General features: G+C 42.1%; 2 protein-coding genes across 7 annotated transcripts; both read right to left on the bottom strand.

Moving 5' to 3' along the window:
• Positions 1 to 962: 962 nt before the first annotated feature.
• On the bottom strand, positions 963 to 26,490 carry prkg2l (protein kinase cGMP-dependent 2, like; the record flags this gene model as incomplete). The annotated part of the gene is made up of 19 exons (XM_080739725.1): positions 963 to 1,058; positions 3,460 to 3,526; positions 6,311 to 6,373; positions 7,099 to 7,221; positions 8,144 to 8,307; positions 8,598 to 8,739; positions 9,066 to 9,155; positions 11,723 to 11,859; positions 12,104 to 12,251; positions 12,673 to 12,771; positions 14,521 to 14,589; positions 14,974 to 15,068; positions 15,873 to 15,950; positions 16,054 to 16,117; positions 17,633 to 17,738; positions 18,636 to 18,749; positions 19,449 to 19,615; positions 23,822 to 24,205; positions 26,357 to 26,490. 19 exons carry the CDS (start codon positions 26,488 to 26,490, stop codon positions 963 to 965), a joined length of 2,340 nt encoding a protein of 779 aa, XP_080595851.1.
• Positions 26,491 to 37,858: 11,368 nt separating this feature from the next.
• On the bottom strand, positions 37,859 to 92,532 carry col13a1 (collagen, type XIII, alpha 1). 6 transcript variants are annotated; one of them, XM_080740494.1, is made up of 38 exons: positions 92,512 to 92,532; positions 87,991 to 88,026; positions 86,852 to 86,878; positions 83,353 to 83,403; positions 80,383 to 80,418; positions 79,888 to 79,914; positions 79,570 to 79,596; positions 77,714 to 77,740; positions 77,597 to 77,623; positions 77,264 to 77,290; positions 74,114 to 74,155; positions 70,559 to 70,642; positions 69,191 to 69,232; positions 69,062 to 69,079; positions 68,330 to 68,356; positions 67,704 to 67,748; positions 65,152 to 65,178; positions 63,842 to 63,886; positions 57,865 to 57,951; positions 56,865 to 56,891; positions 56,684 to 56,719; positions 56,481 to 56,537; positions 56,348 to 56,371; positions 56,149 to 56,193; positions 55,270 to 55,314; positions 54,535 to 54,669; positions 53,722 to 53,793; positions 53,404 to 53,445; positions 53,158 to 53,208; positions 52,323 to 52,349; positions 52,124 to 52,210; positions 49,651 to 49,686; positions 47,694 to 47,747; positions 46,919 to 46,972; positions 46,083 to 46,118; positions 42,115 to 42,201; positions 40,008 to 40,046; positions 37,859 to 39,703 (listed from the first exon to the last, which is right to left on the bottom strand). In XM_080740494.1, the coding sequence occupies exons 2-38, from the start codon at positions 88,009 to 88,011 to the stop codon at positions 39,701 to 39,703; spliced, it is 1,644 nt and encodes a 547-aa protein (XP_080596620.1). In that variant the 5' UTR covers positions 88,012 to 88,026; positions 92,512 to 92,532; the 3' UTR covers positions 37,859 to 39,700. The 6 variants fall into 6 exon arrangements, with proteins under 6 accessions (XP_080596620.1, XP_080596622.1, XP_080596624.1 ...); XM_080740496.1 differs by lacking the exon at positions 49,651 to 49,686; XM_080740498.1 differs by lacking the exon at positions 53,722 to 53,793.
• Between the last annotated feature and the right edge of the window lie 51,647 nt (positions 92,533 to 144,179).

Here is a 144,179-nt window from a genome sequence, read left to right as displayed (position 1 = left end):
TATGTCTTTAACACTGCACCAACTGTAGTTTGTACTTATATTCTTCTCTTGTGAGATTAGATAAAATGTAAAAGATCCAGGTAAAAGTTGGAGAATAGTCATCACTGGTTTTGAACTCAAAACCTTCTATAGTCTACTAAAAGCCTGCATCATTCTGAACCACTACACCATTGAAGTTAACACTACACCGGCTACAGTGTTTAACAGTAGTCGTGGACAGCCATAAGAGGGCGACATTGCATTATGTTCACAGTTTGGGCCGACTGTTATGATACCATCAGCCTCCACAGATAGCACAAATTAATATTTAAATCAGTAATTAGGTTAAACTTTCTATGTTCAGAGATAAATAGTTTTTCAAACAAATGTAAGTGAAATTGTATTTAAATGGCCATGCGTTTAATAAGCTAGGTCCCATTGTATTACAAATGTAGACTTTCTGTGTGACCTCATCTTAAACACAAATTAAATCTTACTAGAATTATGGCTTCACATTCACCACACCCTGCTTTACCATTTAAATTATACTCCTAGCATAATAGTTTAGTAATATTGTGCCCTAAGAGTTAATAAGGCCAATGCAATAGGTGTGGATATGGGACTTGAAAGTCTATAAATCTGGTGCTGATTAGTCATTTATGTTGCCTGGCAGCAGTAAGAAGTACCTCTTCAAATACAGACTCATTTGAATAAGAGTTTTTCACTTCATGTTGGAAGGCAGTAGATGAAAGAAGAAGAAGAAGAAGAAGAATGTTGGGGTTAGCACAAGACGCACAAATTGCATTCACCAGAAAGAATACAAATAAAATATCAATACATTTTTATTTAAAAATGTGACCGATTTGCAAACGCTTAAGAGAGAAAATATAAATCAATCAAACAAAAAACAAAGCGCTTCTCAGTGTTAAAAATGTGACTTGTTTGTATTTACATCCAGTGTATAGTTTTGAAAGTATTGGGCTTTAGAAGTCCTTGTCCCAGCCAGACAGCTCACTGGGAGGTTCATCCAGGTCAAGTGGGAACAGGTCAAAGTGACTGTGGTCCGTGGGCCCCTTTACCTGAAGGAATGACATGTTATTGATTATTTCATTGTTTCACTAGTGTTAACCACTTACTGTAAACCCCATATACTTAGTTGACTTGAGTCTCCGCCAAAGGGTCTACTAGGCCTGCTTATTCTTTCGCTGCCGAAAACAATGTGCCAATCCACAAGCACACAAAGTGTTGCAACATCACTTGTTGTGTGCTTGTAGGCTGGCTTTGTGTGCTTGCAGATCTGATAATTTCGCTGCAGTACGCAGTCTCAAAGCTGCTAGCAACAGACTGCAAAAAAAGCTTCTTTCCACGCACAATCAGGCACATGAACGAACTGTCGAGAACGATCCTTAAAATCTTTCTACGTTATTCATTTTTTTTCTGCTGCTGTTGTTATTATACAATTCAATTCAAAGGAGCTTTATTGGCATGAGAAAACATACGTTTACATTGCCAAAGCAAGTGTCACAAATAAAATAAAAACTGTTGAAAATGGGGAACATAATAAATTGGGAGGGGGTACACTACAGCATTGTGTAAACAGAGCTATGTCGCATTGTGACATTTTATATATATACAAGCTTTTGGAACAAATAACAGCATTATTTTTTCTCAAAATGCATTTAAAGGTAGCAGCTCTGTTTCATACTGTATGTGTGCAGTAGGTCTAGATGTCAATCCATGGTTTATAGTCCTTAGGGTGGTTGTGTTTCTAGCCTTCTTTTGTCGCAACAGTTCACAAATCTTGCTGCTGTGTTTGAACATTGTTGTATTTCTCCCAGTAGGTATGGGAGTTTTTATCATTGGTCATGTTTTCAAACTCACTTCGGGTGTGTGTAATCTGTGGGAAGTATGTGCACAGTAGCGCTTTGGAGGCCGCACGCGACCGGACGCCGCGTGGTCAATAAATTCCCGCACGAACGGCACCGAACGGTGCACGAGCGTGTAAACGCGTGCATACCCCCCGCGAGAGCCGCGACAACCCTTACCCCCCACCCCGCGAATCCGCGATAACTACAAGCTATACTTTAATCAGTGGCTACTACTTTAACTTTGCAAAACAGGTTTCTAGTGGTTTAACACCTAGGTTTCCAGCTGTGACTGCATGTGCATGTGTCGATGTGTGTGTGTCCTCATACATGGCTCCATTACTGTGGTAGTGTTTGAGATTCGTTCAAGGCAAACTTTGTTTCTCTAGCCTACTGCAGCGCTGTATTTTCAAAATGAATTAAAAGAAAGTAGAACATAACATCTTAAGTAACAATGCAAATGTAATTAAGACTAGAAAACTATTGTTTTTCCACCATTAGATCTGCTGACATCCTTTCTATCTAAATAGCCTCTAGAGGCGCGTGCACGCCCGTGCACGTGACGTCAATAAATGACCGTCCGCCCTGAAAAGAAAATCCCAAAGCACCACTGATTATGTGTCTCTGATGTCTTGGTATAGTGGGCAGGTGGTTAGAAAGTGTAGCTCTGTTTCTACCACATTTTGTGTGCAGTGGGTGCATAGTCTATCTTCCCTTGGGAGCGGGGAAGATAGACTATATATATACAGTACATACTGCTGCATTGTCTGAAGGAAGCCAAAAATAAGATAACATGAATTAAGTTTTACTGTTATGTAGCTGTACACATGATGTAACAATAAAGTCTACCTTGAACCTTCAACGTTTGCTTCATTCACATTATGTCCCCTTGTTCAAACATGATCAACTCTGTGTCCAGGAAACACATGGGAGAGTGTGTTGTATTGTATGTCTTGATGATGAATTGAATACATAGGCCATAGGACCACAAATGGAAGAAACAAGCCCTGCAGGGCTTTTTTTGCGTTGCTTGCGTACTTTGTGTACTGTTTGCAACGTGTTTATAAAGCATTAGATCTTATTCTGCATGGGTTTTCAGATCAAAAGGGCCCTGTGAGGGGGGCCCATAGATTAGGAGATTAGAGACCCCTTAAATGACAAAATACATATAGTCGTTGTCGGGTGTAAGTAAACCTTGTATCTCCAAGTTTCAAATTTGTATGTTCTTTCGCAAAGCAAAGCCCTGCTTCATCAGACAAGGCCGTTGCAGAAAAGTAGTGAAAACAGCAGATCTACAAGCACACAACGCCTCGCGGTGCGAGGCGTTGTGTGCTTGCAGATCGGCTGTTTTCACTAGTCATTTTTAAAATGACAAATGCAAAATGAACGGTTTTGGACATGCAAGGTTTTCACCCGACAACGGTGATATAATAGCCTATGAATTTATAATACTGTCACCAGTAGGGGGGCCCTTGGGTTTATTAAACCCATCAACCCTATACAAATTACGCTTGTGTTATAAAGTATTCAATGAATCAAAAATCAATCAAAGTGCTCATTGTGGGGTATAGTAACGTCATGTAACAGTATAATCATGTATTCGTAAACACTTCACCTCTCTTCTCAGTGGAGACGGGAGCTGTCGATGCCTCAGGCCAACCCAGTTGAAGCCCTGGAACCATCTGTAAAATATCACACAGCTGACTACATTGACCAAAAACGACCTAACTCAAAAGACTTTGTTAAATAGAATTATTGAATGCTTTAACCAGTGAAAAATAGCAGATATACAAGCTCACAGCGTGGCACCGAGTGCCGCGCTGCGAGCTTGTAGATCTGCTATTTTTGAAAAGTCGTGAAAATGTGAGCAAATCTTTGAATATATGTATTTTCAAAGGGAACGTTTGTAACTCAAATTTTGCTTCTGAGGGGTCCCTGGAACTAAATATTTAGAGATGGGGGTCCGTGGCCAAATACATATCATTTTGGGGGTCCTTCACATGAAAAAGTTTGAGAACCACTGACATAGTAGTCTCTCAAGAACAGACTAACTGAGCTCCAGTTAAGTGAAAAGGACCTTTTCTTTGACGATGGCTGGCCAGATTGCTGACAAGCATAGGTTTTTCAAAAAAAGAAAGGATTCAAAAGACATTCAAAGAAATTCAAATTTTCAAGATTTTTCAAAAATAGCAGATCTACAAGCTCGAAGCGCGGCACTCGGTGTCGCGCTGTGAGCTTGTATATCTGCTATTTCTCAATAGTTAAAGCATAAAATTATAATACACAATACTGTGTACCCGTTCTGAATGGGTTAACAAAACGTCAAGACACACCACCTTTTTTCAACATCTTCTACAGAGTATCATTTCAGTAATGACTATGATACTGACATGATACCGATATGATACTGACATGATAACGACATATTACTGACCATGGTACCGACATGATATGATGCCCTGCGATGCGAGTGTGGTTTAGCCATAAAGGTGTCTACTATCACCTGTGAACTTTTTCAAACCCAACTCCCTTGGGAAAATTTGTGGGAGCCAATCAAAGTTGGGGTCTCATTGACTATACAGGAAAATAAAACAAAAAGCATGCGAGGGGTCAAACTAGGGTTTTTTCATGATTCTGAATCCAATGCAAGCATTTATTTTGCACGAAAAAAAAACGGCCCCATCATCACTAAACCATAGTTACTGACATGCCACTGACCATATTTATATGATTGACGTTTCTAGGATTTTGTTAAAACATCTTATTTAGACTACATCAAACATCAAACAAATGACATACTGTACTTATTCCTAGTTTTATTGTGTTTGATTGATTGATTGATTGAAGAATTTATTAGAAGTTTGCAATAGAAAAAAGTACAGTTTCATGACAGTACAAATCACTGGTACAAGGTCAACTAAAAGGAGATCCTAGAAAGACGAGGCTTATTTCCACAGGAACCACACTTTAAGTATCTCATATAACATTGAAAGACAGACGGATAGAACATAGTACTTTATCTAGGATAATATCAGTTTCAAAAGCATAACATCAAATACAAAAGGCAGAATACAAAGAAAAGGGGGGGGGGGAGCATGGGGGCTTAGTCTATTTACAAGTCACGGGTAGCTGCTGTCTGAAGGTGATTTTTCATACCAATTTTGAAGGAGGCTAGGGTTTTGCTCTCCTTTAGGGCTTGTGGAAGGGCGTTCCACATGTTGATGGTATAGCAGGAGAACGAGTTAGCGCCTTAATGTTGCCTTAATGTTGCTTTAATTTGCACTGCTGCACACTGTGCCCCGTGACTCCCTTGGGGATTTCTTTTTTCTTTTCTTTTTTTACTCCTGGTTAAATAAAGCAAGAAAAACTAAATCTGTTGCCCGAAAATACACAATACATTGTCCAAATATATATTGTACTAATGCTCAAAACACAGCTATATCATAAGAAATATTGTAGTTTTTGTCAAGGAAAAGAAAAACAGCATGCCTAGCTTGTTATTCTAAATCGCGCCAGCAACACTGTTCTCCTCAAGTACATCCTACCATGTTTAAATCAAGAATCTGACAACTCTCCTTCCCCAGTCTCTTGTCTCAGACACATCTCTGCAAGTTTCACCCTCAATTTGCACTTTAATTGTTCCCCTGTGGGAACGGCTGCTTGTTACGCAACGTTGGCTAAACAGACAATGTGTGGCAAGTACTGTCTGTCCCCTGCCAGCTACCACGTGACACTGGGGGAAATGTTGGGGGCGTAATAGAATAATGGCCTGAGTAGCTGACAGTACGAATGTTATGTTCTTTGTGGTCGTGCATACAGTATATGCAGTACGTGATCTTCGGTTATTTAAATAATATTAACTTTTTCATTATTTTCTGAAAGCATTATGTAAACCTTTGTAAACTAAAAAGTGACAAAAGTGCTGTATAAAATGTTATTAGTTATTATGTATGGGATAACGTCTCGCTGCGTGGTCGTTATGGAGAAATAATGGTCCCGACAGGCTGATAACCCCCGAGGCGAATCACACTTATTACACGGCTACTCAATAAAATTCAAGTATTTCCTTATGTTTACAGACTGCTGAAAGTGTTCCCCAAGAGTTGTGCTGGGCTTCCCCCCCAGGTCGCCTTGGAAAACAAGGAAGTGCTGATCAAATAGAATCCATTTTCTAATACGGCGTCATCAATTTATCCCTTCAAATATTTTTAAAAACATTCTTGAGAGTAACATGTAGTTGTAAATGACGCTATGTGTTTTTTTTACATGGCTCTCACGCTGGATACGGCACTAAATTCACGCAGTGCAGCATGAGTGCAGCAGGTGCTCTGAGCCTTTGATTAGGCAGCGGTCTGTTATAGAGCTGAGCGGTCTGTTATACAGAAATAACAGACTGCTGATTTCAGCGATTGACCAATCAGAATCAAGCATTCAACCAGGCCGTATAATAATGAGAGTAAACGTACTTGTGTTTTTTGATGTCGATGATGCCGTTCTTTTTATTGCCAAGCCGGTCCACAGGGTTAAGCCTAAGGGGAGAGAGTAATGTGTATGGTGGTTATGTCTGTCTTTAATAACCATCTGGATCTAACGTTACAGCAATAACCCTGGTCATTTCACCAGGACACACACAATTAAATTACTTTAAAACATTAGTGGAGCTAAAGCTCGAACACAACCCCCATCCAGGGACTGCTTGTTGATATGACACTACTGGATATGACGCTATATTTGTATGACTGACGTGTGCAACATCACTACAAGGCTACCATCCGCCAATTATTCTAAATGATGCTGCTTCACAGTATACTACAGTATACTACTCCTGGTTGAGTAATTTGATTGAACAACAGGCATTTTCCGTGCTTATATACAGTACAACAGCACTGAATTCATTTTACTGATTACACTAGCTTGCTAGCTAATGTTAAGCCTCAATCAAGAACGAGCTATTTTCGTCAAGAAGCATGGTCATGCCACTAAATACAAATGAGCAGTTCTCCTGTTATTTAAGTACCCACGTAGCTACTACTAACAGTAGAGACCTGTATTTGTTGGTGGAACTGTTTTCTCCCATTATTATTTGATAATTAAGTTTGTTTGCATTAAAGCAATATCACAATCATGGTCCTGCTCTTGTACTGAATCACATTCACGGATGCGAGTACACGTCTGTATCTCAGGCCAATCACAGCTGTACTGAACAGTGCCGAACAGAACATAATTTATGAATAACTGAAATAACTGAACGTACTTGCAGAGTCTCCTGATAAGGTCATCTGGACGCTTCCCTACACACCTGGGAAAGTCAATCTTCTCAATGCCATGGAGGACCATGGTGTAGATCTTCATGGGGTCTGAGCCAACAAAGGGGGGACTGGTGGAATAGACCACAAAATTAAAGAGGAACAAAGAGAGCATACTAGACCAGTCGTTCTCAACCTGTAGGTCGGGAAATTATTTTGGGGGGTCCAAAGCCGGGAACACATTTTGCTGTTTGGGAGGGGCTTACAGTACATGTACAGTATGTAGCAACATATTTGTTTTTGTAGGCTATTTCTGATTTAGCCCCAACTAATAGGTTAGGCCTAAATGGGTTAACTTTATGTGCAACATTGTTTTCTCACTCAGGGATGAAGGAAGTAAATGAGTATCTTGCCAAGCAGAAACAAAGGGTTAGGAGTAGTAGCAAAAAGTGTGTTTTGAAGAAAACATGCACAAGAAAAATGTAATCTGGCAGAAATCCAAGGAAACCAGGAAAAAAATATGTTAATTGTAAGGTTCAATAGTTAGAGGCCAAAACTTGAAGCGAGCTGTTGTTGTTTTTTTTTTCAGACCACTCTTAGCCAATCAGGGTGGAATAGAAAAACATCACATGACTAGAGTTAATGTGTACCAATTTGCTTGATGTTTGGATAAAATCTGAAAATTCTGCCTCCTGGCGGCGCTATAACACTCCAGGGACCAATCGGTCCAATGGTGCTTGAGATTAGCTGTAGTGTAGACAGACAGATGGACACACACGGACGGATGGGGACGAGGGCCCTATATTGCACGCTGCATTACCCCTCATCCCTAAATTTTTAAAAACATTTAAAAATAGTTCAAATAGCTGATCTACAAGCTCAGAACTTGTCAATGTAGATTGGCTATTAGTATAGCTAATAAGTTTAGGGCCCATAGTCTCAGGCAAGCCTTTGGCCTGGCGGGGACAATTCACTACTGTATATACTAGTCTAGGGCACTATTAAATGTGAATCTATCACACTTAATAAATACATTCTGCCAAAATGACTTACTTGCCAGTCAGCAGCTCAAAGATGAGTATGCCTAAGGACCAGCAATCGGCTCCAAAGTCATGGCCTTTATTCATGATGACTTCTGGTGCCACATACTCTGGAGTCCCACAGAATGTCCATGTCTTCTTCCCCAGGCCAAGCTTCTTAGCAAAGCCAAAGTCAGCCTGTAGAATGGATCATATGTAATAATAATTACAAATAAATAATAATAATAACACCAACAACAAGGAAACCCTGAATTATTTATTATGCATAGCTGAGCCATGTGGAGTTATGAGCACCCTCAGATTTGGGGACTGAGTGACAGTCATTACACATTACTGTGCATGCAGTACGGACAAACGCACAGGCTCTTTACAATAGTTTCCCATTAGCGACTCAACTAATAATAATAATTATAATATGCATGCACTGTCTTATTGAGTGCATAATAAGTAATGTATTGCTTTATTACCATTTTGATGTAACCCTTAGAATCCAGCATTAGATTTTCAGGTTTCAGGTCCCTATAGACAATTGCTCTGGAGTGGAGGTAATCAAAGGCCTCCAAGACACAGCCAATGCAGAATCGAGCTGTGGGTTCATCGAAGAAACTCCTTGGTGAAAAGATAATAAAAATACAGTATTGTAGTTGTAGAGACTGGATTAGTAAAATACCCATTTAGATACACACGCACGCACGCACGCACGCACGCACGCACGCACACACACACGCACACACACACACACACACACACACACACACACACACACACACACACACACACAGTACATTACATTTTGTCTACTCCATACTGCTACGTGTTTCACCCAGGTCCCCTTTAAAAGTGACACACCTGGTTTGATTGATTAGCTCTGCTGAAACGCAGCAGCATCCTGCCATTTCCATGAGTGCTGGTGATGTTTCTGTGTATACACTCACATGTCTCGTAGTATGCTCCATAACTCCCCACCAAGGCAAGCTTCCATCAGCAAGTAGACAAACTTCTCATCCCGAAATGTTCTGAATAACCTGAAATAATGTCAAACATCCAAGAGAATATATTAATAATATTTCACTGTAGTGCATACAAATTCTGATTTAAGCTCGTTGACAAAGTAGTCAAAGCCAACTATATAAACAACCAAATTTATAAAACTGTGCTCCTTTCTAATGCAAATACAGTATCTTATGGTTTCTCTGGATGAATCAACGTTGTTTCATTTTGCCTTAAAAACTAAATACATTTTAAGCAGTCTCAGGAAAATGGTTCGCTGAGAATGGGATGCGTGTGTTTATCAATTAGATGAATTGAACATCACTTTGCGGCTGAACTTTTCCCTTGAGTGACAGCTGATTGCAGTGTTTGCTTGTGGCTTTTGTCTTTGAATGCCACAGCCCAGATAAGTCAAACCCTGCCATGGTGGGACCCATCACAAAAAGACATTCTCTAAAGAGGCTCCATAGCAACCTTACTGGGAAACCTAACATGAGTAGCAAGGCCTCCCTTTTCAGGTCACTGAAGAAACACCTCAATAGTAACCTCATCTTTCAAGGACAGCACTGAATCATTGACTTTAGATGTGACTACCTGTTAAGTCTTGAGGTGATGTATAAGAATTGAGCTTAGGTGCAATGTCATTTCTGTAAAATGTACTACGTCAAAGTTATAATTTTCTTTTCAATGTTTAGACTTATTTGGTTTTATACAAGCTCTGATCTAAAGTAATGTGGAGTGAAGTCTGAGTAGAATTAATTTATATTAATTTCAATAACTTATGGCTACAAAGAAGGTACAGAATTGTTCTTGTTTTTCCATTTGTGACTTTGCTTTGGTTATTGCCATCAAAATATAAATTATTCATTTGCTACTGCAGGACAATATGATTTAGATTCTCTTTTATGTCTAACAGATCTAGACAATAATGGAACTGTCCTTTCTGAGCTGTTCTTTTATTCATTCTGAGGAAATAACTCAAGGGCTCTCTCAGCATAAATTTGCAGATAATGAGCCATGCACAATATGATCATTGTGTCATGTTGCATAATTCTGAACTGACCAAGACAAATGCCAGTGGATCAATGATAATTAATACATTTTCTTCAACATCTTGAGTAGATTCATGCCTAATACACCATAATATGCCATATGTTTTCTATACATATCCAAGGTAGAGTACTTCAGTGGCTACACTGGACAAGAACTGTGGATTGTCTAAACCTCCTATCTTTAGGCTGTCAGGCCAGCAACTGGACTGGAAAGCCTTGAGACAAACTGTCAACATGGGACAGACGGTATGGATATTTGCAGTGGTGGAAGAAGTACTCATCTATACTATAATTTTGCGAATGTCTGAGTGAGTGAGTGAGTGAGTGAGTGAGTGTCTGTCTGTCTGTCTGTCTGTCTGTCTGTCTGTCTGTCTGTCTGTCTGTCTGTCTGTCTGTCTGTCTGTCTGTCTGTCTGTCTGTCTGTCTGTCTGTCTGTCTGTCTGTCTGTCTGTCTGTCTGAAACAGCGTTTCTCCTCGGTGGCTGGAGCAATTGATCTGAAATCGCATCACCATTAGCATATGAACACACCTGACATGACTGTGAAGCCCGTTTGTCACTTTCACAAATCATATGCTGTATATTAGCATTTTTATGGTGTATCTACTATCTATTCTGCATCTAGCTTGAGGCACATCTATTCTGCATCTAGCATGAGGCAAAATGTTTAACCAGGTATGTGTGTGTGTGTGTGTGTGTGCAGGCAGGCTGGTGTGTGTGCAGGCGGGCGGGCTGGGGGGGGGGACAGTATCTCTGTAGCCATTAAACGAAACGGGTTTCTTACATTGATGCTCCTACATCATGCAAGCACCAGTTAAAGTTACTTTCCATCCCTCATATACTGTGTGCACCCCATAACCCACACACTGCACATCATTTTGGAGCTCATATCTTTGAACGGGTAAGGGCTAGTATATACAAAAGTACAAAAGTATTGGCATCAAAATATATAAGTACTAAAACGTTTGAAAATAGGTTGGCTATTTTCAAATCCTATTCATAAAATAGGGCAAAAGTGGGTAATGTATATCTGCAAAGTAACTTTTAACTAACGTTTTCAAATAATTGTTGTTGAGTAAAATTACAATATTTTCCTCTGATATGTAGTGGAGTAGAAGTAAAAGTATTGAAAATTAAAAAATATCTCAAAATTGTATTTAGTTACTTTACACCACTGGAAATTTGTCACGCAATAGTTGAGGCACTGACTAGAAACTAAAAAGTGAAACAATTTTAAGACATACATCTATATACATATATAGTTTTTAAATATATGTTTTGGGGCTTTTATGCATTTATTGACAGGACAGTAGGCTGACAGGAAATGGGGAGTGACACGCAGCAAATCTGGTCGGGCTCAGGAATCGAACCAGCGACCCGCTGCAGGCTACACAAAGCCTAAGTGGCATGCACCTGGACCAGTAGGCCAACGGGCAACTCATATACATATTCTTTTATATTTGTGTTTGAATAAATATTTGACGTTTTTCAGAAAACTTAGGTCAGGAATGTTATTAGAATGGGCCTTAGGTCCTAATGGGTTAAGACACACCTGACTATAAATTGTGATTTGGTCTGCTGAAGAATGTTCTTCTCAGAGTAGATGTGCTCCTGCTGTCTTGTGTCTACAATGTGCTTCTTCTTTATGCACTTCAGAGCAAAGGTGGTGTCCTCATCCTTCAGTTTGACCTGAGAAACAATAGGAATGAATGCACAGTCAGGAGATATCCTACATAATAAACGACGATTGAATGTCTGTGTGTCTGTCTGTCTGATATGCATGCTGAAACAGTGCCTGACATCACTGATACGTCTTTAAATCCTACTATCCTGCGATGGGCAAGGACTAATGTGTGTGTGTATGTTCCCTATATTATAGTTTTGTGACTCCTTTGCTCTTGCTCCAGTAAGTAATCAGCATATGATGTCTCACCAGCTCCACTCTCCCAAAGCCACCCACACCTAGCGTGGCGATGACTTCCAGGTCTTGGAAGGGCTGGTGATGAAGCAGGAGAGCTGTTCTCTCACACAGCCTCTTCATCTCCTGGGCATATGTTGGGTCCATCTGCGGGGACTGGGGCCTGTGAGAGGACAGTTGGTGCGATACATTGTGAGTTTGAAGTTATTTAAGCTATATTTGAAATTGTAGTTTATGCCTATAACGACATGCCCAAAATAGGGCCACCAGATTGAAAGTTCAAGAATCAGCATTGAACAGCTGACAAGTGTTCATATACACACTTGTCGGCTAAAGTTTCCTTACTGTACATTTTTTCTTTGGGCAGTGGGAATGCCACTAATGCTAGGAGAACACTTCATGGTGCTACTTGCATAATTTATCATAACTTTATAACACTTAAAGGCATGTAAAGCAGCCTGGAAGCAATGTAGCATGATAGCAAACCATTCTCTTCACTCTTTCCAGGTGCTACTGTAATGCTGTAGATTTCCAATGTGTCTTCTACAAAGTGTGTACATTAGACTTAGATATGTTTTACTCACAAAGCATTTCTCCTCTCATCACTCCTAGACAGTTCTTCAACGTATTCTTTCAGGTAAGTCTGAAGTTCTTCATAGGTGCCCACCATCTGGTTGAAGTTACTGGGGAAAGGAAGCAATATCCAATTCAAGAGAGAGAGAGAGACAGAGTGAAAGTGTGAGTGTGTGTGTGTGTGTGTGTGTGTGTGTGTGTGTGTGTGTGTGCGTGCGTGCGTGCGTGCGTGCGTGCGTGCGTGCGTGCGTGCGTGCGTGTGTGTGTGTGAGTCTGTGTGAAATTATTGAAAGGAAGGTGATTGTTAGATATTTTAATTTAATCATATTAAATCATTGCACATCCTCTACATTTGTATCAAACCGAACTCTGAATCTTGCGACCCGCCACACCCCCGTGATGGACCCATTGTGAGCACAGGTGCACCACAAGGTTGCGCGCTTTCCCGCTCCTCTTCTCCCTGCACACTAATGGTGTGCCTCTTGCCGTCTGTGAAATAGTAAAAGCTTTACCACACCATCTGTAGTGGACATGTGGTTGGCACAAGGACTCAAGAGTGTGCCACCAACAACACCACTCTTAAGACTGATTAAAAGAGATTTGACAAGACTTTCGCTATAAACATGCTCGATCACCATCCACTGGTGATCAATGCATTTTTATTATTAGATTCTTTACCTTTATTTAAAGAGGTGGTGCCATAGTTGTGTACTTTAGACGTCTTTCCACTTGTAGGCCAGAACTAGAACTTTCCAGAACCAAGAACTTTCAAGAACCTGTGAAGTTCCAGGACCAAGTTCCGCTTTTGTTTCCATATAACCAGCCTGCTTTGGAAAACAGGTCGTTTGAACAGCAGCACATTCGGGAATCTAACATCTAAAATGGCAGCTGTATGTAACAAATACGTCTATTTTTTGTTACTACATAACCTATTTCTAGATTTAAAAAAAATAACAATAGAACGTTCAAACAAGCTGCTACATAACTGTACTGAGCGTTTAGTCGGTACGCTGCCTGAGAAAAAAAATTACGCTGATGTGTTGTGAGAGATTTCTCCCCGTTCTCCTTGGTCACCTCTGTTTGACCAATCGAGAGCAGGAGCGCTGCTAGCCCCGCCCTTAGGTTCCCAGAACGCAAGTTTAGTTCTACCTCAGGAGCAGGACCTAAAAAAGTTCCAGGAACCTTGTCTGAAACCGGGCCGTTTGCTAAGCCTATGGAAACAAAACCAGAACCAAAAAATAGGTTCAGGTTCCTGAGAGTTCTGGTTCCACCTTGCAGTGGAAAGATGCCTGTTTTATACGTGTCTATGGAGTTAACTAACTCTAATAGACCACCGGGTGTGGTTATAAAGTGCAAATATGCCTTCCCTGTGTATTTTTGGTTTCTTCCTGAAAGCTAAAAGCCTCTGAGTCAAAAGGCCCAGTCGAAAAACACAGATTTAATGACATCATAAACTCATCCCCTCCATTTTTACCATACACCCAACACTGTGGGTGTGGCTAACTTCAGCTGGGTCACCAGTCTCACCACCCACGTGACAACCAGGCATACTTAATGAACTGGTGGGTGTGGTCGCATAAAAACAACATTTTAACACTTTCTTTTTTGGAGAAAAAAAATCTTCCCTCTAGTATAATCATAATTCCTGATCATCATCTTTTAGGGGAGGAAAAAATCCCACCTTTATCTTTAACCAGACAGGCACCCCATCTTTAACCACACAGGCAAGATTAAGAACAAATTCGTATTTACAACTGCGGCCTGGCAAGCCTATGTTTACGGGTATTTGCAAATAAAATGTTGTCTGAGATCTGTTGTGAGTGCATTATCTACTACTGTATACTGTGTGCACTACTCACTCTCTATCCACCACCAAGCACTGTGTGTCATTCTCAGTGCAGAGTATGTTGGCTGAACGCACATCCTCACTATGGAGACACAGGACAACATTGAGTCAAATGCAACACTGAAACCAACACTCATTTAAATGCAATGCAATGTTATTATGCTTTTACCACTGCTCCCCTGCATACTAATTACTAATGTCTTTGTTCAGTCTAAAAACAATTCACCAACACACAAGAATAATGTGGATCAGATAAACCGATCGTCTCGGCCATGGGACTATGACATGAAGCATAATTCATTTTCTGTTTATATGCTGATAAATTCCATACAAGCAAGGAGAAGAAGTTAAGTAGATGGTAAAGTAATTATCTTTTTTGCAGTCTTTTCAGGATCTTGATATTGTCAATATATTCTTTTACTATTTTATTTCAAACACAATCTGTCTAAGAAGTGTGTGTTTTTACCTTATGAGGGCTTTCTCTCCAAAGTAGTCCCCTACCCCCAATGTTTTAATTTCCTGGGGCTCATCACAGCCTTCTGTGGACTGAGTGACTGACACCTGTAGAATGAACGCACCAAATATCATAGCAAATTAACAATCTCTCTCTCTCTCTCTGATAGCTTTTTTTTGTGGTTGTTCATCATTCACAGTCATTGAAAGTCACTCTTATGTATTTCACAAAACTAGAAAGATGCAAATATCTAAATATCTATCTATTTGAGCGGTGCTAACCATTCCGTCCTTGTGTCAGTCTCATGTGGTCTATGATGTAAAGTCAAAGGAGAAAATGTATTAAAGAATAAATGACTATGTATGTAAATTAAACTATATATATATAACATATCTCTTAGCAAAATGCAAGGAATCGATTCCCGATGAAACAGGTCAATTTGACGTATGGCCCAAGTGTGTGCCGCAAAAACTGCGAGAGGAGTAGTGCCGCAAAAAATGTTTATCTAGGAGGCCCTGGAAGATGGATGGATAAAGTCGGAAAAGTACTATAGTCCCCTGCAGGGCAACCATACTAACTATTATTTCAGTCAGAAAACTGGATTGAATTAAATATTTTTATTCCGCAAAAGATTTGAGCATTGAAGCTCCGTCTCTATTCATTCCGTGTAAGCATGACATTTTTTCAATTAAGAGATATGCCAAATAGAATCACAGAGAATTAATAAAGACCAGGGTTTGGCACACTGCCTTATTTGATTGGCTGTCTGAACATGTCTTGCTTATAATCCCCAAACCATGTGTTTATTAGAGAATGTGATACCCAATGCATGGTTTTGAGATATATATTTTAGGGAAAAACAATGAGACCATGAGGGTTAAGATTATATTAGAATTATGCAGATATCTTACCTCTCCTTTTGCTATAATAAAGAAAGTGCTGCCCTCTTCACCTTCTCGAATAATATACTCCCCTTTATCAAAATAGTCCTAGAAAAACATGAGGGTGACTTCAGTGTTGTCAATTCAAATTAACATGTCAGATACCATATTGGAAAGTAAATATAAAATGAACACATTCGGAAACACTCACAATTTCCAGACAATCAACGATCTTTGCCAGTTTCTCCTCAGGTAGTTCTCTGAGTATGGACACACTTTGGGACAAGCAAAAATATGCCTTAGGTTAAAGACGCAATTTCAGTCATTCAGTTACATCTTTGAACAGTATTTACTGTCCTGTGCTAAACTATATTTGTATAATTATAAACACCACAGGTTCTCAACTTGTGGTCCAGAGACACACAGAGGTCCTGAGGGTCACCATGGTAAGTGATTAATAGTTTAGGAACCAAATGGATCCTTACAGCTCTGTAGCTCAGAGTGTATACTGAGGATTTTACTTCAGTGTCAGTGATACTAATGCAGTGTTTTTTCAAATCCGGTACATGTACCCCTAGCCTAGGGGTATGCCGAGCTACTATAGGGGGGATGTGAGAGAAAGAGGAAAAGGGAACAATAATTGTATGGTTATGTTTAATGATAACACATTGACAAATCTTGTATGAACCTGCTGATCTGTGAAATGCTAAACAAAACCGAATAAAAGCCTGAGCAGCACAAATGTTAATGAATACTGAATAGAAAGCAAATAGCAATACTTATGTCCACATTATTTGGAAATGGACTGCATTTAGAACAAGACATGTCTTGCTCAAGCACACTTCAACACGACACACAGCCAGAAGGAGCCAGGGATCGATTGGGAACCATCCGATTCCAAGACGGCCGCTCTACCTCCTGGCCACTGCTGCCCATTAACAGACTGACTCAAAATTGAACTGGCCAAAGTGCAAAATAAATCTGCTCAGGAGGCAGTAATTGCAATTCCAACATTATATTCTTCTAAAGGGTGAGTATCATTCTTTCTAGGGGTGTGCCAAAAAATCGATTCACCAATTAATCGTGATGTTGATGCCACGATTCAATTAATCGAATCGAAAGGTAAGTGAATCGTTTATATATATTTTAGGAGAAATACAGCTGATGGAATACGGCTCTTAGATGACGCTTGTTAAGCTTCTATTGAACTTCTCTGAGAGGTCAATTGGTGACCTGACCTCTTGATACACGTTGCTCAGAAGTAGTTTACAGCGCAACACAGATACACACAGGCACACACAGACACACACAGACACACACAGACACACACACACACACACACACACACACACACACACACACACACACACACTAAGGCCTGCACAAAAAAGGTTGTGTGAAAGAATAAAGTGCTGTGGTCCTACGTATGACCACCACCTAAACATTTTAAATTCAAATTATATAAAAAAGCAATGTAAATTGTAAATCGCAGAAAAATCTAGAATCGTGATATAAATCGAATCGTTACTCTATGAATCGAAATCGAATCGAATCGGGAGGTAAGTGAATCGTCCCAGGCCTAATTCTTTCATCGCATCATATGCTAACTGTGGCTTTGTCTTGCTGTTTTCTAAATAAAATGCTGTAGTCAGGTAAAGGGGGTACTTCAGAAATCAGAGAAGGGGATCCTGAAACCCCAAATGTTTTAGAATCACTTGCATATTGGGGTCCTTGAAATGAAAAGGGTTGAAGATCACTGGTATACATGACGACTATCAGTGTCTGTCTACCTTCGCAAGAAGCTGAAGTACTCTTCATGCCTGGCCTGGGTCGTTCTCATCATAATAGTCTGGAACGTCCGACGCTCCAATGCCCAGATATGAGATTGAGACACAGCTGCAAAAAGAGCAGATCCATTATCATAAGCACTATGGCCATCAGCACATCACATTGGTGCACAGTCAATTCCTAGGTGTTCATTTAACTCTGAGTGTGTACAAACAGAACAAAATGGTAATGGTCTCCATTTGGTTCCATGTTACACTTTCAGAGTTACACACATGTTAAGAGACCATTTGGTTTGACACTCTCAGATAGACCTCTAAGGATCCCTTACGGATAAATGTTTACACCCCCTTAGTTAAATTAACACCTAGGATTTTGATTATTAAATAATACAGTATGTGGGGTGGGATAATATTGATCGATAAATGTACGTCAGAATGTAACATCATGATTCAATGCTAATTGAGTAACCGCTTATGTCACCACTACTGCTGTAGTGGTGACATAGTATTGTTCACTTCTCTCACTCTGTGCTTCTGTTCAAAGCTGTAGTGTAATTACACTGCTGTTACCCTCCATCACAAACATGGAACAAACAATCAATTTGAAATTTCTGGTTAAGTTGGGTTAGAGCTAAGGTTACTCTAACACTTCCAGAGCACTGAACCCTGGTCCATCCAGGAATCACACGGTTGGTCGTGCTCTCCCTTGCTATCCCCTCTGAAAGACTTTAAAGGGTTGCAAAGTAATGACAATGAGTGGTTCTCCCCTGTTCTCCTGGGGCAGTACATCAACTCTGCTTAACCTTAAATCACATCCGTTTTAAATGGTGTACTTGTGTGGATGAACCTTTGTTTATTTAGTCATTTAATTTCCTTGAGTCTTTCAAGTTGTTTTGTGTTTTACTTAATTTGTCATCCCTCAGTCACTGAGTGTGTCTTCCAGGAAATAAATAAAGCTTGATCGATTGACTTTGTTCAACAGACAGACATGGGTTCTGCAGATCACCTTTGACAGTTGCGGTTCTTTTACAGTTGTACAGTATGGCCAATTCTCCAAACGCTGTTCCTGGACGCATCTGACCTAACAACTTGCCATTCTGTATGACCTCCAGCAAACCCTCTGCAATGATGAAGACATTTGAAGATATTTAAAAAACACATTAAGGCATTTGCTGCACCATATACCGTTGTTCCCTATTGAGCTTGGCACATTTACCTGGGGCAAGCTGCCCAGATCACAGAAGCAAAAAATCATCTCAAAAAGCGCCTGCAATGTAGTGCATTTGAAACTACATTGCAGTGCACATCATGGGGTGATCACTGCTTGCCTCCGGTGAATTGTTTTATTTTTATTTTTGTTTATTTTCGGTTTATTTTTCGTTGCTGAGTGAGGTTAGCAGACAAAGTGACGTGAGTGAGATGAAAAAAACCTGGGTGAAATCTCAACAGGAAACAACGGTAATACTCATATTCCCAGTTAACATATTAACTTGTTTTGTCAGTATTCAGTACGGATTGATAAATTAAATTAAATACAATTTTAAATAAAACGTTATCTCATGCTACCAGAGCATGCATGAGAAGCTCATACAAGAGAAATGGGTTAAATCACAAATGAAGTGGAATTGGTTAACAATATGTGATGAATGCAATCAATATTTTAGAGAATACAGCCAAAACTACACTTTCTTACAAAATAACCAGCTTTTTGGATATAGTACTGAAAACAAGCTTCATTCTACGCTTTTCCATCAACATTGGACCAAAGAAATTCAAATGACAATAGAAACAGGTATTATGTCAAATTGGTCAATCTAACCTGCAAGCACGTACAGGTAGTTTCCAGACTCGCCCTCATGGATCACAAGTTGGCCTTCGGTGTAGATGTTTTCATACATACTGTCAACCATCTCCCTCATGTGCTGTGGCTCCAGTTTCTTCAGAAAGTCATTATTCATGAGTGCGTCATTGATGAATTTCTTGGTGCTGGAGAAGATGAACAGAGATGCAGAGGGATTCAGACACACAGTGGCCAAAAAGTCACTAATTCTGAAGATCTGGTGCAACAGGAAATCTACATTCCTGCAACACCGGAGCAAAGTGACCAGGGTTTGAATCCCGGGTACAGGGGTGTCACACCAAATTCTGGGCCCTGGGTACAAGGATTCACTGCGTTATTTTGTGCTTTAACTATTGAAAAATAGCAGATATACAAGCTCACAGCGCAGCACCGAGTGCCGCGCTGCGTGCTTGTAGATCTGCTATTATTGAAAAATTGGGAAAATTTGAGTTACAAATGTTCGCTTAAAAAATACATATATTCATGACTTTTCAAAAATAGCAGATCTACAAGCTCGCAGCGCGGCACTCGGTGCCACGCTGTGAGCTTGTAGATCTGCCATTTTTCAATAGCTAAAGTATAAAATAATTAAGGCCCCTCCACCTTGGGCCCTAGTAACTCAGTCCCTGACATAAAATGTACAGATTATAGCTAATGATGTACAAACATTAACAAAGCATCTTCATTAGTTAGTAATTAGCTACTAAACATAAACTAATGTATTAGTTACCATGATTATTTATATGAACACCTAGTATTAATCACTTAATCCCAATACTTGGTTGACCAGAGTCCCTCAGGGCTCTATAATAGGGACTTTTCTATTTTGTCTCTACATTAAATATTGTCGCTGAAAATAGCTGATCTACAAGCTCACAATGTGTCACAATGCAACGTATTGTGACGCATTGTGTACAAATACATGAACAAATCATGCTTAAACATTCAGAAAAAAGCACAGCAGAAGATCCTACAAGCTCACAATGTGTCAGTGTCATGGCGCGTTGTAGACCTACTGTGCTATTGGATGTACAGCAAAGTATATAGGGTTTAGAAATGCATTAAAACAAAACGATATGTAACTTTGACAAAAAAGAACTGCGTACTTACTTACTGCCTTGCATTATCTATCTCAAGTAAGTTTCAAATCTCTGCATGAAATTCCAATGGTTTCCTCAAAAATCAAACAAACCAGTATATACAGTGAGTTGTAGGCCATGGACAAAACATGCCAGAATGGTCCCATGAAATCAGAGTTTTAAGTTAATGTATTTCTGGCCCAGAACATCACCTACTGTAAATGCCGTTACCTGTCGCACAAAAAATGTGATTTGTAGGTATACTAGTGGCAATGGTATTTCTAGAGTTTCTAGAGACATTTCCTGGAAAACCTGCTTTTCATGAAACCCTGCCTGCCCCCCATCCTTTTCCTCCTGCTGTCTGTCAATCTGGAGAGGGGGGGGGGGGGGGTTACACACATTTAGTCCTACTGTAAGTGTTTATCAACATTGATAAAAAGTCCCTTGCTAGCTAGCTGTTTTTACAAGAAACACTTAGGCTGTAAATACAATCCATACATTTTATATATTATGTACTACCTGGTATTCAAACCCTTTGTCCTACCCAACACCAGGGTCTACAAGGAAAAACCAACCACCTAAAACCACTTAAAGAGAAATGAGAGAAATCATGCAGGCATACAAAGGTACATTTCTCCTATAAAGGTGATCAGACAGTTGCTTGGGCACTGATCGGCTCCTACTGTATGTGTGCACGTGCCTGTCACAGGACTGGCCAAACCTTTCATATTAAGTTGCTACCAATTCAATCTGCAGATTTTCCTGGGTGTTTGGCCGTCTTACACCAGACTACCATATCACACAGATGATATGCCAGTCTGTTAACCAAAAAAGAAGCTCTCTGAATGGGTCAGAGCAGTGGTTCCCAAACTTAGCTTGTGACCCAAAAGAGAGATTAGACGCTTGCCCGGGACCCAGACTAGTGAAAACAGCAGATCTACAAGCTCACAACGTGTCACTTCACGCTGCGTTGTGAGCTTGTATCAGCTATTTTCACTACTTCTTAAACATGTGTGCTCTAATTTAAGGGATTTATTTGATTTTTCTTTGATTTCTTCATGAAATTACTGAAAAAAATCACTGCTTTTTTTAAAACATTAAAAATCTTGCTTTTTTTGGGAATGTTTCTATATTTTTTATAATAATAATTAAAAAACAAAATGTAGGAAACCAAAAACAAAGGGACTAGAGATGGACCGATTGCAAAATTCTTGGCCGATACGATCCACCGGTTTTATGAAGGTCTGACCTGCCAAAACCGATCTTTCCGATACCGATTTCTTTAGCTAAGAACTAGAAAATGGGGTTGCTCCAATACCCTTTTTTTCAGGCCAAGTAGGCCTACAAGACATACTTCAATTTGAGTACCAATAAGCTAGAAGAACACTAATGCCAAATCAATCACAATAGTACAATATCCAAAATCACAGACAATATCCAGTCTAATATGACCGTCTGGACTAGGCAGGAGGAAAGCAGGTGACGCATGCTTTTTTTCCCCCCTTCTTTTTGGAGACGACATTGACACAGGATTATGGAATACTGTATATCCTTACATTGCAATGGTAATCAGCACCATCGTCGACTGGCTGCAGCCATCGTAGACTGGCTGCTACTTGCTAATGTTTACTTTAGTCACAGGACCAGAGCATTATGCTGTGCAGTGCCATAGACACAATTGGCATAAAAGCGGTATTTATGTCAGTGACCTGCCGGTCACCGATTCGGCCGGTTTGATATCATACCGATTTTTTATATTGGCCGATTCCAATGTCCATCCCTAAAAGGGACCCATAAAAATGTGTCTGCGACCCACAAATGGATCCCGGCTCACTGTTTGGGAACCAGCTGGGTGGGAGAGTAGTGGGCAGGGGAAGCAGTATGTATGGGTTGTGTAACTGAAGCCCATAATGGCCCAGCACATGCATGTGTTTAGATCCTGTCGCCTTTTGTTTCCTTGTATGTCTTGCTATTATCCTCTGATGCAAATACAGGCTTTCAGATGTGCTGACACTACAAAGGCCTGACACAGCTCTCTCGTGTTCCTGCCATGACGGTTTCCCATGGGAGAGGCAAACCTGTCTAATTATAATACTACTATCAAAATAAACCAGGATTTGTGGATTTACTGAACTTCTCGACTGCCATTAACCTATACAGCAAGGGGTCTTCAACGTTTTCAGGCCAAGCACCCCTTGAGAGACAGATGAAGCAGGGACCTCCTCTACATGTCTACTGTGTTGCAGATTTTCATCGATTTCATAGACTTGTTTGACAGCCCTGTCATCAGTCGATGTTGGATTTGTGTTAATGTGTTTTTTCAGACATTTAACCACTTAAATTGTCAATACTTTGTAAACTTGACCTATCACTCTGTACTTGGTCAGCTCTTTTTTTCACCTCCACGTCCGACCTTTGCCGAAAATAGCCGATCTACAAGCTCTCAACGCCCTGCAACGCAAGGCATTGAGAGCTTGCAGATCTGCTATTTTAGGCCAAAGTTCTCCTCAGAATATAGGGATGCGAGGGTTCAAGTTGTTAATCTAAAAGAATTATCCTATCACACAAAGATTTGGCGGCCCCCCTGTAGTAACTCTGAGGACCCCCTAGGGGTCCCGACCCCCTGTTGAAGACCCTTGCTATCCAGTACATATCGTATTGTACCATGACATAGTATGACTTACTGTACATGTCCTCTTTTAACTACTCGAACCCTAGCCGCTATCGTCCTTATACTGGGGCAAACATTTGGCAAAAATGGCTGATCTACAAGGTCACACCAAAGAGGTTTGGTGTAGAGGGAAATACTGGCTGACATACAGGTAGCCGTAGTTCTCAACCTTTTCAGGCCGCGACCCCCCAAAATAATCTAAATTTGAACTGGGGACCCCCCACCCTGACAAGCACTTGGTATTGTAGGAGTTGAAGCATTACATTTAGTTTGACCTGTTTCCGCAGATAAATATTGTGAAAATGTTTGCCTCTTTCTCATGTAATATTTCAAGATTTGGTCAATGATTGACCATTTTTTACAGTAGCCTATAGCTTGTTGATTACTTTTGACACAGTAATAGTCTTCTTTTTTATATTTTGCAGTAGGCCTATTAAAAGGTCTTAAAAGACCTTAATATTGTCACTTTAGAAAATGTGCAGATACAGATTGGTTTGTTGCAAATCATCTGGTTAGGGACCCCCTCAAAAGCAGGTTGAGAACCAACGGTAGGCTATAGATAAAGAGGCCCCGGGGGACCCCCGGGGGCGGCGCTCACTTACTGTGAGTCTTTGCGGACGCAAGCCCTCTGGACGGATCTGTGCGCCGTCCTCAAGCCCACGCAAAAGTTCTCCGACGTGGGCTCGGCGGACACGGCGTCCTTGGCTCTCAGCCTGTGGTGCACCTCCACGGCCACCCTGTGGAAGCGGCTGGGGCCCTGGTTGATGAAACTGAGCAGGCGGGGGCTGTGCAGGCGGCCAGGGGCCGGCGGCGGAGAGCGGCCCAGGAGGTTGTTGTGGTGGTTGTAGCCGATGGCGTCCTGGAGCTTGTCGATCTGGCACACCTTGGCCTCCAGCTCCTTCTGCAGATGCTGCAGCTGGTGCTCCTGAGCGCAGAATTCTCTGTTCCGCCGGGCCAGCTCCTTCTCCAGGTGGGCAATCCGCTGCCTGGATTAATAAGATTAAGATTAAGATTAAGACCGGGAAAGCATCTGTGTCATTTTAGATTTGAGCTATATGTATATATCGTTCGTTGTCTGGTGGAAACCTTGTATGTCCAAAACCTTCCTTTTTTGTTATTATTTTAAAAAAATATTTAAAATAGGGAAAATAGCTGATCTACAAGAAATTACAATCTACAATTTACAATTTAGGCATTTAGCAGACGCTCTTAATCCAGAGCGATTTACAATAAGCAGGTAATACATAAATACAACTAGAAGCAGTGCTCTTCCGAGCACAGGTCTCCACCAGGCCATGCGTCCTGGTGGTGCTACTGTATAATAGGCCAATGTAAAAAGGGTGGCATATGTTTTTCACCTTAGACCTTTCATGGCAATCGGACGCTGCATGCATGATTTGAAGCATTGTGTTCCAAAAATGTGTTTTGCTAAAGTCTACCTGCTGGTGGCGCTATAACAGGCCAATGTGAAAAGGGTAGTATTTGTTCCTTGACATAGTGGGAATATGTGTGGCAAATTTCACGGTAATCGCAAGCTGCGTTGAGGATTTGAGGCATTTTGTTCAAAAACGGTGCAATCCTGCAAACTTTGGAAGCTAATATTAGCCAATCAGGATGGAATATGAAATATCAGACGGATCAGACTTGATCACATGACTATAGAGATACTGTGTACCGATTTGTGTTATTTTTTGAGAAAATCTGAAGGAGTAATATCCAAAAATGTGTTTTACATAAGTCGGCCCAAAGGTGGCGCTATAAAAGGCTGATGTGTAAAATGCAGGGCAAAGGTTTATCCTTAGCCTCTAGGGTGTGCGCTTACAAAGTTTGAAACTGATCGATGGAGTTATAGGTAAAACCACAAATCGGCCTGTTATAGCGCCACCATGAGGCTGATTTAAAAAGAATTAAGTGGCATTTCTTCCTCGGCCTAGTGGGAACGTGTGTGCGCGATTTGATGATAATTGCGATTTGATGATAATTGCACTTTGCGTTTGTGATTTGAGGCATTTTGTTCAAAACGGCTCAATCCTACGAACTTTGGAAGCCAATCTTAGCCAATCAGGATGGAATATGCAAAATCGGACAGATCCGTGTCGATCACATGACTGTTGAGATACTGCCTACCGATTTGTAGGATTTTTGGACAAAATCTGTAAGAGTAGTGCACAGAAATGTGTTTTGCGAACATCGGCCACTAGGTGGCGCTAGAAAAGGCCCATTTGAAAAATGTAGGGCAGAGGTTCTAGATTGGCATCCAGGGAATGTGTGTGCTCTCCCCCATGCCTTCGGCTGGTGGAGACAATAAGCAAGGTAATACATCAAATGCATAGAAATATCAATCTAGAAAAAAATTAGTAGATAGACCAAGCACCTAATCAGTAAACTTTCTTTAAAACCTAAAAATGCTATCTAGCTTTCATGTATGGTCGTTGAGGGTAGGCGAGTAGCACACAGTTGCAAGGCGTTGTGTTATTTTCACTACTTTTTGCAACACTTTTGTATGAGAGCTTTAATTTACAAAAAAAAATAACATATGAATTTGAAATTTAGAAATAAGAGGTTTCTGCCCGACAGTGACTATAGGCTTATATATCACATTAGTTGGCTATTCAAAAAAATATTGTCTACATACAGTATATACATATATATATACGTGTGTATATATATATATATATATATATATATATATATATATATATATATATATATATATATTATTTATTTATTTTCCTTTTTTTTTATGATAGGCCTATATTATTTTGAAGTGAACATTTTCAACTCGAATCTTTTCTTCTGGGGTCCCTGGAACAAAATATCTTGGGGGTCAGCGGACAAATACACATGGGTAATTTTGTTTTGAGAAACACTTATATAGCAACATAGATTTTCTGAAAACTGTTAGGATTTAGAAGATTTTCTTTATAATCAGCCTCAGCTCAATGCACAATAGGACGTACATTATGAGGACGAGTTTGTACCAGCATAGTAGTAGGACAATAAGGACATGATTTGAGATTGAGATGTTACTAACATCTCAATCTCAAATCATGTCCTTATTGTCCTACTACTATGCTGGTACAAACTATGTTACATCACCATATGCATTGTAGTAGATAGGCTAGTTAAGGGCTCACCTGAGGGGCTCTGCGTCCCATCCTGGGGGGTCCCTATTGGTGGAGGTGGAGGAGACCATGTTCTCTTCGTCTTCCCTCGCCCTCGGGGCTTTTATTGAACCGTTGCCCATGGCCAGGTGGTGGCTGGCCACCATAGGAACGGCCCTTTAAGTCAAGTAGTCAAGTCTGAGAAATCTCTGTGAGTGTGAATATTTAGACAACTTGCACTCTCTTCCTTGACTCCCCCCTGACCCCTGGTTGTCTCACATGCTAAAAACTGCTGTAGAAAAATGAAAGACAAACAGGTTGACAGAAAGAATCACAGTGTGACACGACTTAAGACATTAATTAGGCTACACATCTTTACATAAACTAATGGCGGAACATATCGTGTTCCGAAAAAGGCGTTATTTTGCCATGATACATTTGCCCAAGTTAACACTTATCAGCTGCCTGCAAGAGAAGACTGAGATAATCGTTGGTGATCAACAGTTACTTACTGTATTGCCGAGGATGACGTTCAAGCAACAGTTGGATTCAATTTCTGTGCACCACTGACTGACTGTTCTCGTTCTTTTAGCTCTGCCTCATGAATCGCTGAAGTGCTGCTAAAAAACGCAATAACAAAAGGCTCGGGGATTAGGACCAGCAGTGTGTGACATCTCTGAAAGCTTGTCTCCTCCGTTTGAAATTAAGTGACGAAGAAGTGTACTGTGTACAGTAGGGCATGGAGGCTACAGTAGGCTCTATGTTCAGTGAGAGCACAGCGACCTCTTGTGGTTGCAGAGTGTTTTGCATCAAACACACCTGAAACCCATTGACTATCAGACTTCACCAGTGGTCATTATCTCCTGTCATCTAGTTTGTCCGGAGACCTAAACCTACACATGGACAAAGGTGTCCAATGTCCATGGCAAAGACTTGTAGGCAGGTCTAACCCTACAATCTTTCGATAAAAGCGTGTACCAAACTTTTCTCAGTTGATTCCGATGTATTTTTACCTGTAGAATCCATTTCTGCCATGTACATTTTTGTATTGTGCATAATTAACGAGATAATTAGCATATTGACTCAAATATGCTAATTCGCTCATTAACTATGCATGATACAAAAATGTACATGGCAGAAATGGATTCTACAGGAAAAAATACATTAGAATCAACTGAGAAGAGTTTGGTAAACCCTTTTATCAATTTATTATGATCTTTTTCCTGTTCTTTCTGCCCATGTGTCAAATTATTTGTAACATGGGTGGAAATGACAGGACTTAACCCTATTTAAAAAATGGTAAAAGGGTTTACCAAACTTCTCTCAGTTGATTCTTATGTATTTTTTCCTGTAGAATCCATTTCTGACATGTGCATTTTTGTATTGTGCATAATTAATGAGATAATTAGCATATTTGACACATGAGCGGAAATAACAGAGCAAACCCTATAACAATTTGATAAAAGGGTTTAACAAACCTTTCTCAGTTGATCCTTATGAATTTTTCCCTCTAGAATCCATTTCTGCCATGTACAGTTTTGTATTGTGCATATTTAATGAGATAATTAGCATAGCAGGGCAAACCCTATAACAATTCTTTCAATGGACTACAGTACTGTTAGGTACAGTAGAGTACAGTAAGTTACAGTACAGTAAGGTACAGTCAAGTACAGTAGAGTACAGTAAAGTACAGTAAGGTAAAGTAGAGTACAGTAAGGTATAGTAAGGTACAGTAGAGTACATTAAAGTACAGTACAGTAAGGTACAGTAGAGTACATTAAAGTACAGTACAGTAAGGTACAGTACAGTACAGTAGAGTACAGTAAAGTACAATACAGTACGGTACGGTACAGTAGAGTACCGTACAGTAGGTACAGCAGAGTACAGTAAATTACAGTACAGTTAAGTACAGTACAGTACAGTAAGGTAAAGTACAGTAAGGTACAGTAGTGTACAGTCAAGTACAGTACAGTACAGTAAAGTACAGTAAGGTACAGTACAGTAAGGTACAGTACAGTACAGTACAGTACAGTACAGTACAGTACAGTACACACACAGGGTATAGCTGCTCAGATTCACCGCTCCACTGTACTGTACCCTACCTTACTGTACTTTACCTTACTGTACCTTACTGCGCTGTACTGTACTGTACCTTACTGTACTGTACTGTACTTCGCAGTACTCTAATGTACCTTACTGTACTGTACTTGAATGTACCTTACTGTACTTTACCTTACTGTACTGTACTCAACTGTACTCTACTGTACTTTACTGTAGTTTACTGTACTGTACTTTACTGTACTCTGCTGTACCTTACTTTACCGTACTCTACTGTACCTTACAGTACTGTACCTTACTGTACTGTATTGCACTGTACCGTACCTTACTGTACTGTAACTTACTGTACTCTACTGTACCTAACAGTACTGTAGTCCATTGAAAGAATTGTTATAGGGTTTGCCCTGTTATTTCCACCGCAAATATGCTAATTATGTTATTAAATATGCACAATACAAAAATGTACATGGCAGAACAGTATTCTACTGTACCTAACAGTACTGTAGTCCATTGAAAGAATTGTTATAGGGTTTGCCCTGTTATTTCCACCGATGTGTCAAATGTGCTAATTATGTCATTAAATATGCACAATACAAAAATGTACATGGCAGAAATGGATTCTAGAGGGAAAAATACATAAGGATCAACTGAGAAAGGTTTGTTAAACCCTTTTATCAAATTGTTATAGGGTTTGCCCTGTTATTTCCGCCCATGTGTCAAATATGCTAATTATCTCATTAATTATGCACAATACAAAAATGTACATGGCAGAAATGGATTCTACAGGAAAAAATACTTAAGAATCAACTGAGAAAAGTTTGGTAAACCCTTTTACCATTTTTTAAATAGGGTTTGTCCTGTCATTTCCACCCATGTTACAAATAATTTGACACATGGGCAGAAAGAACAGGAAAAAAATCATAATAAATTGATAAAAGGGTTTACCAAACTCTTCTCAGTTGATTCTAATGTATTTATTCCTGTAGAATCCATTTCTGCCATGTACATTTTTGTATCATGCATAGTTAATGAGCTAATTAGCATATTTGAGTCAATATGCTAATTATCTCGTTAATTATGCACAATACAAACATGTACATGGCAGAAATGGATTCTACACATTAGAATCAACTGAGAAAAGTTTGGTACACCCTTTTATCGAAAGATTGTAGGGTTAGACCTGCCTATTGGTCTTGTCCGTGGGAAATTTTAGATTTTCTATTTTACACACCATTATAATTATTGTTATTATTATTACCCTAATCATTAAGTCTCCATGTTTTCTTCAGAATATGTATGATCTATGAAAATCTGCAGATCATGTCCGTCCGTCACACGTCACACTGAGGCATGATCTGATGTCTTGATGACAAACATCTGATCCCTGATGTCATCAATATATGCCCATATGGAGATCCCTGATGTCATCAATATCAAGCCCATATCTGGGAATGGAATGTCCGGACATGTTGTGTCAATCTCATGTGGTCTATGACGTCAGACATCTATGATGTCAGACGTCAGTCAACTCCATATTAGGTCAAATATGGCCACATTTTGTCCATTGCTTGGGGTCAAAGTTGATTCCAATGCCAAAGCGCCATCCCTCGCCCAGCAGTCAGTACTACAACACTATGTATGGTGCATTATGACTTTATGAGTCCAAGGACTAGTGCTTCTCAAATGTTTTATTTGCAAGGACCCCGAGAGTGTACAAAAACACACTTACGGGTCCATTTCTTTCCATTTGAACGCTCAGAGTTACAGACTTGTTATGGTTATTCAGGGCTTTCTTTTTATGTTTTTCTGCTAATATTTTTGTCCACTAATTTTGTATGTCCATGCAGCATAGCGATGACCCCTGCATTTGACTTTAGTCAAAAAGTACGAGTTCCAGGCTGATGAAAATGTAATTCTTTATTTTGAATCATTGACAATGTTTTGAAGATTCACTTGTCTTGAACAGTGAATCTGTCTTTGGCTAGTGACAAAAGCTGCCGTTTTTATGGATTATAAAAAGTAAAAACAAAATTTGGAAAATAAAAACATCATTTAGTCTATAAACATTCATTTCTGACACCACTCTCAAAGTTGCTAAATATATACTAAATTGTGGATTGCATTTGTTGTCAATTGCTGATAGGCCTATACAAACTCACATTGAATCTGGGGAAATAAACTTACATCTCAATTCAATGTTCCAATAGCACTATACCAGAAATCTGACAGTAGAGGAAAATGTAATGGTCACTCAACTGACAGATTTCCTCATTATGTGCATAAATAGCATATAAAACACATAAAACACAGTTTGTCTTGTTGAAATGCACAAAAATCAGACTACATTGATGTCGCTAATAAAGTTAACAAAGTGCTTCTAAAATGTCAGCATGCACATCGTTTTTTTTAACATCAAATGCACTGAGATAAAATGCCCTTTAATCCATTTTCAACTATTTTACAGTAGTATTTGGTTAAATATACAGATCCTCACACAAAAATGTTTTTATGATATTATACATCTTGATTTTCTAGTATGAGCCTAATAAAAGTACAAGGTAAATAGGTCACAGTAGGCTACTTGAAATGTTTCTGCAGCTTTCATTTCCTGATGTACATGCAAATAATGAGGGTCTAAAGAAGATATTGTGCATTCATCTAATGCAGGGGTCATCAACGTGTCCGTACACGGACAAATGTGTCCGTGGCAAGACTTGTTCTTGTCCGTGGCAAATTCTAGATTTTATTTTTACACCAATATAATGTTCTTATTTTGATCATAAGACCCAATTACTGAATGTTAAGTCTCCAGGTTTGCTCCAGAATATGCATGACACTTATTTACTACGACACTGTGGTATATTAGGAGTCCAACTAGTACTAGTGGTTGTCAAATATTGTATTTGCAAGGACCCCCGTAACTCTGAGAGTGTACAAATGGAACCCAAATGGTTCCATTTGAACACTCTCAAAGTTACAGACCTGTTATGGTCATTCAGGGCTAACTCTTTCTGTTTTTTGGTAACATTATTGTCCACTCATTTTGTATGTCTGTGGCATAAATGGAACTTTGACCAAAATGTCCAGCACAAGCCAACACGGCGATGACCCCTGATCTAATGCAAAATTTAAACAACACTTTACTAAGTACAGTGTGAGGTACAGTACTATCAGCACATTATAAGCATCATTTTATATACATACGTATACAGTGTATATATATTATATACCCACACACACAACATACTGTATATATGCATCTGTAAAGCATATAATGTATATTTATATTGCATGTTTCTTGGATTTGTTCGTATTAAAGATCTGCATTGTGGTACGTATCTAAATATGACATATTCCATTCTTGTGTCATAATAATGTAGGCTATATGCTATTGTTTTGAATTATAATGTCGTTATAATGTATTTTCTGTACCTTATGACCAATGCTTCAGGCATAGTTAAGAATAATATATACAGCACAGACCATCATAAACGTTTCTGCAATGCTAACCAAATGTTGGGCGATTCCTTAAAGGACAACTTTGTTTTTTACAACAAGGGTTCATATTGTAGAGAAAAGAAAAGATAAAAGTGGCTAAATATGTCTTTTTAGGCTAAATAAGCCCATTCCCATGCACCGCAATCTTTCATGGGCAGATGTGACTTATGTGGGCTGGTGTAAATAGTAACAAAGAAATTACCAGCATATTGTGTCTAAAAAGAGATAGCCACTTGTACGCATGCCCCCACCCACTGAAATCAAAATACTAAAATCGCTAAAACGATAGAAAGCAGTAAATGAAAACATTTTAACTCATCTTTTCTTTTCTCTAATTACAATCTGAAATATGAACCCTTGTTGTAAAAACAAAGTTGTCCTTTAATTACTCCAAAAACCTGTGTGCTCTACAGTACATATAAAATGTGAATTATATCTATAATTGCTTTGAGGGCTTGATATCAAATTTAAAATACATATATTATGACTACTTCTTGAATGTTTGTTAATTTCCCTTGGGCACCAGTCTGCTCTTCCATCACAACAACATTTATATTCTAGCATTTAGCTCACAATTCTCCAGAGGGCAGAGGTCAGGTTAGTCACTTGCACAAAGCTTTATGGGGATCCAACCTGTGGCCTCTGGTTTAAGAGCCTGTCTCTCAGACTGTTATACCATGCTTGCACCCTCATTTCATTCGTAACCACCTAAGCTATTGTAAAACGTCCTCAATATCTTTCAAAAATATTCACACAAATTTCTAATAATTTACAGGCAGAAAAAAGTCAGGGTTAAGTGTATAAAGCAGCTGTGGCGGCTAAATTGTAGTTACTAGTGAGAATCTATCTACGTTGGTTGATTAAACTGTTGCTTGAATGTCCTTAGATTAGAATTAAGGAATTTGATGGAGGATGATGATACAAAGAAATCTACATATATTTACAGTACAGGGCCCAAAAGCCATTATGTGCATAGATAGAACAATAAAATGTCATATCCTGTAAGCTGATTTCATGCATCAAACTATCCTGATGCATATCTTAGTTACAGTTTATTACATGAAGAGTACAGTATACTGGCATACTGAATTAAAAATAAGTAGGCTAACCTATTTTGTTCAAGACACAGAAATAGATTTTTCAAGAGGGAAATGTACAGTATGAAGCAAAAACGGAAAGAAAAAAACAAAAAGAAAAGAAAAACTCCTAACATTGTCCATAACCATTAAAATTAAAGTTTAGGTTACCTCCACCATTGTGCAAAAATAAATGTAAAATGCCAAAAAAGGTTCAGGGATTACTCCATCAGGCAAAACCAACAACAAATTATTGTATATTGAAAATAAGAGTCAGATTCAGTGTGCATATGAAATCAAAGAGTGTTTCCGTTTGAAACATTTAAATGTTTTTGTTTTGATATTGCTTGCTACTTTAAAGTTGTAGGCATATAACTGCATGGTGTTCAACACGATCTCATTCTCATGAACAGCCATCTTCCAAAACTCTTTAACAAGGGCAGAGTTAAATCTCAAAACTATCTAAAAGCTTTTGACTGAATCATGGAGCCAGGAAGCAAGGTGTTGATCATAGCATTTCATCAAGCCGTCTGGAGAATCCACATTGCCACACATTTAAAATGTTACACAAAATACTGTATGGTGTGTTTTGAAAGGGTATAGTTCACTCTACCTCTCATCAATCCACCCCCATACAAAAATGACTGGAAAAGATTAAACAAAATAAAATAAAGAAATGCTATATTGACTCACATCTGTGGATAAAACAGATGTCAAAATGGCATAAGGAATGCTTCTGTTCATTGGATTTCAATGAAACAGGAAAGTTACTTTGAAAACATATGGCTGATGTACATACTGTATGTAATAGGCCATTCAAAATATTCAGTTTTCACACAAAACAAAATTGATAAAGAAATAGTAAATCATTTTAAAGGCAAATCTGTTGCCCAGTTATTTTGAATCAAAATGTCTAATTATGTATATTAATATGTATTATTCATCACATCTAAAGGTACAATATGAGCCAAATGAAAAACAGTGAAAATGCCAAATGAAGGAGCGTGAAAGGGCTACCATCATATTATAAATCAAATGCTTTGGCTACAATATCCAAATTAAAGCAGTTATGTTCTGCAGTCATCTCAGTTATGTCACTGTGCATGCATGCTGTGCTTATTTCGGATGCAATAGTCTTCTAAAGTCTAACCATTATGAATACTGCCCAATTTGGATGCTAAGTAATTAAGTATGTGATACATATTGTTATAAAAGTTAACATAGTTTATGCTCATAGTAAAGTTATTTCTTTGATATTGTACAATACTTACAATTACAGCATTGATTTCTGGTGTCCTCCAACACCTGAATAAAGAATGTAAATACAAATGCTATTTGTGGCCAGGGACGTATACAAACACCTTCATATAATAGTATATGGCGGGTGTCTAAGTCTTTACTTTAGCAGCAGGTTACATACTCAAGCAGAATAGCTGCAGGCTATAAAGGAAGGGTATTTGAAAAGGCAGTGAGTTTGATCATGTCATTAAGGAATCATCAAAATAGTGTTTCCCTTGGTTTTTGGCCTGTGTTGGAAACACAAGAACATGGAGAGATGGCATCTATCTGTCCTGTGAGCTGCACTGAATTCTCAATCACAGTTACGTACGTTAATATGGTGTCAGATAAAACAGGAAAAAGTCTTCATGCCAAGTTTTCACCTAGTCAATGATCCAGAGATCAATGTATGAAGTGAAGAAACAAACAAAGGCATCTCCTTGTGACAGTGATGGCTTTCCCATCCGAGGAGCCTTCACCAAAGAACTGAAACACTTGGCAAACATCCTCTATTTCTAGTCTTACTGAAGTTGTTCTGCTCGCTGCTGACACCGGAGCCTCCCAACGTTACTGGCCCTGAGGTCCAGCCTCCTGGAAGATCCAGGTTTGGGTCAAACTCAAAGATATATCCAAAATGTCTTCAAGTCCCCACTCACTCTGCAGGTGCTGTATGTTAAAATCAAGAAGACCTCTGGTACCTCTACTTCTTGGCCAGTTGGAAAGGATGTTGACCCTGTGAAACATAACATTGTTATTCTTCAGGGAGTGATAAACTCTGTCAGTTAAAGGAGTAGTTCACCCCAAAATGTCATTTCTTCTATTGATTACTCACGCCATGCATGGTATCTTGAGTTCAATAATATATTTTAGTGTTTTGTCGCATTCCTAAGACAAACATTTGATTACAATAAATCTACCCCCATTGATTCCAAATACATTTGGGTCCCCATCCGGAATCAATGGGGGTAAATTTACTATAATATTTTTTGTCTTAGGAATTCGACAAATACAAAAGAAATATCAACAAATTCAAGTCTCCGTACCATGACGTGAGTAATCAATAGGAAAAAAAAGTAGTGAACTACTCCTTTAAGATACAGTAATAAAATGCGACTTCATGACATAATGAGATTGCACTAAAAGGCATCATACATACCAAACCACACAAAATTGGCTATGTGTGAGCTGAGCAGTGTACAGGTAGGAACTGTACAAATGCCCTGTAATTGCACAGACAGCTCAGGTGTTGTCTCGGAAAAATACAAATGGGAGAGTTCCGGGAGGTCGACAGGCTAATCGGCAGCATCCAATGATGCCCTCTGTGGCTCAGCAAGGTCGGCCACCAATTGGTATGAGAAAATAATCAGTTTTTCCTTGCCCCGTGACAAACATTTCCTCAAAGTTTAGTTGAGTTTTCTTTTTTTCTTAATGGATCTTTTGGCATTTCTGTTTTAGAAATAAAAAACCCAGTGTGACACCAGACAGGAAACCAAGGGCAGAAAGAGAGGAGAGACAAGCAAGCCAACCAGAAACTAGATCATATCTGATCTGGTTTGTGGTGTTACATGAATCCATTTGGAATGTATGTGCCTTTTTGATAAAGATTGTAGATAGTCGGCTAACAAACACAACCCCCAACTCCTGCTAAATAAGAGAAGTTGAAAACACTCACCTCAACAAGCTCATTCAATTCATGCAATGAAGCACACAACTTGAAATCATAACAGGAGATTAGTTCATAAAAAAAAACACCAAGTTAATTAGCTCCAGATATTGCTCTACTGTATTTCCTTTGCATTACTACCAGAAATATATAAATGGGAATACAAACGTATTAATCAGTCATAACAGATTACAAGCAAAATGCCTATAATAAAAAACGGTTTGTTATATTATGCTGGATCTAAATTAAAAGGCATTTTTACAATGACACATTTACTGAATAAGAGGGAATGAAACTGATCCCTTCCTTCTCATTGACAATGCTTTAGAGAACAAAACAATCCTTTAGAAATGAATATTTAATTGTGGGCTCGCCTGGAAGGCGAGCACACGTATGTTATCTTCATTATTTATCTATCAGTCAGTCAGTATCCTCAAAACTTTGGCGCGATTCATCTCTTAAACGCTTACACCTTTCAACACCATTCAAATTTTTATGTGTTCAGCTTACTGAGGACACGTGTGCTTGTATTTTTGGTTTTGAAATGTTTTGTAGTATAAATATAAAAAAATAAAAATGTTTAACTTTAAGCACCCAATGCATTTCCAATGGGTTTACTGAGTGGAGAGAAGGATAATAGACCCATGTTTATGTTAAGGCGCTGTGGCTGCAGTGTTCACACTTCAGATATGCTATCTATATCATTGCGTTCACACAGGTCTGCTCTCTGATTTGATCCAAATGTCTAAGCTGTGTGATGTATAAAACTATAGTTATAGTTAAAACTATAAATAAATGTCCCTCTCCACTCTACTGATTGCACAGCTGTGATCAAGAATCAAGTCCGGGCGATGGGATGTAAATCCCATAGCCATATATCCTAGAGCCCGCAGGGACAGTCAGCCATATTAGTGGTTGTTGTTGGTTGTCAGGGAGATATCAAAACCAATGCATTTCCAAGTCAGATCCACAACACAATAAAAGCCATGCTCCACTCCTCAGTCTGGAGTGGCCACATAGAAGAACGCCTTGGTTATAGACTTATAGACATAGTGGAGGACAGATGTGATCTGGGATTGTTAGCCTACAGTATATGCACTCAATATACTCCTAGTGGAGTCCATTTGACAGTTGCTGGTTCCCAAACACAGAATCAAAAATGTAGATCTAGAACACATAGAATATGTACAGTACAGTAAGGTTCAGTAGAGTACAGTAAAAGTACAGTAAGGTTCAGTAGAGTACAGTAAAGTACAGTAAGGTACAGAAAGGTACAGTACAGAAAGGTACAGTAGAGTACAGTACAGTAAGGTACAGTAAAGTACAATACAGTACAGTAAGGTACAGTAGAGTACAGTAAAGTACAATAAAGTACAGTAAAGTAGAATAAAGTACAGTAAGGTACAGTGGAGTACAGTAAAGTACAGTAGAGTACAGTAAAGTACAGTATAGTAAGGTACAGTAGAGTACAGTACAGTAAGGTACAGTACGGTACAGTAGAGTACAGTATAGTATAGTACAGTAAGGTACAGTACAGTACAGTAAGGTACAGTAGAGTACAGTACAGTAAGGTACAGTAGAGTACAGTAAAGTACAGTAAGTTACAGTAGAATACAGTAAAGTACAGTACAGTAGAGTACAGTAAAGTACAGTAAGTTACAGTACAGTACAGTACAGTACAGTACAGTACAGTACAGTAAGGTGCAGTACAGTATAGTAAGGTACAGTACAATACTGTAAGGTACTGTACCTTACAGTACCTTAAAGTATCCTATTTGTTGGGTTGGAATCGAGCCCACACTGTTTCGAAGGAACAGTATTTCTAGTTCTGATTGTCATTTTGAACACAATCAACATATTAACATTTCAGACATGTTTGGACAAATCCATGTGTGTTCGTGATCAATCTTACAACACAATAAATGCCAACTAGTAGTGACTGAGACATACGTTAGCATGAGGTACTGTACTGTAAAGGGACCCGATGAATAGTTTATTGAAGGCAAGGATCTGACAATCTCTTGTGGCAATAACAATTCCAGGCAGAGCAATATACAAACATAGCTTTTTACAAAGAGCAGCAAACAATGGGTTAAGTTCCACTCTGGCCCCCCCCATCCATTTCTTCAACACTGATTGAGTCTTAACATAGTTAATGAGATTAGCTTAAAGAACATAGCTATATTCCATATATAAAAAAGGCCGTGGATCAGATTTGTCGGTAGTTCTTAATAAACAGATCTTCATTGTCCAAATAAGCTTAGAGCTTTCTTCATATCGATATAAATGGATGAGGCATTCGTGGGCAATGAGGCATTATGTCTGTTGCAGCAGCATGCCTTAAGGGAGAGCAGCAATAATGCAGTCATCCAACAAAAAGCTTTATGAGTTGTATACTGTGCCACAGATTAGAAAAAACTAAAAACAAACAAACAATAAAAACAAAGTCCAAACACTATAGTTAAAGACAGCCTGATAGTCAAAAAGCAAGAGGTTGGCTTTAAAGGGCTTTTGCCCTTTACATGAGGCAAAAATACATTATTTACAAATAACTTGAACAAATTGAAACCAGAAGGCTCATCAATCATCAAGAAGCTATATATTTCTTAAAGATGTTGCTTTTTGGCTGTACTAAACACTTATTTGTCTGTTTCTTTCACGCCGTGGCTTCAAAGCTCCAAATGGTAAGGCAATCTCGGTTGAAACCCTCTTCCAATGATACAAATGTTTAGATTGGAGATGCTAATGCAAATCTAATTGTTTGGAATGCTGTACTTTTAGATAATTGTGTTAAATATCAAATACGAATCAAATAAACTGAATATAAGGCTGTCCCCCAATAGTCTACTTTCACAATTCTTTCATGATTGTATACATTTTTCTTGCTGTTGAATGAGTATTTTCCGGAAAGCTATAAGCACACTTTTTGACTTTAGCATCACAAATATCACTGCATATCTTACGGTCACCGATAAGTCGCTTACTTGTAAGGACAGCACCTATTATAATAAAAGCTTTGGATCTTTAACCCATTTAGAACGGGTACACATTTTGTGTATCATTATTTTATGCTTTAACTATTGAAAAATAGCAGATATACAAGCTCACAGCGCGGCACCGAGTGCCGCGCTGCGAGCTCGTAGATCTGCTATTTTTGAAAAGTCGTGAACATTAGAATTTTGACCCGATTCTGTAAGTGTCTTTTGAATCCTTCTAATTCTAGGCCTAAATGGGTTAATGGCTCCAATGTTTCAGTATGCGCACACAACCACAAAACAAAGTGCAGACTTAAAACAGTGCTGTCTGCCACTGTTAATTGTGTACAAAGAAGTAACCCCAGTACTTGGTAAAATACTGTACTTGCAGTGCTTGCCAACATTTATGTTTAACATCTTATCACAAAGAGGAGAGTTCAACTAAGAATTTAAAAGGCTAACACTTCATCTTTCCAGCCCCACACATCAGTGCAGCATGGTCTATTACAACAGAACAAAACAACATGATACAATAAGTTAATAGGCAATATCCACTTCACATTATGCACAAATATCATGCATATGCAGCCACATTATAATTCTTCGTTGTCCAAACATATCAAAATAATGCATAGATATAAAATCCAGTACATAAACATGATCATACGTATTAAAAATAAACAATCTGTACAAAAATCCTGCCAAATCTTTATGATTTCCCATCTCTTTTTTTTTTCTTCTTTTTTTTTCCAACAGTATAACAGAGCAGATAAGAAGTACAAAAATAAATATTCTATGTACAATCACTCAAGCCATTCCGAAGTTATGGTCACTGCAAGGAGAAGAGCAAAAGGCAAAACATAAAATTGCCAAAATTAGTCCAAACCATGACATTAAGACAGGTGATTTAGCATGTTAAGTTATATGTGGTGAGATGTAACGCCTCTATTTATACTTCAGTGCGCACGGGTGTTGCGCAATGAAATTAGCCGATATACTGTACACGCTCACAGTACATGGTGCTGTGATGCCTTGTTAGGTTGTACAGTAGATCAGCTTAATGGCTTAATGTAACAAAACAAAAAAACATGCAAACACAAATGCACACTTCAACCACTTCAATCCTGCAAACTTACTTTATTCCAGCACCCTGGTACTGGTAAGCCATCATCACCCTGGAGAAAGACAGACAACGATGTGAGAATAGAGATACTAAGCCAAAGAGAATAACAATGAAATCATGCAAGCATAAGCCCACATACGCATACAAAAGCAACTTGCTACACCAGACAAAATACATTTCAGTCTAAATTAGTATGCCGTTGCGGGTGGATCTTTGACTATATTTTCAGGTTATAGCAGATGCATGTGAGAGAAAAGTTTATAATGGAATTCAACAATGAAACACAGCAACTTGTTTCACCTACAGTACTGCTCATGAAACTGTGTGGACCCCATGGACCCTTTCAGTACCTGTGAAACATTTCCAATAACCTTCTAGACAATCTTCAAGTCTCAAAATGAATTCTCCTCTACTGATGTTATCCAGGCCTGTGAGTGGACCTCACCCTACTTTAATTAATCTTCCTCATACCTACTCTTCACAAATCAGGGTAGTCTGTTGCCCCAATAAGTAAGAAAAAGGTTGGAAAATTGGTGCCCCATGCAAGAGATGGTAGAGGAACATAGGTTCAGTATTAAAGTATGTTTCTTTGTCTACGTGAAGTTATTGGTTTTAAGTTTTTAGATCAGGCTGTTGGTAGTTACTGGTAGACTAAGTCACACAAGCAAATCATCATGCAAATTGTATGTAGACTGGTTAGCAATGATCCTTGTATATTAAGTTGTGAGTTGTAAGTTATCGTCAAATAGTGATGGGTTCTTTGGTTGTAACAATATCCATATTTCTACTTAGGTGGTTAAATAGACATGTTTAGTAGTCAAAGTAATAAAGACAGCAGGTGCCTCAAACTGTAGTGATACTGGGGCCAGTTAAATAAATTATTAACAACGGTGAGTATATTTTAATTGCCATACCGACATGCAAGTTTCTAGCAGAACCCTATAGAGTAGCATTTAAGAGGTAGGCTAGTAATTATGGGTGTGATTAGAGAGAGCTCAATGCATGCAGGGAAAGGGAGGGGAGAGAGAGCACCATACCACAGCACAAGGGGCATCCAGCCCGTCCAGGCCTGGCAGGCCCGGTTCACCCTTCTCTCCTTTAAAGCCTCGGAAACCCTGTTTGTGAAATCAGCCATTTAAACATCTGTTGCTTTGCACCTCTCTTACAGCAGGGGAGTGTCCCCCGCCCCCCCTCCCGCTGCTTGTTTGGCGGGCAGATGTGCAGCTTCTCTGGTGGTAACTCTGGAAACAGGTGTGCCTAAGACATGCAGGACACCTCGGACTGACAGGAACCGGGCTCGCATGGATGAGATAGCATAGGGCCAGGTCTATAAATTGTTTGGGTGTAGACAATGACGAAAGATTATTGCGTTTCTTTGGCAAATGTCTGCCGTAATGGAACTGGTGATGGAAGTCTCGGTTCTTTGTCCGAGACGACATGCTGATTCTGTAGAAAGCTGGACCTCGCATCATCAGCAAACTGATTCAGCTTTTGATTGTATACACATTCGAGATGGGAGGGTGTGGTAGTCAAGATTTGCAGAAATGTGAGGGTGAGGTCACGGATTGTCATCACTGGACATTTGCCATTTGTGCTCAGCCTGTCATGTCTGCTTCCAGAGGGAGCACAAGACTGCAGGGCGGCCAGAGGGATGCTGAATCTCAATGACAGTGCAGCTAATAACTTTGACATCTGTTGCTACTCATCAACAGCGGTTGCCTGGTTCCTGTCCGTCTCATCCCTGGAAAGAAAAGATCCCTCAAGTAGAGTTAGAGTTATGGCCTGTGGTCCACTGAGTGTAGCTCACCAAACCATCTTTCATTTGATGAATCATTTCTTATCGGTAGACTATTTCTCTTTTGCAGAGAACAAGCATTTTCGTTTCCCAAAACCATCCAATTAGAATTAGCCCTCCCACACCTTAACTGAAGTGGACACTTAGACAAAACCCTAGCCCTTGCTTGAGGGTTTATTAGAACGATTGCACACCAGAGGCAAAAGGAAGTCAGCCTCAGAATACATAGACTTCTGGGAATTGAAGTTCTTGGCAGCTATGTTGTATTCTGAGGTTATTGCTGCTTCCCTCTGCCTCATGGTTCCACATTGTACTACAGACATACCAACGGACAGGGGGCATCTAATCCAGGTGCTCCTTGGTCTCCCTTATCCCCTTTGATCCCCCTGTTGCCTTTCTTGCCCCTCTCTCCCTGCGAACAACAGCGCATTAAAAACAAAGACAAACTTTAGTCCTCCTGGTCAATCTGCCACACAGTAAGCAAATATGTTGGTGTTGGTAAAAGCACAATCGTCTGCCTGTCATTTCCTATCTACTGTATGTGTAATTTCTTTCATTTCTGTTAATTATGATATTATAAGATCACGACAGTAATGTTTGATGTGCTTTTTGGTGTTTTAAAAGACAATGTGCATTACTGTTTAAACTTGTTGGAAGGGGAAGGTAAGTAGAGGGAGTTAGGGAGAAGGGATTTGCAGTGCACTTGGTGAGCAGGTTTCATTGACGCAACTTGCCCCGATTCCATTTATTTTAATGAACTTCATTGCTACTTCTGAGGATCAATATATAAAATACAAACAAACTCTAGAGCAAGTTATCAACATTTTGGCTATATCCAGACCAGTTAGTCACCCTGATGAAGGCTTTTTCCACAATACATTGGTGCTTTTAACCTTTACCATCCAGTAACCAATTTACAGTAAAGGCTTTTTAACATTTTCCATAAGAGTGCGATAGCTGATTGATTTTAGCTGAGTTGATTTCTGTACATTTTAAGTCTGTAAATTTCCCCACTATCAAGTTTGAATTATTTACATAACTCTTGAATGAAGGTGTCAGATTTCTGTAACATGACCGCACATCCTTGGTGCGGTTTTGGGGACACCCAGGGGTCCTTGATGGGGTTCCAGGGGGTCCCCTAGCTCTGGTCCATATCGTTAGTGGAGTTCTCCCTAATGCTATGTTGCTCAACCTCCGCTCCGGCTTGGCAAAACTGGAAAGCCGGATACTCTGGTCGGAAAAAAAAATAAACTGTTTCGCCCCTTACCAAACCAAAGGTATCAGTGGGGAGTTGAAAGTTTACTCTACTTAGTGGACACAGTCTGGGCCCCCCACCACATGCTTAAAATACATTTCTAGGGCAAAATGAAAGATATTCCACCGGATGGAGACTCCATTTCTTCTAGTTTTTCACTATTTGTCGTCACCATAGTATTGCATAGTACTGTGTTCTATCCGCCTGTCTTTCAATGTTATATGAGATACTTCAATGGTTTCCTATGGAAACAAGCTTAGTCTTTTCTAGGATCTCCTTTTAGTAGACCTTGTACCAGTGAACTGTACCATCATGAAACTGTACCTTTTCCTATGCAAACTTCTAATAAAGTCTTCAATCAATCAATCAAAAGCCATCACGGTGCCAACTCACTACTGCCGCGCAGGTCAGAGGACCGAAATGCACCGCATTAACTGAGCATTAGTCTCTTTGGGTGTTATTCAGCTCTGTGACGTTGGAAGTGCTGTTTTGTCAAAACGGTCTTTAACCAGGAAGAGTGTCTCCATCCGGTGGAATATTGTTCACAAATAGTATCAGTTTCAACATGTCATTGCCATTGTAGCATTCTTCTCTATTCCAGGTTAGCCTCTTCAATGTGATATTGTCTAATCATTTTGCTCTTCATTTAACAGTGTTATGTTAAAGTATTGCAAGAGTAATATAATGCATTACTTGGCACAAACACCTATATTGTAATGTAACCTAATACATGCTTTTGAAGTAATATGTAATAGATTACACTTTGAAAGTAACTTCCCCAACAACACTGATTAAGATTAATAAAGTTATGGGTGAGTAATCCAACGGCTAAACTTTACTTCTTCAGGATAAAAATATTATTTGTCAAAACAGACAAATAATATAATATACAGTAGTAACTGTGCAAGATCATAGGTTCAATTCTCAGTAGCTGTACTCCAGTCTCTCTGAAACAAATGATTAATCTGTATTGTAACTGCAAGCTATAATTTGTAAAACTATTGTCATGTTGAGAACAATTATGAGCGTTGCCTCACCTTGCAGTGCATAAACTAATCAGAATTTAAACAAATGGAAGGTCAAGATTACCAACAGCCAAAGCCACCTAGAGTTTCCCATATCACTTATTTAAGAAAGCTAGACCTACAGTACATTCACTGCATTGAATTAAAGACCTTTTTATTTACAGTATACAGCACTGTGTGTGTATTGGCTTGAATACGCAGCAATATGAACCCTGCTCATCATCAGTGTCTGCTCACCAAGGTTAAAGGCTTTAAGGGATCGGAGTAAGATTATAGGAGAGTTTGTTGATAAGGAATTATGATAGGAAACTGCCTGACTGACAGGCAATGTTCTCCCAACATTGTCATGATGTTACCTGCGCAACCAAACCACTCTCCAACATTAATGTTGGCAAATGTTGGGGAAAACATTGCTTGTCAGCCAAGAGCAGCGGAGATTACAGGAAGGAAGAGGCTTGCAGGGAGGAGGTAAGTAGTAGGAGTAAAGGATTCATTCATGCTTCGTCACGTGAGAGCGTCGCTCAACAAATGACGTCATTTCAACTGAAAAGGGTATCGACCCCAGCTGAGGCGAAACGCTTTCTCGTTGAAAGTGCGTCATTTTGCGTCAAGCAATGCGTTCAGCGTGGCTAGGCATGAATTCGACCTTAAAGGAAGGTGGGTGGGTGTAGGAGGAGGAGATTAACCCAGGACTACATTAGAATGCAGGAGGAAGAGGAGCAGCAGGAGGCCAAGGTTTGTGAGAGGGAGAGAGGGCAACCCCGGCAATAAAAAGAGCCACGGGACACAGTGCAAGGTGGAGGGAAGGAAAAGGGAATAGGAAGACCTGCGGAAACAAAGGAAGACAGGACAAAGAGTAAAAACAGCACAATCTCATAGCTATGTCTGCAGCACCTTCAACTGGACCTCCAAGGTTCAAGGTTTAATTACTTTATTGTTTGCTTGTTTGTTGTTTGAATTACGGTAGTTGGTTTAGCCAACTGAATAGATTTGGAAGTAACCGATAGTGGGCAGCAGTGCAAACAAACGTTTGCTACTACTTTTGACTTGAGACCAGTTGAATGTGCTGAGAGAGCTAATGAAATGTTTCTGAAAGACTTTTTTTTTTTTTTAAATGGGAGTAAGAATATTAAAACAGTCATAGGTTAATAGGAAGGAAACAGACATTCTCAGACAGGAAGGGGGAAACAGGAATGGAAAACAGATTCTCTGATACACTGGCAACCTGTGGATAGAGTCCATCATTTTACCATAGTTTACCATGCAAAGATGATTAATGAGATACAAAGAAAACAGAAGAGAGAAGAATAGGAAAACTATGCACGATGGCATCAACAAATTACATCCCCCACCCCCAACAACATTAAAATCAGTCTTCAAACATCGATAATGTGATCTTTATTGTCTGATTTTTTTCCAAGCACAAATCTGTAATCTCGTTTAATCTGTTACACTTTATTTTCAAGTTAAATGTGGGTGGAAAAGCCACTGCAAAACAAATGCATTAGGCAAAAGATGTCTTTACACGAATCATCCAATAACCACAGAAAAACAAAGCTAACAGAATGACTAATCTAATCTGGTTTTCTTTCTGGCAACCTATCAAAGAGGACACTTGATTGGACATGTTTATTTAATGAAGTCTTTGAACCCTCCATAGTTCTGCTTGAATGGACTTTTACAGCCCTACAAAGGCAGTCACAATAATAATGGCGGAGGTTAGCTAATGCATTTGATTTGAAAATAAATACTAGCTCGATCTGCTCTTTGAATATGACACAATAAGGAATGCTACCAAGTTTAGTAAAGCTGTCATGGAATACACAGCAAAATCCTGAGTTTTAATGTAACCCTTATAGTCCATTTTTAAATATAGTTAAATTAACAGGATTTTACTGTGAAGTGGAGGTCAGTTTGTATTCCACATTGTGCCTATTTGACAGAACCTTATCCACTGATCAAAACAGCATTATGAACAATAGAGCGTGCAACAAGTTAATTGAGTTATCTTACCCGGTTCCCTTTGAATCCTTGTGGTCCTACTAAACCCTAAAAGAGAAATGACAAATATAAAAATTCAGAAACAATCAGAGATTGTGGCTGTATTTCCACCATTCATCTCTCAAAACAATTTACAATTTATCAGACGCTCTTAATCTAGAGAGATTTACAGTAAGCAAGGACAACACAAGGTACGTAATACATCAAATGCATAGAAATAGTAATCTAGGATGAATCTGTACACTGAAACTATACACACTTTACGATGCCAGGTCAACAATGACCTGGCATCTGTCTATATAACATGCTATCTAATGGCTCACTTTACACGGCAACGATCAGAACAGAAAACGGCAAAGTGTATTCTGCATTTACACAGAGACACATCAGCAGTGTGCATGCCATGTGGCTAGGTGGCGGCGACGCACTGCCAGATACCAGTGACGCACTTCCGTTCTACTTCCTATCACAGCTGTTTGTTTACATTCAACAATGCAGCGTGGCTCTACAGCTCTGCACCGTGAGCCGACGTGAGCCATGACATCACATGTTTTGCCCGTTTACATGGAGACGCGAGGCGGGGCGTCTTTAAAGATTTCCACTCTGAAAGGTGGTTTCACTTTGTTGCGGATTCAACCCCACGAAAATGCTGCTGTTGTCTAAATGGACGGTATATCTGACATTTTATTTTATTTTAGCCTTTGCATAAGCTTGGAAGGTCACAGAGGCTAGGGTAAGTGCTACGGGCCTCCAAAGGCCTCCAACCTCTGTGGAGAGGTTCCAAGTGCCATCTAGAAATTACCTGGAGGGGGGGAATTATTTAGAATGAACGCAACATAATGACTTACAGGGATGCCTTGAGGCCCAATTGGTCCTGGAACGCCTGCGTCTCCTTTAGTAGCCTGTGATGATGGAGAAGAGAGGATTCACATTGTATGTGGTGCACCTCTCAAATCAAATCAAATGTTTCAATTTGTGCTTGTGGACACACACACACACACACACACACGCACACGTGCGCACGCGCACGTACACACACACACACACACACACACACACACACACACACACACACACACACACACAGACACACACACAGTCACACACACACACACACACACACACACACACACACACACACACACACACACACACACACACACACACAGACAGATTAGGGCATTCACCAAATATTCAAATATTCGAATATCAAAGTCACTATTCGACGTTGTTCACTGAAGTCGAATTTGTTTTTTATCGTTTTGTCTTTAAAAAAAAAATATATATATATCTTCATGGTTTATAAAGCTTGGCTAGATAGGAAGTCATAAGAACCCTGACACGCACTTGGAATTGTAGGCATTACATTTGATGTGACTCGGTTCCGCAGATAAATCTACATAAATCTACATGCGTTGCGAGGCGTTGTGAGCGAGGCGTTGTGAGCATGTAGATCGGCTATTTTCACAATGTTCACCTCTTGCTTACATAATATTTGACAGCTTGGCCAGTTTGAGCAGTCCTGTTGAATATTCGACTATTAGAATACTTTGAGGTTGAATAATTCGAATACTAAAAATCACTATTTGTGAATGCCCTAACACAGATATACAGTATACTCACTCTCTCTCCCTTTGGTCCTGCCGGTCCTGAAACCCCTGCTGGTCCAATAAGACCCTGGAGAAGGACAAATGGAACACACTTGGTATGCATCTCACCAGACAAACAATGCTAAGAGCAAGCAGAGCGTTATCAACCCGTCTACTGTCGATAGATCAACAAGCTTCTTGGTGGATGTGAGCAGTTGTCAACACTGTCGGAGACATGTCGACCACTCATTTTAGATCACATCATTAATCTTAGTAGAGCAACATAAAACAAGGCTCAGATTGTGGTTGAATATGAACTCCCACTGTGGGATTCTGTTCCCAAACGCACCAAGCTTGTTGAACTACAGAACAATCAGTTATCGTTATTTTAAAAAAAGGAAGGAAGAATGAGTAAAATCAATATTTTTAAAGAGGTCTGCTGCGGCTTGCTTTCTGAGTGCACTGTAAAATCTGGTGTGCTCATTTAAAATGGCCCTTAAAGGGATATTACACTTTCAAAAAACTTTTGGTCATTGTATGGTCTAATCAGGCTTGTATGAACACCCTGAACAGTTTTTAATTTGCTTCATTCAGTATTTAGATATTTGATGTAAATGTTACCAGCTCCAACACGCCCAGGCCCTCTCCACATACACACCCATTGTAACTTCAAACTCCATTTTAACCATGATAGATTCATTAAAAACACACATTATTTTTTCTGGTGACTCATTTTACCTTCCTAATACGTGAGCAGACCGTGTTTTTTCAATAACTTTTTTCTTTTATTTTTAATAATTCTTTGGGAAAATGGAAAACATTAAATACAATATTTTATTGAAAATAAATGAAAAAAGTTATTGAAAAAACACGGTCTGCTCACGTATTAGGAGGGTATTATGAGTCACCAGAAAAAATAATGTGTGTTTTTAATGAATCTGTCATGGTTAAAATGGAGTTTGAAGTTACAATGGGTGTGTATGTGGAGAGGGCCTGGGCGTGTTGGAGCTGGTAACATTTACATCAAATATCTAAATACTGAATGAAGCAAATTAAAAACTGTTCAGGGTGTTCATACAAGCCTGATTAGACCATACAATGACCAAAAGTATTTTGAAAGTGTAATATCCCTTTAAGGGACTCTGAGTTAAAGGAGTAGTTCACCCCAAAAATAACTTATTTTATCAATTACACACTCTATGAAGCATTGAATTCATGGAGATTTGCTGTTTTTTGTGACATTCCACAAATCTTATGAATTTGCTGAGGAATTATTGTCATTGGCTCAGGAATGCAACAAAAAACAAAAATGACCATGAATTCAAGGCTTCATGGAGTGCTTAATTGATAGAAACTAAGATTTTGGTTGAACTACTCCTTTAAATGAACACTCCATATTTCACAGTGCAGTAGTCAGGAACGGAGGAGAGGACCTTGCGTCTCAGGCATATCCAGTGTGTGCAGTGCTGCGCAGAATAAAACAGGAGGACGGCCATATTGTCCTGCTGTACTGTAATAGATGTCCGCATGCAGCCTCTCCACATGCTCCTCTGCCTAAGCAATGGCGGCTCAAGAGCTTTACAGTCCACTGCGGGTTCAACAGGATCACGAGGCGGGAAACTGTTTAGGTATGGTTGAGGATTGGGTGGATTTGCATCGCCTCCAACATGAGAGACGATGTTGCCTGTCCAAAATGCATCCAATGGTGTGAATGCATTTTCTTCACACCAGTGCATCCTCAAAACACAGCACTAAACAGGACCGCGCTCTCTCTTTCTCTCTCTTTCTTCATATAACTAGGAGGGAACGAGACAGGACGAGCATGGAAGGTATAAGAAAGCAAGCAGACAAGACAGCAATGCAGACAGACAGGCAGGCAAGCTGTGGCAGGGGGAGAGAGAGAGAGAGAGAGGGAGGGCAGGGGGTGGAAGTGGAAGTGGAGGAGAAGGAGAAGAGAGAGGGGGAGCCGGAACAGGACTTGCACCACTCACCACTGGACCTGGTCTGCCGTCTAACCCATGAGCCCCCTGTATAGCGTGTACACAGTTCGAGAGCAGAGATGATGGAGAGATGGTGAGGAGGAAGAGGAGGAGGAGGAGGAGGAGGAGGAGGAGGAGGAGGAGGAATTGTGGAGAAGGGTGGGGGTGGGGTGGTTGGGGTTGTGAGTGAAGCAGTGACTCCAAAAACACATTCAGGTGTTGATGAATAAAAGGGTGATAGTGGTGGAAGTGGTTTTGGTGGTGGTGATGATGATGATGATGATGATGATTGATGACGGTGATGTGAGTGACCGCAACATCAGTAACTCCTTTTCTATGTACTCGATTCTGACTTCCGTCATATTGTGGTCAAAACGTACAATCAAGACTATGGACTGTATTTTGATTGTCTTAAGTACCATCTCTTATGCCTTAACTTCTGGATCGTCCATACTGTCTCCGACCACCGAACCTTTCGTCGGGGAGTTCCGACTTTTTCCGACGTGCAGCTTTCCGAACTCTAATTCAGGGTAATGCTCTTCAGAAGATGCGAGTGACGTCATTTTCTAGTTGAACCGGACCTTTCCGACAAAAAGTTCGGTGGTCGGAGACAGTATGGACAGGCCTTTAAGTTAAGAGCTGGTACTCAAGACAATCAAAATAGAACCCTATATATTTTCGAACCGACTTTCATTCTCTCCCAAGTCATTGGCGCTCACTGCCAACCCACCACTGTTGGCCTGGGGGCAATGGGTGCACATGATGGTACACAACTGAGTAAAATGCACCACCCAGACACCCTCATGACAATACAGTACTATTGTGGCTACAGTATCCTTCACTAACGGTACGACAATACTGTATATATACTCTAACATTAAATATTTTGTAACTCAAAGATTTTAGTTACAAAATATTGGGACATGCCATTATTTTATCAAATAAGTTGAATGGTTAATCCAAGTTTTCATATTTACAATATAGGTACAGTATATATCATCCAGTGCTACTTGCTCAATAATACCCATAATAAAATATTGCATTGGGTCACACAATATGACTCAGAATGTCTCTGTACAAAAGAAAGAAAGAGTTACTGAGCTGTGAGAATGAGTCTATGACAGTACCATAGATCTAAAAGTATAGATAGGTCGACTACTGTGTTCACAGTCACCTACTGTGCTCGGGGACCCGGTGTCGCTTATTGCTATGGATACGGAATAACTAATGCATATTCATATCCACCAAAAGTGTCATGGAAACCTCCTTCACAAGTGATTATTTCGTGTTTGAAACGGAAGCATGGTGTTGCTACAGTATGAACATGAATGTCAGTTAATCATTTTTTCTTTGTTTTTCAACGTCATGATGAGAATCATGAATGGAAATCTGTTGTGTTCGGTGAGCGACACTGCCATGTTACAAATAATAGACACCACGGCTGATAGACATAAACCACTATAACAATACAACAGATATATTGTCACGGTCGGGGCAGAAACCTCGTATCTCCAAGTTTCAAATTTGTAATTTTTTTTGCAAAGCAAAGCCCTGCTCCATCATACAAGGCCATCGCACAAAAGTAGTGAAAACAGCAGATCTACAAGCACACAACGCCTCGCAGACAGTGCAAGGTGTTGTGTGCTTGTAGATCGGCTGTTTTCACTTGTTTAAATAAAAAACAAACGGTTTTGGACATACAAGGTTTCCACCTGACAACGGTGATATAGAACTTGGCATTTGTGAAATCATTTGTACATAGAGAACCCTAATGGGCCGCTGGTTATCTACAATATAGGACATTCCCCTGGCAGTTACAATGAAGCCTTGATGGGATATGTTAAGACCTGTCATGTTAGTTAATTACGCTGACATGATACAGTCCACCCATCCATGCAACATTTTGACAGGATTATGACAACATAAAAGCAACTACTGAGGCATGAAACCTATCCTTGGAGGGTTAGGCCTGAACTCAAAGCCACACATCATGACATAATGTGACAGCATTATGGCAGTCAGTCTCAAAACACATAAAACTCCAGTCTAAAGCAAAAATAGGAGTGCAACCGTTAATCGAACTAATCGTTTTAATCGATTATAAAAAAATAAACAGATTTTCAAAGAGAATTCAAAAATAGCAAAAACAGCTGATCTATGCAAGCTCACCGCCCATTGCAATGCCACGCATTGTGAGCATGTAGATTGACTATTGTCATTATTTTTTCACCGTTGTACGACCACAATAGTCAACGACTACAATTTAGTAAAGGATTATCAAAAGATTATCAAACTTTTTGTTATTGTTGTTGATTCGTTCGATAGCATAAAAATAAATGATAGTTGCAGCCCTGCAGTAATATAGTCACATGTCACAAGTCAGTACACTTAACGATGGAAGAGAAAATACTTCTTCTTGTTTAATCTCACTGAATTAAAAACATAAAAGTCTTTACAAGATGGAATGAAAAAAACTGTCACTTACAGGAAGTCCAAGATGGCCTCTGTCCCCCTTGTCACCCTTCTGACCAGTCGCTCCCTTCTCTCCTCTGATTCCTATGCCTGGCTCCCCCTGGGAGAGAAACAAAGGCATGGTCACAAACCAAACTTGAGAGGTTTGTAAATGTGAATTATATATTTGTACAGTATGAGCCAGGTTACAGTACAATGGAACACAATCTCACCTTTGGCCCTGAGAGTCCTGGAGGTCCCTGGAGGATAGAAATACAAATGTCAGTGTGACAACTTGGCAGGGCACCGTTGCAGCAAGTCTAAGCCACTATGATAAACTGTTATTCACACGTTTGTAGGTCCTCCAACTACAATATGTCCCGATAGGGTAACACACATACACACTGTTGATACTGTCCATAGAAATACATCCAGATATAAAATAACAAAGATATTTTAATGGCCATTATTGCTCGGCTTGTTTGAATGCTTGATTCTGATTGGTCAATCGCTGAAATCAGAGGTCTGATATTTCTTGATAACAGACCGCTCCACTCTATAACAGGCTGCTGCCTACTCAAAGGCTCAGAGCACCTGCTGCACTCAGGCTCCACTGTGTGAATCTTGTGCCGTATCTAACATGTCAGCTATGTAAACAAACACACAGCGACATTTAGAACTATATGCCCCCCTATTTGGCCCCCTATAGGGGGGCATATCAACCTGTCGGACTCCTATCACTCGATAATGACCACTGAGCGAGATGTTATCCCTTACTTATAAACTACAGTGCTTTAAGTGCCCAGTGCTCCAAGTGAAAGGAAGTGAATAAAAAATACAATACTGGCTCATAATGTTTATTGATAGAATATACATTTAACACTTAATTTATCTTTATTTGATCTGTATTCTTATCTCTCTACTCTTGTATCTACAGTATCCTCTGTTTTGCGCTTACTGCTGTTGCTGTGGCACCACATGGGCATCTAATACTGTCTGTAACTTCTGGATACTTGGGGGTCTGTATTGTTCAATAACACCAATGACTAAGGCTTAAATTAGACTCACTGCTGGGCCAACTGGTCCTGGAGCGCCAGCCGGTCCTGGAGGGCCATAGACCTAGACACACACACACACACACACACACACGCACACGCACACGCACACACACACACACACACAAGGTCACATCTACAGCAGAGATCATAAAGCACGATTGATGCAGGTACTGTACTTTTGCTTTCACTGCAAAAATATCTACCAGAAACACACCATTAAAACTATACCGTATGTATGGTACAGTATAATCCTTACCATTTCTGATCTTCCTCCCTCACCGGACTCTCCTTTAGGACCCTGTGACGGCGGTTGTGAAAGAATAAAGAATTTGACAATACATTCTTTCATCACAGGAACTATAAAGAAAAGGCCTCTTTTCAAGGGGTGAACCTATAAAACGCGATTTATACTTTGTTGCGCACCGTGTCACATGTCAAAAATAGCAGATGTACAAGCTTGCAGATTATTTTTGGCACATGACACCGGCGCACACACAGTATAATTCAAGCCTATGGAATTGCATATAGATTCAGACACACAGGGTGCTTCGGTCTGAAGGGCACCATTGCGTACCATTGTGCCAGGTAATCCAATGGGGCCAAGGGCCCCCGCAACCCCCTTTTCACCAGTAGGGCCATCTAAACCCTACAGAACAGGGAAGGGGGAGATAAATATCACCATAATGGCAGAAATGTTCAATTCGGTTCAGTTCAATTCAGTTCAGTTCAATTCAATTCAATTCAATTCAATTCAATTCAATTCAATTCAATTCAATTCAATTCAATGTTCATGCATAGTGAAATAGTGAATAATTGTTGTAAAAAATGCAAAAACCTGTGCCTGATTTGTCTTGGCATTAATTACATAGAATAGTGAGGGACGCAATGCTGCCCACCCCATCTCAACACATTTACACCAGAAACGTTTGAGCGACACCAACTGGGCCACTTGGCCACATCTAGCAAACACAAACATACATATTACATACGGTAGATACATAGATATTCACTACCGACTGCAGGCTCCACGAGATATAGTACAACATCACATATAATTATTATTATTGGAGAACACTTGGGATCCAAGAATTCCAAAGCTTAATTTATATTCCATCATCCAAGGGTGTCGCTTGCCAAAAAGAACTGAGTTGTAAATTAGATCAGTGCTTTTTGGCAAGTGCCACAGTCATACTATGAAGCATAAATGTGGCCTAATGCACTGTCATCCTTGGGTCCTTTCCATGTCACCAAGTCTCTAATTAGATAATAAGAGAGTGGCCCTACAAGCTAAGGCCTTCCCTTCCCTCAGCATAATGACAGATGGAGGCTTGGAGCTTTGGTGTGGGAGGCTCAAGCAGCGGTGTGATGTGGCTCAGTGGTTACTCACAGGTGATCCAGAAGGGCCCATGTCCCCCTTGTCTCCTTTGGGTCCTGGGAAACCCATGAGCCCACCCTCCCCTCTGTGACCCTCGGGACCGGCTGGGCCAGCAGGACCGCTATCTCCTGGCTTCCCTCTGGGTCCCTGCACAGATAGCACATACACATAGCTTTTTAGCTAAACACAAGGGATAATGAACCACCAAGGTGTCCCAATATCAGAAAATAACACAAGTTGAAGGTGAACTCCATGACGTACAGTTCTCTCTGCTGAGTCTATCAGGGCATTATCACATTATACCATGGCTACATGTTATGTTATTGGTTACTTGTGGTTTAACATAATGGGCACAAGCTGACAATGTAGTGCCTCGTAACACGTTGATCAAGCTTGTTCAGGTTTCAGTGAGATCAATAAAGGTCTGTATTTCTATCTATACTGTATACAGTATCTGTCTGGTCATATCTATGTCCATATTAACGGACACCTGCTAGCCAATCAGAAACAAGTACAGTATTTTCCGTGGCCATGGTTTGTCTAGTTCATAATTGTTCAGCTTCACAATACATGATTATATATCACATTAGCATGGGTTTGGTTACATTTCAAGTATCATTTAGATCGTTAATAGTGATTCTATCATAATAATCAAAGCATATTTATTTGAAGGTGCATGAATTTAACAAGTCTGATGCGTTGCTAGTATTACGACGTAGTGATAAGAAATAACAAGGGAAATCTTGCCTTCTCGCCATCATGTCCAGGAGGACCTGGTAGACCGACTTCACCCTGGGGACACACACACAACATAATGTATGTATGAGATAGAAAATGCTATCAGCTATCATCATATCGTCGTTGTCGGGGGAAAACCTTGTTTTGTTGCATTGCTCATGAGATTTGGGTTCATACTGTATCCATGAAGTAATTAATTAACTACTGTGTATACAATGAGTAATAGGACCTGATTTAATTATGAGTTGTACTATATTACTCGCAAAACATTTCTATTGTATTCTATTCGGATCTACAGCAGTTTCAACTCAATAACAAACATCTATTCTGCACTAGCCTGGTGGAACACAGGCTGATTTTGGTCTAGGGGGGTGGATTCAAATTCCCTGCTGAAAACAACCGGTGGATCCTATTGGTTCAACAATCGGTGATCTATCGGCCATTATTTCGCTTTCTGACTACATCGTTATTGGCAATTACTGTTTGTAACCGATGTGTCCCCACTTTCAACCTGGCATCCCTATTCTGGGCATTGACTATATAAAACCTTTCTAAAGTTTTCAAAATATCACCCATTTACAAGCTCACAACACATCGCAACGTAACGCACTGTGAGCTTGTAGATGTCTCAAATTGATTTGTTTGATTGTTTTTCAAATTGATTAGAATGTATTTTCCTTAGATGTATTTATTTTATTCTCCTTTTATTTATGTAATTGTATACAAAATATGGGTAAACAAATTGGTGATCAGTGGTTAGGTCTCTCCAAAATTGGGATCGGCATCGGACCCAAAAATGTGGCATCGGCCTCGCTCTGGTAAAATCCAACATGTGATAAAACGGTAGAATAGCAGGTGCGGTCCATTCTCTGGCCACAAACCACCTACCTTTGTGCCAGGAAGTCCTGGTGGACCAGGCAACCCTGGCGGGCCCTTGGCGGGAGAGAGAGATGAAAAGATGGATTTAACAGAGACTTGGAACCAGTCCATTCGTTTATGACATAAAGGCACAAGTCATTAATTTACGAGTTAAGGGAAAACCTGTCTCAAATATAAAGGACCTCAAACATACTGCAGAGGGACCTACCATCAGAGGTATGTTCCGGATATCCTGCAGATAAATATTGGATGAAAAGGTTTGTTTTAAAAACTGAATTATTCCGAAACCGTTCTGTTATTTTGAATGCTTGATAATGATAACAATAATAAGTGTGACGTACATTTTCATTGTTTTGGATTTCTGCCTTTCCTGGCTCTCCTGTTGGCCCAGGAGGGCCCTACAAAGTCAGGGAAAAAAAAATAATCATGAATATACTGTGTGAAATACAGTACTGACATTTTATGTTGTATGAAAAATAAAAAAATAAAAAGAAGGGTTTTCATTGAGCATCTTTTCCATCCATCCAAACACTCATTTACTTACTCTGGGTCCAGCAGGGCCTTCAAAACCTGCTTCCCCCTAGAGGTTGAAGAGGGTTATGACAGTTAGATCAAACAAAAAGTGTTAAAAAAACGTGTCAATATTATAGCCATGTTTTTCTTTGAAATAGCGGGGCTGGTGACCCAAACCTTTATTATTAACTAAACATGTTCTCTTATCTTACCTTGCTACCCTTGTCGCCTCTGTCACCCTGTTAAACACATATCATGATGTTAGAATTTAACCTGACTATCAAACATATAATTATCCAAATGTCAGTCTGTCTGAGTGTCTGAGTGTCTGTCTGAGTTTCTCTTCGGTGGCTGGACCAATTGATCTGAATCCGCATCCCCATTAGCATATCATGTATCACAAATCATATACTGTATATTAGCATTTTTATGGTGTATCTATTCTGCATCTAGCATGAGGCATATCTATTCTGCATCTAGCATGAGGCAACATTTGTAACCAAAATCTTTGCTTCTGGGCTGGGGGTCCCCAGAAGAAAGAAATCAGATTGAGATGGTGTCTGCGGCCAAACACATATATTTTTGGGGGTCCTCGACATGACACAGTTGGAACCACTGATATATAGCATATGTTTTTCAGAAAACTGTTTTGGATTTACAAGACACTCCCTCTGCCAACCTGGGGAGAGCAATGGACTGACCTCATGCTTCCTTCTATGCATGAGGAGTCCAAGTCGCTTCTTTTCATTGACGGGGGAGTTTCCCCGGTTGGACGTAGCGTGTGAAAGGAACACGTTATTCCAACCAGTTCCTTTCCCCTCCATCAGGCGCCCCGGCTGGCCAGGGGGAGGCAGTATAGAGACCAGGACTACTGCATGTTTTTTGTGAGGTTGCATACCCTAGTAGACACGGGAAGAACATGCGAATTCCACACAGAAAGGCCCTTTTGCCAAACCCACCTAGGGTATGGGCACTGATGGTAGCAGAGGAGAGAGCACGCCCCCAGCTCCCCCAGCGTCCCTGGCGGGAATCGAACCCAGGACCTTCTAGCTGTGAGGCGACAGCACTACTGACTCTGCCACCGTGCCCCCCCTTGAAAATCTATTCTTGTCAGCAAGTGACACGTCGTACTACAGAATATAAACTATAACATTATTATAATATAAATATAAAATGATCCAAACAAAAAACAAATGTGGTAAAACATCATACCTTAGGTCCTGCTTGGCCTTGGAATCCTGGGACCCCGGGTTCCCCCTTGATTCCTTGACCTGCTGCACTGGCCTCTCCCTTGTCACCCTGCCAGAGACACAAAGAATACAGTCAATGCACAGCACACAGTAGAACACAATGTTTGGAATAGCCAACACTAAAATATGACACACAGATGCTTTCTCGGTTTAATGGGTAAATGAAAAAATAAAAAAATAAACAGTATAGTGAAATGAATGATGTGGGGAATGGTGAAACAACATGAAACTCAATTTGCCATTTGAGATTAACATCACTGATCAGAGGGCAAAGAGCAAAGATGAACCCATGTTCATTCTTTGTTCGTTTCATCCATCTCAGTGGTTCTCAAAGTGGGGTCCGGGGACCCCCCAGCGCCCAGGTTTAACCTGGCTAGAAGTTGACCCAACGGCAGAATGTATAAGAATGATTATTCAGATCATAGGTTTAGCTCTCTCCACTGTAATCTCCCCACCTACAGTATAGAGCCGTAGAACATACAAAAACTAATCTAACAACAAAACTTCTCTTATGCTGCCTAATACGTGTCAATTTGGGTTTCATGTCCTTGACATGAAAATGCTTGAGAACCACTGATCTATCTCTGTGCAACATCAACAGCACACACGCATACTGAATAATCACAGCACATCTCCCAGACATCCTGTGATTATGAGCTGCTGAGGTGTTAATAATCAACTGTCAGTCATTACTGACACACAACACAATGAGAGGTCACCATGTGAATGACACGTCAGTACAACAAACAATCCACCTAAATTAGGATTAGTCCTTAAGGCTGTTTAATCATACCAGCTATTTGGATTTTTTTTAAATGCTTTGACAAAGGCCAATTGAAAAATGTAATTTGGGTGAAAGTTAAAGAAGCAGGTTGTGAATTATTCACAGCTTTGGTTGGTTACGAGGGCAAACACTGAGGACTGGTTGACTTAATGAAGGTCCAGGCGCTAAGACACATGGATGACTGACAGGAGGACAGCAAAACATTTAGGATGCCTACATCCATGCCAGGCCTACCCTATAGCCCCTCTTGCCAGGGATACCAGGGGTACCAGGGATGCCAGCTTGCCCCTTTCAAATGGAAGGAAGATTGGAGTTATGACAAAGAGATTGGATCATTGATTCTATTCTTTACTGCAATGACACAAGAAGCCACAGTCACCACTCTAAGCAGATTTACCTTACGTCCGGGGGTGCCTGGAAAGCCTGGCTCTCCCTATGATGGTCAGCAAGGCAAAGCAGCGATAAGTGCAGAGAGAAAGCAGGAAAGGAAGCAGAGAGGAAGTGATAAGAGAATATATTTTCTAGACTGAAAATAATGGGCAACAAGCGGAAATCCTGCATTGTCACCTTGAAAGAGTACAAACATGCACACTAGCACACAAATACAGATTGATAGCTCCATCCGTCAAGACACAAACTGTCAGACAAGCATGCACACAAATAAACAAGAGGTTTTTAACAACTGTGCTTTGAAATGACATGAATATTTCCTGAATATGAATATTTTCTCTACAGTTTCTAGTCTGGCTAACTACAGTAACTGTCGCTGATCATCATCCGTCAAGGGGCGGCCGCAAGACGATTAACTCTCGGAAATTGGTTGTTATAAATAGCAGGGAACACATGAGAGTCATTTAATTCATCTGTGTGTTTGCTGCCCTCATCAATTGGCCAGATTAACGAGTAGACGTGCCAAAGATGATATACAGTCACAGCTGTGACCACAGACGTACAGGAACAGTACACAGACCGCCTTGAAGGAGGAGCATAGTGTATACTAGTCCTAAGTCCTACTATTCTAGTTGTCCCACTGGATTTGGTAAATACCATATACTGTACACTACAGTATATGTGGAGGTTGGTCTTTAAAGTGTTCTCACCTCTAAGCCGTACAATATAAATATAATAAATACAAATAATCCATTTAAATTGCCAATGTCAATGTTGGAGAAGTTAAGTTTTCACTAGATGCAAATGAAAGACTATAGACAGCAGACACAAATAAAAGAGTGATTCTAAAGTTCACAAAATCACGCTGAAAACTGATAATCCTAACAATTACTTTCAATGCACGAGGGAGTGCACTGTGCACAGTACAGTAATAAGAGGAGTCAGAGTGTACAAGCCTTTAACAAACACTCAACAACAATTAGGACATGGACTGTTAGTAAGTCAAAGTGCTCCAATTGAACCATTTCTGGCTAAATAAAATGCATTGACTACCTTTTGTGCTTGTTTCCCTGGCATTCCCAGATCTCCCTAAAAGCAGATAATTATGAAATATATACTGTAAACTACAAGGATTTGAAGCAAAGCAACATGTGTAGCATAGTATAGAACATGGCAGTTAGTGTTAAAAAGGAAGGAAAAGGTGAAACCCAGGATAGCAAGCACAACAAAACATGCTTATAATTGATATGGTTACATCTTGAATAAAACTCATAAAAAGGAAAACCTATGAGGTATGGCACTAAAGGCAAAAGTAAAATCCAGAGTGTTAATTTTGACTATTTGCGAGAGTAAAATGGACCTGTAAAGGTCTCAACAGTTAAAACATCAAGAGGTGAATGGACACGCTGGATTGTACTCTGTGTGTAGTCACTGAACACTGGGCTCCTGCTGGTCTGAAGGAAGACATGCAGATCATAGTTTGCAAGTTGGCAGATCTTTAGACCATGGATCCCCCGCACTGACAGACAAACACTCAACAAGTGACTGGAGCAACTAACAGGTGCTGTGGTGGTGGTGGTGGTGGTGGACGACAGGGGGGATGGGGGGCACAGCACAGAGAGAGGAGTCAGAAATGGGAGGGACGCGGGAGGCGGGACCCACACCTAACTCAGAGTGTACAAACTCTGAGAGAGTACCAACGGGTCCATTTGGTTAAATTTTGTACACACTCAGTGTTACATGAACACAGAGGACTTTACTGTGCATGGGTTGTGCAGAGGGAGTGTCTCGAGGAATATGGTGGGTGGGACAGCAGGGGTGTGTGTGTGTGTGTGTGTGTGTGAGAGGGACTGACTCATATCTCATAATCACACTCCTCTGTCACGTTGGGAAGGGTGAAGGGACCCTTTCAGGATAGTGTGCCTGATACCTAGCATCAGCTTCTAGAAAGATGAAAGCATCGTTGGACCCCCCTTATCCAAGTCGTCCCCCAGGAGGACGCAAGCGGTGATGGCTGTAATCGCGTGGTGGGGTCCCTCAGAGTCTCACCCAAACCGGCCCCCCCTTAAAACAGGAACCGGAGCCCCTCTTTGATCTGTGGCTCCACCAATAAGCTTGCAGCATTCCACTTGTGCACTTAATGGTCCGTCCCCCATTCCCTCGGCTTGCTTCTATTTTAACTTTAAAGTGCGCGAGCGTGCATGCGCGTGCGCGCGTGTGTGTGTGTGTGTGTGCGCTCGCAAGCCTCTATGCCCATGGTACTCGATGGGTGTAGGGCAGCATGTACCTGTCAAATTGGCATGCCGAGCCATGATTTATCAATTTGTTAATCTCTTTATTGAAGCCGTGCGGACAGAGGCGTTCCACTTCAGAGGAAATGTAGCGACATGGACATGGGGAAACAGATCAATGACCGCCCCACGCGGCTTTTAAAGAAACGGTAATGATCCCCCCACTGATGCTGCGGGCTTAGTTGTTTAAAATGTGTTTGTGCTGCAGCCAAGTCATCCTGTCGACCTCATCTAAAGCTAAAGCTCCGCTCTTCCAGTGTTTCCATAATGACCGGGAAGTACACTTTCCACTAGTGGTCTAAACAGAGAAATACTAATGCTGGCAACAGCTGGACAGGATAATAATCAGAGAAGTTGGGTGATAAAAATGGCAAGTCTAGTTTATGATTCCCTATGATATTCACATACTGCAGTTCACGTTTCATAGGGGTTTTATTATAGGGGAATAAACACGGTTGTGCCAATCTGTTCAGCGGTGCAAAAGAAACCCAATTTCTAGTTGGTTTAATTCAGAGTACCGTGATTTTTCTCTGCAACGTTCTAATGCATCATTTTATTCTCTGTAGTATGATGGTGTCACAAGCTGAAAATAACTGATCTACAACCTCACAAGGCTTTGCATCAGCGACATGCTGCGAGTTCGTAGATTCGGCTATTTGCGGGGCACAACACAGCCGTCCGACAAAGTATACATTTGGCTTCAAATGTCATTGCAATCTTTGGTCTGAACAAGGCTTTAGGGTTAGACCTGGTTAGTTTAGAGCTACAGTACAATGAACAATAATAAAACTAGGTGGGTGATCTGGGAATTTAATTGCTTGTCTTCCCCATGGTTCATAATGTTCTTTCCAGCTGCGTTTGGTCATTGCCTCTCTCATTTCTCGGAGGGCAGGAAGGTCTATTCAGTCAGCCTGAGAAAAGTAAAAGCAGCTTCCCCACAGACCTCCTCTTCCTCATCATTAAGCCCATCCTTCTATCATCCAACCTCCCCGTCCAGAGTGGACCCCACTCAATGACTCAAGGGGGAACGGAAATCAAAGACCCCTTTAAAGACAAAGCTTATTGAATTAAGCTGAAGCAGACCGGGGCAGCGTAGGCACACATCCGTGATGATGTCATTAGGGCTGATATACACTAGTAAGACAAGTTTCTGTCATCGAGCAGCTAAAGAAACAGATTCTCAACCGTTTTGATCTTATTTTGTCTTGTGAGTACAGACATACCCACTTAGACCCCATATACTTTGCTGTCCGACGAATAGTGAAATAGCAGATGTACAAGCTCACAACACGCCGCGCTGTGATGCACTGTGAGCTTGTGGATCTTCTATTTTCACTGACAATGAGCCAAACGTTCACTTATTATGCTACGGTGCATGTGGTTAAGAATGATCCACGATGCTGTAACGGTAGACAAGGTCTATGAGTGGTATAGTCTTGTCTGCTTCCTCCATGACTGCATGTGGAACTGCTGCCTGCTGTGCGCTTTGGGCTTGAAGTGGTCATGGGTGTGACGCAGTCGTCCTTTGCGGTCGGCACCATGCAGATATTAATTGTTATGACTTATGCCGCAAAATCTCTACCTGTTCCACTTTATTTCTGCCTAGTAGAAGGAACAGTCCGCCAACTCTGTGCGCTTATATATAGAACAGAGATCCCTTGGGTCAGTGCGAACCTCAAATCCTCGGGTGACCATACCAAAACTTTGAAGGGTTGGCCTGCGAAAGCACTTTCTCTTTATTATAAAACAATAAAAGCCTTTCCAGCTCGCTGTTTCCCGTGGATACCACCGTCTTGATATGTGCTTTCCTTGAAGTCTCTCTCTCTCTCTTTCCCCTCTCTCAATCCGTCCATGTGAAGGGCTTAATGCAGAAAACACACGGGCCGGTGCCGCTACTGCTAGCGCTACCGCGGCAACAAGATCATTTGCCATGGTTACGGGACAACTGAGCTTCCTGGATGGCGGAGGCAGGGAGATGAAAGGTGGAGAACTGTGTTCACTACAGGATCAGGACACTATTCAAGCTACTGTAGTTCTATGAATATATGCTGATACACAACATGGCCATGCTCTAATGGCTGCCAGTGATTATCTTCACTTGTTGAAATCCTAAATGCGGACCCTGATAGATATCACATAACAGCAATATATTTAAACATTTTTGATTGTTGTGGATGGGGCAAATGAAGGGGTTGAGCGTCCTACAGGCTGAAGAGGATACAGTCCTACATAATGTAAGCTCAGAAAGGAAGGAATGCTTGTGATTGTTGATGTAGTTTACATGCATACAATACAAGGACATCTTTTAGACCACGTTTCCCGAACACAGACCATTACAACCTTCTGTCAAATAAACCGAGGAACGAAATTTAAATCATCTCCAGGGCCGACATGAGTAATGTTTCCATGCAGATCACCATCAAAACCAAAACTCAACATGCCACGCACAACTTCACTCGTGACATTCTCTGTACCTTTTCTCCTCTCTCCCCGGAGAAACCCTGTTGTCCTTCGTCTCCCTATACAGCGCGGATGGAGACATCATTTCAGAAAAGGCAAGGTGGGCAAAAACAAGCCCACCATTTCAACCAGGGAGAATCAAAAGACTATCAACGGCCCCCGGGGGAAAAAGGAGTGCTCCCACATGACACGAGCGGCGAGCCAGAAACAAGGTCACATAAATCTCCCTCTTTAGAGATGACACCAGGGCCGTTCTGCACGGGCCCTCTATCACGGTGGTCCCCTGGACTGGAGAACCAGCTTGTGGTCTTTTTTGGTGGAAATGAATATTCCATCAATCTTTGGCCAAAGGGGAATTAACCCTCAAATACCTAGAACGCGTCTGAGTCGTGTTAGATTTTAACCACTTTAACCATTATTTTATGCTTTAACTATTGAAAAATAGCAGATATACAAGCTCGGTGCCACGCTGCGAGCTTGTAGATCTGCTATTTTTGAAAAATCGTGAAAATGTGTGCAAGTCTTTGAATATCTTTGACCCGATCTTTAACCCGACTTCTAAATCCTTCCTCTAAACGAGTGGTTCTCAAACTTTTTCATGTCAAGGAACCCCAAAATGACATTTATTTGGCCGCAGAACCCCCATCTCAAAATAGGTTGTTCCAGGGACCACCCAGAAGCAAATATTTGAGTTACAAATGTTCGCTTTTAAATAGATATATTCAAAGACTTGCAAAAGAAATCTAGATTTTTTTAAAATAGCAGATCTACAAGCTCGCAGCGCGGCACTCGGTGCCGCGCTGTGGGCTTGTATATCTGCTATTTTTCAACAGTTAAAGCATTCAATAATTCTATGCCTAAATGGGTTAAAACTGGACAAGGCCGAAGCATGTGGGGTGGGGGGAGAAACTTTTTGAAGTGTGCTGATATCTCGCCCAGACGGGGCAATGGAGCTTTCACTGTGTTGGGTGTACAGTACGTTCACAGATTAAGCCACAGACCTCCGGTTTATTCTAGATAAGGGGGACAACCTGGCAGCAGACGGCACACGCCCTCACTCCCAAATGTTTTCAATGGGAGGCTCCTTTCCCGCGAGGTTGTCAGAGGAGAGAATAATTCATAAAACAGGCAGGTAGAAGAAGAAGAAAAAACACACAACAAAAGAACTAAAGTCCATTGTGGTTCAAGAACAAGAATACTCCCTGCAAAAACATTCCCTGTAGTTAAATATGCAAGATAAAATGTATAGGCTACGCTAAATTAAGTAACCAATAGCACTGCTCTGGACTCAGCTGTATAACTTCCAACAGGTGCATGAAATTACCTTAATTCCTCCGTCTCCCTTCAGTCCCTGTGAGAGAAAACAAATAAAAAAGACATGTTATTAATCTTGTTGTTGTTTTTGTTTGCTGTTGTGTTTGCATAAAACATAAGTAATTGATTACTGATTGCTACAATGTCTGAGAAGCTCAACTCAAAATAAATGTTACTGTAATGTACAGTACCTGAACACAAGACATCTTTTAACCTTTTTTACTTGTCACTAGAGTACACAATATTTTGCACAGTACAATGGTGCTTACTGTATTGTTGCAAATGACTATTTCATAGTCAACCACTAGATGGCACAATATAACCTGCAAGCCTTACAAACTCTGGCCCCATGCACACAGAGCACTTAGAGAGGTTTGACTTTTACCTGACAATGGATTACATTAATGTATAGGTAGGAACAATGAGCTTATCTTCTTGTACATTTTTCGATACAGGCTCTGATGTTTCAAAATTGTCAGAATAAAACAACAGGGATGTGTGGCGGAAAACATACTGTAACATACTGTATTGCACAACAGACAGACTAAAATGTTTTTATGAATGAATCAATGTGGAGCTTGAATACGATTATAAAACAATAATAGGCCCATTTAAATCAATCACTTCCCCTCCCCTGGCAAACTACAGTAGAGTGGAGCGGAGCCATCGTCCTCATAAACCCCACAACGCATACAGGCTTTTCTGGGAGGATTTCGTGGGAAAACGTAGATAGATGGCAGGACTAGCTGAGGTTTAACAGGGCAATAATATGCACAGAAGCTCAGAATAGCAACGTTCTTCCAGTGGCCAGAGCCCCCTGAAATCAATGTATCGTATTAAAACCATACAATGAAAGGGTATTTTCTTTTCTACTATAAAAAGCCCCCACATTATAAATCAGCGATTTTTATATCTGGCATCAGGTAATAATCACTTTAAAAACAGGCATCACGTCATGGATTTATACGGTGCTTTTGTTGTGACAGCAGCAGCCAAACAGTGGGACGTTACTCTGGGGCTGAGACTTTTAGCCTGCCCGCGGGGCCCATGTAGAGGTGACCCTGTGGTCAATGAAGGCAGGCATTTCCTAGCCTCGCAAGCCATTCCGAGTTACGTCATCACCAATGTGCTTCCTTTCTCGGTCTGGTGTCCCTCCCATTGAGCCTCTTTATTAGCAATTTTTTTCTAATTTCCAATCAAAAGGCTGCATTTCAAGCGAACCCGCCTCACACCGCTCCTGATTGGTCGAGCGGCTGCTACAGCTCTCGCATTTTGACAAAAAACATGGCGGACCCCATGTCCGATGCGAGTTCACAAAACGCAAATAAAAGCTGCATTAAGCGAAGTTTTATCTGAAATCAACGGCATCTCATAACTTAAAAACGAACAACAGTTTGCACCTTTGGAATTTCTGTCTGGAAAAGACATCCCAACGATGTTTTGATGCGCTGATGACTACTGACTGGACCTGTCAGTCAAAGTGAGTAACTACGTCATTGCGTAATGCATTGTCTACGGAGGACTCCCAGACTCTCCCCTGGGAGAGTCTGGCTGTTGCGAGGCTAGGCATTTCCCCCGTTTTCAACTGAGAATCCGCTATTTTCGTCGAGTGATGCGGTCGCATGACAAAGTCTGAAATTATTATTAGCCTTTTCTGGCACATCATTTTTATTATTTGACGTTCTCTGGGCTCTGCCTGCCCGCTCCATTCGCTAATAAGTTCTATCTAATGTTCTTTATTTCCTACCTTTTGAAACCCTACAACTCTCTCTCTCGCTCTCTCCCTGTCTGTCTGTCTGTCTGTCTGTCTGTCTCAGCAGTCACGTTGTATGTGATGGCTCGGCTTAGGTCAGATTAGTGCAGAACAGTTGTGAGTGTGTGTGTGTGTGTGTGTGTGTGTGTGTGTGTGTGTGTGTGTGTGTGTGTGTGTGTGTGTGTGTGTGTGTGTGCCTGTGTGTGTGTGTGTGTGTGTGTGTCCGCCAGAGGAAGTCCATTAAGCCATGGAAAAGTGGTGGAGGACAGCCACGAGGAGGCTTTAATGGGCATAGCTTTCTCTGTCCTCTGCCGGCTTCAGCCAAGGTTAGCTCCCAGAATTTGCCACTGGGACCATGTGAGCATGTGACTGTGACTGTGTACGTGTGTGTGCATGTGGTGCTCTTTTGCTTTTGTTTCTTTTAAAGGTAGAAACAAAGGGTTAGGTCAGAGACGGGAAACCAAGGGTCGGGACGGAAGAGATAGATGGGAGACAAGACGGCGGTCGGATTCGAACCTGGGTCTTCGTACTCACGAGAGACCACATTTCTAAAACACTTCTAATAAGGTGTTAGAAGGTTTGATGAGTGGGAGATATTGTGCTATGAGCTTCAGGCAACGCTAGTTGTCAAAATATCTCAACCACTGCAGATGTGCTTATTATATTGTATTAACATACACTACCATACAGATTGATCAGAATACTATGTATGTCCTGAATAAACAAACAATTTATCCCACATGTTTAACCGAGAAATTGAGGGATGGATACAAAATGGATGTCAAGAAAGGCATAGAAAGATACAGTACCTTCAGGCCTTCTGGACCTACAGGACCCACGTCACCTCGATCGCCCTGTGAAGAAAGAGAGAGATGATGACCACACCAACATTGTGAGAGAGAACATGAGGTGGTCAGTTAGAAAGTTGATGATGATGACAAGAAACAGCATAACGAAAATGCAGGAGTAAATTGTATATTTGCTGAGGCCTTGGTTCAAAGTTCAATATATGCCAGGTTGCAGAATGCAGATGTATAATTTCCTTTCACAAATGCCAGGTTATTGCTTACAGACATGTATGAAAAATGTCTGAAACCCATGAACAGATCAAATACCGGTAAGTCATACGAGACAGAGATGAAATATCGTTTCACTATATCCCTGTGTTAATCCAAGCCGATACTTGAAAGCAGATGGACCCCTCTAACCCCCCTATATCTAGTGGCATTGATACATGGTTATTATTTTCCCTTCGTGATGTAAAATCCATCTGTTGCCCAGTAGACAATTTGTAGCTCACGTACTGAAACCATGGCTTTCTGGTCACTGACACACAAGCTACAACACAACACAAGCTACAACACAACACAAGCTACAACACAAGCTATTTTACGTGAATATCTCTCACACAAAAGTTATAATTACACAGACTCACCTTTGGACCTGGTGAACCCGATTCACCCTATAAAGAGAAACCATTATTCATCTTTCACTCATGCTGTTAAATCCTCAGTGTTAATTTAACTCTGAAAGTCTACAAATGGAACCAAATGGACCGTCAAAACCAGTGAAACATGTGCACCATAGTATCATTACACAGACAGGTTCGACAGCACAGTAGACCTAGCAGGTGGCCTGTGTGCTATGTCTTGTATCGGGGGGATCAAAGTTACATTTTCCAACCAGATGGCTTTGGTCCTGCTGTAGGCCAGCTGAGGGAAGGTATTGCTCATTGTTTAAGGTCCCATGAAGTGAGAAACACGGTGGACCTTCAAACCCCTGCTGTGAAATGAACTTGTTTCTTTTTGCTATTTTATCGTTTTCTTTCTTTCGTAAAGAGACAGACGTTTTACAGGACTCTGTTTTTCCATGGCGTGACAATCACAGATTCCTCCTCTCAAATTATCCTTGACAATTAATGCATCATCGGAGGAAATTTGTTTTCTCATTCCAAAAGAAACACAGGGACTACCGATGAGGTCTCTTTCTGCCGTGCAGGTCAGGCCTGTGCATACAGCTGCAGCAATAAAACAGAGGAAACAACTCGACTGCGTCTAATGCCCCTTTATTCATCTCGAGTTAAATCAAAAATCATCATGAGAGTCCACTGAGCTGATGGAGAAAATTCACGATAATTATGTTTGTAAAACACGAGCAATTTGTTTACCTTCATTCCTGGCAGAAGCTACAAAGAGAATAAAGAAGAAAATTAATATCATGCCGATATATTTTCACATGTGTGCAAATCAAGTAAAAATAGAATAAATAGAGGAGGAATGACAAAACTAAAGCTCACCCTCGGGTCTTTTCCTGGTTTGCCTGGTTCACCTGGTTTCCCCTTTATCAAGTAGAACAAAGAAGCTTTATGAGTGAAGACTAAATAAAACAATCAAAATGTCTATTTGGAGCCAGAAGTGGAAATATGCTGCAATTCTGTTTGAGATCGAGTAACAAAAAAGTTATGACGTCCTCTTGACTGCCATACAGGAGGATCTCTAAGTTAAAGGGCAACTTCAGCAATATTTAACGTGAATCCTATTCTTCCGCTGTGAGAAAGATGCAAATACTGCAACGAACGGAACAATTCCCACTGCGTTTACATACTGTATGTCAACAGCATTGTAAAATCGCTGCCTGCCTCCTATGTAACACAACGTATTTCCACAACATTTATGTACATTTTCCTGCACAGAGAGCGCTTGTGAAGCATAGAGGGTAGTGTAATATTCAAATATTCATGTCGTCCTCACAATAGAAAAAACATTATCTTCTTTTCCTTTCGGCTGTTGCCACAGCGAATCATCTGCCTCCATCACATCTTGTCCTCTGCCACCACTTCTCTCACACCAACTAACTTCATGTCCTCTTTCACTACTGTACATCCATAAATCTCCTCTTTGGCCTTCCTCTAGGCCTCTTGCCCGGCAGTTTCAACCTCAGCATCCTTGTAACCGATATACTCACCATCCCTCCTCTCTGTACAAATGTCCAAAGCATCTCCGTGTAGCATCACTGACTTTATCTCCAAAACATCTATGTAACGCGCTCTGTCCCTCTGATGTCCTCCTTCCTGAACCTATCCATCCTTGTTACTCCCAGAGAGAACCTCAGCATTTTATGATTCACATTAAATATCGGTGAAGTTGCCAGTTTCAAGCACATCAGTTTGTATTGCTATCGGCATGGAAATGGAATGGTAGAATGATGACAGTTTTCGTGGAAGACATTGACCCAAGGTTAACAAATCACTGGGCCATTTAAAGTCCAATAGTAGTTCTTGCCTGGGGTTTTGTCAAATTGAATTACAATCGCCATCTACTCTAGACATTCAGGTGCTCTGTATTATGTAAAGCAATGGTTCCTAAACTGTTTAGCTCAAGACCCAAAAGAGAAATTAGACATTTTTCCGGGACCCAAACTAGTGAAAAGAGATCTACTGTAGAAGCTCACAACTCATTGCGCTATTTTCACAACTTCTTAACTTTTTTTCCCCCATTCATTTATGGAAATTATTAGATTTTTGAAATTCTATTTCTTAAATACAAAAAAAAACATACAGTAGGAACATAGGAAATGAAAAATAAGGCGAGCATAAAAATCGCTCCTCGACCCAGACATGGCTTCCGACGCCACTGTTTGGGAAACAGCGATGTAAAGAACTCACCGGCGGGCCACTGCCTCCATTCAAGCCGGCGGGGCCCGGGGGCCCTGGGGGTCCTGGTGGGCCTTGCGCTCCAGGCTCGCCCTGCTGAGAGACCTTGAGTTATAACCTGCCATGCTAGAGCCAGCCGTCCCACTGCAACCCATGCCAACACAACAACCTCAACACTGCACTGCACATACAACAACTGTCTGGAGGAAGAGGTTGCACAGAGAAATGTTAGAGAGGAGCAAGTCAAAGCGTTGTGTTGCCGTTACTTTTTCACTGAGTACCTTGGTTTGGAGAGTGTGGCACTGTGGGTGGGTAAACTGTGGATTCTCCTTGAGGAGGAATAGTGATATCTCAAAGCCATCATCTTGCAGGCTTACAGTATGTTGTCTACTACAGTGTTATATTCGGATTAATGAACAGAATTGTGTAATTTATCCTGCATTTTACCTGACAAGAAACTAATCTCTTTGTGCGATTGCTCTGTGAACTCTCCATTATGAGCCAGACAGAGAACAGGAAATTATCTAAAACTCCAAGCCAAGACTAAACAAATCAAGGTAAATTTCAATGGACACAGGATATGGAGAACTGACACGAACTCGCCTGCAGGCGCAGATCCTGAATCTATGGCTTTAGGAGTTTAATCTCTGATCATACTCCTGGAATTCATCTCACAGACTTAGTAAGACCACTATGTCGCCATGATCTATGATGAAGATCCTAGGTTTATCATGTACTGAATAGACTAGCTTCATCTTCATAAAAAAAAAAAAAAAAAACGTCTTAGGTCTGGATTTATTTCCATTGTCATTTCAATAGAAAGGAACAGTTTGACATGGCATGACATGATTCCACCACAGTATACAATTTATTAGCACATGTGGTCCAACCGAAAAAGAATTTAATAATACAAAGCACTGGCCTTGATCCAAGTTCTCCATAATCACAGTGTAGCTTTATAAAGAGCATACATTTACAGTAGCTCATGCTCAATGTTGCCAAGTCTAACAGTGGGTCTACCCTGAGATAATCCGGAACATATCCGTCCACATCAGATCCATATTTTAGCATTCCCCACTGTGGAACAAAAATTGTGCAGCTATGATTTATGTCGCCGGATACAGGACTTAAATGAACACATTCCTCTATGGCAGTGGTTCTCAACCTGTGGGTCGGGACCCCCAGGGGGGTCCCCAAATGATTAACTTAATGTGAAACATTGTTTTCTCACTCAACAGTAAACAAACCAACATAACTTGTAAGTGTATGGAGGATATCTGCACGACTTTTCAATACCTCTAAAATGACAAATTAAACATTGGCCAAATTGTCAAATATTAGAGGAAGAAATTGTGAAAATAGCCGATCTACATGCTCACAAGCATGATGTAGATCTGCTATTTTCACATTTGAACCGTGTTGTACAAAATCTAATGTCTCAACTCTTAGTGCTCGTCAGGGTGGGGGGGGTCCCCAGTTGAAATATGATTATTTTGGGGGTCGCAGCCTGAAAAGGTTGAGGACCACTGCTCTATGGTACACCCGATTGGATCCACGCAGGGATTTTTTCAAAACACAGCCAACCCAGTTAAGGGTGGTATTTCCTTTTAAGATTCTTTGCTCTACCACAGTGCGCAGCATTGTCTCCAAACAAGGTATTCTGCCCTGGCACAGAGCGGACTGCACACCTGGGGGAAAAACAAGATGAAGGGCGGATGCCAACTCAGGTCTACCTGTGCCAGGAGGCCCTCTCACTAACAGGGTAGGGTGCCCGCTGAGCACATGGCAGGTAAACTGAGGCTCTTTCAGAGCGTCGGAGGTGAAAGTTCACAGTGAAGATCGGGCATTATGCTTGCCAAAACCATGCTCTGATTTGACTTGTATCGAACTGTATTTCCGGCTGTCAAGATACTGCTGAGTGTAATTGATCTGATTGTATTGTTGTCGATTTCTTTTCCATATTTGATCAAAACCGTAGGTTCTTTGGCATAGGAGTTTTGGGTTTGCTAAAACAGGACAGCCATTCACTATACCTCACATTTTTGTCAAATGGCTCTTAGTCTTGAAGAGTGCAATATTTGTATAACTACTACAACTGTATACATTTGTAATAGGCCGTTATAGCCACTGGCCACCTCCACATTGTGCTTAAATCAATAGATGGTTTTATTTATTTTATTGTTAAGGCTGAATCAGGCTTTTGTATAACCAATTAAAAACATACTAACTTCCACATCAAGGCACTGATTCCAGATAAGGTGTAACTTGTCTAGGATAAGGTCTGTCACTAAACAGCAAAATACATTAAGAGTGAAGAAGGAATTAAGTGAAGCGTTACAGAAGTGCCTGATTTATAGTTGCACGGTGGTGTCACGCACTGAAAATCGCCGATCTACAAGCTCACAACAACGCGTCACAGATGCGACCGGCTGTTTTCAGCGTGCGACACAGTGACAAGTATAACTCAGAACTTTAGCGGAGTTTGGCGACGGTCGACGGGCAGTTGGCATCCACAGGACAGAGAGGCACGTGACAGGCTCAGAGAAAAATGTACCTTGAGGCGCTTTAGGATTAGAGGGCTTATTGAGGGCATGTTGCGCACGGTGATAGGTAACATCTGGGGTCACAAAGAAGCACAGGTGGCCAGCGGTGCAAAAAGGTCACAGGGGGTCAAAGGTCACCAGGAGTAGGAGAAGGTGGAGGAGGGAAGAACCAGAAGTGTGTGGGGGGGGGGGGGGGGGGGGGGGGAGAAGGGAAGAAATAGAAAACAATAACATGAGAGTGAAAAGCAAGGAAAATGGCAAGGCAACGGAGAGAAAGAAAGAAAGGATGCTGAAGAAAGAAGAACACGAAGAAGAGTTGCCAGTCCTGCAAACTAGAGGCTACAGTAGGTGAAGGTGGCAAAGGGGAGTGCTGACATACCCGCATACCCAACTCCGTTACTTCACAAGCATGTGTAAGTCATGCACATGTCTCATATACAAGCCTTCAGCCATATTCATCATAATGGGCCTGCACTTATTATATAGACCAGGGGTCTTCAACAGGGGGTCCGGGTCAGAGTTACTACAGGGGGTCCTCCAAAAGCTCACAACGCCTCGCGCTGCGAGGCATTGTGAGCTTGTAGATCGGCTATTTTCTGCAAAGATGTGTGTAGAGTGTAGAGTTTCACTCTGTACTTAGTACAGAGTGAAAGGTCAAGTTTTTTAAGTACTGACAGTTCAAGTGGTTAACTATCTGAAAACATGAATTGACATGATTCCGAAATACACTGATGATTGTGCTGTCAAAAGATGACACTATATGGAATCTAACAGGTTGTGGGGGTCCCTGCTTTATCTCTCTCTCAGCTAAGGGGTCCTTGGCCTGAAAACGTTGAAGACCCCTGATATAGACTGTGTATTATGTATATATTTGTATTTATTATTTCTTTGCACCAACTCCCCTCATCAACGACACTCTGGGGCCCCTAGATTGCAGCTGAGCAGAGATCAGGTGGGATTCAGTCTTGCCACAAAGAGAGTACAGTACAGCAGTAGCTACAGCACAGTACACATCCAGACTTACTGTGGCCAACTGTCCAACACAGGGCTGTACAATACGCCGCTTCTGTTGAGATGACCAGCATTGTCAGATACAAGTTAGAGAGGGAGGTTAAAGGGTAAAGGTACGATCCCACCGACATCCACATGTCCCAGTTGACACAGGCTACTGGAGCGAGCTGTGTGCAACTTGCCTACTTTTTTTTTACACACGGTACATATTTCCATCTTGATTTTTAACAAAAGGAGAATGCTCCTCCTCATTGTGATTCAATAGGATGATTATTATCCAAAGAATATATATACATACATATATAAAAGAATATGACTTTAAATATTGACTTGTTAAACAGAAAAATACTGATTATATAGTAATGTATCGTTGTTGTCGGGTGGAAACCTTGTATGTCCAAAACCGTTTGTTTTGTATTTGTCATTTTTTAAATGATTTAAACTAGTGAAAACAGCGATCTACAAGCACACGTTGTGTTTCACTACTTTTCTCCGACACCCTTGTGTGATGAAGCAGGGCTTTACTTTGCGAGAAAATGTACAAATTTGAAACTTGGAGATACAAGGTTTCTGCCCGACAGTGACGATATGACAAGGAAATATATACAGCATGTGGTGTATGAGTAAAGGGGAGGAAATGGACTAAAAGTAGGCAAGTGTGCTGCTACAGTCGTGTCTAACCCCACCGTTTTCAGCGATCCACCACATCTGCCCCCATGCTGTGATATAGTGTGTTACCACTGACACCACCAGCTCACAAGATCATCGCTTTTATTGCCTTACCCACATTAACACTTAGCGTCCCAAATCTGGGGCGGAGATTCTGCAAAAATAGCAGACGTACAAGCTCACAATGCTTGTAGACGGGCCATTTTCGGTGAAGAGATAAGGTGTACAGGGGAAAAAAAGGAGCGTACCAGGTATAGAGCCCTGGGGGACCCCGGTCAACTTTATGTGGTTAAGATAGCCTGACAACATTAGCACCATAGGTAAGGTACCCAATGTCAAAGCTCTCGTTTTTAAAAAAAACCAGTGAAAGGCTGTTTTATTTCTGTTCTCAAAGAGGCCCAGCTGAAGTTAACGGGATTACAGCGTCAAATTAGCGTCAGATTGTTTCGTTAGAAACCAAAACCTCCTCACTGCACGACACGTTGCTACTGTAGGTTGGGAGGCCAGTGACATTGATTGACTGACACTTTCTTTTGGGGGGGGGGGGGGAGGGGGGTGGAGAGCAGAGGGTTGAGGAGCACCTGGGTATTTCGGAGCACTGGCTCTCTTTGCGGCACGACTGTGTGGAGACCACTTTGGAGGATGCGGGGGTGTTTTGAGGGCACCCACAAACCTTCAACATCACCAGAGCCTGACTGGAGCGCAAGGCAGCCAGGGTTTTCAGAGGGAGTTCTTGCACAGAGACGCCCTGCATACCAGGTAAGGGGTCAGTTTTTAAACTCGATGACATTTTAACTTTTACACAGCAGCGCTAATGGTGATCTTCTTGATCTAATGAGTGTAGATCTAATGATGGGTCAGTCGTGACTTAAGATCACTTTCGTCATCAGAACATTTAAATCAACCCAGCGGGTGCTGCTACAAACAAACATGCATGCACGCAAAACCACGCCAAGCCCACATACACCTCCTTGTCTCCCCTAAACAACCACATCTTCGTACATCAAGAACTTGCGTGGAATTGCCCACCAACAGGGGACCTCCCGTGCAGATTGCTGCAGGAGACTCCAAGAAGTGTATAAAATTAATTAAACACACGCACATCAAGGAAGGGGGAGGGCACCAGCACAGGTTGAAGACTTTGGAACAGGCTCAAAGCATTCTGAGTTCCACTTCCGCTGAACTCCACATTCTGAACTGCATGTTTATCTAACCAAAAAGCATTTGGTGGCAGGAGATGCATATCAGAGCATGAGGAATTATCGACGACTCGTTTCAACATGGACGGTTATTCCACAGAGCTTTGATACAAAGTTTGACAGTGTAACAAAAACGTTTATGAAAACGTTGCTCTTAACATCTCCACAGCAGCCGGTAAATAGCCGGGAGTTCGGATTACACTGGAAATGGACTTAGTTATCTGAAAAATCCCCCAGTACACACAGGAGACTCTTATTCTTGGCACCCCCACATACAGGACCTTATCACATCTGAGTGTATGCTCCAGCAAGCAGCCTGTAATTGCCTTGTTTTCTCTCAAGCAGCCAAGCCCCAGAGACGCTGGGACGGACGATCTGCATCACGCGGACGCCTGTTTGCATTTTATGCATGTGCTACCTATCACAGAGTCCAGGGACGTGCTGGGCCCCTGATTCAGCCCGGGAAAAAGAGTTGGAGAGGCCATCTCTCTCTATAGCGCTGCTGCTACTCAAAGATTTGCCATTTCAGATCATGACAAGTGACAAGCCAGTGGGCCAATTACATGAGTTATATTTCGTCGTTGTCGGGTGGAAACCTTGTATGTCTAAAACCGTTTGTTTTGTATTTATCATTTAAAAAATGATTTAAACTAGTGAAAACAGCCGATCTACAAGCACACAACGCCTCGCAACGCGAGGCGTTGTGTGCTTGTAGATCTGCTGTTTTCACTACTTTTGTGCAACGGCCTTGTATGATGAAGCAGGGCTTTGCTTTGTGAAAAAATGTACAAATTTGAAACTTGGAGATACAAGGTTTCTGTCCGACAGTGACGATTTACTTTGTTGGCCGCCCAGCCCCCAAAATGGAATGAAGGCCAACATTTTATTTTTATTTTTTTCCTAATGGCCGGCCTGGTCCGGCCGGGAATGAACCGGCCGTTCGGGAGTTGTCCCACTTTTCCCAATGGCCCAGCACGTCCCTGACAGAGTCGTTTGTCTAAAGCCCTGCTTCTTTTTTCTCCTGCTCCTCTTTCAAGTTCTCTCGTCTCCTCTGTTATTACACTAGGTTCACCACTGCCCATATGTCTGGACCTGTGAAAGATAAGTTGCTATATAGGAGAACACAGTAGTAGTGTTATTCTAATGTCAATTACCATCTAATGCACGGCTACTGTGAGGAAAAAGAAAAACAATTACATCTCACACTTTAAATAAAAAAACAGACTTCTAAAATAAGATGAACGAACATGTACTGTATACAACTTGGATGAATGTACTGTAGGATATCTCCTTACCCGGTGCGTATAGTCTCCACAGACGCCCTGGAGAAAACACAAACACAGGAATGGATCTGAGAAAATAAATCTGCAGTAATAGTCAGGCCTTTAAATGAACACTATTCACCTCAGCAGCCAACTTTTGGTCAGATTTAGTTGGGGATTTGGTTAAGCTTGTCAAGTCTATAATCGCCTTAATCAGGATATAAATTTGGGTACAATCACAGTGTAGTCTATCTTGTTTTTACTGTAGAAATTGAAATGGCTGGTGAAATGCTTTAGTCAGTCAAATTATACATAATACATTTATATTATTGTACTGCTTTTAATACTATTGAAAAAAAACCTCACCTTCTCGCCTTTGGGACCAGGTTCACCCTGGAAAGTAGAAGAAGAGGTGAGCAGTTATATAGGGTGATGAAAAGACAGACATTTGTTATAGACGAATAGCAGACTTCAAAAACTTACTAGGAGTCCTTTAGGTCCACGGTGACCCTAAGACAATAAACAGTAGAGCAATCAATCATTGGCAGATTAATGCATACATACACAAGTTAACTATACCTCAAAGATTTAAATTGAACAGGATTTAAACACACATGTATGCCGATAAAGGTTATCAGATCAATAAAGGGCTTGACAAGGACTGAATCTAATCTGATGTGTTGCCAACTACATATGTCGAATCCAACCACTTTGTTAGAGTCAATGCCACTCAATATGACTTCCCATCAGGTCCTGGGGTGGGTGCCTGTCTAGCTAGCTGTCAGAGCCTGGTGACTGGTTGATTAATGGACTCAGGGCAAGGGCCCAGTTGGACACATCCAGCACACCCCACGCCTGTGACCCCGCTGTCACAAGAGTGCCAAAGCTACTTTGTGAAGGGGACTCCATCTCTATACATTTACCAGATGACCCCTCAAAGCCTTATTCAATGCTCCTCGACATTCGTCAGGAAGGGGGTTCGAAAGGGGAGCTCATTATAGGGCCATTCATCAACATTCAACATTATTTCAACATCATCCAACCCCACTTGGCCTCCCGGACGGACGTGCCATTTGTGCTGGCCCAGAGATCCTCCCGCGTGTGCAGAGCTTCAATGAAGAGGAACCACTCCACACACACTCGGAGCTGGAGGCAGCACAAGCTCAGGCAACCCCCACCCCCGCCACCACCCATAAAACAAACCTCCTCCAAGTCTGAGCAAGAGTAATGGTTTTGAAACAAAGGTACTAACATCACCAGCGGGCGTGATAAAAGCCAGAGCATCAATGTCATAACGGCTTCCAAGCTGCTCCACGGACATCGTCCAAGAAGAACACTGAGCTCCTTCTTTCTTTCGTTCTTTTTATAAAATATATCTTTATTGAGGCTGTAAAAAAATCCAATAAGGATCAAAATCGGTGAGAAGAGTTGTCAATAAAACCATGATTCCAAGTCCCAGGTGAGGCATAGTAAGAGCCGTCCAGCGGTCAGATAGATGTGGTGGGGGGCAGTAGCGTTTTAACAGTGGTGGTGACTCAAGCAGAAGGCGCGCTGGGAGCCTATAGGATTGATGGGAGCCAGTAAAGGTGTCTGGAGGAGGGGGGGAATCCATCTCTTTTCTTTGGCTCTCCGGCAGGGTAGAAACGCGAGCATCACAAAGCCAGAGCAAGTCATTGTCAGATCATTGGTCACGGTATGAGATGGATGAATTTCAGGACGTAAACGTTGCTTTGTAAGGTGTCTCTGAAACAATGTTCACAGCACGGACAATAAAACTAAACTGGGATTTGCCCATATTCCATGAGAACGTGTTTTCTTTTTTTATGTGGAGGAAAATCCCTAAAGTGTATGCAATAAGGTTCATGCATATTAAGTCAGTGCAAAATCCCTTTGTGTCCATGTCAGTTATGCTTAATGTATACTTATAATCAGGCTTTAGACAGCGTTTTACCTACTAACCCTGATTGAAACCCAGAGTGTGCATAACAGCTCCCATCAGACGCACCCTCTCTACTAAATATGGCCCGGCATTCTCCTTGTCACTAGAACAGGAGGCCTACTGCTATCCCATTACTCTGTACATAAATCAACCCACTAGTCTGTTTTCCCAGTGAATTTGTGTGGCTACACTGAGGGCACAAAGTAAACAACCAGGTAATGCAATGCCATAATACCAAAAGAGAGTTCACACAGTTTAAAATTTGCGTAAAGCTTTGCTTTTGTAATCGCAGGGAATGCATCTAAAATACATAATATCCGCTAGTCTGTTTATAAAGAGCCAAGCATCTATTGTGAAGAAACATATAATATCTGCACAATTTATTTTTAGGAGCACTTACCATGTCTCCTTTCAATCCGTTCTGCCCCTGTATGAACATAACACAGTGAGTGTAGGTGGACATAAATAATCAAATTGATCCCAACAGGTACCTGGACTTGATTTCCTTGGGAAAACGTCTTAGGTATATCAATAACATGTTTAACTCCACCCAGTAATAACAGTAATGATGCTAATAGAGATTTTATTACAATAATGACCATAATCATTCTTAACTTAATTATGCTCATTACAATCATAAGGTGGCAGGTTCTGGGCAATAAAAAACACTAAATTGCGCAATTATTTCACATTTGTCAGGAAGTGGGTGGAAACTCACAGGCTTGCCGTCCAACCCGATTGGACCCTATAGGATAAAAGAAGAGAGAAATACATTTAAAAGCATAATAATGGTTGATACACATATCTAACATTATACTGACCACAGCTCTGTGGTGTGGACATAATAAGTAAAAGCATTTTCAAGTCACGTAAAAGTATTTTCAAGTCACATAATGGGTTAGTAGCATCTGTGCTCCTAACAGGATGAAAACAGGATGTGGTCAAGGGACCAACTGTACCGTGTTAATGAGTGACTTTGAGTCAAGAAATCATGGATCAGATGTATAAGTCCTATAACTGAAACAACTACTGTTTGGCAGGAAAACTGGCATGGTTTGGCAGGAAAACTGTCATGGTACACTTATATACTTATGAGGGCCATTTAGGTACTCTGAGCAAGTATGTTCTTAATGTGGCCCCACTTAATAAAATCTTCATCTATAACCAATGACCACCACTTATATAAAGGATAAACGGCCCAGCTTTGACTTACTGGAAAGCCTGGAAATCCTCTGGTTCCCGGCTGCCCCTAAAGAGAAACAGAAACAAAATCACGGTGTGTTTCTTTGACTTGTGGAGGACTGACGTGGAAATCTGCTGAAAGGAGGTCAGTGTACGAAGTCATGACTCCATTCTCCCCCTCCTTCTGTGCAGAAAAGCTTTTGGGCAGTGTGCTGTAATTGACTCTGACAGCAGGAGTGATACCGTAGGCAATGGGGAGTAACTTCAGCGTGGGTTGCGGAGGGAGGACGAAAAAAAACAAAAAAACTGACCCTTTCAAAGAGAGGAGTAACGCTGAACACGGTGAAACACAACACTGAATAGAGAGCCACAAAGAGATTTTACTTTTCCAATGTAATAAAGATGGACTAGTATAAAGAAAAAGGTGGAATATGCTCAATTAACATCGTCGATAGCAATTAACATGTTTTCATCAGATGAAAACGAGGTGGATTTGAGCTGCTTCAGGGACTGGTGAAGGCCATTCAATATCCCAGGGAAACAGAGTGAAGGGGATGGAGGGAGGGGTGGGGATTGGGCTGTGCGGTGGAGGGCAATAAAGACAAACAGAAAGAAAATTACAAGGAAGGGGGTGAATGTGGCTAATGAGACAGATTGTATGTCCGTGGCCAGGAGTAGTTATATGCAGGCTTGCATGTGTTCTCTCCCGGGGGAATCTTCAGTCTAGTTATGAAAAAAACATTGTAGAACATGGGGTCGTTGTATTTTACATGGTCCCAAGGGACGTGGGATATTGACAGCATGGTATGATAAACACATTTCACAACATAGATCGCCGTTGTTGGGTGGAAACCTTGTATGTCTGAAAACCTTCCTTTTTTGTTGTTAATTTGGAAACGATTTAAAATGGTGAAAATAGTCGATCTACCGGTACAAGCACACAACGCCTCGCGATGTGCTTGTAGACAGCTGCTATTTTCACTACTTTTGTGTGACACTTTTGTATGATGATGTAGGGCTTTTATTTATGAAAATAATCCTACAAATGTGAAACTTGGAGATACAAGGTTTCTGCCCGACAGTGACCATAAAAGAACATGTCCTCATGAAAACACTGTCTTTGCCATTGGATTGTTGTTTTTATAGACTAGGTGGCTTTATAGACTAAGTTTCATGGAACATTCTAAAGGCTCCATTAGCCCCTAGAGGTCATACTGATGCTTACACCCCACAATGGCCCACATAATCTAAGAAGTGGTATTTCAATCATTAGATGCCCAAACTCTCATTAGTGGGACAAATAAACATCTAAAACTAGTCAGGGCTCGGCCTCTGCTGGTGGCTGACCAGATACCGTGGGAACAGTGGAAAATGTGTTCTATAAGGTTGGCATAAGAGGAAAGGCCATGGGGTCACCAAAATCAGTAGGGGTCATCATTTGGGGAGCATGAAGGTGCAGAGGATTCCAGCCAGTAGTTTGAGAGATACTGTATGTAATTTGCAACCAAATTAAATTGTTCCACGCACTGACCAACTGACATTGCCATCCTTTGAGCCCCGCAGCTAGCAGGGGTAAAAACAATGTTTGGTTTGCAACCCGTATAATAGAAAACTTTTCTTGCAGAAGAAAAGCCTGCGCCACAGATCTTCCACTCTCTAAAATGACAGTGTGGCAGCGCAGCCAGCCAAGCCCACCTGGCTAGCCTAAGCTGTCATTTCCTCTCTCTTTCTCCCAACCTCTCTGCCAAATTAACTCCCTTGTTCCATCTCAGGTCAACACCAGCCTCTCATGTCAATCTTACCTGCTGTGGGAAACTATCTTTCAAGTACCTCATTCTGACTATGGCCCTCTATGTTCAGAACCTGGCTCCTACTGCGCTTCACTTCCTCCCCAGCCTGCTATTCATTAGAAATGCCTGTTACCCATTCAGGAATAGTGGGCACATACACACGCACGCACGCACGCACGCACGCAGTCGCACGCACACACACCTCTCTCTCTCTCTCACACACACAGGTATATATTGTAATAATCACCAATTTCAAAAACAGATGTCAGCTCCACTTAAGTGGCTAGACTATTGGCTGTGTATATAACTGTTTCTGCAACCGTAAACTGGACCAAAAGGGAAACTACGACTGAAGTGTCTTCAAAGAGATTCGAGAAAAGGGATATTCTGCAACACAGACCGACACACTATTGTTTTCCTGCTATTTGAAAAGAAGAGGAAAGACATAGAAATGCACCGCGATTCGGTGCATTTATTTCTGTCTCACAGACTCCAGGACGTTAATACAAAAGACCAAATGATGGTCTCATTCATGTCCGCTTAGATTCATCCCACATGCTTCATGTGGGACTTCAATAGAGTTTCTAATATAATTCCGTAACCATTTTCAACCTGGCATTCCTACAGTATTTTGGGAATGTGAGCTGACATTTTCAAATGTCAAGTTTCAATGTAAAAATGTTCACACATTTTCACAATTGTCAAAAATAATAAAAATAACCGATCGACAAGCTCACAATGTGTCACAATATGACCATTGAAGCTTGAAGATCGGCATCTCCTCACTATGACTTAAATGTTTAAAGAATCAAGCACGTCAAATGACCTATTTTACCTAACTTTCTTAATCCTGGATCTCATTATACAGTAACATGAGCATGGACAGAACAAATCTCAACAATTAACCAATCTAATCTGAGGAAACTGCAAAGTCATGCTGTTAGTGTCTAAAACCCGATTTATACTTTGTCTTGCGACAGTGTCACACGCCGAAAATAGCTAATCTACCAGCTCGGCTATTTTCGGAATGCAACACCGTCGAACAACGCAGCATAAAACAGGCACGAGTCCCAGAAGCATTAAGCAGACGTCTCCAGAAAGGGCAGCAAATAAAATGCTTGAGATTGCAGGCCCAAGTGTGCTGTGCAGAGATAAGTGTTTAGAGATAAGACAGGGGTTTATTAGGTGTAAGGAGAGGTGAAGAGACTTACAGGAGGTCCTCTTGGCCCAATAATTGACAGCCCCGGCTCACCCGGTGCCCCCTAAGGACAGATAGAAAGAGAGACAAATGACATGGAGGAGATACAAGGCAAGAGCAACAGAGAGAACATCATTTTCTTTCCTAACAAACCTCGACAGAAATTGCGCACTGTGAAGGTCCAGATATATTCTTACAGTAGCATAACGTCACTGTCGGGCAGAAACCTTGTATCTTCGTAGTTTCCAATGTGTGTATGCTTTTTCGTAAATTAAAGCCCTACTTCATCATACAAGGGTGTCGCACAAAACTAGTGGAAATAGCTGATCTACAAGCACACAACACCTCGCGGTGTGAAGTGTTGTGTGCTTGTAGATCGGCTATTTTCACTACTTTAAATAGTTTTTTGAATAATAACCAAAGAAAAGGAAGGTTTTGGACATACAAGGTTTCCACCCGACAAGGAAGATAAGAGGGGTGTTGGGAGGTGGGGGACATCAGTTACCATCTGTTAAACATAGGCCTACTGTGTCTCTACCTCCAACACATGACTACAGCCTCTCAGGCCAATCGTGGGACAAGGTGAGCATGCATATGAGCATGATTGTTCTAATTTACTATCAATTTCAACCCGGTGAAAAGGGGTCTGATTTCAGGACTATACTTTATAACTTGACAATGTGACTCAGAAGGTCAACAGCACTGCTGTGCAAACAGTGGAGAGAGCCTCTGGGCTTCAGCTCTGGCACAGAATAGATGATTTGCACCATGTCAGCCCTGGCCCATGCACTATAGCTCCACAGACCCTCCCAGCAAAATCCCACAAACCACTGGGGCCAGACTGGTCCAGCTCAGGTTTCCAGCACTTTCCCTAATTAGCTTCTACTGTGCACAAATCCCAACCCCCACCAACCACCCCTGAAGGAAACCCTATCACAAGGACATCTTTGATGGCCAAGCCATCCATCAATAACACAGGTGATTCTAAATGTTTCTGAACAAATTCCTACTTGGGGAGGGGAAGTATTTGTTTTCACACTCTTGGTTAGATAGATTGATGGTGGAATATATCACGCAGGGGCCGAAAAATGCCAAAGGTAATGGTGAAAAAGAGGTTTCCAGGTCAGGTTCCAGTTTACGGTTACTTCATCTGACGGTGCGGTAAACAAGATGTGCAAAGATCTGCAGAGACCCTTGTACTGTACAGAAGGTGGTACATGATACTGCTTAAAATGAGTCAACATATCAAAGCAGAAACAAGATCACAACTAAAACCAACACCAAACCAAACCAAATGTGACACGAAAGACAAATAGTAGAAACAAGGGCTATGAAAGGTCTTTGCAGACTTAATTCCCCCCAAAATGAAGTCTTCTCCAGCCCATAAAAAGCAAATTGGCCATCTGTTGTGGTTCATGCGCTTTTTCTGCTGAACCAATCCAACATTTCTTTCCGTTTTCACTCTCAGACTGGTTGTGTTTGCCAGTCACTTGCCCCACAAGCCCGACCCACAGAACCCACAGAACCCATTTGTTTTAAGAGTGAAATGTTCTGGAAAAGCTCATCTTCACTGTTTCTTTTTGTGTCTCACGGTCTGTCTTTATTTTAGTGTAGATGCTTTCCTATGTGCTGATGAACTGCAGCCAAGTCTCACTGTATTCCAGGGACGTGCTGGCCATTGGGAAAAGCGGGACAACTCCCGAACGGACGGTTCATTCCCGGCCGGTCCAGGCCGGCCATTAGGAAAAAATAAATAAATAAAATGTCAGCCTTCGTTCCATTTTGGGGGCTTACAAAGTAAATCGTCACTGTCGGGCAGAAACCTCGTATCTCCAAGTTTCAAATGTATACATTTTTTTGCAAAGCAAAGCCTTGCTTCATCATACAAGGCCGTTGCACAAAAGTAGTGAAAACAGCAGATCTACAAGCACACAACGCCTCGCACCGCGAGGCGTTGTGTGCTTGTAGATCGGCTGTTTTCACTATTGTTTAAATAATTTTTTAAATGATAAATACAAAACAAACGGTTTTGGACATACAAGGTTTTCACCCGACAACGACGAAATATAACTTGTGTACAATAATTGGCTCTCTGGCTTGTCACTTGTCATGATCTGAAATGGCAAATCTTTGAGTAGCAGCAGCGCTATAGAGAGAGATCTCTCTCTATAGCGCTATAGAGAGAGATCTCTCTCTATAGCGCGCAATGAGGGCCTCTCCAACTCTTTTTCCCGGGCTGAATCAGGGGCCCAGCACGTCCCTGCTGTATTCCCTTCATAGTCTCTCTCCTGGCAACTACAGTGCAAAACCAACCACAGGGGAGAAACCCCGGCTCCAATATTACTGTGTGCTTCCCTAAAACAACCGCTGCTTGAAGAAAATGGAAGCCGTTGGATTTTTTTTGCACACAAATCTGTCAAGAGTTCCCAAAAACGGACGCTACATCATCTGGTTCTCCACTTAACCATTCTGGTGGTCAGAACGCTATTTCTGTTTTCTCACTGGTCAATAAGTGGCTCCTGGAGGCCAACAGCACAACTGTGTTGGCTGATTGACGCCTGGCTAGTAAGTTCCTTTGTTATTACAGTGTGCGACAGTGCAGAATGTGACGCATGTTTCCCCCTTTTCATCGCACATACATCCCAGCACGCCATAAATCACCTCACATTTGATGAAAAGTCAATCTGAAAAAGCTGCCGTTTCTGGCTTTGATACGAGCGAATATCGGAAGGGATGAGATGATTGCTTTTGCAAATGTGGTGAGTCAGGATTCGGGAGGTCACAAAACTGGCAGGCACATCTCTTCAGAGCATGATAGGGTGCCGTGTCTCCAGCACGTCTTTGGGGTGCAAGTGAATACGTTGAAGATTTGGAGATGGAAATAGGATGGAACATTTGCGCAATATACCTCAGACACAACTCAGCCATCATTATATATATCAATCCACGGATACTAATGTACGTTCCCCATAAGAATCTTCTCATGAACTCTGCTGTGGTCTCCATAAATGTCCTTCTGCTTTCTTCGGGGAGTCTTAAATTAGAGCATTGAGACTCTGTGACAGATCTTTACTATTGTGTTTCATAATGTATAAAAGCTCAGGTAATCCGACCGGGCTGGGAAGCGGTTTGCAGAATGTGACCCCTTATGCCCTTTTAAAAATACAGGCCCAGGTTCCCTGATATAAATCAATACTACCTGTATACGCTACAAGTATGCACCGCTAACCACCAACACCGCCACCCACTAAGACAGAGATCTTAGCAATGTCTTGGGTGACACCCTATTTATACCACATTGAACCATGACCTACTCATCCAACTATGTCCTATGTAGTAAGAGCCATGACATGGCCAAATACATTTTTTAAATGCCTCAAATCAAAACCATGGAACCTATGCAAACAGGCATATAATTTGCGATTCATGAATATCTCCCCTGGTTTCTTCGCTATTGTTTTGGAGAATATGCAACAGGTTCCTTCGATAATGGCAGATGCTCCTAAACTTACCTTCTCCCCTGTGTGTCCTTTTAAGCCCTGGAGTCAGTCACAGCAGACACAGTTGCATGCAACGAGGTGTGAAGTGAGGAGAGAAAGACAAGAGAGAGAGAGAGGAATTGGTGTTAGAGACATGGAGAGGGTATGGGGCATGCAGTGGTCTCAGTGTGGTGGCCAACGGGAGGGGAGGGCGCTAACGGGAGACGAGTTGTTTCGAGACAGACTTTTCTTACAAGGGAAACAGGCAGAAAGTAAGGGATAAGCCTTAAAGAAAACCAAACTGCCTTTGAGGAGGTACTTGAGAAGCACATAGTTCTACCCTGTTTGAAATAGTGAGTGCTCTGCATTGGTCTCACAGCGGGAGCTGGACGGCGAAAAGCCTACCGTTGGAGCGGGAGTGTTTTGAAAGCCAGTAAAGTGCTGAGTCCAAAGTGGCAGCAGAAGAACGAGTGTTTGATAAGTGAATATCCTCAGCTGAAAGATACAGTGGTAAAACGTTGTCCATATGGTGCAGGGACATAACTGCCTTGAAAAATGGACATATCCAACAAACACAAATCTTACTGAATGAGGCAATCTGTTTGCAATATAAGGGGAAGGCTTGGCTTGTCAGTAGAAAAAATGTTTTCTTTATATCTGTAAATGACAAATGCATGCTTTCTCAAGGTGAAAGCTGAATTGGCTAAACAGAAGTATGCAACCCTTCTTCCAAGACTCAAAGAAAAAGACAAATCAGTCATACAAATTGTATAAATATGTATTGAAGACTCATTTTATTATGGAAGAATTGGGCTTACTGTAGATAGTTTTGTGAGATATTAGGCGTGTAAACGCTAATAAATTAAATGAAGAGGGAGTCTGGAACTGGTCATGATAGTTTACAATAAAGTGCAATGTGCTTGTCTTCATGCCTGAGAATATATAATAAATGAAGTCATATCAGTAAGTTGGCATGTTTGTAGACAGCTGCATGAAAACATAAAATATGACACAATATGTTAATACAATTACATTATGAATGTCCTAACTGCAGGGATGGCTTTATCTACAAAGTTGTAGTGTCAGTGCAAATCTTTCCCATAATGTTTTACTACAATAATGATGATCCCTGCACCATTTATAAACCTTCTGCACAATCCCAGATCACTCACCATTCTTCCAGGGATTCCCATACTTCCTTTGTCACCCTATTCAGCAACGCAAAGTCAAAAGGACAGTTGTCAACAATGATAATACAAACTAACAGAGGAACTCTTAAAGGGATACCATAACATTCTGAATTAAAGTCTGACACATTTTTTTCTGTAAGCACTATTTAGTCACATTATGAGGGGAAAAAAATCTCAAGTGGTGCATAACATTATTAGAATTCATTCAAAAACTATGATTCATTTAAGTAACAATGCATTTCCCCCATATTGTGATGTGCTTGTTGAACATTTATTTAAATTGTGTCATGACTAGAATTCTAAAAGTCATGGTATCCTTTGAAGGACCATCAAAACCAATACAGTGGGTTAACTCTGCCACCCTATACAAAGCTGAACCAGTCTACCATGCCAACATGCCTAATTGAAATGAGACTACAGCCATTCCACAGTGATTGGACTAGAACTACTTTGATGCAGCCATGCCCAAGAGTCTTGGTTTGCTTAAGAACAAAGTTCTTATACACTGAGAAAATAAAGAAATACATTTGAACTTGAATCATACTGTATTAGATTGGCTAAATAGCCTGAAATGAAGACCACAACTTGTCTGCCCTGATTTGATCACCATCTGCAAAAATGATATTTCTCTTAAGAGGTCATGAGGGTTTGAAACATGTGGGTGGAGGCTGCGGTATGGAGACTCAAGATTGGGACGTGTTTTAAAAAAGCCAAACAACAACAAACATCGGCATAGCCAATCACATAGCATTCCAGCATGACCTGCCTGCTCCTTCCAGGCTTGCACGTCGTCTGCCCTGCATATCGACTTCTTCTTTCACACTATCCCAAACAACCATAAACTGCACGTCACGCTGAAATGACTTATCACATGAAGGTGCTCATTCCTGGAGCCCTTTAATATGCTCAAGCCGCCCGTGGCCCCAATAGCAGGCCTGCCCAAGGACCGGCGAGTTGGCTGGTGCTGACAGCTGTCTGACGACTCACTCTGTCTTGTGACACGTCATGGAAAAAAAGGGGGCTGGGAGTTTTTCGGAGGGGGGCAGGGTGGTTGGAGCGACCACAGGAGCTGAGTTGTTGTACTGTAGCTACAGTACAGGTTGGGCCAGGCTCCATAGACTATTGCAATGTTACCTCATGCTAGAACATTTACAACTTTGAGGAGAGGTTTGAGAGAGGCTTATTGTGAAGCTCTAACTCTCTCGTCATTAACCACATGAATCCTAGCGTCCCTATTCCGGGCATGTCATAATAGGCGAATGTTCCGCGAAAACAGCCGATCTACAAGTTCACAACGTGATGCATAGCAGTGCGCTGTGAGCATGTTGCTATTAGCTATTGTAATATTTTGTCGTACAATTAAGTATACTGTAGGATTTAAGTGGTTAATCCGGAAAAAATAGATTTGATTCCCTCCTGAAAAACTCCATTTCACAAAGCAGTGGTATATTGATGCTAGGCCAGATGGTGTGTCACCAATAAGTGAGAGACGTTTAAAAATAACTTCATGCTGCGCACTACCGTCTCCAGAGACATGCCGGCTGAAGTGGGGCTCTTTAAATCTCTGTCCAAGGTCCTGATTTGAGCCAAGGCTTTGGAACAACACTACCAATACCACAAGATTGTTTTCATCCAGAGTCGGGGGCTATATGAAGTGCCTTAAGGACCCACAGTGGTTATTTTCTATAACCACAAAATATAACCTTCACTAAAGTTGGTTTTCCACCCATCGGGTGAATTGTGTGCTCTCAAAGCTCACATAGCCGCACGGCCAAGTCTGTTTTTGTGTTACACAACATTCCGGGAGATCGCAGACAGAAACCTGATAACTCCCCACACAATTCCACTCCATGTGTCCATTTAACTGCCTCGATTGTTTAGGTTTTTCTCCTTAAAGAGATAAGGGTTACTTTACCCCCACCTTCCAACACACACACACACACACGCACGCAGCGCACGCACGCGAACGCACGCACGCACACACACACACACACACACACACACACACACACACACACACACACACACACACACACACACACACACACACACACACACACACACACACACACACACACACACACACACACACACAACCGAGCTCTCATGTGTCGCTCTCTTTTTGTAGTATACCTATCACTCTCTAGTCTGGTTTTCAGAGTTATTGGGGCTTCAGTAGTCTCAAATTCACTGCTGTCTGACCACACAGCTGACCACCCATTTTCACACATACAAACACATATATATACACACGCGCGCGACGGACGTGCACACGCCTACAGCAGCTGACAAACGCAACCCACACACACACACGTACGCTCCACTCCAGTCAGAAGGATTTATGCTGGCCCTTAGCAGTGCAGCGTTAAGGCCTCTCAGGTGTATTTACAGCAGTAATGAGACTCAGCTGGATCTTAGGCTCCTGTCCAACACACACACCCACACGCACACACACACACACACACACACACACACACACACACACACACACACACACACACACACACACACACACACACACACACGCACGCACATACGCACGCACGCACGCGCCTGAATTATTATACTTGAGAGGACATCAACATTTTAGGACGACAATGAAAAACAATGTTTAACCCTAAGCCTAAAAGCCTGCGTTATGTTCAGCTGCGTGCCGGTGTTTCGTGCGTTGCTGCGAGCTTGCACTGCGGATCGCCTATTTTCAGTATGTGACACCGGGGTGCGAGTGTGTATAAATGGACATAACTTAAAATCTAACCCCTAACCCCAAGCCCTAAATAACGAACCGCAACCCTAGCTCCAAACCTGAGTCTTCTACTAATAGTAACATTAACTCAAAACATAAACCATAACCATAAACCATAAAGCAACCGTTTTCCCAGTGAGGACTAGGAAATATGTCCTCACAAAGTCTGTTTTCTCAAGTTCTGCTACACTTTGGGTCATTTGGTTCTCACAATTATAGCAATGCAAGCACACACACACACACACACACACACACACACACACACACACACACACACACACACACACACACACACACACACACACACACACACACACACACACACACACACACACACACACACACACACACACACACAGGGATAACTGCAGCACCAGCCCCCACTCAACACTAAAGCCACTAATACTATACTGGTAAAATATACAATCAATCAGATGGCTTTTGCTTCTATATACATTTATGACAGGGCATGGCTAAATGAAAATCCCTGCAGGGCTTAGGGTACAGCAGTTTCAATAAAGTTATAAGCATGATGATGATACATTAATGTCTTTTATGGTGGTAGCCTAGGTTATGGTTCTTATTTTGGGGCTGTAAGACAATAGCCCAGAGCTTAGTGTCAATGGTCCATATCCATATGTAGTTTGCAATGTGTGTGGGGAATTATGTGGCGAAGACACTGTATATTTGTGCTTGGGTGTTTGTGTGCTGTGTAAGACGAAAGAGGGAACAATGTGCTTACAATCCATCCATCATCACTCAACAATTTCTTTGCTGAAAAATCACAACTCATATAACCGCAACATATGGAAACACTGCATACTGATTTGAAAGCAGACAGTTCCGCTTCCAAAACCACTTCCTTCCCCTTCATTTAGTCAAAGACCACTTGTGATTTCATTTCCAGCTAGCTGACAGGTATAATCAATCACAGAGTCTGGTAAAGAATCTCTATCTTTGACAAAAGGTGCTAGTTAGTTAATCTGCTGTGAGAAACCTGTGTGCTGCCTCTGCCGACTGTTTCATAAGCCCGTTTCATAATCGAGACAGTCAGAAACGGACACAGGGTATGTGGGGGTAGGGGAGGGGGGGGGGGGGGGGGTTGTAGCTGGCAACCCATGTCAAAGATCTGATATTAGATGGTCTCCTGTTGCCATGCTGTGATGGAGACCAGGTGGGGTTTGGGTCCAAGGTTGTTAAGACATGTTAGAGAGATGGCTGGCTGATCAGAGCTGTTAGGCCAGGGAGGTGAGTATACCAAACAGACTGCAATGATCATGGTTAATCACAGTTGACTGTGATGATAATCATTTGATGTCTATATTGCACTGATGAAGGACATTTCATGTTCATTTGCAAACTGCTTTGTATGCACACAATCGTCTGCTGCATTGATGTCTCTGAGATCTACTGAGAAGCTGTCATATTTTAAGTAATACACACTGAGCTACTAAATTGTTCATCTACAAACTAATCTAAGCGGCAACTGATATTTGAATTCCAATTATGATCAAGTTAAATCTCTCATCATTTTCAATAACTTGTAGCTCTTATTGATTGTACAGTAGAGCACAGTAAAACCCTATATGTACTAATTTAACCATTTGTAACTTAAATTAACACTTTCTAAATACAAAAATGCACCCAGCACAAACATGTGAGCTTCTCGTAGAGTGTAGAAAGATCAATACTGGACAATATTTCACACATGCAACCAGACAGAGATACAAGAAGGACACAAGTTAAAAGACAGTTACCGGAAAGCCTGCTCGTCCAGGAGGCCCCTGAAGAAAGGGTGAGAGAAGATGGGTACAAAAAAAGAGAGAGTAAACGTATATCATGGTAAAGAACCAATCACTGAGCCAGGCCAGAATAAATATGTTTGATAAGCATTACTGAAACCTAATTTCGTCAAGTTATTGACAAAGATTGTCATGTGTACTGTACAGTACATCTTTATTTTGACCTGGTGGTTCAGCAAAAACAGGCAGACAAAAAAAGGAGACAACACAGCATTCCATGACTGAAGAAAAACATACATGAGAAAGTAGCTCATTGAAGTGCTAGTCCTAGTTGAATGCTAACTATGGATAATGCATTGCAATCACATGCCTCTTTAAATCGAGGTCAAATGCATAAAAGGAAAAGAAAAGAAAAAGTACATTATAAACAAATTACAAGATTTTGAACATTACAGATCACAACATTTGATCATTTCTATCAGAATAGAAACATGCAAAGGTTTTGTGAAAGTGCATGCCACAGTGTGCATTTCTCTAGCTATACATTAGACCAATGCCTGATTTATTTTTTGTTGTGCTCCAGTATCACGCGCCAAAAATAGCAAATCTTCAAGGTCACAATGTGTCGGTTATTTTCGGTGCATGACACAATGCACAAACAAGTATAACTCAGGCATAAACTCTTAATGCACCTACAGTACATCACTGACCATGAACTTGCGAACTCTGAACTCGCTCTCTCTGAAGTGCTTTTTTTAACAGCAGAAATGAGAGCATTTCTGCCCAGTGACTTCCACGATAAACAAAGGTAGAGGAGGTACAATGTCAGTGAGTACAATAACATTCAATTACGGACGTCTTGAAGAAGTGGGGCCACATTGTCAATGTCAAGTGTGTTTTGTTTCTCCAAGGTAGCAGAAAACAAATAAATGGTTCTTTTGTAAGCAAGCCTTTGGCAAAGGATGTTCAACTAATTGCTTGCGAGATTAAACAGGAACTCTTGACATTTTCTAAAAAGCAACTGTACCTAGACACTGGCTGTTTACTAAGAAGTATGATCATTCTTTTGGAGGAGTTCCTGGACTTGAATGTTGGCATTTCATCGCTATTCCTCCCTGAGGAGTCCTGGGAGACTTTTGTTAGACCATCCCAGTGTGTGTGTTTTGTGTGTGTGTGTGTGTGTGTGTGTGTGTGTGTGTGTGTGTGTGTGTGTGTGTGTGTGTGTGTGTGTGTGTGTGTGTGTGTGTGTGTGTGTGTGGGTGAGTTCTGGCCGACAGCGAGAGAGGGGAAGTCATTATTCTTACTTCAATAATCCTAGAGGGACGAGACATTAACACGCCTCTCATTTCTCATTGCACTTTGATTCTGACAAAATGAATTAAATTCGCAGTCACAAAAGCTACCAGCAAGACTATAGTAGGACCATATTTTGATGATATATTGCCTCTATGTGTTGAGTCTTCCTGAGGTATCGTTAAATCATGTACAATGCTTAGGAGTATAAGCTACAGTATGGCCAAAATTAAGTATGTACAGTGGGAAGTCAAACATAAATAGGTCACATTAAGAAAATTAAATCAATATCATGATATGAGACTTGTAATATTGTAATAGGGCATACGTGTTATCATTTTCTGTTTTTAATCACTAAATCCCTATTTTATCCTTAAAAAATATATTTTAATAAAATGGACGATCGAAAAATATCACCTAGGCTTAATGTACAGCACATACTTTACGTATGTGTTTACTGTATAGGCAGCATATCTATTGAAAAATATACTCTGCCAGACACTTAAACATCTGGACAAGTGAGCCCAGGGACTAGAGCTTGGTCAGACGATGAGTAGTTTAACTAAAGCACCTTACAGTACAGTACGTGGCACCGGCAGTCAGAGTGCAGTGGTGAGGTGCAGCGCCAGGTGCTGAGTGAGAACATGCCACACATGGGTGCCTGCCCATAAGCTACAGGGCCTCCAGGGGCCGTCTGCAGGGGTCAGGGGTTCCCTACTGCCGGAAGGAACCCTTCATTGGAATTACGCGGTAGCCCTGCAACATGTGGCTCCCATTTGGCAAAGTGCCGCTGAATGAATGAGAAAGGGGGTGGGATGTACTTGGCTATCATGCGGGCGATCTACGGTCTCTTGGGGCCTCCGGAGCCTCTAAGGAACTGGTTGGGATGTGTGGGAGAAAGGCCCGACTTTAGCTGTGCTCTCTGATTGGTGTTATTTTACCCAGCAGCTGACATCAGAGCAATGCGAGGCGACGGCTAACTGACTATGAAAGCGCATTGGCAATTAATCTTTAGCAAACATGCCCTCCATTTTCACCCACGACGGTGTTAAATGGTGGCTTACTGTGTTTGTTGGGATTGTGATTGACAGCTTTTGAAAGGCGCCAATTTGGCAGCACTGTTCAGTTTTATTAGCGTTGGAGGGTGTTTCCCATCACACTTGATTGTTTTAGAGTGTGTTAAACGCACACGGCCAGAGCGAGGGCAGAGGGCCAAGCCCCTGTGATGTGACCTATGAAGAATGATAATGTTATTGTGTGTTCGACAGCGCACGGTTTTCAGGAGAGCAGGAAAGGACTAATTTCACGTCATTTTACACTTGGAATCACTCGGGTAATTGTGTTAGCTTAAGCTTCTTATGTAAATAGATTCCTGAAATAATGTATACAAATTGTCTTGTCAGAACTTCCCACCCTTGTCAAAGTGCACATTAAGTTCCAGTGTTAGAAAACAGATTTATGGAACATAGTTTTCTTTAAGCATCTAAACTATCTATTTAAAGTTGATATATGAGACTAAAATAGTGTAATTGATTCATTCATGAGATAATACACGGTTTACTACTTTGGCTTGGTGAAGCTGGCTATTCCCCTGCTTCATTTAAAATCTGCCTTAACAGAATGAATAACCATTTTAGATTTGTAATTTGGCTTGGCAGACATTACATTTTAATCACAAAATAAGCTAGATGAACTCCACTCCACTGTATAATTCTATCATAACTTCAGTTGTCTTATCAAACCATCTAACTAGCTAACTGTAATTAATCCTCTCAGTTTCCTTGACCTAGCCACAACAGCCCAATGGCTTCCTACAGAGGCCCCTGTGGTAAACACCCAGCCTGGCTACCCTGTCAGTCACTGGCTATCCCTGGCTCTATAGCATTTCCATCCTTCCCCTTGGCTGTCCCAGTACAATCCATCATTGCCAAGGCCCTAAGTTAGGCGGTGACCTTCACCCTTGCTCCTAGTGCCAGGACGCAGCTGTCACAGCTGTGAGCAATTTTAGCACCCTGCCCAACAAGTTGCATACATCCCTCCTCAAGACCCCAAAGGCAAAGACGGGCCTTACAGGTTAGCCTTGATATGCAACGGATAGGATGAGATACCAAATCATAGGTATTTGGCAAAAGGGAGACTGGACATAAACAGTAAAATTCTCAGTGTTTAACACTGAGGATTTTACCGTGCAGGAGAGACGTCTAATCTGAGCATATCTTGGAGTTTGCAGTTGTCAGCTCCTGTGGTGTTGGAAGTGTACGAAAATGGAAAACGTGCCCCGCTTTCTGACATCATGTACCTTGGATATCTCCTCTAGGAAATAATCCATCATACTTTCCAGGGAGGGACGTTTGGCTGAGGTGCCGATTAACGACTATACAAATACCGTATTCATACGTATTCAATGGGCTTTTAGGACACTGTAATGAATGCATAATAGCAGTAGTCTAGGCACTAAATATCTTATATATTTATAGACTCAAGTAGTTCTTAATCTAAACAGTCCGAACTTGTGGAAGTGTAATGTCAAATTACGGTATGACCACTTCTGTGCACACTTCACACATCCAGATTAAAGGCAAGGTAAGATGCTGGCATCACGCAACCTGAATACTCAACCTCAGAGAAAGTGCCTCCACACCAAAATGCAAAAATAAAATGGTCACTTTACCACACTCAGGTCACACAAGGCTTCTCGTCTACTTACTGGAGGTCCTGCAAGAGAGAGAGAGAGAGAGAGAGAGAGAGAGAAAAAGACTGTTTAGTTTTTCTATTATTTACCATAGAAAACAATTTACATTAAGGATAGGCATTAAAGGACAACTTTGTTTTTTTACAACAAGGGTTCATATTTTAGATTGTAAATAGAGAAAAGAAAAAGTGAGAGTTCAAATGTTTTCATTTGCTTCGTTCTATTGTTTTATCGCGTTTACCTTGCTAAAATGTGGGGCATGCGTACGCATGGGGCATGTGTACAAGTGGCTAAATATATCTTTTTAGACACAATAAGCCATCAGTTTCTTTATTGCTATTTACAGTAACACTTCTAGCCCCCATAAGTCACCAACCAACCATGAAAGGTTGCGTTGTATCTTGGGAATGGGCTTATTCTGTGTAAAATGACATATTTAGCCACTTGTACGCATGCACCCAAACACTGAAATAAGAATCTCTAAAACAATAGAAACACTCATCTTTTATATTATTTAATTACAATCTAAAATATGAACCCTTGTTGTAAAAAACTAAAGTTGTCCTTTAAGAGTTACAAACAGTCTGCATTCAATTTGTTCAGAATCCCGTGCAATCTTCTCGCTTTTGACCGTTTCATAGTAGAGTACCGTAAATATGACTCAAATTGAGCATACCTTGGGAAGATTCCAACATCTAAAAATACGTTATCAATAAAGTGTTACGTCTTATTCAGCAAGAAGAGAAATGCCAACAAGAATGGTGAGGAAAGGTGCTTTGAAATTCAAGTCTTTGGCGTCACCTGTTAGATTCCATTGCTAGAGGATGACTCACTGATGCGTTCAGCCTGTCTGCCTTAATAAGTCAAGCGCGGGGGCTAATTCTGCCAAGCGGTGCTTTAAACCCATGTCGCATCATGTCATTGAAGCACAAACCAATGTATCAATTTCAGGGGACCTGTCCTTAATGCAATCAATCATCACGCATCTGACAAATACTGTGTGTAGTCCCGTAGGTCAGCCTCGCCTTGTTTAAAACATCTCATGACCCTGGCTAATGCTGACAGATATTCTGCCTACCGATCAATCCTTGGATTGATGAGAGAGGGGCAGGGGATGGAGAGCCAGTAAGAGAGAGGCTTGTGCCAGGGAGACCGTCTGACAACACAATGTGCAGCCTGTGCCAAAGATGGACCGGGTCGCTCCTTTAAACATTTCTTCCACGCCCAGTCGAAGATTAATTCAAGGCATCTGGCCAAAAGCGGAGAGACCTTTTTCCACTCAGGGATAAACTCTCAGTAAAGAATATCTTAAACTACTCTTATACTGAACTCTATGAACTCAAATGTTTAAATGATTATTGCATTATAGCGAGTCCAAATGGCTTTAATTGGAAATGTATTATTTATTATCTTTAGAGTGGGGTTATTCAAGGTTCCATAGAGAGAGACTTGATCAAAAGGCGGCCCTGCCGGGTAATACCAGGTTTTAAAATGATCATCAGAAACATATGGGAGGGACACGTTGAGGCAGGGCTACACATTCAAACTCAGACAGCTCAGGTAGACTTTTCACCCAAAAAAAAGGGAACCGAATATTGCTCCCATGACCTTTTCACGAGTATAATCAGAAAGCCCAGAGTCATCCGACAAAATCAATTACTGGTGATTCATGACAGAGGGGGCAACTAAATGCCATTACGTCAATCACAATGAGGCGAGGAAAACCACTAATGACAAATCACTTCCATGAAATGTCAAATCAAATCCCCTGCATTATCTTCTAAACTGGCTTATTTTGTCTGCTCCTTAAGGCTCGGTCCGTCCCAGATGAAAAGCCTGCTGTCAGGTCAATTTGTTCACTTTGTTCTGCCGTCAAATGAAAACCAGTTGGTACAGAGAAACGAGACAGTTTGAGGGATACTAAGAGGAGGTTTTACAGACAGTTTCAATTAGAAAAAAAGAACATAAAAAATAGCGGTAGGCACATGATCATTTTCCTGCTAAATTGACTGAAGCCAGACGCACAGACTAGCACTTGGTAAGGAGGAGACAGAAATAGGGCGCTGGGGACACCAAGCGCCTTAATACGGGGCAACACTGTAACACAGGATGCCTAAGTCAAATTGTCCGTCATAAATCCTGCTTTAAAAGCACTCAGAGATTAAGAAATGGCCTTTCAAAAAAAGACAGTCAACCATAAATTAATGACTTGCTAAAGCTGACGAAGTGAGAGTAAAGAATGTCTGGTCACTACTCCAACCTGGTGAAATAGTCTGACATGAACAATAACATTCAGGGTACATGATGCGGTCAGGGGTGACAAATATTCCCCTTTTGGACCAGGCATTTTTCTTTCCTTTCCTGTTTTTTTGTGGCTGTGTTTTTCTAGTCATTTGAGATGGTATTTCTCTCAGGTTGTGCTGACTGAATATTTTTTTCTCATTTTGTTCACACAGAATTGAGTGCAAGTAACCGTCCAAACCAAAAGTGGGTGCTGAAACCCTCAGGTAATGGTGGGTTGCAGTAGAATGAATGGCTGCACTGCAGTATGTGGCATTCCTGGCATTCACTGTGACTTCATGACAGAATGCAAGACTCAAATCTCCTTTAAATGTTAAATTACAAAATATGACAGATACTGTATATCACCACCAGAGAACATCCGAAACAGCACATCAAAGTGCAGTACAGTACAGTACAGTACAGTACAGTACAGTACAGTACAGTACAGTACTGAACATTCCTACATACTGTACAATATACAACCCACTAGGGAGAGTGCAACTTGAAATGTTTCCCTACTCCTGTGCAGTTATAGAAGGACAGTGCATGTTGCATACTGTACACACACAGGCAGGCTTCATTCATCCTACTGTACCTGGATGCCCATCCCGACCTCTTTTTCCTCTCGACCCAGGACGCCCTGGTTGAGACACAACCAGCAGTTAGGACATAAATCACTAGCTAAAGCAATATCCCTTTAAAGTAATTCTTAACTTTGGTAGAAGCTTGAGTTATATTGCTGAATGGGCATGATATCCAAATCCAAATGTGTAAGTCAGAATGTCCAACATGTCTGTTGTCTTCAGTAGTAGCGATTCTATTTACTCATTGTATGGCATTGTATGGCAAAACAAATTACAGTATACTTTTAGCACAAAAACAAACAAAATGGATTCTGCCAATAAATAAACAAAATGTGTCTCTACTTCTGGTTTCTCACTCAAGGAGCAGAAGAAACACATTAAGATGGCCGACAATACTGTATTAGGCCTTACATTACATGTACAGCATATCATGCCCAGGTACAGTATTCAACAACCCAAGGTCCTCCTACCAAACGTCAATATCACTTTGATCCAGAAATAGCCTATACTGTATGTCCAGCATCATGGCATTGCAGATAAGTTAAACTAAATCTCAAGCTTAATTTCTTTAAGCGTTTTGAAGGTACCATGGGATATTTCAAGCTTTTAAGCCACTAACTGTAGAGCTATAGACACACAAGCAGCCAAAATCGAATCATTTTTAGCAATGCATTTGCAAAACTAAAATCGAATGAGGAGATCAGTTACTGGTGGGAGGAGCAAATAATTTGGGGCACGCCACTCATTCTTGTGGTTGCGAGTCTGTCCCCAAAGCGTAAGCCTAGACCCTCTCTGCATGCAAGCAAGGGGAAAGCAAGTATGGGCCGCAGATTCCAGTTGCATTCTGGGCCCACCATCACATCCTGTTGGCTGGAACCTTGGGTGAGGGGGGACATCTATAGACCACCTTGATCCAAAGGCACGTTGGGTGGAAGGGGTTTCAAATAAAAATAGCCCAAGTGATGGTGCTTAAAGAGGGGCCACTCAAGCAAAAGCTTCACACGCAACAGGCAGTGAGCAATACATGAACCATACTTTACACACATACAGTACACAATCTACACATGACATAAAAGGGGATGTTGTTGCACTGCATCATTGATATTATATACAGTATGCCCCGCCTTCACCTCCACTGGGCTTAATGGTGTACAGTATCACTAACTAACACCTGTTCCTTCTTATGTAAGAGCCTTGGTAGGAAGTAGCTTGAAATGGGCATCTAATATCGCATGCCAAAATGCAAACTCATGGGTGATCCACTCCCAAGGCCAGTGGAACCCATCTAACCCAACACTGTTCCACGCAGGCAGCAGGAAACTTTGTTAGCATGCTAGCAGCACAATCCAAAAACATTCTATGACAATGGCCCATGACAGTAGTCAACAACATAATGGTCTTTGACTTGACATCCATAATAACTCTGATGTTAAATAACCATATCCTCTTTATTCTAAGCTCACTTGACCTTTTGTGTCGTTTAAAGCACACCAGTGGTGGAGGCCTCTGGGCAGGTGGGTTGCCATCTTGAGACAAACCCTGTCCGAGGATATAGATCCAGGAATAACCCATGGAATTCCAGTGTTGAAAATACCCAGATCCAAACCCTCGCCTGCTCACCCGGCACCCACCAGTCTCTCAGATTCCCTGCTACTCGGGTTGCTCTTGTAAACACACAGTAGTGGCCAGCGCAAATGTGTTGACTATCAGGCTTCTGTTCTTTATGTGTCAAAGAGAGACACGTTCTAGGAACTACTTAATACTGCAGAGGAAAGCAAGCGGAAGATATGGCATGTACAACATGCCCTGCCAAAAACACGGCCATGATGGGTTCAAGATATGGCTAGCAGGTTAGACGTTTGAAATAGTGAATGCAACACGTAAATATCTCATTAGTTACCAAGCTATTAACAATCTATTGGACTTTGGTGGTCAACTGTGATGGACAAGCTCAGAGGACCAGTACAGCTCAATACACCATGCTTTGATCCATATGCTAGGAAAATAAATTCATAAAATGAATATACTGTATCAATATGGCCAGTTCCTTGGTGACAGTTCTAAATAGAGGGCATAGAAAATAAAAACGAGCACACTCAGTCTGCATATAATGCAGTTTGCCGGGTGCACGGCTCACGAAGATCCACAGTAAGTGAATGTGGTGGCTATTATTTTCTTACTTTAATACAAGGCATGTCTGTCAACACATTTGATTTTAAACTCATTTTGAAATTGTTATGCATAAATGAATACATATTTTGTTGTTTGTTTGAGTAAAACAGGCTGGTATTTGGATTGTGTGATCTGATGGTGGTTTGGTTTGAAATCATTCAGCGATAAAAAACAAATGTCATCACTTTAAAGGCATAGATACAAAGAGATTTGTATATAACCCAAATGATGATTAATTGTACAGGTAGTTTGACATTGAGGAACTTGTGGGTGTGAGTCATCATACAATGACATTATAGGCTAATTTATTTAATTATTCTTTCAGAAGATTGAAGTTCGAATTCTGTCCGCAGAACTTGGACAAGCATTTGCAAGGCCAATTCATAAATCATATCGCTCTCAAAGCGTAACAACCGTACCAAATTTCCTAATTTTGAGAGGGAAAAGAATCCTTAGCGAAAACAGCCAATTGATTTTACTCTGTAAATTCACTTTCAGCCTTGAAGGGTTTTCAGCTGCAGTTGTGCAAACAGTAGAGGGGATTTACCTTGGGGTGTGTATCTGTCAAAGGATAAAACAGACTGAACTTTTGCACTTCTGTCACAGGGAGGGGGAATAAAACGCCTCCACCTCCTATTGAGATGTGGAAAAAATTATTCTTCAAATTTCATGCCATTTCACTGCTGTTACTGTACATATCACCCCCTCCTCCACCCCCACATACACATAGAATATCCTCTCCTTCCAAAAAAGAAAAAAAGGGAAATGTGACCTTCAGGGAGGTGAGGGAGATTAGTTGACTCCTTTGAAAGAAAGAGGAAAATGAAATAGTACGGCTCTCTCTATGCACCATTGCCGTCGCTGCATCCACAGGGAACCAATAACCGCTAACAATGGATATATTAGGTTCCTACTAGGCCTTCCGCCACAAAAGTTCACGTCTAGACCAACTAATAGTTTATCAAAATCTACCTCTACCTCTGCTCATTTACAATCAGTAGGAGGGGGTTACAAAGAGGCTCATCCCTCATCCACGTCACATACCGTACGTGTACCCATAGATATTACAGCTGACCCATTCATTCTGAACTCCCCATAACTCTGCAGCCAAGTTCAGCATAATGTCATGGCAAAGAGGCTCATCCCTCATTCTCATCCACGTCACATACGTGTACCCATAGATATTACAGCTGACCCATTCATTCTGAACCCCCCATAACTCTGCAGCCAAGTTCAGCATAATGTCATGGCAGCCTGTGATTTCTTTTGGCCCATGCCAGGCTGATGTCACGTAATTACAAAATGTCAAATGCAAAAGGCGAGGGAGTCGGCCAAACCTTTATGAAAAGATGCTCTCTAATGCTGCTGAAAAGCCATTTTGGGAATAATCCCCACAGATGATATTGCTTTGGCCCTCTGACATAACGCAGCGCCTTCACATTGAACTCATCATACCAGTAATGTCCAGACACATTTCCTATATGTCATTTAGTTTGTGTGTGCTGGCTCATGGCAAAGGGCTGGATCTTCACGCACGGAAGGCTTTGGCTTCGTTAGCATCCATGGGATGGGATGGGAGGCCATGGGAAATGAACCCTGGGTGGGGAGCCAATATGCTTGGGGGCTGGGTGGACGTGCAACATGTGGCGTGCACCGTTCAAAATGTACAGTCTTTCAAGTCCAAGTCCTTCATGAACAGTTCATCGCAGTATCCGTCAGTGAAATACAGGTCTAGACGCCAGCTTACCATGCATTATGCAAATTAAATCTTGATTCAAGGAATCCTATTCGGTTTCCTTTTAGCACTGTTCCCATGAGTTCTGGAATGGGAGAGATGACTGAGTACCTGTTATGCTCTCTATGCAACATGACTTCATAGAGATTTTCCGACTCTTTGAGCACAATAAATAATACAACTAAGTCCAGGATTAAATAATTAGTCTGTGGCGCTTACAGCAGATCACTACAAAGACGACATTGTATATGTGCCAGACAGGCAACAATTAATCTGCCTTTACCATTATTCTCCCAAATTGCTCCCAGGAGGGAAGAAAAGGCACACGTAAAAAATCCCAACAGTTCCACTCCAGTCCACTCTAGAAAAGCTTCCAAAAGCAATTCAATGAACTGAGTGCTTTCATGCTGCGGAAGCATAAATCTCTCCTTTGTTTTCCCATCTACCATACTTTCCTGTATTTAAATCACAGGCGTGAAACTATGGCAAAAACCTAACCAATTAAGTACATGCAAGTCTAAGCCAGAGCAAAACAGAAAACTTGTGAACTGTTTTTGAATGCAAGAAGAAGGCTGCACCTCAGCCATGACTCTGACTAACTGTTATATTTTGCACCTTTAATAAAAAAAAGCCTTAAATCGTCCGAACTGCTCCAGCACCTTGCTTCTCAAACTTTCCCATTTGAGTCTATATGTCAGGAGGTGCACTTGTGGATTTGCATGGTAAGAGATATATCAATAAAATAATATTCACTACATACCCTATACCAGTGGTTCTCAACCTTTTCAGGCCGCGACCCCCAAATAATCATAACTGGGGACCCCCCCACCCTGACGAGCACCAAGAGTTGAGGTATTACATTTTTTAAAACGGTTCTATTGTGAAAATAGCAGATCTACATGCTCACAACGACATTGTGAGCATGTAGATCAGCTATTTTCACAATTTCTGCCTTTAATGTTTGACAATTTGACCTATGTTTAATTTTTTATTTTGGAGGTATAAAAATGTCTTAAAAGTCCTTAAATTGTCACTTTAGAAATGTGCAGATACCCTCTATACACTTTAACTTTATGTTGGTTTGTTTACTGTTGAGTGAGAAAACGATGTTGCACATTAAGTTAATCATCTGGGGACCCCCCAAAATAATTTGGGGACCCCCCTGGAGGTCCCGGCCCACAGGTTGAGAACCACTGCCCTATACTACAGAACTGTACATTATGTTCTCATGTAACACACACTCTTTTTTTTTTTTTTGTACTTTGGAAACTAATAAGGCCTAGACTATATCATTAAGAAATTAGGCGAAACGTCAGCGCCTGGGGATACTAGGTTACAATTCCCTGACTTGATAATTCACCTAACCACTAGAAGTGCACAGTCAGGGCCTTTCTGCAAATGCCCAATGCTTTAATGAGCCCTCAACCCTGGCTCCTCTTTCATTGACTTAATAGTGGGGTTGCATTCAGTTGCACCGAAGGTTTATTCAGGTTGACATGGGTTTTGCTTTTGAACATGCTGAGCTGTTCTTAGACCTTTAGGCCATGAATTAACACCACACAAAAGATCTGCGGCAGGCAGGGGGAAAAAAAGCTATTTGACTTAATGGCTATATAGAAGCCATAGGGAAGTCAACAGACAGAGGTCATCTGATTTCCCGGCTCTGACCTTACCTTCCGCGTAGAAAAAACAACACAAAACAAAAGAAGACCTGACAGTGGATGCTCCTGGCTATCTTAAGAAAACTAACCGCAGACTAAATGGAGGAAGGCTGCCAAACCCAGCTGATGCCAAAGATTATAAACCAAACTCTACTATTTAATAGCAAGGACTGACAAGAGATAAAAAGAAAAATCCAGTGTCAAAAACTGAAGTGTAAAAAAAAATCACACCCGTGTGAACTGAGCGGTGGTCGTGGGGAGGGGGGGGGGGAGGGGTGCCTGTGGGGGGGGGGAGGGAGGGGTGCCTGTGTGTGGGGGGGGGGGGGTGGTGTGGGGGGGTGTGGGGGGGGAGGGGTGCCTGTGGGGGGGGGGGGGGGGGGGTGCCTGTGTGTGTGGGGTGGGGGTGTGTGTGTGTGTGTGTGTGTGTGTGTGTGTGTATTGCAGTTGATGCTCAGGGCAGGCTAGACTCAACAGCACCTCTCTGGTCACCCAGGGTACTGAGGCTACATACACCAGAGGCTACAGACAGACAGACAGACAGACACACAGACACGGATACACACACGGCCACGCTATGGAGACGGTGTGACCACCGCTCAAAAAGAAAAGAAAACAGGTGAAGAATTCAGTGTAGGAATTTTCACAGTCAGAGCCAACCAGAAATGGCTTCTGCTCAACGCCTTCAGTGATGATGCGCCCACCTCCCACGCTGTAACCCAAGAGGGGCCTCTGTGCTATTAAATAACCTTCAAAAGCACACAGGCCTCTGTCATGAAAAATAATATCTCATACAGCACTTACTTCCTTTGCTGTTTGTCACCGGCTAAAGGAAACAGCTAAGGGAAGGTACATAGCTATATGGGAAGTGGAGCGCAGAGAGACAGAGAGAGACACAGACAGACAGACAGACAGACAGACAGACAGACAGACAGACAGACAGACAGAGAGGGAGGGAGAGAGAGGGAGAGGGAGAGAGAGAGAGAGAGAGAGATAAAGACAGACAGACAGACAGACATACAGACAGACAGACAGACATAGAGAGAGAGAGAAAGAGAGGGAGGGAGAGAGAGAGATAGAGAGAGAGAGGGAGGGAGAGAGAGAGAGAGAGAGAGACTCACAATTCATCTCCTTAGGTTTTAAAATCATCGAGAGTTATTCAGACGTATCCTGTGGGTTCTGGTTCAGGGTGGGTTGCTGTACAGTATGTCTAGGCCCTGAGTAGTAGTTAGGCAGGGGTTAACAGACAGCGCTGGTGCCAGAGGAAGATGTCTGCTATGCTGTCCATGGATGGGGGGGGGGGGGGGGGGGGGGGGGGATTTGAGTTGGATGCTACGGCATGCAAACCTTCAGCGGCGAATTAATGAAACAAACAGACCCATGATAGCTGAAAGGGAAAGCGGCATGCCAAAGGACTTTCTTGGTTTCATATTGTCTGATTTTATAATTGCACTTGGATTATTTGCCCTCCCAAATAAATGTTCCACTCAACACCTCCTCTTTCACTCACTTCCAGTTAATAGTGACTGGGTTCCCTCCCTAACACGTCAACAATGAATAAATAAGGAGACTGCAGGCATTTAAAAGTTGACGTATGAATATACATTATTCACAAAATAATTTGGAATATATAGTTTAGTAGTACAGTAGGAATTCAAATAGTTACATACACCTAAGATCTTTTACCTTATGCCAAAATGTGTCAGGCTCCCCAGTCAACCATATAGTCGTTGTCGGGTGGAAACCTTGTATCTCCAAGTTTCAAATGTGTATGTTCTTTCGCAAAGTAAAGCCCTGCTTCATCGTACAATGCCGTCACACAAAAGTAGTGAAAACAGCAGATCTACAAGCACACAAGTAGATCGGCTGTTTTCACTAGTTTAAATCATTTTTCAAATGAAAAATGCAAAACAAACAGTTTTGGACATACAAGGTTTTCACCCGACAACGACGATATAGAGTAGGGAATGACGATTTTAAAACACGTTGTTTTGCAAAAACAGATTATTTGCACTGATCTATAGCCTAGGTAGAAAGAGGGCTCTAATAATAGGCACGGCACGTGCACGGCAACGCAGGGCGAGCAGTCTCCAGGCGCCACTCTCTTCCTTTGAGCCACACGTTAACGAGAGGTTGGTGGGCGTTCCTGGGAGGGGAAAGCCACCGCTTTTTGACCCCCAAGCACATTATTTAACCCAGACAAATAGCATCAGAGTGAAGGTTAAAACAACAACTTGACAACGATCCGGGAGGAGAAACATTCACGGCCAACGTGAAGCCCTTGGAGTGTTTTATGCCGGGGTCGAGGACAACAGAGGATGCATTGTGCTCGCCCTTCCTCCAGCCTCTCGGGCCTCATCTGTATGTGTATCCTCTGATGACTTGGTGAAGCGGGTTGATTTGAGACATGATCTAAATGAGTGTTATTGTTTTTAGAGCCTGACGAATGGGTCGCGGACCCTGCAAAAACAGCCCTATAAAAACAAACAGGGAGAAGTACAGTCAATTAGTCACATCAACAGGTAGCTGTGAGACATCGGAGTTAAGCCTGCGTTCGTAACGCAACCTGAAATATTTTTTGTCAAGTCGGAAAATAAGTGGTGTTGGTGACATGACATGTGATTACTGACGTTTCCGCTCACTTGATAAAGACTTATGAGTGTGTATTCTAGGACGGTTTGTAGTTTACATACTGTAATAGATTTTAAAACAGTTACACCTCAGAATAATTAAGCTCAACAGTGAGTTGAGGGAATTTTTATGAGTTGACATTCTTCAATTGGTGACATCAATCTTCAGTGTAATCATGCATGCGGCAGCTGGGATATGTCATAATTTTCTGAAAAATGGCATCACAGCATGGCTTTAACATGGCAATTAGTCACTTTCTTAATCTCCTGTGGCCTTATAACAACCAATAACAGCCTGGTTTGGCCTCCTCAGGTTCTCATGTTGAGTTCTATCATTTTAGGGTAACAAGAATGCCTAATTTATGCTCCGACACATGACGGTGTCACGCCGTCATGCGTCACGCAGATGCGACACATTGTTAGCTTCTATACTGGCTATTTTCGGCACGCGACACCGTTGCACAATGAAGTATAAATAAGGCTTAATGCAGCTTTAAGTCCAACTTGGACACATTATGAAATATGAAAAAGTGCAGATGTCAAGTCCACCAGCTAGGAACCTTTGAATTCACAACTCCAAGTCATCTGCCAAGTGAGCAGATTCCTTCTCATACTGAGTAACAAGGCAGAAGAATTGCAGTGTCTTGTCATGCTATAAGTTATTAAAACTGAAGCTCGGAGAGATGGCGAGCAAGGGAGAGACATAAAGAGAGACTGCTGAAATAAATGAGAAGGAAGTCAATGCATTTACCATGTGTGTTGTAGGATCTTGGCATTTGGTCAGCTTCACACTACACATGAAGTTCTAGTGTTAAAATGTGGTGTTTCTCTCTCTCTCTCTCTCTCTCTCTCTCTCTCTCTCTCTCTCTCTCTCTCTCTCTCTCTCTCTCTCTCTCTCAGATGGTTCTTGCCTGTTGGGCTAAATACAAAGGCAGAAACACCAGGGTAAACATCACAAGTATAAGCATTAAAAGGGGACCTACGGACGTCTGTAATCAGATGGGGAATAAGCCAAAATTGCCATAGAGAGGCAAAACGAAGCAATAGGAAATTGAAAATGTTCCCCACTTTTAAAGATTTTAACTGGAAATATTGTTGGATTCAATTAGTACAATTGACTGTTGGTAGTGCTAGTTGCGGCAAGCTACAGGACAGACATTCTATATCTTAATATAGAGAGTAAGTAATCTCTGCTGTCCCCACACTCAAGTTGAATGAACTGGAGGCCATGATGGGCGCGCAAGTCCTTGAAGTGTTCTTGTAACTTGGTGAAGCTGAAAGATGAGCTTGAGATATAATCTATGCCCCCCTCCCCGCGCAGTCTGACAGTAGGACCGCAGCAAAGCTTGGATTTCAGCTTCTCTGAAATAACACCCAGGGAAAAAAGACCCACCCTCGCCCCCACTTTATCCAACCCCTTGTCCCCTCTCACCTTTTATCCCAGACCCATGCGTGACTGCCAGGAGAGTTTACTGTTAGATAGGCCAGGATCTCTTTTTCAAGCCAGACATTAAGCAACGTCGTAATGTCCGACGATTAGAAAAGGCCCGCGCCACCGTAGGTCTGCTGTTTGTCATTAGTCCCAGACACCTCAATGTCACAAGCCAGGCTTAGGTTGAGCTGTCATCGGTGACATTATTCAGCCTGACTCGCCCGTGCAAAACAAATGAATCAAGTACACATGCAGCTCTGACGGAGGTAAACAAACACTTCGAAACCGTACAGAAATATTTCTGTGGTTTGTTGCTGTAAAGTGATACTAGTCATGATATGTGTATAACATGCATGGCAGGAAAGATTTGAATGTTAAAATGCTGCCTTAAATTAGCCTAGTTCCAGACCCTGAATCGCTAGCCACACCCCTTTAAATTTTTTGTTTTGGCGATTCAGGGGTCTAGAAGTGCTCTCATTGAAGAGTCCTCCCTCGGTTGAAAATCCGTACGGCGAATCAGCGTCGTTAATCAGTGTCTTGTGATCAGCGTGGGTGGGGGTTTCCCAGAACTCATGTGTGTTTCCAAGTACACCAGCGCTGCCGCCGTACCGTACCGCGCATCGCGTCGCGATAAAATGCGGTAAATTGCGGTAAAATGCGATTGTATCGATCTCGCTATGAAACACCAGTAGCAGGCATGTTATGTTGTGTTTGATTACTAGTTCGTAGTGCTCCTATTCTGACTGTTTCTTTGGTTAGCAAGTAGCACTAGCAAGCAACAGGCTAGCCACTAGCCAGCCACACTATGTCATGTGTTGGTCGGTGAACCAATCGCTGAAGACTGCCTCTTTTTGGCAACGCCCATCCCTGCAATCGCCTTGGGGACTGAATAATGACGTGAAACGAAATGTCAATTCAGGCTGAGTGTCAGGCTAGCCTTAAATGACAAAACACTGACTAGTGCATATCATCACTGTCGGAAGACGTACTTACTTAGAACTAACTTATCTAATCGGGAGATAAGAAACCGCCACGTTGCATATGCATACACAAACTTTAGAAGGCAATAGTAGCCAATCAGGAGGGAATATGGGGAATGGGACAGATCCATGTTGATGACATGACTAGAGATACTGTGTACCGCTTTGCGTGATTTTAGGGCAAAATCTGTAGGAGCAGTTTCCAAAAATGTATTTTGCAAAAATTGGCCTGATGGTGGCGCTAGAAGAGGGCCATGTGAGAAATCAGGGCTGGATGTTGTGATTTGCCATCCAAAACGGTTCATGCAAAGACTAAACCACCTTCAAGCTTGCATCGCTGTTTTTGCCATTTCATTACGCAAACAAAAAAAGAAAGAAAAGAAAGAAAAATAGCAGATTGGCCGACAGGGAGAACATTTTAGCGCTTTGATCCCTGATCCTTTGTAAAAGAAAATATAAAAAAAAGGTTACATAACTAAATCGTATTAATTCATTTTTGTGTTATGTTTTAACAGACATACTCTAACATTCAGGAACAGAACAGCATTGTGTAAATCTTGTGGCAAGCCGTCCAGACGGTGCCCGATCAATTGTCTAGCTCAGCTCTTGGTCCCAAACAGGATATCAAAATAAACAGTAGGGCTGATGAGAGATGGCATGTCCACTGCAAAGACAAACAAAGTGAAACGCCAAATCACATGGACGGATCAAGTTCCCCTAAACGCAGCCCCAAATGAGAAAAACAGCGCTGGCCGCAAACGCCACCTCACCTCCAGCCGAGCCGAGTTATGACTGACAAGACATTCTCACATTCCTTCACCCTACCACCACAACCTTTCCTCTTCTACTCTCCTTCCTTTCCTGTGCGCTTTCCTCTTTCCTCTCGCTCTCTCCCTGTCTGTCTTTCTCTCTCTTTCTCTCTTCACTCTCTCTCCAGCCAGACCAGGAAATCCACAGCAGAAAAAAAAAAAGTTGCAAAAGCAGACATAATCAAACACGCAGCACACGCTTGAGGCTTGTAACCCTGGGCAGCGATACGTGAAGCCTGCTGCTGCAGCTTAGTTAAAGACTACTGCCGGGGACACCAATGACATTTTACTGTTTGCACCCCCCCTCTCTGTTACCGCTCAGAATTATCCTGCTGTGCAAAACGAAAACACCCCAGTATGGTGGCAGGGATCTGCCTGAGTGAGAATACCAGGGGCTCTATTATGATCCAGGTCTTATGCCTTATGTTAACTTCTTTGCCTTTTTTTTTTTACTATTTGGAAAAACATTTTTAAATACTTCAAATGCTGATCTACATCTGCACGTTGTGAGCTTGCAGATCAGCTATTTGAAATATTAGAAAAAATATGTCTATATAGTAAAAAAAGGCAAAGAAGTTAAGGCATAAGGCATAAGACCTGGATCATAATAGGGCCCCAGGTGTCATACCTAATGAAATTGAATCGTGTTCCTCGAGCTAAGTGGCATTATTGATGTTTCATTTGAGCATCATTGTCTAAACTGCGATTATATAAATGACCATTCAAGTAATATTGCCAGCGAGTGTGGCATGTAAATATAATGTTTGCAACTTTGCATGATATTGCTAATGGGATAAAGAGGCACAAATGTCAACATTTAGGGAAGTAGATACTGCAACATTCATCTGTCCTATAGGCTGGTTTGCAGCTACATAGAAACCCTGGACATACTGCAAGCACTTCCCAGAACCTGCTCCATCAACATAATATTCAAATGTTTTGCTTTGAATGTTAGTCTCTCTTTCTCTCTCTCTCTCTGTGTGTGTCTTCCTCTCTCCCATGCTCCGTTACACACACACACACACACACACGCACGCACACGCACACACACACACACACACACACACACACACACACACACACACACACACACGCGCAAGAAACGCGCATGCACGCAAGACGGACACACACACACACACATTTTCCCCTCTGTCTCTTTCCAGATGTCTTCTGAGTAATCTTCACAGGATTTCCTACACATCTGCATCTCAGATATAAAGACGAGGCTAAGACTAAACACACTCACAAACACATGCACGTGCAAGCGCACACACGCACGCACGCACGCACGCACGCACGCACGCACGCACGCACGCACGCAAAGTACATTTTGTTCACCATAAACAAGAAGGGCAATAGGAACGCTTGACACAACAATACAATTTATGTCCACAGACTATTTAATAAACACTCCTCGAGAGTCAACAGTGCAAAGATCTACAAGCTCACAATGCATCATAATGTGATGCGTTGTGGGCATGTAGATCGATTATTTTCTGTGGTTAATTCAACAGAAAATAGCACATCATAAAAATGCAACCAAATCTTTATATGATAATCTGACAATAACAAGAACTTGTCTGCCGGAGATATTTATGTCTAGACAGGGCCGTGCCCTCAGAAGGTCAACTCAAGAATGACTGGTTTGGCCAGAGAGGTTGTTCTCTGTATATACTATGGTATATCGTCACTGTCGGGCAGAAACCTTGTATCGCCAAGTTTCAAATGTGTATGTTTTTAGGTAAATTAAAGCCCTACTTCGTCATACAGTACAAAAGTGTCACACAAAAGTAGTGAAAATAGCAGATCTACAAGCACACAAGGCCTCGCGTCTATTTTCACTATTTTAAATCCTTTTAAAAATAATAACAAGAGAATTAAGGTTTTGGACAATGACATACAAGGTTTCCACCCGACAACGACGATATGATGGAAGGATATTATTCATGCAACCTATGAATGAAAAATAAATCTGTTGCGCCGTGGGGTAGGGAAGAAATGTCAAGCCTATACCGGTTCAGAGTGTTCTGTTTCAAAGCAGATCTGTTAAGTGGCTGTCCAAACAACATTTTCATATATATATTTATGGCATGCAAGACCACATACACATTGAGATTGCAATGCTTAAACATTGCAGAGAGAGAGAGCATAATAAACTTTTATGACTTGTCAACCTCTGTAGACACATGTAACCAAAACACAAATTGCGCCCCCCACACACACACACTCCAAAATCATTATCCTACAACAATAAACAAGAAACAGGCCTTATTTGTCTCCAAGCACATTTCAGGAGGGCTGACATATGGACTCTCTCACAATCCACACCAGAAATTAGCCATGTCCCAAGCCACAGAACACTTGCTCTAGGGCATTTCAAAATGTGTGTGTGTGTGTCTGTGTGTGTGTGTGTGTGTGTGTGTGTGTGTGTGTGTGTGTGTGTGTGTGTGTGTGTGTGTGTGTGTGTGTGTGTGTGTGTGTGTGTGTGTGTGTGCGCACGCGTTCGTGTCTGTGTATGTGCGCACACGTGCGCGTGCAACTTGTCACCCCCCCTCCTTTACTCTCTCCTTTTCCAGGAGTTGAACAAACGCCACTCAGAAGCCAGGGAGATCAAACTTCAGGCTGCTCATGCCTCAGGCTAAGCTTCCTTTATAAAAAGGAATCTGCTTTCATAGAAGAGGAGGAAACTTGGAATTCCCATGTGAAAATAGGAAAAAAGAAAAAGAGAAAAAAGTTGTTTGGCTTGTCAAAAGTGAATTCAGCATTATAATTGCTCCCCCCCCTTCAAATCGATGATGGGAAGTTGCAACAATGGGTCGTATTGTGTATCATGTGACATTTTCTGTAGAGGGACACACTGGATTTATTAATGAAAGAAGCTTGTAGTTTGACAGTCAATTTCATTGTCATATTTTTTGACTGAGAGATTGATCTGCTTTAGATTAAAGCCCCAGCCTGGTTTCCCTTTTTACTGTCATCAGATACAATTAGGAAAATCGTCAGACATAACCAGACGAACGTCCATGAAACCTCAGCCTTTCAATCCTAAGAGTGGAAAACAGATTTCGATCTTATAAAAGCCTGCACAGTACGTACACATCGTGTGTGTGTGTGTGTGTGTGTGTGTGTGCGTGTGCGTGTGTGTGCGCGCGTGCGCACGTGTGTGTGTGCACGTGTGCGTGCGTGCATGCATGCGTGCGTTCACCCACATGTGTATGTTAGTGTCTGGACATGTGGGTAAGACACTGAGGTGGTCACTGGTCATGCACTTCCAGGAATTATAGACTTCAAAGCTTGACAAACAGAGACCCCAGGCCTGCGCCCAAATCCAATAAAACAATCCCAAATTGCTGACGACTCCTCGGGGTGATAATTAAAAAAATCCAAGGGTTTCCGGACAGGGGAAGTTCTGGGACGCGGGCACTGGGCCTCTTTCTGGAGATCTCTGCTGTGTGCGGACCACATTGGCTCAGATCAACCATCTGCTGTTCAATTGTTACCTACAGAACAAAACCGGCTCCTGTACGCAACAGTGGCCCCCGCGGTCCACACGCGGTCAGCCAACCTGAACCCCCTGTCCAAATACCGCCGGGACTGATGCCCCCCGCCTCCACTTGCACTGTTGGACCACTGACATAGTGCTGTGACCAAGGAAGCTATAGCATCCATTTTGGCTCACTAGAGCGAGACTGAGACACAGTGGTTGGTCAAATCCCCTGAGCAGTGTCAGGCCTCATAATCTGGGATATCCATGTCATCACGCGTGAGCAGGCACAAAGGTCAAAGCGTGACGGCAAACACTGAGGCCACTACAGATCAGAAGCCCATATTCACAGCTCTGATTCAAAGTATTTAGAGTTGGCATCGGGTTAGATTCTTAAGAGTCTATAGTTAACACACAGAGAGAGAGAGAGAGAGAGAGAGAGAGAGAGAGAGAGAGAGAGAGAGAGAGAGAGAGAGACGTGGGTTGGGGAGGATGCCTGTTCGTGCAAGCATTCCTCCTGACTCACTCCCCATTAGTGCCCAGAGCTGCTGAAGTGGCCCAGAACTACAGCACCTCCCAGCAAACAACGAGGCCAGTTAGTCATGTTGTCACACATTACTTTACTTTATAACGTTGATGACATCTTGAGAAAGAGGAAACAACCAGCATGGCCATATAGAGCCCCCTGGTCTCACTAATGGGGTAGAAAAATAGAAAGAAGGGAAGATTATTGTGGGTCAATACTGTCTGTATGTCAGGGGTCTTCAGCGTTTTGAGGCCAAGGACCCCTTAGTCGAGAGAGAGAGATGAAGCAGGGACCCCCACAACCTTTTCGTAGATTCCATATAGTTTCATTATTTGACAGCACAATTGCTTTATGATTCATGTTAATTTGTGTTATCAGATATTTAACCACTTGAACTGTCAATACTTAATAAACTTGACCTTTCACTCTGGACTTAGTCTGCTCTTTTTCCCCTCTACACCAAAGTTCTTTGCCGAAAATAGCCGATCTACAAGCTCACAACGCCTCGCAGCGCGAGGCGTTATGAGCTTGTATATCGGAGTTCCGACAAGATGGCGACCGAGTAGGACGCGTTTGTTGAGCTCTGTGGAGGTGCATAGTTTTCACATTTTTTAAGCCCATTTTTTACTGCCTTTATAGTTCTTTTGAGACTTTAAACGCCCAAAACACTGGTGAGCGTCTGTTTTTGCAGTTGTTTCGTGTTTCATGCCGAATACGATTAACACGAGGTCGAGGAGTACCAGGTCTCCGACCGCAAACGCCGACAACATGGCCGGCGCAATGCAGGGCGACGCTGACGCTCCGGTTACAAAGAGCATGCTGCGCGAGGTCCTCAAGGAATCACTGAAAGAGTTTATGGATGGTTTTATTCAACCCATGATGCTTGGCTTGGAGAAGAAATTACTGAAGAAGATTGATGACTTCGGAAAGGAGCTGCGTCCTGCAGTCGCCACGCTGAACACGACCGTGGCTGAACAGGGGGAGGCCATTGAGAACTTTGGTTCCTCCATGGACAGTTTGCAGATGTGTATCACTGAATTGGAGAGAAGATGTGCTAATCTGGAGGAGAAGCTCGTCATAGCAGAAGACCGGAGTCGTAGGAACAACATAAGAGTGATTGGGATCTCTCCTGGGCTAGAAAAGGCTGACCCAGTGGCCTTTATCCAGTCTTTTTTGCAGAAAACATTCCCCGACGAGTTTCCCGACTCCCCCCCGGAGGTGGATCGTGCTCATCGGACCGGCAATCCACGTTCTGATAAGCCAAGGGCTTTCCTGGCAAGGATCCATTTTTTCCGGGTAAAGGAACGCATACTCCAGCTCTCCAGGAAAGCAGGCCAACTGACATACAATGGCAAAAAGGTGTATATTTTCCCCGACTGGTCTGCTGAAACATCAAAGAGAAGGGCAGCTTTCGGGCCAGTAAAGGAATTCCTACGTTCCATCACCGCGGAAGGGGTTAAATACGGAATAAGGCACCCGAGCAAATTCTGGATAACCGTGGATGAGGCGACTTCTACTTTCAACTCACCCAAGGAAGCTCTGGCCTTTTGCAAGGATAAGTTCAAGACTCCAGGTGCTGCGGACGAGACTCTAGCTACGCAGGATGATGAGACGACAGTTACAGAGAACTAACTTTTACCAGGGACACTTTTGCTTTCGTGATCGCGTGCTTTCAAACACATTCTGCCGATGTGATATCCTTTTGCCTTTAATGGACTGTTGGTAAGCTGGCTGGGACTTTGGAGATGACTTTTACGCAGCGTCTTTCTTTCCTCACTCTCTCCTCCTCCTCCTCCCCAAAGGGTGAGTTGTTAATGTAAGCCTACTTATTGTTTTGGACTCATCATCTGACTTGACGTTGTGTTTTCAAGTGTTTCGTTTCATAATACCTATTTTATTTGTTTTATTTTTTAACAAGATCTGTAAGCAGATGGGTGTTACTCGTTTTAATTTAGGTTACCGCAAGGAGAGAGGATTTAGGGCTGCTAAAGCTATAAGCATAATTCACTGTCTTTTTTGTTTGAATATAATGGACATTGTTCTTGTTATTATTGTATTCCTTTTCTTTGCTCTTATTGAGCGTTGTGCTGCTTACTATATAGGTCTAGAGGGTTTTATCTCTCTCTGTTAGGCTTTGTCTAACGTGTTCCGTGTCGCGGTTCGGACGGAGCCTGCTCTCTCTATCGTCTTCCCTCTATGTCTCTCTATCTATCTCGGCTTTCCCTCTCTCTCTCTCTCTCTCTCTCTCTCTCTCTCTCTCTCTCTCTGGCTCTCTCTCTCGCTGTGTGTGTGTGTGTGTGTGTGTGTGTGTGTGTGTGTCTTTCTCTCTCTCTCTCTCTCTCTCTCTCTCTCTCTTTCTGTTAGGTAATGGCGGCTATGTTGGTTGTTAGTTTATGGTTCGTTTATGCCGCCTAAAACGCTACTTTTTCGGGTAGGAGGGCGAGACTGGGCTTTGGCCTTTGTATTGAGTAATGTAGCCTACTGTTTAAGGTGAAACAGATATAAATAATATGGTCTAAATTGTGAAGGCTCCGCGGTTCCAGAGACCACTCGCTCTCCCGCCCTTTCTCTATGTCTCTCTACCTATCTCTGCTTCTCCTCTCTCTCTCTCTCTCTCTCTCTCTCTCTCTCTCTCTCCCTGGCTCATTGACTCGTTCCTTTTTTTTCCTTTTTTTTCTAATCTCAATAGCTGGCGGATGTACGATCTCGTGGCGCGTTGGCTCTACGTGCTTGTGGATCCGCTGTCTGGGGGGGGGGGGGGGGGGTAGTTATTTACCTACTTTACTTGTTAAAATGTTAATTTACTTGTTAAAATGTTAATTTCTTGATGGGGGGAGAGGGGAGCTCTGTATTGGGATATTTATTTTGTAGTCGTGATTGGGTAGGTTCACTGTTTGAAGTATGGTAGTTTACTGTTTAAGACGGAAACAGACTTAACTAATATGATTGACATTTATCTAAGTTTGCACTGGCCTTTTGGGCATGTACAGGGAGCTGTATATGGCGCAGTATGCATTATGTGTGCTGTGTTGTATATGGTTTCCTGGTCATACATAACTGTGTTTTATGTAAATACTTATGTATACAGACTTTTCTTTTCTTTCCTTTTTTTCCCCCTTCTAATTAGTAATTGTGGTTTGTATGCATGGATGCATGGGGGGGCTGTATGTGGCGCAGTATGCATTAACACTGTGTGTGCTTTGCTGCATATGGCCCCCCGGATGTGCTTTTAATTTCTATTTCTAACTACATATGTAAGTGCATATATTTTTATATCATATACACTGATTTCCTTTTTTATTTATTTTTATTATTAATATTATATTAGTGCCTTGTCGTGGTGACAGCCTTATTTCCACTTATCTGTCACAAGTGTTTGGTTATTTGCATTAGCGTGGCTTATAGGGCTTTATCACATTCTAAGTGGGCCTAATGCTGGACTGATTATTATTATTACAGTTGTTATAGTCCCCTCAATTTTTTTTTTTTTTTCCCTTTATTCTTTTCTTTTTTCTCTCCCCCTTCTTTACTAGAAATGTTAACATACCATTCTCATTTATTTAAGTGATATGAAGTGGGGAGATTGATCATAATTTGAGCTGATGGAATGTTTAAGAGCTATTCAGCCACAAGAAGGCACTTTTTTGTTGTTGTTGTTTTTACTTTGGTGATCTGTTATATATTTACATAACCACCAGAGGGCAATGTATGGTTACTTTTGGGCAGTTACTTGTTTGCACTCTCTGACAGAGTGAAATGAAGGTTGACTAATAGGTTGATGGGGTGGGGAACTGTTTTTGTGCACTCTGATGCTAATGGGGTTTTCCCCCTCAAGCTTCAATGTTATGTGTTTTTTTATGTTCGTTTGATGTTGCTTTTTCCTTTCTGTTCCTTTTGGGGTTGTTTTGTTTTTCTGTTGGGAAGGTTTGTTGTGAGGGACCAACTAGGAAATTCTAAAATGTTCTACTGTGCTTGCTGTGCGTATGGTTTGAACCACAATTATGACAGAATATAAATTTCTAAGTTTCAATGTAAGGGGAGCGAATATACCGCATAAGCGAACCAGCATTTTGGGGGTTTTGCGATCTAAATCAATTGACTTTGCATTTATACAGGAGTCTCATCTTTTAAAAGAGCATTCCAACCGATTGGCTAATAAACATTATCGTGTTTTAGCCTTTTCAGCTGCTTCTTCCAAAACCAAGGGAGTAGCCATATTGGCTAGACGTAACCTTAGGTTGGATTCTTTGGGTGATTGGTCTGACAGTGACGGGAGGATAGCTGTTGCTAAAATCCGCTTGGAGGGTAAAATGCTAGCACTAGTCTCTGTGTATGCTCCAAATGTTTTAGACAAAGAGTTTTACAAATTACTAACTAAAACCTTATTGGAACTGACGGATTTCAAAATCATTGTTGGTGCTGACTTCAATGCAACATGGCAACATAACCTAGATAGATCCACTGGGGTAGAAAGCAGAGAACAAGCACTAGCGTCTGCAGAACTACGTGCTTGGGCAAACTCAACTGGCTTACTCGACATCTGGCGTTTAATGAACCCAACGGTTAGAGATTTTTCTTTTCTGTCGGGTAGGCATGCTTCATTCTCTAGGATCGATTACGTTTTTGCCCCTGTTAGCTTGTTTCATAAAATTGCCAAGGTAGAGTTGCTCCCAATGTCACTCTCGGATCACAAGGCGGTGCTGTGTGTTGCTTCACTGAAACAGGTTATAGATAGAGCTCCTAGATGGCGGTTTAACACCACACTGCTGCGTGATGCGGCATTTGTAGCTCAGTTTCAAACTGGTTTGCGTGAATTTATAAATATCAATACAGGCTCAGTTGAGGATCCCAGAATTCTTTGGGATGCAATTAAAGGCTTTATCAGGAGTAATACAACCCTCTATGCGTCCACTCAGAGAAAATTAAGGTCAGCCAAACTGGTGGAATTGGAATCTCGGTTTTCTACTTTGGATAATTCTCTCCAAAATAACTTTGATGTTAGTACAGCAACTCAGAGGGAGCTAGTTAAGAAAGAAATTAACTCCATTCTCAAGCGCCGCTCAGAATTTCAAATGAAACGCACAAGGCAAAACTACTATTTTAATAGTGCAAGACCCAGTCACTTACTGGCTTTACGTCTTAGATCCAATGAGCATTTTGCTGATATTGTTAGTGTCAAATCAACAACGGGAGCCATGGTTACAGAACCCAAAGAGGTCAATGCCACGTTTCGTGCTTTTTATGATGAGCTCTACACCTCCGAGGTCATTCACGATGATGCAGTATGCAATAATTTTTTATCCAACATACAGTTACCAACCCTTAGCGAGGCGGATGCGGAAGCCTTAGATAGACCGCTCCATCTGGCGGAATTACAGGAAGCTGTGCTCGCAATGCGTAGGGGCAAGTCGCCTGGTTTGGATGGGATACCCCCTGAACTTTATGCCATCTTTTGGGAAGATCTAGGTCAGCTGATGCTAGACATGTTTCGATATGCAATTGAAAGTGGCTCTTTCTCCAGGGATGTGAATGTAGCTATTATATCATTATTGTTGAAGAAGAACAAGGATCCCACAGATTGCGCAAGCTATAGACCGCTTTCACTTTTGAATTCTGATCTAAAAGTTTTTGCTAAGGTGCTTGCGCGTCGCTTGCAGGGTTTTATGACCACCTTAGTACACTGTGATCAGACAGGTTTCATAGGAACTAGACTAGCCTCTGATAATGCTAGACGACTATTGCATATCATCGATAGGGCTAAGGAGCTGAGGACCCCCGCCGCAGTGTTGTCGCTCGATGCGTTGAAGGCTTTTGATCGTCTGGAATGGTCTTACCTGTGGGCTGTACTAGATAAAATGGGATTTGGTGCTTCATTCATACATTTTGTTAAAGTACTTTATTCTAATCCGTCAGCGATGGTCCTAACCGGTAAGATCTGTTCGCCGCTATTCACGATTGGCAGATCTTCGAGGCAGGGTTGTCCCCTTAGTCCTCTCCTTTTCGCACTTTCACTCGAACCCTTGGCTCAGACAGTGCGTCAGTCTGCAGATATTACTCCTGTTTCGATTAACAACACACAGCATCGCATTTCCCTATATGCTGACGATATTCTACTGTTCATTGAGAATGCACCACAGTCAATTACTCATGTCCTTCAAATCTTTGATCAGTTCAGTTCCATTTCCGGCTACAAAATTAATTGGACGAAGTCAGCCCTTCTACCTTTAAATGATCAGATGAGATCTGCTATCCTGCCGCCCATAATCCCAGTAGTAAGCCAATTCAAATATCTTGGCATAGATATTTTCCCCTCTCTTCAGGCTATTGTTAAGAACAACTATGGTGACACTCTAAATAAGATTTGTCTTGATTTAGATAGATGGTCATCTTTGCCCAACTCTCTCCAAGCTCGAGTTTCAATCATAAAGATGAATGTTCTTCCTAGGGTTAACTTTGTAAGCTCTATGCTCCCTTTGCCACCACCGCCGCAATACTGGAATAAGCTTCACTCTTCGATATCTAAGTTTGTGTGGAAAGGGAAACGCCCTCGTCTTAAACTTTCTCTATTACAGCGTGCTAGAGATGATGGCGGCCTTTCATTGCCCAACTTTAAATTTTATTATTGGGCCTTCACGCTCCGCCCCCTTTTAAATTGGTTTAACCCAGCAAATAAGGTTTCTTGGAGAGAGCTTGAGGAGAGTTTAGTGCAGCCTGTTGAATTGAGAGATCTTATCTATTCAAACATAACTACACATCAATGCAAAGTTCGCTTTGGACCTATCATTTCTCATTTAGTGGCAGTATGGAGAGCAGCTGAAAAGATGTGTAAGATTGATTGTAAATGGAACTTATTTTCCCCAGTGTTCAATAATCAAAGACTTTTAATCGAGGATCGCCCCATTCGCTTTCCAAGGTGGAGGGCTAAGGGGATTCGTACATTAGGGGACTTATTTGATAGAAATGGTTTACGACCTTTTCGAGATTTGTGTGACATCTTCAATCTGCCTGGAAATACCCTTTTTTTCTACTTCCAACTGAGATTGTCCATGAGGACCTATGGGGTCCCATGGCAAGCTCCCCTTAGATTGCACCCCTTCCATGAGTTTATCTGTGATGGTAACAGAACAAGAGGTTTGGTTTCCACCCTCTATGGTTTTTTATTAGACTGTAGTTATGGGCCCCTATCTGTTGATACTGTTTGGAGGAATGATGTACCAAATTTGGACCCTGACTTTTGTTGGGACACAGTGTGGTCTAACATTAGGCTATCTTCTAGAAATCCAGACCATCAACAAATTCATTTAAATTTTGTTCATCGGACTTATTTAACTCCCCGCAGACTATGTGCTATGAGGATTTTGAATAATCCCAACTGCACTCTCTGCGCCTCAAATAGTATTGGTACCTTCCTTCACATGGTTTGGGAATGCCCAAATGTGTCGTCATTCTGGAATATGGTTGCCTCAAAACTTTCAACTATTTTTAGTATTAATATCATATCTTCTCCTTCTTTATTTTTATTAAATGACGTCTCACAGTTGCAACTAAACAATATACGCAAGCGCATCTTCTTTGCTGGATTAACGGCGGCGAAGAAGATGGTAGCTACGCGGTGGAAACCTCCTCATACGTTAACGTTTCGCCAGTGGGCCTTAACCTTTCTAGATATAGTATATTTAGAGCAGTCGATAGCAAGGTTACACGGAGCAAAAGAAGAAAACATTAATATGTGGTCGGACATTGCAGATAAGCTTAAGGCTATGATTCAAGAAATCACTATATAGTGGTAACAGCCTAGCACAGGCATGCACTATTGTACATTCCGTGTTGGTCCGGGGAAAGGGGGTGGGTGGGTTTTCTTTTCCTTTTCTTGTTTTGCTATTGTTTGTGTTTGTCTGTTAATTGCATTTTTCTTTTGATTAATGTTTTACTTTTTCTTGTTCTATTCATATGTATGTCTCTAATTTTATGTTATGGAAAATAAAAATAATTGATAACAAAAAAAAAAAATGAGCTTGTATATCTGCTATTTTTGGCTAAAGTTCTCAGAATATGGACACTAGGGATCAAGTGGTTAATATAAAAAAGGAGAAAAAAGGTTTGACTTGGAGGACCCCCTGTAGTAAATCTGGGGACCCCCTAGGGGTCCCAGACCCACTGTTGAAGACCCCTGCTGCATATAGAATATTCACTGAAAGAGGGGCTTCATCCTGCAAGCCACACATTAGATTCTGGGATATCTTGGATGCATGTGGACATTTTGGCTTAAGGTTGACACCCCCATGGGGGCGGTAAAACTAGTAGGGTTCATCGATGAACGCCTTCAGCCAGTTCCATGGCGGTCCACTTTTACAGTATAGTTTGCCACATGTATTGATTGCGACCATAATGGAATGGTGTACCAACATACAGACAAACCGACAGCCATCCATACAGCAGCCCCACCGCTAGTGGGGCTGAAGATTAAACAGCCACGTCACAGGTGGCTCTGTCATAGTTCTTTACTTGACCACATGGTTTGACCTGAAATCCAGACAGAACCTGGAAAACAGGGAAGAACGCGGAAGCCTCCCTTCCTAAGGGGCTTCCTACTTCCAACAGGACAGGACGCGAGGAGCTGGATCATCCTTTGACTGCTCTCATGAGCTCAGGATTGACGACACCATCCTGGCCCTGCTTGAATGTTTAAAGCTGAATTTACTGGTCCAGTGACAGCGCTCGCAGTTCCTCTACCTCATACCATGTACGAGTGGTAAGAACATAGCCCAGACATCCACAGATAAACACATACATACATATTTGCACATGCTGGTGTAGCAGCGCAGCCCTGCATTAAGTCCACAAGCCTGATATCTCCCTTGGCAAAACAGGGGGCCGAATGTAGCAGAGTAGCCCTTCATGAAGCCCAGAAGCTTAATACCGGTACGTAGGCTATTATGATCGCCTTCAGCCAGTGGGGGATTTCCCTTTGGATGAACAGCAGCTGTTTGGTTTACATTACAATGTAGGTGACCAGGTTCGAATCCCGGTGAAACACACGCACGCACACGCGCACACACACACACCCGATTAGAGAGATGAACCTGTCCCCAAACACCGGTGTCTTTCTGTCTCTGGTCTCCATTCCATTCCAGTCGCATGGACACCCTGTGAACCATGGTCAAACATTTCTAACAGCCTGCAAATTACCCAAACATCCCCAGCTACTCTCGTTATGTAAGCACCCACCGCCGCACTTGGAGCGCAGCCAATTATTTTGTGTCCCAAACCCCGTAGTTTGAGAGCCTGTATGACTATGTGGTCAGCGTTACCATGGCAGAGGGGAGACTGGTGGGGTTCTCGCGCCCAAACCTCCTCCTGTCCCGTCTGGATTATGGGATCAGTCATCAGCACCCTGCTGAGACCATGTTGACAGAAGCTAAACAATAAGAGGGCAGCATTCACCATACACACACATGCACTCACACATGCAAGCACACACGCACGCACACACAGGGATTTAATCCTTGAATACTATGAATGGGACCTTGACAGGCTCAGAATGCTGTGCCTTCATCCCATCACCGTCACTCAACCTGGCTGTGAAAGCCTTTCGAGTCCTGACCCACACACACACACACACACACACACACACACACACACACACACACACACACACACACACACACACACACACACACACACACACACACACACACACACACACACACACACACACACACACGTGCACCCACGCACGCACACATACACACACAAACTATGCTGTGGGGTGCACTACAGTAAATGATGATATCAGGTTTTGGTGGTGTGAGTCCTGAGTGTCTGGGACAGCGGGGGCTGCCAGCTTTATCTCTACAGCCTTGCATTTCAGTAGGGGGGCCCCCAGGTCTTGGCACAAGAACCAGGGGAGGAGGGAGGGTAGAAGTGGCCTTCCCATTCACATAGAGAACCCATCACACTGAGAGAGGAGAGGAGCGGAGAGGCAGGCCTTTCCTATCACTGAGATTAAAGACAACCTGGAACAGTGTAATTGTAAGCGACCTGCCAGTTCTTCTTTCATTACAAGCTAGAGTGCCGCCAGGGAGAGAAGGTTCCTTCCTATGTGAAGTACAGTGGGACCGTTTCCAGGGGTCAAAAGGTCATGTTGAGGTCTGGTAAAAGCCCAGGGAGTACACAGACAACTACGGATGGGACGATACGCGATATTATCCTTTATCGTGATAAAAAACACTCACGATAATCGTATTGTGGACATTTAATTTATCGTGATATCGTCCTCCGTCATGCACTGGGATCAATTTAGCCGTTATTTGCCGAGCTGCATATCCGGTACCACTTAAACCCTCTATAATTGGTAAATGGTACTCACAACGCGTCACACGTTGTGAGCTTGTAGATCTGCTATTTTTTGGCAAATGTTCTGCCCCAGGATAATGGATTTTGATTATTGTGAAAATATCGTAAATTGCGATTTACAATAATCGTGATATGAGATTTTCATATCGTCCCATCTCTAACACACACACGCACACGCGCGCGCGCGCACACACACACACACACACACACACACACACACACACACACACACACACACACACACACACACACACACACACACACACACACACACACACACACACACACACACACACACACACACACACTCTCACACTAATGCAAACACTTTTGTTGGCTGTATAATAGCACAAACCCAAACACTCACCGCCGGGGTAGAAAGACATGTGTGTAAACAAGGAGAGAGAGTCACTCGTTCCAAAAAACGCAACAGGCTGCTAATCACTTTAAAGGCCCATCTGTCCGAAAAAGTCAAACCACTGAAGAGCCATTCCGTGAACACTGAGGAGGAGATGCCACTACTGTCACCTCCTCACGGTCCCCTGCAGGGCCATAAATAACCTTGTTTATCTTCAGGACATCAAACGCCTGTTTAGGGACTAGATGAGCTAAACAACTGTCCCAGCCTGGGAGGCTTCCCCCCGCCCTCTGCATGGCACCGGTGCAGGGACATGCTGGGCCCCTGATTCAGCCTGGGGAAAAAGAGTTGGAGAGGCCCTCATTGCGCGCTATAGAGAGAGATCTCTCTCTATAGCGCTGCTGCTACTCAAAGATTTGTGACAAAGTGACAAGCCAGTGGGCCAATTACATGAGTTATATTTCGTCGTTGTCGGGTGGAAACCTTGTATGTCCAAAAACGTTTGTTTTGTATTTATCATTTTAAAAATTAATTAAACTAGTGAAAACAGCCGATCTACAAGCACACAACGCCTTGCACCGCGAGGCGTTGTGTGCTTGTAGATCTGCTGTTTTCACTACTTTTGTGCAAAAAGTTAAATTTTTACTTTTGTGCAAACAGTTTAATTTTTTCCTAATGGCCGGCCTGCACCGGCCGGGAATGAACCGGCCGTTCGGGAGTTGTCCCGCTTTTCCCAATGGCCAGCACGTCCCTACACCGGTGCCTTCACTCACCTTGCCTCTCTCTCTCTCTCTCTCTCTCCCCCCCCTTCTGTGAGTGAGCAGCGCTCTCTCATTTCACAGCTGGGGAAGTCATTGTGCAGAAGCACTCTGTGTCATCATCTGCCTTCGCCTTACAGGAAGAGAAACTCACAAATAAGTCACATGCATGCAACATAGGGCGCTTTCTGACCGGCAAAGAACCGGTTCGGTGTTCTTTCTCCCGCCTATGGGATGAACCAGAGGTGAGCTTTTCCACCAAGAACCGAGTTGGTTCCGAACCGTAAAAGTTGGTTCGGAATGGGAACCACAAAATCCTTGGTTCCTCTGGTTCAATCTGGTGGAAACGCAAGCCGGCTCACGACCGGTTCGCAAGAACGAACCACGGTTCCAAGAAGGTTGAACGGCACTGGTTCTTGAACCAATTGGTTCTTTTGGTGGATAAGGCCCTATACAGCACACTCACGCACAGACAAACACACACTCGTACACAGACACACAGGCACGCACAGCCAGGCAGCACGCACACACGACACAGCCCAGGGGTGAGTCGGCAACAGGCCTAACCTATGACCTACATGATAAGGGATCCACAAACTAGATACCTGGTAGCGAGGCAGATAAAGTGCATATTACAGGTGAATCGTTCACTTGCGGATACAAGCACCAAAATTGGCACACATACTCCTTAGGCATTGCTCTTTTCAGAAAACCATCTGGCCAAAAAAAAAATCAAGATGGCGGCCACTTTTCATGATGGCCGCCATTGAATATACAGTATCTTGCATTCTGCAATAAAATCCCATAGACTTGTCCTAATTGAATGATTTTGGTGTCAAATCATACATTTATCACTATGTAGAATCCAAATTTGGACCCATGGACTTACTCAATGGCTTCCTTGTACCATATATCAGTCCCGGAATCCTAATATTCTGCTAAATTAGAGGTTTGTGTTATGTCTGACTCGGGTAAAATGGGTGGTAGTGTATATCTTAGTATTGTTAGAGGTTTATAGTGTGTATGTGTGTGTGTGTGTGTGTGTGGGGGGGGGGGGGGGTGGTAATGTAGTAATGTAGTAACTCAACAGAGCGGATTTCAATGCACAGCGGCTGACGCGGCTAAAATGCATGGTAGATAATAGCGCCGTGGGATCACTCTTTGTCTAGTCTCTATTCTTCGACCTTTTCGACTTGAGTAACCCTGCCAGGAGTACAAGACTCCTGCCGACATAGCTCTGGGGGTCATGGAGACACGCAAACTGCCTCACCACGATAAGGTGATGATCCCGTCGAGGCAGGAGGTAGGTTTTTTTTTTTGTCTTTTTTTTTGTCTTTTTTTAAGTTTTTTCTATCTAGGGCCTAGGCAGTATAGTACAATAGTATAGTAGGCCTAGACTACAACGCTTCTAAACCTCGCACCTGCAGCTGCACAGTGCCGTGCAGGTCAGACCAAAGCGGTAGCATTTGCATCGACTGCAGCATTCCAACTTGCATCCACACTTGGTCAGCTGCTGGCAATGGGTGGGAGCTCAGTCCAATCAATCTGCCACAGATCTCCTTTCTTGGTCCAGCCCCAGTTGTCAGGAGTCTGCATTTCTGGTTGACATACTGTTGACTGACTCCAGATGCAGGCCGCTTGATAGGAAGCGCGCTTCACATGTTGCTTCAGTGCTGCTTGCGTTGGAGGAATGGCTTCGTATGGCCTCTGCTTCCGAGCAAACAAGTCCAACCTCGCATCATTGACACCTTCAGCTGTGCTGGATCGGTCGTACATCATGACCACAAACTTCTCCAAGGTTTTCAGGTCTTCATCATCCACTACAGGTGGGTAATGGCTGAGTTTGCTGAAGACACCGGAAGCCTCATCACAAACATTCCATTCCAGGTTTGCCACGCAGACTTCTTCCTCTTTCCGCGGAATGCTGAAACAACATCGCAGCCAGTGAATGCATGGAAGAAGAGCATCCCTTTGCTCTTTTCTGCAAGAGTGCAACACAGGTCATGAACAGGAATCCACTTTAAGTTCTGTCTTTGGCCAAAGACTGCATGGTGCCACCCTAGCCAGATTGACAGTGCTGTTGCTGAGAGCATCTTCTTCCTTCCATCTAGTCTGAAAGCTGAAACTAGATCGAAGCGTGGACGTGGGGTGAGACGCAGGGTGACAGGCTTGGGCAAAATTCCTTCAAAATGGCAAAACTTTATGAGAGAAAATGACAACAAAGCTGAGCTATTCAACTTTCTGGCTGATAAGATAGCATGTGTGGCCTCACCAAATGTGGTCATTGTGACCAAGGAAAAAGATGCTCTCAGCAACAGCACTATCAATCTGGCTGGGGTGGCACCATGCAGTCACGAAGAAGCGGACACACAGATCTTTGTGCATGCCAGGCATGCCACAGAAGCAGGCAGCAAGGTCATCATGGTCAAAGCCAACGACACAGATGTTGTTGTCATCGCAGTCAGTGTTCTGCAGGCACTTCAGGAGCTCGGTCTGCAGCAGTTGTGGGTTGCCTTTGGCCAATGACTTAAAGTGGATTCCTGTTCATGACCATGATCTTGCAGAAAAGAGCAAAGGGATGCTCTTCTTCGATGTTTTTTCAGCATTCCGCGGAAAGGGGAAGAAGTCTGCGTGGCAAACCTGGAATGTTTGTGATGAGGCTTCCGGTGTCTTCAGCAAACTCAGCCATTACCCACCTGTAGTGGATGATGAAGACCTGAAAACCTTGGAGAAGTTTGTGGTCATGATGTACTACCGATCCAGCACAGCTGAAGGTGTCAATGATGCGAGGTTGGACTTGTTTGCTCGGAAGCAGAGGCCATACGAAGCCATTCCTCCAACGCAAGCAGCACTGAAGCAACATGTGAAGCGCACTTCCTATCAAGCGGCCTGCATCTGGAGTCAGTCAACAGTATGTCAACCAGAAATGCAGACTCCTGACAACTGGGGCTGGACCAAGAAAGGAGATCTGTGGCAGATTGATTGGACTGAGCTCCCACCCATTGCAGAGAGTTGCCAGCAGCTGACCAAGTGTGGATGCAAGTTGGAATGCTGCAGTCGATGCAAATGCTACCGCTTTGGTCTGACCTGCACGGCACTGTGCAGCTGCAGGTGTGAGGTTTAGAAGCGTTGTTGTCTAGGCCTACTATACTATTGTACTCTACTGCCTAGGCCCTAGATAGAAAAAACTTAAAAAAAGAAGAAAAAAAAACTACCTCCTGCCTCGACGGGATCATCACCTTATCGTGGTGAGGCAGTTTGCGTGTCTCCATGACCCCCAGAGCTATGTCGGCAGGAGTCTTGTACTCCTGGCAGGGTTACTCAAGTCGAAAAGGTCGAAGAATAGAGACTAGACAAAGAGTGATCCCACGGCGCTATTATATCTACCATGCATTTTAGCCGCGTCAGCCGCTGTGCATTGAAATCCGCTCTGTTGAGTTACTACATTACCACCCCCCCCCTCTCACACACACACACACACACACACACACACACACACACACACACACACACACACACACACACACACACACACACACACACACACACACACACACACACACATACACATACATAACACAACATCATAACATCAGACATAACACAAACCTCTAATTTAGCAGAATATTAGGATTCCGGGACTGATATATGGTACAAGGAAGCCAGTGAGTAAGTCCATGGGTCCAAATTTGGATTCTACATAGTGAAAAATGTATGATTTGACACCAAGATCATTCAAATAGGACAGGTCTATGGTATTTTATTGCGGAATGCAAGATTACTGTATATTCAATGGCGGCCATCTTGAAAAATGGCCGCCATCTTGAAATTTTATTTGGCCAGATGGTTTTATGAAAAGAGCTATCCCTAAGGAGTATGTGTGCCAATTTTGGTGCTTGTATCCGCAAGTGAACGATTATTTCTGTTATCTGCCCGGCTATGGACAGATAAGCTCTATTCACCACTGCTTATACAAAGCACCCAGTCAGTTTATCTGGGGAAGATGTCATTTTCACATCCTGGATGTCAATTTGTCCCTTTGTCTTGTTTCAGTTTGGTTCCATCTCTCTGAACCCATTCATTCTCAGACACGTTAGCGTCATAGGAACAGGTATGTTCACACTGGTAGCTCAAAGCTTATTTCTTACCTATCCAGATAGGAAGCAGATTGTTTTATATCACGTCTGAACAGCAAAAAAATCTAATAAAAAACAAAAACAAGTCAACAACACATGGCAACATTGTGTGTGATTTCTTGCATTCAGTTTTGAACAACAGTCCTGGACTGGTTTGAAATGCAATTAAAACCTGACAAAAGATGTGTCTCAGTACGGACACTGAAGTCTGGTTTATTTATTACTCATGCCGTTACCACAGCAACCAAGGACGATATCTGAATACACAAATCCGATCTGATCACTTGCAAATAACATTGTGGACAGTCATTGCTACAGTTTTGCCATAATCTGACAGGTCTTAAATGGTAAAAGATTCTACCCAGGCACATGGAAGTAATATGGCAGTGAATAAACTCAGACAGGGTATATATATTTTTTACAGATTCAATGTAATGGAAAAATCTTTAAAAGTCTTACATTATTAAAACGTTGTTTTTACAACGGAAGCAAAACAGAGACATTTTGATGAAAAATCAACTGGCAATATTTTTTAAGATTATTACTATTGCTATTTATAGCGTGCAGATATTAAATGTATATATTCAAGAATGACAGGAAGGACAGGGAAGTAAAGTGGAACGAAAATGAGACATATAGGTTCACCAGCCACATTCAAACAGTAGGTTCCTTGATCCTGTTAGAATGCCCTGCCAAGATAGGTTTTTATTAAAACGTATTATTATTATAACCTCACCAGGTCACAAATGGTTTTTATACGACTTCCCCAACAAGGTCCTCTTAAAAGTTGACCCCTGTTTGGCAGCCATTTTCCTCCTTTAGAAGTGGGTTTGACGGCAAGACTCTGGGAAGGCTTCACTCTGTTGACAGGCCCATAGCTGGTCTGACGCACTGCCAGGCAAACGCTCCAGCACCCACAGCGGCAGGGGGCTTTACAGAGACAGTAAGGGGGGCTGTACAGAAACTGTAATTGATAAGTATGCATTAATGTTTTTCTGGCTGAGCGAGCGCTGGTGTGTGGTGAAATGCTTAACCTTAACTTCAGCCCCTCACCTCCTGCGACTGTCTTTATCAAACCCAGTCTGTGGATGAAATCTTTATTTATTATCTTTAAGGTTTTTTAAATGGTAGCTTTTGAGTTCGTTACCAGACAACTGTAAAGATATACAGATGTATTAGCACGTGTTGGACCACGCCAGAGGTAGCCTTTTCGGGACCCCTTTAATGATTAACTGACAAGATGATTCACTTTGTAAGGATCTGGATGAACTTTCGGTCTTCAGCGGTTCCTCGATGGAGGTGACTCAAGTCTTTCGCGTAACAATGAAATCCGAGCAATTTGATACCTTTGCTCGCCTCTCCACACTGAAACCCATGCGGGTCAGACTCCATCCCCACCGCTATGGGCTTCTTGTGTCTTGCTGGCTAGCCCAGGACTCCAGCGTCTCTGGTAAACCCATAGAGCTCGCCTGCATTCTTCACCTCACCTCAGAGACCTGACACACTAACGTCTTTGCAAGACAACAAGAAAGAGCGAAGTGGGCCCTACTGTACGTGGGAGCTTAGTGCATTCTTGGGCGACCAGAAGGAATCCGAGGCACTCTGGATCTATCGGCCAAATTCAAGTAGCAACAAAGCTTCTGTTGAAAGTGGAGGAGTTGATTATTGCCTTAGAGAGAACAGCAGTAAATGGATGAACGGTGCTCAAAAGAGATACTTGATGCAAATTCACAGGTTGTTTTCCTACACATAAAGGACTTCCAATAAGCCCCTCTTGTTGATTGTACAGTATATGAAAGGGGGTGGAAGGGATATTTGTTAAATAAGTCTCAAATAGCTCTATATATTGACATGCTCAAAACAGGGTTAAGTGGTTAACTGTATCTTGGAGGTTTTCTATACAAACAACACAACCTTCTCAATCTAAGGCTACCATCAACAGAAGCTACACTCAATAGCCACTGTACGTAACTGCAGTTGAGGACAAACAATGGTTGGGTACTATAACATCATTGTGTTGCAGCATGTGAGAGGACGTCTACAGCAATGTCCCTTCCCTTTTCTTTCAGCCCTAGATGATGGATGCCATAAAGGTTGACAGGTCAAGAGCAATGGTGATAACAGTGATAAGGAAAACTAAATCTAGAAGGAATATGACATGTGTGACCCTTTGACGCCAGTCTTATCGTCTCCTAAAGAGCAAATATTGTGCATTCTATGAAATCAACAAATCACGCGGCACTTGCACAACAGTGGTTTGACACGCATTGTACCATCATAAAAGTCCATGGTTGTGTTAAATCTAACACCGTATTACTTCAAGAATGGGTATCAAAATTGATGTGTTTATGTGCAATACACGTGATATATCACTGCCTTTATTGATCATGAGCATATACAGCACGCACACGCACACACACACACACACACACACACACACACACACACACACACACACACACGTGCGCTTAAATGAACAACGTAGGCCGCAAACCAAGCTGACAGGGTTCGAAGGGCCAGGCTCCATCTGTACGGCTTAGAAAAACACAGCCTATCTGTTTAATAGGCCTAATTAGATCTGGAGGGGCCACAGGGGGCCAGTAGAAGGTGAGAGGGGTTGCGGGAAGGTGTGGGGGGTCGTAGGAACAGCAGGAGGTTAAGCATGTGTGTACACGAGTGTAGTGAGTGAGTGTAAGTGAGTGAGTGAGTGAGTGAGTGAGTGAGTGAGTGAGTGAGTGAGTGAGTGAGTGAGTGAGTGAGTGCCACGAGGGGTCAGAGTGAGTAAAAACCTACATCTACAGCAAGAATATCTTGAAGCAGGGGAACAAGTGTGCTGTGTGTGGGACAGAGGTTCTTCCTTGGCCTCCTAGGAGTGGGCGTGCAAATCTTCATGCAGTCCAACAGTGCCGGAGATGAGCTGGTCACAGACTGACGGACAGACAGACAGACAGACAGACAGACAGACAGACAGACAGACAAGGCGAAAACATAGTCTCCGGCCTCTGGGCCGTCCAGCCTGGTGGAAACAATAAATGGAGAGACAAACTGAGTGGGAGAGTGGAAACAGGGCGAGTGGAGACAGGGAGAGAGAGCAAAGCTGAAAGAGAGAGGCTTCAGGCAGGAACCTCATTAAAAAGCCATTAGAGGTCCGGGTGTACCCTCTGTCCTCTCCCAATTCATTTGTGGACAATTTTAGGGTAGAGTGGGTGTGTGGGGTCGGAGGTCAAGGCGACCCCTTGAAGAGGCTCAGACTTGTAATAGATCCAGGCCCCTCCCACCGCCGATGATCTGCCGGTATGTCTTTGGTGTGTGTTTGTGACGTAACACTTGTCATCAGTGGTGGATTCTAGAATTGTTTTGATGGCATACTATAATCTACGATCCGTGCCGTGGCTAAATTCCTGTGGCCAGGGCATACGCCAGTGCGTCAGATACGCTACTTTGAAAGGTTCACGAGGGCATACGCTTTTTCTAAATTCTTTCTTCACAGCATACGGCGGAACCCAAGTATCAGGTAGAACACAGCACAGCTTGTCATCCTCTCTACTGTTCCCTCTCCTCCCTTTATCCTTCAATCCTCAGCACTAATATCTCCAGAAGGAAACATGGATCCTCAGAGGGCTCCTTTTAAAGGGCTTCTGATACAGGATCCATTTCTCACAAATCACAGGAGCCCCCACTGTTAGGTCACATCATTCTTGACGGATTGCATCACCATGACCAATGTGAATGAATGAGGATGCGTGTGGACAGGTGGACCTTCCACAATCTACTACGTCTCTGTTATAAGAAGTGCAGTAAATGCATTTATGCACTTGCATGGAGGGCCCAGAACGGCATGACCTGTGTATTGTGGTGGGATTCAAATCAATCATTAATCAATGAAAAGATGAGGAGACAAGACAATGTATTAGGTGGTGGTGGATAATGCTTTATGTAACATGATATCATGGACAGAAGTACAGTTAACACTCTGGAAAGTGGTAAAGTAGTTCTGCCCCAAGGCATTGTGAGACACAAGAGTTATACTGTGTAGCTCCAAGGCCTCTGGGACGAGCTGTACCATAACAAGATAGGCTTGACCAAAACCATAGCTACTCAGTCCTATTGAGACATCTAGACTCTTACCAGCTATCTATTATCAAAGATGTATCATAAGAACTAGATATTAATATAAGCAATGAACACATGATCAATCATATCTAATCTACTACAGTATGGAGCTACAACATCCCTGTTAAATCAAACTCAGCTTCTTCTACGCAACGGTAGAGTCTGTTCTCCTCTATAGCAGTGAATTCTGGACCCTGAAGCCAACCCTGCAGACGTTTCTAGACGGTTGCTACACCAGAATGTTGCGTGCAGTACTTATAACATCAGCAAGAGCGCACAATCCGTTACCAACAAGATCCTGTATGAGGGAATAAGGGTGAGCAAGAAAATAGCAGCCAGGAGAATGAGACTAGCAGGACACTGCCAAAGACATCAAGAGCTTCCAGCCAGCAAATTGGTGCCGTGGGAACCAACACACGGGCATCAGTCACAAGGACGTCCCACACTAGCATACGTGGATGTACTCAAGAATGATGCAGGAGCGCAAAGTACCAACGAACTGGCCAGATGTATGGAGAACCGAGATGACTGTAAGCGACGATGGAGGGCTTGTCTGGACAACTTAGAGAGCGAGTGACAGTAACAGAGCTACAGTATGAATGGGCAATATTCTTACAAGTGCACTAAGGTCACTATTGCCTTTCCAGTTTTCATTGTGAGAAATAAAGTCTTGAGATTAAAGTCGTATTATGAGAGTCTGCATTTCTGCCGGGGAATGGCACCGTTTAAGGGCAAATGGCCAGCGTAGAGTGGCTGTGTGCGTCACAGAGCCTGTGGCTTATGGCTTCATATGAAAAGTCAATTGAGCATAAGGGGAAATAGCTTAAGCTGAGCCCCAAGGCCGATCAACCAAATCAGTGCCTGATGTCAAACACAAAAGGTAACCCATCCATGGGCAAAGCCTCTCATATTTTTAACATCTGGAAAAGTCCTCCTTGTAAAAAAGAAGACAATAAAGCCACACTTTTGGAGTGATCCGTACATTGATTGGACCTCTTCTTTAACAGGGCCTGATATTTCAGAGACTTTCAAAAGATTTCTCTATGACGTGTGCAACCACTATTACCTACTCTTTTAGCCATTTGTTATATTAAGACCAACTAGACTATTTATTATTTGTATAAAACCCACATAATATGACAGAAATAGATACTATCCTAAACTAGAAAATATTTGTTTTATTGTACAGATTAATTCAAGTTTCAATGTTTCTTTATTCTTTTCACATGACCTATTATAGTGTCAGTTTGCATCATCTGAAGTGTAAATGTCCCTGAATTTTCCATCTACAAGGCCTCTACAATTACATATTTAAAATGGGAAATTACTTCCCGAAATCCTGCTTGTTTGATATTGGAAAAATATATAATGAGTTGAACGTTCACATGCAGAGTCCAAAACAATTATGCTTGTCAGCAACAACTCCAACAACCACAGCAGGTTGTGACCTGAACAACTGGCCCATGATTGTCCTGTACACAGCAGCTCTACAACCCTAACCCCATCTCTTAGTATCAAACATTCATGTCACTCTGAAATTAAAATCGACAGCAAAAGGAGCTCTAAAGCAGTTCACATTACTCGATAGGGCACGTGTCAAAAAGTGGTTTAAAACAGAAAACTGTAGTATTCAGGAGAAAGACAACATCCATCAAAGTCGAGTTAGCAAACAAACTCATTCCCCCTCCATTGACGGCTGATGTTCCAGCTGGGAGAAACTGGCAAACAGTGCAATCTTGGAGGACAATTTCTAGACAGAGAGACTTTTTCCAGCCGATCATAATATTATTCAAGGTCCGTTCCACTCCTTTTCTCAATCAGACTATGATCCAAAGCAGATGGCCGGTGTCTTCAGGACCATTAACTGTGAGGGATACACACTTGCACACCCACCCTAATAGCCCTTATTAACAATCAGCTCTCAAGTGCTTCCATCTCTCAGTTACGTAAAGATTTCAATTCACGCAACCCTTTTTCTGCTGTAAGTGGCGCAGGGCCATTCCATCGTGCAAGGGTGTATGTGGAGTCAACCTCTGTGTGTGTGTGTGTGTGTGTGTGCGTGCGTGCGTACGTGCGTGCTTGTGTGCGTGTAGGCGTGCGTGCGTGTGACAGTAAGTCCCCTTTGGCCAAGACTTTCAAGTGGTCCTAATTACAAGTGAACTCTAAAGGTGACGCATGACCTTTTGCAAATGAGCTACTGCAATTTCAACTACTGTTACTTCCCAGTACTGACCTCCTGCAGCCAATGGGAGACGTGGAAAGGAATACCAATTTTCTTTTTTTTTTCCCCTATCGAAAAATGCCTACGAAATGTGTTGTTGTTGGCAGGCCTCCCAGGTCTGTTAACATAAGAGTGTGCTCCCTGTGGGTTTGCTCGCTCGCTCGCCATGCTGCGCTCTGATGCCCACAGGATGTCTGGAGCGGGCCAGGGAGGGGGGAGGGGGGGGGGAGGTGCCAATGTACAACACCGCCCTCTGGGAAGGAGTGTGTGCGTATGTTTGTTTGTTTGTGTGTGTGCGTGCGCGTGTGTGCGTGTGTGCGCGCGTGTGTGTGTGTGTGTGTGTGTGTGTGTGTGTGTGTGTGTGTGTGTGTGTGTGTGTGTGTGTGTGTGTGTGTGTGTGTGTTGGAGGTCTCGGTTTCAGGCCACACACCTGGTGTCAAGTTTTGGCCCCTTGTTTCCCGTAAACATGTGCTATTGAATAAATATATCTTAATGAAGCACATTAGCTTTACAGAATTGATGTGGCAGCACGAGAACTGTAGCAACACTGTATTTTTTTCCCCTGTAGTAGCTCTTTGCCAGTGGAAGAAAGAACAACTCGTGTACAGTATACGTCAGGATTTCCAAACGTATTAGAGCTCAGTCAATTCTACCTGGAGCTGAAGTCTACAAATGCCGCAATTCCTTGCTTAACTTATGTCGGCTTTTCTGTCATACATAAAGGAAGCATAGCATTAGCAAACACCTGTCAAACTCAAACAGAGTTGTATTATAAACTATAGGCACGTCAGTCCTCATCCAGACTTCCCACACCGTGATTCCCTCAGTGAAAAGGGCTGACTGTCAAGCTGATTAGGATGCGATTAGGTTTTAATAAGACATTCTGTGGCCTGTGCAATCCTGGACGTCTATTTTATTTCATGCAAGGCGTCTACTTACGAAACTATCTGTGGACATAAATATGGTAATTCAAATTAATTTCTCAGAGTGTGCATTGTGTTATGGTATTTGATCACATCGCTGATAATGGCCAAGCTGATGTTATTGCTAGCAGTTGTGTGATAATCAGGGGGGAATTAATGAAGCTGAATGAAGTCTGTGGTGTTCAAACGTCAACAATGTGGCAACAATGTGTGGATGTAAAGGAATACAAGGAATTTGGCACTGCAGATCTGATATACAGTACCTGCATGTAAAATCTGACCCTGAAAAGAACATAATCTGAGCATTCCAACTGGCAAAACTTCAGATAAACCATCCCTATAAAAGCTATAAGGTACTGTATATAGCTGTTATGGTAAGAATTTCAGGTAATTTCAGCACCATCTGGAAAAGTACTCATCTGTCCCAAAGCCAAACATCTGAGACTGAAAATAAAGCTTAGGTGTGTTTGTTGGCCTTTGTCCAATGTAAATAATGAATAATTTCCTGTCACATACCTTTGCAATTTTAAATTCCTGACATGCATGTTCAATGGCCAAATTTCTGTCATAAGAGCAAGAAAATGTGGGTGATGTTACATGTCAGATTTTGGAGATAAAGATCATTTCAACACATTGAACGAGGCGGGATTCATGAAGAGTGAATCCCTAATAATACATTTTACTCGAACATGAAATGAGGCACAACATCTATGAACACTTTTGACATATCTGGCAATATTTTGGATTGCAATTATCATCTAGTTATCATCTAGATAATTTAGACTTTCCACAACTTGTACAACAAAACCTCTGGTCAGTTCCCTTGACAGTTGGTGCAGTACTGTACGATGCCAAGACAGCTAGACATCCATTTTGGCCCACTTTTTCCCATACGAGGAAAACTAGCCATAATTGTAGTGGGGGGCTCACTGGGGGAGGTCAGATTCAATTACATCTAATTTCACCTTGCTGTATTCACTATCATGCTTTTATTTGTAACAGCAGAAATGGGCGTCGTTTGCGGTCAGCTCTTGCTGAATGACTGCGCATTTCCTAAATCCTATTCACACAACATGCACTGAATGGGCCAGTGTGAAACCAGATATAGTGGACTTTGTATTGGAACAGATCTAATCCACAAGTGTCTAAAATGCCAATGTGTTGTGAATAAAAAACTAAAACTCAGCTTTTGTGTGTTGCATGCAAAATGGAGAATGCACACATTGTAGTGCACACATACTGCACATATATTCTTGCACTATCTGTATTTTGTCCATTTCAGTTGATGGAGACAATAGGGAGGCAATCAGCCAGAACAACATTTCTCTCTGAGCAGTGCATACAGCGTTGGCTGTGAAGTGACTTTCCAAACAAGATGCTAACAAGTTTAGGATGCGGGAGTGTTGTATAAGAGAGCTGGAACAGTGGTAGCAATGAGATCAGGTGGCTGCAAGCCTAGCACAGCATTCATCATGGGGAAACCAGATGGTCTACTAGCTGTTCTGTGTCCACCTTTCTTGTTCATTGATTGTAGCTTTGTTCACCTTCTCCTTTGGGAGACAACAATAGCAAGAACCGATATTATCTGCAGATTTTTTATAATTTCATCAATAGTTACATTTCTCATGAAATAAATTCCGATTAGGCCAAATGTCTAACATGTAAAAGTGTGATATAATAATAACAAACATAATATTATTACTATGAATGTATTTATACTATGAATGTATTTATTATGTGATGACATCAACAGAATGTTGGTCCAATGAAAATGTAAGACAGCCACCGATGGACACCCATGTCTGTGACCTTACAACAGGTAGGTCGGACAACACTTTTAGCCTTTTTGCCAAACACTTTCCCCTTCCTCACCCCCTTTATGTCGAGTCATTTTCTCCCCCTTCATTGTCTATGACTCTCTGTCTCACCCCATCCATCTACCCTCTAGTCTCCCTCTCTCTCTCTCTCTCTCTCTACCCACGGCCTGTTGGTGCCTCGGGCATCAGCCCTCCTCCAAGTATGGCCACAGACTGGCAGCTGCGCTGTAAACTTATCACGGGCGAAGAAAGGGGATCTGCCAGGCTCTCTTCCTGTCAGCGGCGATGTCAAGGTGAACTTGGGGGACTCCTTAAATAACCAGCCCTTCGACCCTGGGTCCCTCCCACATCCCCCCTCCCCTCCCCCCCGGCAGCAAAAAGATTATAGGAAGCCTCTTGTTTACAAGGGCATCGTGAGGGTCTTTTACAGCTGCAAATATATCTACGGCAGCAAGGGTATTTATACGGAACAAAAAAAGACGGGGGCTCTGGATTACCTGGCTTTACAGCATCAGCTTTATTTAGGAGGCGATGGCGTTGGTGTGTGTCTGTGTGCACGTGGTATGCGGTGGTGTGTTTTTCAATTGCACCAGAACAAAGTCTCTCTCTTTCTGCTTTCTGCCAGCCCCGCATCGACTCCCTCTCTGCCCCTTTGCCCTGATATCGCTGATGGATATGGATTATGATACATAAATGTATGATCTATGTATGAGGCTCATATGACCATGAAGTTATATGTGAACTACTGTTTGACTTACAGGTCATTACGACTGTGGTTACCCTGACTACGATCATGTTTAGGTTACACTGTAGGTTCTGGCTAGTAGAAAGTTACTAGTGAAGAACGTATTGTCTCTGTCTTGTTGTTATGATCTGTGAACCAATCAAAGACACTAGGGATGGTATGCTCACTGTTATGTCTGACCTGTCTGACTCTTTTCGAAGATTTATGATATAGTCATTTGGCTGTCTCCGATTCTTATTTGGTTATGGATTTATTCATCCATATTTTATTTATCAATCTCTCTGCAGGGAGGCTGCAGTTGGACTGAAGGCTGCAGTGGGCTGTTTAGCGGGCAGGCTGAGGAGGCATGCTTAGTGCTTAGAGTGCAGATAGTTGCATCTCCCCAAGTGCACCCTGCAAACCCTGGCATTCACATTGGGCCAACTGGTGACCTGCATCTGACAATGGCTCATACCTTGGCACTGTCTTCGCAAGTACTCATCCTGTTCTAAGCAGCGTCCAAATTAGATCTGATGGACATGGGCATGGGAAAGTGATGCAGTTGCGCAACTGTAATGTGATATGCCACATGAAAACTGCAATAAATACCTCATCGTGTCACATGAAACATGTGGACGACAAGCTGCGTAATGCTCTGTCATGGCACACTTGCATGTACAGAGATTTGTCTGCATACCCAGCCACGACCCAGATAGTATTGATGTGAGCCAAAAAGGCACCAGCAGGATTTCTGTCTCCTTCACGGCGTCCTGTCCTGGGTGGGCGGGTGGCTAAATGAAGGCTGAATGGAGTTATGCCAACCCTGCCAGCCTGTGTGGCAGAGCATGTGGTCTTAGATTACATGCCTCTGTTCCCTGGACATGACTTCCCCTGGGATCCCGGCCAGGTAAACTGTCAAAGCCTACTTCCTCCCACAGCGGCGGCAGGCTTAAAAAGTTCTTTATCCCAACTCCCCCCTTCCCCCGCCCTCTTTCCTGTTGGACCCCCCCCCATCTCTCCTGTTTTTACCCGGGGCTAATCCGCCCTTATGGCAGGGACGTGAGCTAGCACCCCTGCCTTGTTCTAAAGCCACGCGGGGCGGATGGGTTTCCGCGGAAGCCAAGTGGTGAACTGAGAACCATTGACGAGCTCTTCCCAAGATAGAATTGTAGTGACATACATGGAGATGCAGTGTATTAACACACAAACATCCGTGATCCGTCTGTGACAATATGGAATCACTTGATCTTTCATGCGAGCATGTGCTCCATACACACCAAAATTATCCCTCCCCCACGGCTTGAAGACATACGTCATTGTGATTCCAGGGCACAAAGCAACTAAATCCACAGAGTTAGGGCTTCTTTGGTGAGGCGGAAATGCAATTGACAAGAGGCGGGTGGAGGAGGGGCTGTTGTCCCCAAAGTCCTTTCTCCCTTTCCTGCACTTTCCATCGAAGAAAGTGCCACTCACTCAGCCACTCCCTGCAGCAACGTGGGGATTGGAGTCGATTCTATGGGTTTTTAACCTGATTCCAAGTTCTCCATCACATCACTGTACTCTTTTCTTCACTTTGACCAATGTGTTAATACTTGCACGCATGCAGCTTGTTTGCGCAACTAAGACCTCAGGCTTGTTTTGGTCACATGTAACAGTTTGTGTGATTTTTTTTTGTATCTCCAGTCAGCCACGGCGTAATCACTCTTCATGTGTGACTTAGTGTAATGTTATAAATTTAAAAAAAGTAAACACTGCTTATGACAGTTGTGGATATGCGTTGGTAAACACTCACTCAGGCACACACATTTCTACGACCATAAATCACAGCGCTAACGTATACACTGCATATCCTTTGTCCCAAGTCCCACTTTAACAATGGCCCACAAAACATGCACACTCTCTCACTCCCACCAGCAGTCCTCAGGCTGTTTATCTGACCTGAAGGTCTTCACCCTCTGGTGGTTGCCAGAGGCATCTCACACTAGGAGCACTCAACAGAGACTCATTCATCACACGTTAGTGAGGAGCACTGCTTCATAGTGTCTCGACTCCACCTAAAACGGTGTGACGAAAAACATGTTATGCTTTTCTGGAAAAATCTTGTTTAAATTTCCCTAAGCATGAGGCATTAATATCGCCGCTCCCAAAATAAACATAATAAAAGCCCATTTGTTCTGTTAACTCCTTCCTAACATCCTTAAAATATGTTTCTCTCCGTGTTAAAGACCTAAAAACCATGCAAGTTATCATAACAAACAAGTCTGACAAAGTCAGGCCTTTGCCGTTATTGTACACAAGAGCCTTTAAACCCAGAGGCTTTGTGGAATATTCATATCCTTGGTGATCTGTAATGTTGTCTGACTGTGTCTGTCCGTCTGTGTGAAACATGACAGGCTAGCATATGATTGTGACTGTGAGGTTATTGGAAAGTGACACATACAGAGGCTTATGTACCATGTTTACATAAAGGCACATGTCCTGCTTACACACACCAGGAGACAGTCACATACACATGGCATACCCAGACTGATGATATGGAACCACTCAGCCATAACCATGCGGCGGTTCATTTCCATCCACTTAAAATAGCATGTATGTTACACCTATTTTAGGCACATGTACTGTATGTAACATCAGGGCTTTTCACAACCCTGTGATCATGATAACATTTTGAAAACAACAAGCGAAGCGGCACTTAATTTACTTGGGGCCTGAGCCGTTTCGGATACTAAAACATAGATCTTTCAAAAGCTGCCCGCAAAACATGTCAAGCTGAGAATAATACCCAATGACATCCTTCACGTGGACCAGAAACATCCACTGACACACATGCCTCACACACATCGACCCAACGCGTCGATGTGTTGAATACACAGGACCACAATGGAACAAAGTCCCCAGGTGTTATCCTTTTTGCTTTAATGTCTTACTGTGCCACGTGCTGTTTACATTTCTGACTAATAAGGTATTCAATCAATCAATGGTAATTCTCTCTAAACAGGAAGGAACAACTATGACCAATGTAAACTGCTGTGTTTGACTCTTCCTGGATTCAGTGTAAAATGCACATGGTTATTTATTGATTGAGGGACGTAGTGTATTGTGCATTTCTGTGACTGCAGGACAACTTTGAGAAAACAGCCCATGCACACCAAAGAGTTTAGCTGCGTAGGACAAAAGGAAAGTACAAATGCAACCAATGAAAAAACTGCCTGGAACTGGCAAAAGCTTTTATGTTACAAAACAACGTTTCTGTTCTTAGACCTTCATCAGGACAAAAAGAAAAGACATTTTCAACTACTGTTTTGTCTTCTACATAATCCCATATCATCAAACATGAGTCCCTAGTCTCTGCCCAGGGGGCTCCTGAGACCCAGTCTGTGTCTCACTGTACCTTGATCGCCCGGCTCTGAAAATAAACAAAAGAATGGCAGCCATGTGAACATAGTGTGCAGTCGTGCTGACTGGCAGGGGCCAGGTGTGCAATGGGACGGCACTCTAATAGCTGTCTATACACATATCCCACAATGCAATGCAAGAAAACACTGTGATGAGACAGCAGCCATGCTGAATTGTATTTTTTGAACAGGTCATGGTTGGTCATTAGTCCTTCAAATAGGAAAGCTTATAAACACTAAGATATATGGCTAGCTAGCTGCCACAAAAAAACTATCCAAACAAACAGCTCTAGGTTCAGCTCTTATAGTGTGAAATGCCGTGTGACGGTCAAGGCCTAATTTTATTCAGTGCTTTATGCAGAAAAGACTTGTGGAAAGAGAAACTGTATCTTGCCAGTTTATCTAATTTATCTGCTCATGCAGGAAAATAATTTAATGTCTCCAGACACCCCATTTTACAGGAGGTCAGAGCCGTGGGACTCGCGGAAACCCACAAATGTCAGCCCCCGCTGTAAAGCACACGCCATCTGGGACAGCGGGAGTTGAAAGGCTTCCACACCTGCAGTGACTGGGGCTTCTTCTCTGAAGCCCTGACAGCACC

The sequence above is a fragment of the Nannobrachium achirus genome (genome assembly GCF_963921795.1).
Source record: "Nannobrachium achirus genome assembly, chromosome: 13".
In the NCBI taxonomy this organism is placed as follows: Eukaryota; Metazoa; Chordata; class Actinopteri; order Myctophiformes; family Myctophidae; genus Nannobrachium; species Nannobrachium achirus.
Note: the sequence above shows the minus strand (reverse complement) of the source record. Positions and strands in the feature narration are given on the sequence as shown.

Bases quoted from the DNA above. Each gene is read 5' to 3' on its own strand.
- col13a1 (XM_080740494.1), bottom strand. From the start codon at position 88,011: ATGGGAATCCCTGGAAGAATG. The intron at 57,952-63,841 runs GTACAGAGAATG...TGTCTCTGGCAG, and splicing joins CCGGGGAGAGAGGAGAAAAG to GGTGACAAGGGAGAGGCCAG. The intron at 56,194-56,347 runs GTAGGTCCCTCT...TCTCCCGCCAAG, and splicing joins TCCGGAACATACCTCTGATG to GGCCCGCCAGGGTTGCCTGG.